Below are 144,179 nucleotides of genomic sequence, written 5' to 3' on the forward strand. Positions count from 1 at the left end.
TAGGTATAGACTACAATGGCGCATAATACTATTTGTAATTTAATTCCATTTAAACTTAACACGAAAATTATGTATGACAGATTATAAATTGGTTTATATAATTGCATGTGTCTGTCAATAAAAATTACTATACTTTTTTTTTGTAGAGAATCAAATAAATAAAAAAATTAGAAAAACTTATAATAATAGAAGAAGAGTCACATAAAAACGAAGCTACTTTCACAAAAAAAGTAAGGAAATGGAGATGTATTCAAGAATTACTACCAACCTCTTCAGATAACCACGACCTTATACTGAAAAATGTTCATACAATTATTATATTCTTTTGAAATCTTCAGAAGATAAGTGTTCTAAAACAAAAGTTAATTTATACGGATTAATAGCATAGCATGTGATCACACAATAGTTTATACATCTTATCAGATTACTCTATATTCCTACGTTTATTTATTAATAGATCTTTCAAAGATTTCCAATTGTTGACATGCATGCTCCATGCCGCAGAGGAATTCTTAGACTAATATTCATCTTTTCGGGTGTGAACACATTGCAGGCTTCAGTTATCCTTCAACATTCTCATTCTATAGAGGGTGTGAAAAGAACCAAACACAACTTAAGATGCTGTCTCTGTTCATTTTTTTCAATTTATTATTAATGAGACTTGCAACTTCCACACGCTTGAAGATTCACTGCCACAAATAAACAATTTTTTTTTTCAATTCTTGTCAATATCTCTTTTTCGATATATAACCGTTTGTAATTCAAAAGGAGACTAATATAACCGTTTCTAATTGAATAGAAGAGTAATATAACTTAAAAATCCATTATATATAACCGTTTCTAATTGAATAGGAGAGTATAGTCTTTTACTATATATGTATATACTAATATATTAACAATAAAAGGAAAACGTTAATTAGTATCACCCATTAAAGAATAAAAAAACTCTATTAAAAGATATTATTCTAAACCCAAATTCCAATGTACTATTTCTAGTAAAAATTCTCAATTTATTAATTTCTAATATGTTTTAGCCATAAAACCGTAATGAATAATAACAATTATAATATTTAAATTAAAGGACTTACTAAATTAAAAAGGTTACTTATAAACCTGACATTTCAAATTAAATAATTTTGTAAAAATAATTTACCCATATAAAAAATAGGAAATACGTTGCTAGCTTAGGCATCAATAATCCAACTTAGACATATTTTCAGTTTTTCACAGTTAAATATGATGTATAAAATTTTGTATCATTCCAAATATTCATATTATTATCAGACAACACATATCTTTCACCATCATGCATTCATGTGTGTACATTGTTAATCTTGAGGCATGAAACATCCTTTCGTAGTTGACTGGTATGAATTTCAATAACAACATAAGGTTGAACTTTTGAATCCGTTATGCAACTATAAATTTAAGCTTTCTCACTTTCTTCCACACGGCAAACAGAAAACCTCAGTGCTGTGATTACATTAGATCAGTTTATCTTGCAATGGCTTCATTCAAAAGCATCAACATTGAAGGTCAAATACCAGAAGAGATTCTGATAGCTCAGATTATGCAACTTCATGCAAGCATCTCAAAGCTTGAATCCCTTAGGCCTTGCAAGCAAGTGAATAGTCTCTTCACTCATCTTGTGAAACTTTGCACTCACCCTTCATCCATTGACATTGAAGCCTTGCCTCAAGAGGTGCAAGAGATGCGTGAGAGCCTCATTAACCTCAGTGGCCATGCCGAGGGACTCTTAGAGCTTGAATTCTCAACCTTCATAAGCCTCACACCCGAGCCCTTCAAGAATGTGACCCTTTTCCCTTACTATTCGAACTATTTGAAACTAGCACACATGGAGAACAAAATCCTGAAAGAGAATGGGATTGTGAATGCAAAGAAAGTCGCTTTTGTGGGATCAGGTCCAATGCCACTCACTTCCATCATAATGGCCACTCACCACATGGAGTCCACACACTTTGACAACTTCGACAACGATGAGAAGGCAAACGAAGTGGCTCGAAAGATTGTTGCTTCCGATGTAGCACTTGAGAAGAGGATGAAGTTTGTGACACAAGACATCATGGACGTGAGCGAGAGGTTGGGGCAATATGATTGTATCTTTTTGGCAGCACTTGTTGGCCTGAATAAGGAAGCAAAAGTGAAGATTTTGGGACATATAAGGAAGTATATGAAAGAGGGAGGAGTTTTGCTTGTGAGAAGTGCAAAAGGGTCAAGAGCTTTCTTGTACCCTGTTATTGAAGAACGTGACATGGTGAATTTTGAGGTTCTTACCATCTTTCACCCCACAAATGATGTGATCAATTCGGTTGTTCTTCTTCGCAAGCCTAAGGCTTAGTTCCAACACCACCACCCTAAGATGCTGTTCTATCTACTTGAAGATCCGGGCTATGTAGTTTCTATACATGTTTGTTCTTGTTGTGTTACTTTATTCTAAGCAGGTTGATTAAAAGATCCGTATGAGCAAGAATTATAAATGTGATAATAAATATGTTATTTGATATGGTTAAAAGTTTTAAGTGATTTTAGGTCAAAAGTTCAAGTCTCTCTTCTATTAGAGAAATATCTTATCACTACAAGAAAAAAAATCATATTACCTATGGTAGAAATCTCTAACTAAGACTGAAATTTCTTAGGTAGTATATCATTATCTATGGATTATTTATAGATAAAAATTCATAAATAAAATAATCATAAATGATAAATAAATTTGTAAATAATTATATACAGATAAATTTCTAAATATTACATAAAGATAAATTCATCGATAATTTATATACGAATAAATTCGTAGATATTACGTGTGTATGTAACTTGTTTTGTTTTATATATTTAATTAGATTAGGTTTTTCAAGTAGTTATATGATTAATATACAATTTTAAACATTAAAATTTCTCTTAAAATTTTAAATAACTACTACAACAATAATTGTGCTTAAAACAAATAATTAAAATATGCAAGTTTTATTAGATGACTTATAAAAGAAAGCTTAAAGAAATAAATATAACTGTTATCGTGTTCGAAGAGCAAATTATAAATGTTCAAGAATACGTTTATCTCCAGTTTCCTTCAATAATTTGAGATAAAACAGCAAATATACTTCCTAATGTAAGTGATAAATTTTTTAGAACTTTCTTGTAAGTTAACCTCAAGTGCTTTTTTGTTCCCAACAGATGTCTTACGTTTGATATTAAATACAAAATAGATTAGTCCTAGGCTGGGGACTTATTGTCGTTTCCTTCCTTCGCATGGATAACAAATCTATTAAATGTACAATATTTTGACAAGGAATCCCTCCACTTACACATAAGGCAAAGTTTATTTTCATTAAAAAAAGAAAAGGTTCCAAGTTATTTGTAAGATACTAATCACCATTACCAAATTATTAGCCAAACATCCTTCCAAATGGTCAAATCATTTATTAGTGACGAAAATGTCATTTCATTTATCAAATTAACAAAAACTTAAAAATGAATGAATAATAACAATCATAACTTCCTTTTTTTCACCACGCTATCAATTTCTCACATATTTATTGTAAATTATGAGCGTGAAGATTTGAAGCTGCATCCTCGTATCATCAATCAACCGCAAGGTTACATGGGACAAGAAATTACCCAACAGCACCTCTCCTGAATCACCTCTCTTAAAAAAAAGAAAAGAGAGAAACACCAAGAGAATCTCTAGACTGTATTGTATTGAACTCATATTCTCTATGCAAGAATAATAGTATAAACGACTTGTAAACAATCATTGATTGCAATTTTAAAGAGAATTAAAATACTTGTTGAAACTCTGAAGAGTTAAGGAAATCTAGGCAACATATCAGAGGATACCAAGATTGTCTAATACCAAGAGTGGTGCAAATACTCAACTGGTTTAGGGTAACGGAAGGTTATTCAGTACAAGGGATACTAAGAGTGGTGTGAATACTCTATTGGTGTAGGGAAACAGAAGGTTATTAACTGACTAGGGATACCAGGAGTGATGCAAATACTCAACTAGTATAGGGTAATAGAAGGTTATTCACTAATTAGGGATACCAAGAGTGTGAGAATACTCGGTTCTTTAATCTTGTTGAACCAGTATAAAAATATATGTGATTTATTATTTACCTTTGGCTAAACATTTCTCTTATAAAACCTACAGTTGCATTTTATCTTTACATAACAAGAATTTTCCCATACTAAACAGTTGTTCTTTAACTAAGGAAGTTCTTACAAAATTTCGTTTACAATCACTTGAAGCCGAATGTTTAACAATTATCTGATAAATCTCATACTCGAAGAACGTGCTATATCAGAAGGGTTGGGAAAAGACATTTCCATTAACACTATTCGACACTCACCCATCTCTCCTTCTAATGTTTTTCAGGTACTTCACTAGAGGTCATATGGGTTTTTAGCATTTTATAAAACTTCTTTGCGATTATTAGTTATCTAAGAAGCTAATCAATTATTGTAAAGCATTTTTTAATCCAAAGACATTAAAGCATACAATACATGGAAATAAAAACTACTTTAAGTCCTATATAAAAATCTACTTATTACAAAAGTTTTTCACAAATAATACAAATCTTCATAATGATCTTCTTGCAATGTGAGTTCTTGAGACTTGATTTGGACATCATTAAAACTTCTATGCTTTCAACATTTTGCTAACAAATAGGTCTGAAATTGCGATGGAGGGCAACTTGAATCGCCTTATTTTGTGAAGCACATTTGTACGACAAAGTTCAAAGAAACGACATATGTTTATGAATGGTTTGGTTATGACCTTATTACTACTAAGTAATATGATATGATGGCTTGCTATAGTTTGTAATTAATGTTATTATATTGTGTTATGTGCTATGATGTTATTTCTGGTTGCTCAACCTTACATGTTGTGCTTGTGGTGTCCCCCTACGATGATTGTACTTGTACATGAGTAGATGATGTTGCAGATAAGGCTAGTAGTTCAACGAGATACGGGAAAATAATAACTTCTGAATTTTGTGTATCTTTTAATTGTCTTCTCAGACTTGGTGTTTTTGTAAAGGATATGCTATAATTTATTTTGCGTTGTATGAACATAGTTTAAATTATGGTTTTTGCTTTCGCGTATATACTTAAAAAATGATTTTGAGTAAATGATGAGAACGATTTTACATAATTTGCGTTAAGTAAGATTTATCATTTTTTTACATGTGCATCCCTCTAGGGGTGTTACAAAGAGGATGAAGGGAGGTAGTGGAAAATATAGATAAAAATGGTTAAAAGAAGGTGGAAGACTCTCAATGCAAGGTGTGAATAGTGTTTGGGGGTGAGCTAGGAAGTGTAGAAGGAAACCTATCTAGGGAAGGTGGCTAGAGGAGGTCAAGATCTCTCTTTAGCCAAGACTTTGCTGAAGAAAAAAAGCCTGGAGTAAGGAAGGTGGATTTATAGATCCATCCTAGCCTTCCCACGGTGCTAACAACTAAGTTGATCATTAGTCGCAAAGAGTGGATCATATGACACGTATACAACACATTTTTAATATGAAACATGAGAAAGAACTCGAGTTGCACTCGCTGGCTGCAAGGATCTCCACCCGCATGTTGAGTGGATGAGGTTATTATGTGTTGGGCGTTGACCAATCCGAAAGTCATTCTAGGCTTTGCTCCAAAGAAGTAGTTCTTCACTTCTCCTTGCTTGGAGGTGTCTTCTAGGTCCTCTTGGAGTCTTCTTGCCATATCTCTAGTGATAGGGCCTTGATTAAAGTATAGGCTTAGGCTCAAGCTATCACCATGGATTGTAGAATCTGCAGAGGAGATGCTTGTGTCTGTTAGTGCGCGATGCAAGTTTAACAGTGGTGTTTCATGGTGACAGACCTTCAAAATTTCCTTATCTATAAGGCAAGAAAGAGGTTTGATAATTTTGGCTAATGAGAGATTTTTCTATATCAATTGTACCTTTAATCAATATAAAAAGTAACACTTTCTATGTCAGTTGTGAAACTAATATAAAAGGTCAATACTTTATATATTCCTACTTTTATATGAGTTTCAGAACAAGTATAAAAAAACTTTTTTTAATAGATATAGAATGATTTTTCTATACTAGTGGATTAGTGTCAACTAACATTATAAATTAAACATTTTATGATAGTTATTAAATAATCGTCATAATATGTGAGCAATTTTTTTCTTTTGAATTTCTTTTTTACTTTAGTGGGTTTTTTTATTAGTAATAATATCATCATAGTATCACAATGTATAATTTCCAAACATATTATTTCTTTAATAATTAAACGATATAAAACATTGTAAAAAAAAAAAGACATGTAAGATTTTGTTTTATATTTACATAAACTTAAGAATTCTACAACTTATTAGAAATGCTTTTAAAAAAGTGTAGTTCATTACATTCTAATGTATTCTATATTTTTATTTTTCAAGATGAATGGTTGAATAACTAAAAAAATGAACATTATCAATGGAACATAAAATTCACATTAAATAAGTAAAGTGTTTAAGTGAATTTTTATTACATCTCTCGTTGTTAATGTTTGTAAATATAATTGTGTATGTGTACTTCATTACGTAACATCCAGCCTCATAGTTCATTGTTTGATGTGGATACTGCACATTAAATACAAATAATTAAAATATTTTACATTATATTTAAATAGTAAGACAAATAAAGTATATTAGATGCAATTAATTGTATTTTCTTGACTTATAACCTCGAATGTGTTAGAGTTAAGCCAAACGTTAGTTAGTTAGTTGGTCAGGACAACTATTGATTAACTGTCCTTGGCAGTTGCTTTTCATTTTATAAATATTGGACCTCTGTTCTTGTAAATTGGATTTGGAGATCAGTGTGAATATACGAAAATTCTGTGCGTTTGAGTTTTACTCTTTCTTTCTCTGCTCACCTCCTTTGACCGTTCGGTGCAAAGGGCTTGACCGTTCAGTGTTGCTCGTGTCCTGTTCGGTCGTCCTCTAGCGACAATGCTGCAGTGCTCTAATGGTTTGTAGCGTTCGGTTAGGCACGCTCGTTCTTCAGATGCTCGTTCTCCAGACGCTCGTTCTTTTCCTGTTCCAACAGTGGTATCCAGAGCTTCAGGTTCGTGACTTAGGAGCTTCAGAAATCATCAAGGGTCTGAAGGAGGCTGTGAGGAAAGGTGATTGAAGCGTGAAGAAGATCAAGACTGTATTTCTTGGTGAAAGATCGAGCGTGTGAAAAATGGCCAGTAGAGATATGTCTGTTAATCTACCTGTTCTCACAAACAAGAACTAGAGTAGGTGGAGCACACAGATGCGTGTCTTGTTTCATGTTCAAGATGTCAGCAGCGTGATGGAGGGATTGGTTTCTGCGTTTGATTTGTGCGACACAGAGAAAGAGGAGTTTAAGAGGAAAGATGATAAAGCTTTGCTGATTATCAATCAATGTGTGGACGATATGCATTTTGAGAAGATACAAAATGCGGATTCAACAAGAGAAGCTTGGAACATCTTGGTGGGCTGCCATGTCGGAGGGGAAAAAGTGAATAAGGTAAAGCTTCAGGCGTTGAGGAGACAGTACGAGCACCTACTGATGGAGGATGGTGATAAGGTGAGTGAGTTTTTCAACAAAATACTGTCAATTGCTAACCAGATGAAAGGTTGTGGTGACACTGTTACTGATCTCATGGTGATTGAGAAAGTTATGCGGTCACTGCCTCCGATGTTTGATCATATTGTGGTAGCAATTGAGGAGTCGAGAGATCTTGAAAACTAAAGATAGAAAAACTTCAAAGCTCTCTGGAGGCGTATGAGATGAGGATGTGGGAAAGAAATCCCATCAAACTCGAGGAGCAGGCATTGAAGGCTCAACATGTAGAGAAGAAGACATTCAAGAAATAGAAAGGAAAAAATGGTAAAGGAAAGTGGAGAAAAGATAAGAACAAAGATGACCAGAATGAGTCTTCAATAGAGGAGGAAGGCAAATCTAAGAAGAATTTCCACAAGAAGGACAAGAGGAAAATTGAGTGTTTTAATTGTCATAGGTATGGACATTACGCTAGTGAGTGCTATGCTGAAAAGGAAGAACAGAAGAAGAGTCATGGAAAGGAGGCCTACGCAGCTCAAGTGGAGTTTGATTCAGAAGAACCCATCATATTGATGACAAGTACATCTAAAGTAAGTTCACATTCTCAAGATAAACTATGGTATTTGGATTCGGGATGTTCGAATCATATGACTTGCCACAGGAAATGGTTGGTAAATTTTGATAAAACCAAGAAGAGTGTGGTGAAATTTGCTGATGACAACACTTCAAAGGTAGAGGGAGTTGGTGATGTGGTTATCAGAAGGAAGAATGGCTCGCGTGCCATTCTACCTGGTGTGTTGTTTGTGCTTGCAATAAGGTACAATCTTCTGAGTATTAGCCAGTTAATTTAAAAGGGTTTTACAGTAGTAATGGGAGGCTTCAATAAGGTTGAAGTGTTTGATAGAAAGAAAAACTTGATCTTAAGGAGCAAGATCTCGAAGGATAAAACATTTCAGATCAACCTAGTGAAGTCTGTAATGTATGAAGAATCTGCAAGATGAATACTAATACACGGACTGGTATTGAGGAAGGTCTGGTGCACGTAGCTATGTTTGCAGGTGCAAAACCGATCGGTCAAACCGAGGCCTTGAAGAAATCCATGTGGAAGGATGCAATGAGAGAACAAGTTGATTCAGTTAGGAAGAATGGAATCTGGAAGCTAGTTGACATTCCAGTTGGGAAGAAGAAGAAAATCGTTGAAGGGAATGCTGCCAAAGAAGCACAGGGAGTCACTGGTGAACCGAGACATGGCGAACATCGTTCAGTCACGTCATTCAGCCACACCCGACCACAACATTCATTCAACCGAGCGAGGCGTCACTCAAGAGCGTCAAACTGGAAACCGCACTCAAACTGTTCGGTCATGTCTCTCCGTCGCTCTTTCAAACTCGGTCTTGGTCGCACAACTCGCGCAAGTTGGCATCCGCCTTTGTTACGTGATTGGCAGGAACAGTTGCTCAATGGACGGACAAGTGTGAGTTCTATGAGTCCAAAACACAACGTTCGGTCACACACCGTTCGGTCTCAACGTGGTGTGCGAGATAGGCTTGCAAGGATGGGTGCTACCTGTAAGTGCTCGGCTTAGAGGGGAGTGTTAGAGTTAAGCCAAGCGTTAGTTAGTTAGTTGGCCAGAACAGTTGTTGATTAACTGTCCTTGGCAGTTGCTTTTCATTTTATAAATATTGGACCTCTGTTCTTGTAAATTGGATTCGGAGATCAATGTGAATATACGAAAATTTTGTGCGTTTGAGTTTTCTCTTTCTTTCTCTGCTCACCTCCTTTGATCGTTCGGTGCAAAGGGCTTGACCATTCGGTGTTGCTCGTGTCCTGTTGGGTCGTCCTCTGGTGTCAGTGCTGCAGTGCTCTGTTGGTTTGTAGCGTTCGGTTAGGCACGCTCGTTCTTATACGCTTGTTCTCCAAACGCTTGTTCTCCAAATGCTTGTTCTCCAAACGCTTGTTCTCCAAACGCTCGTTTTCCAGGCGCTCGTTCTTTTCCTGTTCCAACAGAATGAACTTCGATAATCCTATAAAAAGTCAATATTCATTAAATCATATGAATCAACCAACACAAAGGAATAGTGAAAAAATGAAGAGGAATAATAATTAGTAAATGCCGATAACCCTTACGAATTGTAATAATACTAATAAAAGTAACTTCAAAAATAATTAATTATAATTTAAATTTGTATACTTATTGATGCAAGTGAAATGTCTATGTTAAGTACTATTTTTAAAAAAAAATATATATAGATACTTTTAGAGGAGAAATAAAGTTAACATGTCGATAATTTTACTATACAAATGATAATAAAAGAAATAAATTAATATAATTATTTAACAACTAAGAGAAATAATAATAATAATAATAAAACTAAATTACCATATTAGAAGGGAGGTTGAACAACTAAATAAAATTATATTTCAAATACTAGAAATAAGGTAACTCTTCTCTAGCTAATTATTTTTTATTATGATTATTATATATTTTTGTTAGAATCGGAGATAAAGAATTGGAGAAAAGTGTTTTGAAAGTCTATGATCTTAAATGTTTGAAGACCGATATGAAATATATAGGATATTTTTTTAATATTATTATATTAATTTTTTTAAAGGAGAAAAGGTATTTTGACATCTGAGCTGTATTCAAAGATTATGTGGAATATAGGAAATATTTAGTTAATGAGTAAGGAATTTTTTATTGAGGTTTTGTGGTATATTAAGAAAAGGATGATTCATGACATTATAAGAATGAATTAGGAAGATGATAAATAAATTAACCAGAGGAAATAAAATTTTGATAAATACAAATATTTGGATGTTGAGGTTGATATTCTTAAATTTATTCAAATGGTTGGCTTGATTTTATAGTATAAAAATTCCTTCAATGGAGTGAACATTCTTAGTTTCATATACTGAAACTAAACTATATATGATTGAGTCTAATAGGATTTGGTTTTATTAGGTATGAAATCACGTGATATTTTTGAGTAAAATTATTAACTAGCTTAGATATGGAAAAAAAATATATTAAAGAAATAAATATAAAAGAGAATATGTTAATGGTGTAGTTTTCGAAGAAAATTACTTGCGAGCAAAATATGGTGAGAATATGTAGTAAATTTGACTAGTATATACCGGTTATTATTTGCAAAACATTTTTCTAGTAAATTAAATATGTTGTGTTTTGAATTAAGAAATTAATTTTAGTGATATAAATATAATTGATTTTAGGAAAAAAATTAAGTATATTAATATGGTTAGTATATATGTCAATTTGGTTCTATCATATAATTTGACTCTGATTCATATGTAATGTTGTCAAAATAGATTGGATTCCGTGAGTTAATCCAGTCTACCACAGGTTCAATCCGTATTGGGTTGGAAAATAATTGAAATTTTGATTGGGCCAATTTTGAGGCCAATTCACTAAAATCCCAATTCACTCGGGTTGAACCCGTGGTGAGTCAAGTTAGCTCGTCAATCCACCTAATTTTGTTTTTTGTATTTTTTTTTTGGATTATATTTAGAGTTTAAGATGGTTTTAGATTATATTATATATTTATTTTATTTTGAATTGTTTTTAGAATTTAACATCAATTTAAATTGAAATTTATTTAGATTTGAATTAAAAAAAATTGTTATTTTTTTTAATTGAAAAAATTATCATTAAATAAACTAGTGAACCAACCCGTTTAACCCACCAATCCGTGGGACAGACCACTCACTATAGTGACTTTCTCTTATATATATAATAATATAAAAAAATAGACACCAATGATAGATGTAACACTAAGCCAATATGGAAAGTGGAGTAGAATCAATCTACTGGCATACCTTGAATCTAACCGACAATCCTTTCTTTCAATTACGTTGATGAGCTAGCTATTGTGTATTAGTCTTTTTTTTTACATTGTTAGTCGGTACGGAATAGTTGCTGCCAAAACAAAGGACCTCCATCCTGTAGTTATATTGATATATATTTACGATTTGAAATTGATGGATATTGAATGTTGTTCTTTTTGGTTTTCGCTCTCATCTAATAAATTCGCATGGGACGTAATATCATAGCGCAACATCTACTCTTTCGAAGTGGTATTTTTGCGAAAGGGCAATCCCAATGTCCCATAAAAGAGCTTAAGCTTTCATTGTCGTTACAAACCAGGGGGCGAGATAAGAAACTGACTAGCCATATACACCAAACAAGCTAGCCACACCAAGACCAACAACTTTATGCACAAAGGAAAACCAATGAAAGCGAAGATATAGGTTATGAAATAAGGTAGGTCATTTTTTCAGTTCTGTCACTCTCTTTTCCCTTTTCTAAGCTATATCAACATAGCCACTCTAAAACGAATGTGCTTGTCAATTCATTCTTGGTGTAATACGTAAATGATTGGTTGTAGAATTTTTCACATCTTAGTCTCATCCGTAGTGTAAGAATTAGGAATTCCTCTTCCAACTCGTCTCGAAATGGGCGTTATGGCAAAGAACAAGAAGAAAACAAAAGGAAGAATTTGTCCAATAGTAACAAAGGGTGCCTCCACAGGTTGACATCCGATCCAACCTAGTAGTAAGCGATCCGCCAAAAGCAACCAAAATATTCCTTGGTGAATAGGGCGAAAACTTGAACTACGCATGTACATACTTTTACAAAAAGGTAAAGCCAACATACATATAAAAACTAGTGTTATTGCGGCTACACCTCCCGATTTATCAGGTATACTACGAAGAATGGCATGGATCGATAGGAAATACCATTCCAGCACAATATAAGGCAGGGTGGGCACCGGATTAACAGGTATATAATTATCGGGATGACCCAAAACATCAGGAGCATAAAAAATCCAAATGGATAAAAGATAGCAAAAGCTACCCAACCTACTAGATCCTTTACATGGTTGGGAAATATTTTCGGCTCATTAATAAGTGAGTCGGGTTGGGTTGGCTCACTATGTGGCCAACCCGTGGTGAGCTGAGTCGGATTGGACCGGATGACCCGTTTTGACAGCACTACTCATATGGGTTAGGATCAGAAAAATTCACAAGACTAAAAGGTCCCCATTGAAAAAGCTCGCTAGATGAAAATATTCCCAAAAATCTTGTGGGTCAAGACCAGCTCATGAGTCTTCTTTTTGTTTTTAAATAATCATTTTGATTAAAAGAAAAAATACGAGAGTCACTCCCTCCACCACCTCAACTGCTCCCTACACCTTTCCAGATCTTTTCTTATTCCAAAAATATCATAAGTTAAAAAATTTTAACTCTTACCATTTAACTTTATTTACCTTTTTTAAAATCCTAATTCTGCAGCCTCCACCCCCTCACTTTTTTTCTTTCTCTAAATACACACAAACCCCACCCCTCACTTTCTCTCTTTCTCTCTTCTTCACACAGAGAGCCCCCGCCCCTTCATTTTCTCTCTTCCTCTCTTCTTTGCACACACAGAGCCACTACCCCCTCCCTCTTTCTCTTTGTTTATTCTTCTCTTGCACATTTTTGTGGTTAAAGCTTCCTTCTTTTCGTATATGTGCTCTGCAAATGTATGTATGTGGTGTGTTGTGTAAGAGGAAGAAGAAGAGAAACGTAAAGGCTTGAACGGATATGAAAAATTCGTTCAGTCTTCAACGAATCTTGAGATCCATCCACGGATGTCGAGATTCGTTAAAGGCTAAACGAATTTCTCACATCCATTCAAGCTTTCGCGTTTCAACTCTTTTAATTTTTGTTTTTAGTTTATTAATTTTTTTTTGTAGATTTTAATTTCTGAGCATTGTAAATGTTTATTTGTGTAGATTTTACAAAATTTAATAATTTTTGTAATATTTTTTATGTATAAAAAAAATTGTTAAAAAATAAAACAAATTGTTGAAAAAGAAAAGTAAGGGGGTAGAGACTACAAAATTAGGATTTTTAAAAAGTGAGAAGGTATAAGATGCGTTGTTCAACTAATATTAATTTAATGAGGAAAAACCTTTTAACTGGAGTGCAAAATGAGAATGAGATGTGCAAGAAGAAACCTGTGGTGGTAGAAAGAGTAAACCTCAAAAAATACAATTAACTCTTAATTTGTTGCAAATCTAATTACTTTTAACTTATCACATAACTAAATACAAATAATCTCCTCATACAACTCTAAGAAAAATACTTTGATATACATATTTTTTTACATTTCTTCAATATTACCCTTCTTTATTTTTATCCTATGAATATAAATCTATATTACTTTATTTCTCCAAATATAAGAAAACATAAATATTAATTAAAAAATCAATAACAACACAATTCACACACTTTTTTCACTGTAAAATTTTACATAAGTTCTTATTACATTTAATAAAAGAAATACACTTTATAACATTAACGGTAATTATAATATATAAAACTAAAAATAAATATATTAACATCAACATAAAAAGTTAATTAAAATAAATATTAATCAATATAAAACGTTAATCAAAATAAATATTAAAAATAAATAATTTAATTAACTTTAATAAATACTGAAAATAAATAGCTAGTGTTACTTTAAACATTAATTAAAATAAACATTGAAAATAAATAAAGTTAATAAGTAAATTACAGAATCTTTATTAAAATAAAATTATAAATCTGAAACTGCTGGTGACCTTTCTTACAATTTTCTCTTTTACAAAAATAAAAAATAAAAATACCATTTTTTAATTAAATGTTTATCAAATAAATGTGATTACAATATAAAATAAAAAATATATCATATAATACCATTTATTAAAATAAATAATTCTTCTTAGCACAATTATATACTATAACATTTTTTAAAATAAGATAATTTTTCTTAACACAATTATACTTTATAGCAATATTTATTAAAATAAGACAATTATTTTTAACGCATATTAATAAAAACATATAAGATAATGTTAGTTTATTTGCCTTTTCATCTTTTTATAATAATATTAAATTAAGTGAAGAACATATAAGATAATATTAATTTGTTTTTCTTTTCATTTTATTTTTTTATAATAATATCAAATTAACCTTATCATATATGTTTTTCTTAGCATATTTTTCTTAAAAAATTTAAAAAAAAATCTAAGTGCTTAATAAATTTTAAACTTATCTTCACAAAAACGGACTTTAATGTATATAATTTATAACACAGATTCTGTAATTGGAAATTAATAAATAAATTATAGTTAATATTAAATTATATATATATATATATATATATATATATATTAATAATGTAACAATAAATATGATATAAAATATGAAAAATTATAATATATTATACTATTTAATAAAATATATGATTTTATGTGTACATAAATATTATTTTTAAAAACTAATTAAAGTCTGTAATGTCAAATTCATCTTAACTTGACCTAACTCATTTGAAAGGATATTTAGAGAGTTGAAATTTTTTTTTTTTTTACCCCTATTTAAGAGAACATCTTAAAAACAGGCTTTTTCAAAAATAAATTAGAGTTGTAGATCAATTTAACGTGGCGACATGGGTACACCGACAGAGTGAGTGCAATAAAAATGCACCAAAGAAGAAGACACAATAACAAGAATGATTATACAGTGACAATGATTTTAGTTTTTTGTTGATAACATGGATGTCCAGCTAGTAATCATGGGGTGCAGGAAGCAAAAATCTTACCAAAATATACAGGAGTGTCGCTTCAGTGGACTGGTTATCTTTTTATCTTCATTTTCTTCAGCCACAGTTGTATCATTTAGCCGCACAACTTACAGATGAGTTTGAATATTTGAGTGGAGACTTCTTTTATCGACTAAAATATTTGCAGCTTCTAAGACATTCTACAGTTTCTTGATTTTTTAACCAAGTTACTTAGTCGCTGATGGCCATCAAAAACTGAATCACAAATCTAAAAATTGAGAGTTATGCTTTTTCAACGGAAAATATCGATATAGAAGTCATTGGATAACGCGTGTATCATAAGTCATGCACAGCCACTTTTTCGGTGCAAAATTTTTTGAGCAATTTTATAGAAAATTAAGATTTTGCTCCAGTACACATGACTAAAGTAGATTGTACAGAATGAATAGAATTCCTGGCATGCTCTCCTCAAGATTCAATACAACTTCATAGCCTACATAGAGAATGAAAACTTGTGGCAAGACATGAAATCTGGACTTCTAGCTCAAATATGCATGAAACTAGAAGCATAACAAAGCCAAACTTCGATGATAACAAGTTTCCATATTCTCCTCCTCCTACCGCCAGCACTAGCTCAAAGAGTTAGTATGTCACAAACCCAAACTAGTATCCTAGTAAGGGTAACGCCATCACTACAATAATTAGTAATACAGAGTATACACACCACGCCTCACTATCAAGACAAGATCAACATGCTGCAATATTTTCAAAATGATAAAGAAAATATCAAAGCACTAACTGATTTAAAGACAGAACGGAAAATTTGTATAAGCATACTAATAGTTTACCTCCTACGCATGCTCAGATCAAGGTCCTTAAAATTGTATTGTTTTCTTGGATAAAGGTTTGAGTCGTTCAATCAAATCCTTTCTCAATGACTCGGGAATCTTTGAGTTGAAAGCTAGCTGCGCCTCTCTAATTAACGACTTCCTGCATTGCTCGTAGTGCAAATAACCAGCGAGTCAAATCACAAACATCATTGTACATATATTTACAAATGAGAAAGGGAACTCAGTCCTTAGTAGCCAAATTATTTAATTATTAAAGAAAAAAGACAAGTACCGGAACTATGAACTCATTGAATGAGCATTGTAACAGCCTAAAATGCTCAAGAAAATACTTAAAGGACTTTAGGAATTGAAGGATGAAATTGAGAGAAAGGATACCGAATAATATTTATCGAGTATTGTGATGTATTGCTATTAGGCATGGAAAAAAAACTCAGCTCTATGCCATTCTCCGAACCCGACCCAATTTTGACAAGAAATTTCTATGTATAGACTGGATATATAGGTATGATTAATACCAAAGTTTTTAAATTGAGTACACAGATAGGGATGCATATGCACATATCCTCCACGTCCTCATCCTCATAGTGATCCCCATTCTAAATTACTAAAACAACTATAATTTATTAAGTAGCCTAAAAACCTTATATTCAATGTTTTCTTTGGTTCTTAGTTTCATAATAAACACCTTTTTTTTCTTTCTCTACATAATTCTTTTAATTCTCTCTCAACTATTTGACTAATTCAAAATCCACAAAATTCACTCATATCTCAAAAAGAACTTTAGGCTCTAGATACCATCTAAATTGATATTATAAATTGGTTTATCTCTAGTTGACGTGAAACTTCCAATACACCCCTTCATGCTGAGGTATATACATCTCAAGCGTGAAACTAGAGATTAATGGGTGGTCCAATAACAGGTGGAACATGTCCAACAAACAACAAATCTCGCTAGGATAGGTTCTAACCTAACTTTGGTGCCATATTAAGAAGTAAACTTTAAGTTTAACTCAACCCCACAAAATCGGTTTGTAAAGTGAGATTTGCACCCACTTATATATTATAAATTGGTCTTATCTCTAGTCGATGTAAGACTTCCAACATTAACTTTTTAATGTTGTCTCTGTTGTGGCCATAACTATAAGCCTTTTCCTCATTACTGCTCTTGCCGGTAACGGATTGAGAAAAAGAATTTGCCTCTGCCAATTAACTAGGTGGTGTTGACTTAGCTACTACCATGTTATCAATTCCTTTGTTCCTCTTAGTAGAGAAACTCTTAAAAGCCAGCAATGACTCAAAAGGTTCTCCCGTCAAGACTAGTTGAAACCTATGGATAAGTACGTTCTTCAAAACAACCCAAGATTGGTTTGGATTGCACATTTCCCACCATTGAAACCAAGATAAGGCAATTCCTTCCATTGCAGCCATAACAGCTTCCATTTTCTCCTCTCCTTGCACACCTCTCAGTTGGAAATATCTTTCCACTTTACCTATCCACCCCATAGCATCTTCTCCCTAAAAACTGGAATATCCAATGTCCTCCACAAATCGCAACTCTTAGTTCCACCAAACTCTTAACCCACTGACTCCTCCAGTGCAGTGCAACCTCAGTTGAAACCATCTGTTTCACAATAGTTACTGCACTTGCACTTTTTCCGTTTCCTTCTTTCAAGAATCTTTGAGCCAAATTTGCTTCCATTTGGGTCAATCTTGCATCTAATCTTGCTTCAAAACCCTCTGGTAACTGAAGCCCATTTGCTACAGTCGTACCCACAAAGCCCGGAAAAAGCTTTGATACCAGTTTATAGAAACTGGATTAGAAACTCAAAACGGGAAAGGAAACTCAAAGAAACTGAGAATTGCATATAGAAGTTTTAGAAATTCTTTTACTGACACACCACTTGCACTTCAAGGGTCCAGAATCCTCCCACTAATCAACTAATTTTCTCCCTCCCCCCAAACCTGAAAAAACACCTATATGTATACAAGTTTCCCAACACAACAACAAACGTAACTACTAACAGATTTCAAGTTGCTTGAATTAAAACAAATAGCTGCATTTTCCTTTTCCCTTGTTTCTTCTTCTATGGACCTTCATAATAGGAGGTTGTGTCCTAATATAATGCTTTGGAACCATGTTAAGGAGAGAAAAACTAAGGAATATAATGAACAATGATAAAAAACAAAGCAATATCTAATAATGTAAAAAATTTAGTAAGATGTTTCTCTATCAAATCATTTGTCTCTATTTTATGTAATCAAATCAGACATCTAACAATTCTCCCTCAAGCTCATGATATCTATTATATAAGACAAGACTATTACAAATATTATCAACACAACACCTCTTAGAGAGACTTAGTAAATAATGACAAGGTTAGTAGACATTCTCTATGTCAAATTAGCAATCAATCTTCAATATGTTTCTTTCTGTCAAGTCAAACCATATCTCTAACACTGTTCTCAAGCTCGAACATATGTAACATTAGTCAATCTTGTTAAAATTGGTGAAAGTATGTAATAGTTGTTGGGAAACAAAATGTTCAAAGAGCACAAGGCAAGGCCATTCCAATGACACTTGACCAGAAAAAGCTCGCTGGAAAGAAACACAAGAAACTTTGCAGAAAAATGTAAAAGGTGATCAGTAACATCTACTAGAAAAACCTTTTAGAAAATAAAAAATTTTTAAAAACATACTTGAGAATTAAACTGTAAAATAATTCTAGAGGGCTTGATTGATCCCTCTCACAATCTTCTATTTATAAGAATAAATTGATACACAAGTACATGATAAATAGGGTAACCTAGACACAATATAATCATGATAAATAGGGTAATCCTAGACAATATATAATCATGATAAATAGGGTAACCCTTAACACAATATAATGATGATAAAACAGGATAAATATCCTAAAACTCCCCCTCAAGCTGGAGCATACAAATTGTATGTACCAAGCTTGGAACAAATAAACTCAATCCGAGGACCCCTTAATGACTTGGTCAATACATCTGCGAGTTGATCGTTTGACCCAATAAACTCAGTACATATTTCTTTAGTCAACAACTTTTCACGAACAAAATGACAATCAATTTCTATATGTTTAGTCTTCTCGTGAAACACTGGATTTGATGCAATGTGGAGAGCAGCTTGATTGTCACAATACATCTTCATAGTATGGATGTCACAAAATTTAACCTCTTGAAGGAATTGTTTCACCCATATAAGTTCACATGTTAGTGATGCCATTGCCCTATACTCGGCTTCCGCGGTTGATCTAACTACTACATTCTGTTTCTTACTTTTCCATGAAATAATGTTTCCTCCCAGAAAAACAGAATATCATGTAGTAGACCGTCTATCAATAGGTGAACCTGCCCAATCTGCATCGCAATACCCAGAGACCTGAATGCTACCTTTATCTTCATATAGCAATCCTTGCCTAGAAGCCTTCTTTACATACCTTAGAATGCGAATGAGAGCATTCCAATGGTCAACACATGGAGCCTGCATGAACTGACTAACCACTCCAACTGCAAAGGATAGATCTGGCCTTGTAATAGTGAGATAAATCAGTTTTCCAACCCACCTCCTATACCTCTCTGGATCGGAGAATAATTCACCTTCTTCTATCCTTAATTTCTGGTTTGGGGCCATGGGACTGTCTACCGGTCTACAATCAATCATGCATGTTTCTTGTAATATATCAAGAGCATACTTCCTCTGGGAGATTACAACTCCATCTCTTGATTGCACTACTTCAATGCCTAAAGTATTTGAGACTTCCAAGATCCTTGGTTTGAAAATGTCTACACAAGTACTCTTTTAGTTGAGATATCCCAACAACATCATTTCCTGTAATGACAATATCATCAACATATACTATTAAGTAAACACATTTCTCGAGAGAAGAATGACAGTAAAAAACTGAATGGTCTGCTTCACTGCGTTTTAGCCCAAATTTTTGAACAATGGAGCTAAACTTTCCAAACCAAGCACGTGAGGATTGCTTGAGGCCATAATGCAATTTGCATACCATACCAGACTCCCCCTGAGCAACAAACCCAAGAGGTTGCTCCATATAAACTTCTTCCTCAAGATCACCATGTAGGAAGGCATTCTTGATATCCAATTGATGAAGTGGCCAATGACGAATGGCTGCCATGGCAAAGAAGAGGCAAATAGTAGTCATCTTGGCTACAGGAGAGAAAGTGTCACAATAATCAAGACCATAAACCTGAGTGTAACCTTTTGCAACAAGCCAAGCTTTGAGCCGATCAATTTCACCATCAGGGCCGACTTTAACTGCATACACCCATCGACAACCAACCGCCTTTTTGCCTGGGGGAAGAGGCACCAGCTCCCAAGTATTATTGTGGTCAAGAGCCTGCATTTCTGCAATCATAGCTTGTCGCCATCCAGGATGGTCAAGTGCTTCTTTCACATTCTTGGGTATAACAACAGAGGATACTGAGGATAAAAGAGAAAAATAGGAGGGCGACAATCGATGATAGCTTAGAAAATTATAAATGGGATGAGGGTTTCGAGTGGAACGAGTACCTTTTCTGAGGGTAATAGGCCATGCTGAATCATTTTCACCAGGAGGCGTGGGAGGAGGTGACGAGGGAGAAGAATCTGAAGTAGGAGATTCACCATTGTCTTGGGGAGGTGGACTATCCATTGGGGCCCTGTGTGGGATGATCTTAGTATGTGGAGAAAGGGTGTAGAAGGATTGTGATCAAGACTTGGAATGATAGAGACAGTGGAGCTATTTGACTCAGCCATTCGAATAGGAAGGACCGACTGGAGGATAGAAACATCCTGAACAGATGGAGAGAAGTAAGGAGTCTGTTCAAAGAATGTGACATTGGCTGACATGTAATACTTCTGAGTTTCAGGAGAGTAACACCGATATCCTTTTTGTCGAGAATAGCCTAAGAAGACACATTTGAGAGCGCGAGCGGAGAGTTTGTCTAAACCTGGAGACATGTCATGAACAAAACATACACAGCAAACACTCGGGGAGATGTACGAAAGAGAGGAACATTAGGAAACAAAATGGAGAAAGGGACTTTATTATCAAGAGAGGAGGAGGGCATCCTATTAATAAGATAACATGCAGTTAAGATGGCATCCCCCAGTGATGGACAGGAATATAGGCACCAAGCAAAAGGGTACGGGCAGTTTCAACCAAGTGTCTATTTTTGCGTTCTGCTATACCATTTTGCTTCGGTGTATGAGGACAAGTAGACTGATGTAAGATACCATGGGAACTCAAGATGGCAGAAAAGAACGATGAGAAATACTCTTTTGCATTATCACTTCTTAATATTTTGATTACTTGACCAAATTGATTCTTGATTTCATTCAAAAAAGATATAAAAATAGCTAACAATTCAGAACGATTTTCATAAGATAAACCCAAGTACATCTTAAATATTCATCAATAAAGGTAACAAAATATCTAAAACCAAATGAGGAGATACGACTAGGTCCCCATATATCAGAATGGATGATGGAAAAACTAGAATTACATATTGATTGAGACCTTTTAGGAAAGGAAGATCTAACATGTTTTCCTAATTGACATGACTCACATTCTAAGGTTTGGAGACCACTAAGTTCAGGACACATCTTTTTTAATTTGGACAAATGAGGATGGCCAAGTCGATCATGTAGCATTTTAGGATTAGGAGCAGCAACACAGGACACCCTTGGACGAGATCCAAAATGGTATAATCCGTCAGCTTCATATCCTTCTCCAATCTGTCTCCCCGAACCACACTCCTGTATAACAAAAGATTTATGGTCAAAGGTTATTGAACAATTTAACATTTTGGTCAACTGGCTTAGGGAAATTAAATTAAAACTACAATTAGGGACAAAAAGGACTGAGTTGAGATTGAGGGAGGGAGACAACGAAACATGGTTGACTCCTTTGGAGAAAGTTTTAGATCCATTTGCAAGGGTTATGAAATGAGGTTTTTCTCGAAAGGAAATAGATGAGAACAAAGAGGTATTACCAGAAATGTGATCAGAAGCATATGAGTCAATTACCTATGAATTTTGACCTTCCATAGATTGAGAAACGCAGGTTGTTGATGTATTGGGAGATTGAGATGGTTGTGCCAAGCTGTTAGACTTTAACCTTAAATACTTTTGATATTCATCTTCAGAAAACATAAAAGTGGAAGTTTCCGTCTTTGAAGTGGAAGTTTCAGTCTTCAAAATATTGGCGGTTTTGGAAGGGAAACCATGTAAGGAGTAGCAATTCTCTTGAGTATGACCCATCCTTTTACAGTATGTGCATTGAGGACGTCCCCGACCTCCTCGTCCTCCTCTAGTGCCACGTCCTCCTCTTCCTCGTGTGGCAACCATGACAGATGGTTCTACTAGTTCATGTGCTTCTTGAGTTTGAGGTACCGGGACACGCAGAAGGCGAGTGGTCAACGTTTCTGTTAAATGTGAGAGAGAAAATCTAGTGATTGTTTCAAGCCATAGTGGGAACGACGTACACACTAACCCAGACTCCCCCTGAGCAACAAACCCAGGAGGTTGCTCCATGTATATCTCCTCTTCCAGATCACCGTGAAGAAATGCATTTTTAATGTCCAACTGGTAAAGTGGCCAATGACGAATGGCAGCCATAGCAAGTAAAATACGAACGGTACTAGTTTTAGCCACAGGAGAAAAGGTATCACAATAATCAATGCCATAAACTTGAGTATATCCCTTTGCTACTAGACGAGCTTTTAGACGATCAATTTCACCAGTAGGACCAACCTTAATAGCATAAACCCATTCGCAGACAACAGGCTTCTTACCCGGAGGAAGAAGAACAAGGTCCCAAGTACCATTGTGGTCAAGGGCCTGCATTTCATCAACCATGGCTTGACACCATCCAGGATGATCAAGTGCCTCATAAATATTATTAGGAGTCTTAAGGGAGGATAAGGAGGAAACAAAAGAGAAATAGGTAGAAGACAAACGATGATAACTCAAAAAATTATAAACAAGATATGGATTACGAGTAGAACGAATACCTTTCCGAAGGGCAATGGGCAAATTATCATCTGAGTCATTAGAAGACGAGGATGATGAAGGATCCATGGTCTGGTGAGCTGATGGAGGAGGAGATGAGTTTAGAGGATCTTTATTGTTCTGAGCTTGAGATTGTCTCCGACGCTGATATGTGAGAAGAGATGGAGGAACAATGTCAGTCACATTTTGAGTTTGAGGTATAAAAACAGGAATAACCAAGGGATCACACGATGGTAGAGGAAACATTTGTTGAACAGATGAACGATCCTCCACAGTGGACGAGAAAAACAGTGTATCCTCAAAGAATGTGACATCAACAGACATATAATATCTCTTGGTGGAGGGAGAATAACATTTATACCCTTTCTGGAGACGAGAATATCCCAAGAAGACACACTTAATAGCCTTGGCGGATAGCTTATCAAGACCTGGAGAAACATTATGGACAAAACATGTACACCCAAATACACGTGGGGGAATATGATATAGAGCGTCATTTAGAAAAATGACAGAATGAGGAATTTTATTCTCAAGAGAGGAAGACGGCATCCTATTGATTTGAAAACAGGCAGTGAGGAATGCATCGCCCCACTGATGCACAGGAATATTAGTATTCAACATCAAGGAGCGTGCAGTTTCAATGAGATGTCTATTTTTCCTCTCTGCAATGCCATTTTGTTGTGGAGTGTGAGGACATGTTGACTGATGTAAAATTCCTTGGGAAGATAAGAATGAAGAAAACACTGAAGAAAAATATTCCTTAGCATTATCACTACGAAGGATTTTAATAGTCTTCCCAAATTGGTTCTTAATTTCATTAATAAAGGACACAAATATGGACAAAAGTTCAGATCTCTCTTTCATTAAATAAACCCAAGTACATCGAGAGAATTTATCAATGAAGGTTACAAAATAGTTAAAACCAAAAGAAGTAACACGACTTGGTCCCCAAATATCAGAGTGAATAGTTGAGAAAGGAGAATTACATAGTGTCTCAAACTTTTTAGGATGAGAAGATCTAACATATTTTCCTAATTGACACGACTCACAATCTAAGACTTGAATGTTCTGGAGACTTGGAACAATCATCTTCAACTTGGATAAACTTGGATGGCCCAACCGATCAAGCAAAAGTTTTGGGGATGAAGTGGTAAAACAGGAAACTGAAGAGCTACGTTTAAGAAAATAAAGTCCTCGAGACTCGTGTCTTTCTCCAATCAGGCGACCCATACCATGTTCCTGTATAACAAAGGAATTAGCAGTAAAGGTTACAGAACAATTTAAGGAACAAGTCAATTGGCTCAAGGAGATTAAATTGTAAGGACAATAGGAATATACAAAACAGAATTTAAATTTAGTGAAAGAGATAAGGAGACTCTACCAATTCCCTGAGATGCAACTTTGGATCCATTGGCAATAGTAATGAAATGAGGGATTTTCTGAGAGGACATGGAAGAAAATGAAGAAATAGTACCAGAGATATGGTCAGAGGCACCTGAGTCAAGGATCCATGGATTGTGACCTTCCACAGATTGAGATATACCGGCAGTTGACACATTGGGCATGGAAGAGGATTGGTCAGGATTAGAAGATTTTCCAGACTTATACTTCAAAAATTCTTGATATTCCTCATTTGAAATTTTGGGTTCATCAGATTTCAAAGCATGAACGACCTTGTCTGGATATCCATGTAAGGCATAACATTTCTCTCAAGTATGGCCTATCTTCTTGCAATATGTGCATTGAGGAGGCATACCACGGCCACCACGTCCTCCTCGGTTGCCTCTGCCTCCTCCTCTTCCTTGTGGTGCTACCATAGCTGATGTTTCAATACCACCAATTGAACTTTGGTCTTTAACTAATGAAGGTACCCGAAGAAGTCGAGTAACTAAGCTGTCCATTGATGGAACTTGATCACCAGCTAGCATTTGATCACGAACATGACCAAAATCTGAATGTAGACCTCTTAAAATTAAGACCATGTAAAACTTATCAAGTTTCTTGTTTAGGCCTTCTAAAGAATCAGCCACAAAGAAATTCTTCAACTCTTCTACAGCAGCACGGGCCGTTCCTATGTAAGTAACCATATCATGATTGTTTTGTTTGAGGGAAGTCACTCTTTGAGTTGCATCAAAGAGGCGTTGCACATCATTAGCAAAGATATCCTGAGCTTTTCTCCAAAAGGAGGAGCACGTTTTGTAAGGTCTCAAAATTTCTAAGACTTCTTGTTCAACAGATTGCCATAGGACTGCACATAGTTGAAAATCAAGCCGCTGCCACTGAGATTTCTCTTCTTCAGAAACGATGGAAACATCTTATTCAAGGTGATCGTGGTATCCTTGACCAAGAAACCATAACTCCACGGAAGAAGACCAAGATAGATAGTTTTTCCAATTGAGTTTTGCAAAAGTAATGGTTGGAGTAGTAGAGAGAGACAGTGTTCCAAGACCAGCCATTATAAAGCCAAACAAGAAAAGAGGGAAAACAAATTGTGGGAAGAAACCCTAAACGAAGCAACCCTCAATGGAACAGCAAATCAGAGACTAGTGGCACGGTGAAGATCCGACACCGGAGAGGCGGCGAGTGAAGCCCACGCGCCCGAGAGCGGTGACAGAGAAACGGTGCGTGACGGCGCGTCGAGAGCAGGATGAGGCGGCGACCACCAGGGATGGGTCGCGCTTGACGAGGCGCACCGAACCCTTAACTTCGCCAGAGAAAAGGCTGCAACGGACGGCGACGGCGACGGAAGCGACAGCGGATGACGGCGGGCAGTGAGTGGCTAATGGAAAACCCTAACCTGCTCTAGATACCATGTTAAATGTGAGAGAGAAAATATAGTGATTGTTTCAAGCCATAGAGGGAACGACGTAATTTACACACTAACCCAGAGTTTCCATAGAGGGGACCTCATGACTAGTTAGAAGTTAATCTCTGAGATGATCAAAATCGGGATGTAGGGCACGAAGGATCAACACCATGTAAAATTTGTTTAGTTTCTTTTTGATATCCACTAATGGGTCCACTTCCAAAAACATCCTGAGTTCTTCGACAGCAGATTGGGCTTCAGCCATGAAGGACATCATATCATGGTCTGCCATTTTAAGAGATGCAAGCTTGTTCGTAGTGTCATAGAGACGTTGAATATCGTTGGCATAAATGCTTTGGGCTTTCTTCTAAAAGGAGTGACAAGTTTTGAAAGCCCTCAAAGATACAAGAAGTTTGGGTTCCACTGATTGCCATAACAGGGCACACAACTGGAAATCTGCTTGTTTCCACTGATCAACTTTTTCAGTAGGCACATGGCTTCCATCTCGCTCAAGGTGGTCATAATGCCCTTGGCCAAGGAACCACATTTCAACGGCAGCAGACCATGATAGATAATTTTTTCCATTTAGCTTCTCGGAGGTAATTAATGGACTTCAGGAGAAAGAAAGAGTACTGCCAGACGCCATTTCTGAAGAAGACAAATAGTACCAGCGAGGAACAAGAAAACCCTAAGGGTTTAGACGAACAGAACTGTGACAGCGATGGACGACGGTGGCCGACGACGGCAAACGGTGGCCAGACGGTGGCCGGCAACGACGAACGGTGGTCGGCGACGGGCAACAGCGGACGGTGGCGGGCGACGACGAAATGTGGCGTCGGACAGATATTACGAGACAGAAACCATAGCGGGATCAACCCGCTCTGATACCAACTTGAGAATTAAACTGTAAAATAATTCTAGAGGACTTGATTGATCCCTCTCACAATCTTCTATTTATAAGAATAAATTGATACAAAAGTACATGATAAATAGGGTAACCCTAGACACAATATAATCATGATAAATAGGGTAATCCTAGACACAATATAATCATGATAAATAGGGCAACCCTTAACACAATATAATGATGATAAAATAAGATAAATATCCTAACAAACATGTTGGCAGTAAAGAATACGTTAGGACACAACTTCCTATTATTAAGATCAATAAAAGAAGAGACAAATGCAAAAGGAAAATATAGCAGTAAAATTTGTTAGTAGTTGTTTGTTGTTGTGTTGGGAAGCTTGTATATATATAGGTGTGTTCTCAGGTTTTGGAAGTCGAAAAAAACTTAGCCGAAGATTCCTGGACCCTAGAAGTGCCAGTGGTGTGTCTATAAAAGAATTTCTAAAACTTCCATACACAATTCCCAATTTCTGAAATTTCTATATAAGGTGGAGCACATCTTCAGTTCCCTTTGCTGAGACCCCTCCGGCTAGAGGACGCAGACCCCTCCATCACTCAGAGCCTCCTCTACACAAACACGACTGTGAAGGGAAGTGTTATCACTGTCAAACCATCCACAAATATCTAGTCTCATACTCAATATGCTCAGTCCTGGATGTTAGGGTGTGTTAGAAATCCAACATTGACTAGAAATAAGGTCAAATGACAGTATATACGTGGGATGTTGAACCTCGTGAGTTTCTACTAAACATAGTCATAAGTGAAGAGCTCTCCTATATTGCACATAATAACATACATTGCTTATGCATTTACATGTCATTTTATGCATGATCCAAGACTAAGACACATGCAAGCAGCTGATAACATTCTTCTCTACTTGAATTCAAGCCTAGGAAAGGGGTTATTCTTCAAGAAAGAAGATATTTGACCTTGAAGATATATACTAATGCAAATATATACTATACACTACATCCCTTCCCCTGGGCTCTATAGTCACAATTGGAAATCAATATCTTTTGTAATTAAAAGGTAATTTGTTAAAATGGTGAGTGATAATGTAGGATATAATCAACCATACCTTGTTTCATCTCCATTCTCTAAATTTCCATCTTCTTGTGCACGTAACTTAGAGCGCATAAATTCATAGACCTCATTTGTCCAGCCACAGGATATCAAATGTGACTTCGCCTCTTTCACAAGACTGAGTAATGTTTTGAAAACATGGTATCAGAATAAGGCGTGTAATGAATATTTTTTTAAAAACAGTATGACTCCCACATAATAAATATTTCAGAATGGAAAGCTGTATAACTGATTGTTACAGGAAACAGGTATATAAATGTTAACTGATTGTCACAAGAAATAGGCATATAAAAAGTTAACTGGTAAGTCGAGTTTGGGTGTGAACAATCACAAGAATGAAGATTTCAGTACAATATATATCAAAAGACGACTAATATTCTGAAATTTTTTAACAGAACAACATATTTTTAGCATGTCAGACATTGAAGGTTTGGAAGAGACATAAACTATGCAATGAAAAAAGAAATTGAAGAACATCCATTAACATTATTAATTGTATAATATTTCCTACAAATTGGAATGCTATAAGACTTGGGGGAGACCTGGAAACTATAAATTGCCCTGACATCATTTTTGTTATTCTTGTTTTGCTAATTGTATTCCCAGCTCTGAATCTCATTGATTCTAGCTGAAACATGTTATTAATACAATTACAGTAGCTTGTTCTATCATATTTTCCTGGTTCTTATCGGTGTGATTCAAAATTTTGTATTCCCTTTCCCACCAACTACATTATTAATATTGAAACAAAGCCTCGGTAAAAGTAAGTTGTCATAAAAAATGACAAGCATTAACCAATTTTAACAGTATAAACCCAACTACAAAAGTTTGAATCCAGGCTATGAAACACTGACAAAAAAAAAGTATAAGATGCAATATTTCTGCATATATCAGAAACATAAAGCACGTCGAGGAACCATTTATAAATCATTGAACTATAATTTTAGAAAAAGGAATTTACTGTCTTACTTGTCTTTCAGTTTTTGAACTTTTGCTTGAGACTGACCATCATGGGAAAGTAAAATGAATGGGTCCTCATGTACCTTTCTCTTACTCCCCAATATTTTGGGTTTATTGCTGAGGCCATTGTTTTCAAGCTTAAAGTTGTCAGAACCTTTACCTGCTATTACCCTGCTTTTATCAGTATCTTCCCTGGGATCCGACTTTACAGAATGGATATCAACCATCTGATTATCACTGTGGCCATTTGTAAATGTTGACTCCTTTCTTTTGAATTTGTCAACATCAACTTTATTTTTGTCAATACCATTCCTGGCAGGTAATGATGAAGGATCTTTCTTACCATTTTCCAAAGACTCTGAATCTTTGACATGTCCATTTATTAATAAAGGCTGATTCCTAGAAACATCAACTTTCCCATTCACACTTAGAGGAGCAGGACTTCTTTTGGAAGTAGAACCTCCATTAATGTCAAACTTAACTCGTGAGCTGGAAGGTACTTTAGCAGTCTTAGCTACACTTGGCATATCCTTCCAAGGAGATAGCTCAGAACTTGACTTTGCATGCACATCTTTCAGTGGTATACCAACCTTTGAAAATTCAGATGCTTGGCTCCCATTGAAATAAGGCTTTATACCGTTTGAAGCAAGAGAATTACTACTTGACACTGGCCTTTGATTAGTTCGAGAGAAAAAAAGAATATAAACCTTTTCTGACAAAACTTCTTGCAGGGTTGCAACTGATACACTAGAATCGTCACAGCAATACCACCGACCCATTGCATCCTATGAACAGAAACGGAAATGAGATTGGCATAAAATTGACGTATTGAGCTACATAATGTGTACAGATAAACAAAAAGTTAACAAACCTTTATATAAGCATAGTAATGACCAGATTCGGGGGAGTAGCCTGAATGCACAATAGTGCCAAAGAGCTTATATTCTGGCTGTGGATCCTACGTAAGGATGACGCCGTTAGATAAGAACTAAAACTAATATTAAAACTGAGTGTGAGTGAAGGCAATATTAGCAATGATACACCAGTCATTCTTAAAGATGTCAACATGGGTTGGAAAAATGTTGAACCTTTATTGGCCCTTACGAAGCAATTTATGTCTTTTTACTGTAAGTGGCAGAATAATAATTAGTAATTTTCCCTCTTAGATGTTTCACTATTTACTTCAAAGTCCTAAATTAGCCACACCTTTTGCAATTAAATATTACAACAATGTATGTATGAGTTTTATATTCAAGGGATAATGGACTTTTCACGTCCCATACTGTCAGAAAACAAGGCAAAGTTTTTATCTCTCACAAACAAGACCTTTTGTGTACCATATCTTCCATATGAAAGATAACTAAATAAACACAATTTGGTGGAAAGAGAGAGACATTGAGTTTATTACTTTGTTTATATTGACAAAATGAAATCAATAAAAAAAAAGAAATTTGATATTGTCTAATAATAAAGATATGATAGGGAACAAATAAAGATATTCCTACTAATACATATACAATCTAGATATTCTTCATTATACAGAATTTGCTCCTTAATAGTATAACACTCCTCCTTAAGTTGGATCATATAATATATTAATACGTATGTGTTGCTACAAATATGAACAATCCTTGGCCCTCGTAGACAATAGATGAATATCTCAGCCTATTGCTACAAATATGAATGTCCCTGAAGTTCACAAATCTAGGGGTGACGTCTCCCAACTCCAATTTGTCAATTATGAATTAACATTCTATCTTACTATGTTTGGTACTTTCATGGAAGACAAGATTACAGCAATATTTTGTTTCTTACTTTTCCACAATATTAAACTATCTCCAAAAGGAACATAGTACACTGAAGTGCAGCATTTGTCGCTTGGTAACCTTACCTAGTTAGCATCGAAATACCCAACAATTTGAACATAGTACACTGAAGTGCAGCATTTGTTGCTTGGTAACCTTACCTAGTTAGCATCGAAATACCCAACAATTTGAGCATTTTCCTTGTCTTCATAAAGGATGCCTTTGCCTAGAGAATTCATAATATACTTCATAACTAATAGGACTACATCCCAATGATTGTGACAAGGAGAATTTAAAAATTGACTTAGTACATTCACGGCAAAGGTGATGTTAGGATGAGTCACAATGAGGTAACTTAGCTTAATAACTAACCTTTTGTGTCTCTTGGGACTAAAATATGGTTCTCCTTGATAAGGTACTAGTTTTACACTTGGATTCATTGGTGTGTCCACAAGCTTAGTATTTAACATCCTTGCTTCTTCTGCAATGTTCAGTGCATATTTTCTTTGAGATATGGTCAAATCATCTTTGGACTAGGCAACTTCAATTCCAAGGAAATACCTCATGTGTCTAATACTCTCCTATCACTATGTGTGATAACAATGTCATCCAAATATACAATAGGATATACACATAGTTGGGGAGAATGACAATAAAATAAAGAACAATCAACATCACATTGTATCATTACATACTGTTGGATGATAGTTCAAACTCAAACCATGCACAGAGTGATTTCTGGAGGCCACATAGGGACTTGAGTAGACAACATACCATCCCAGACGACTACCCATGAGCAAAATCCAGGAGATTGCTCCGTTTAAACTTCCTTGACAAGATTACCATATGGTTCTTGATGTCATGCTAAAAGACTCTAATAATGAATAATGAATAGTTTCATTGGAAAAGAAGTCAAATAGACATGATTTTAGCAATAAAAGAATGTGTCACTATAAACTTGAACATAGATTTATGTGTACCCTATGACAACCAAGCAAGATCTAGTGTGAACAATTTTACCATGTAGTCTTGTTTTAAGAGAATATAACCACTAACACTCAACAATTCACGTTAGTCAGAAGAGGAACCAACTCCAAAGTACCACTACTTTGAAAAGCACACATCTTATCAATCATTGTTTGTCACCACTCTAGCTAACAAAGTTTTTCCTAAAGACTTAGGAATATGGACAAAAGATAATGAGGACAAACAAGTATAATGCATGGTCTAAAGACAAAGACAATTGAGGCTAGTACAATTGAGAGATAGGTTATGGGTAGAACATGCACCTTTTCAAATAGCAATATGCCAATCACTTTTAGAGGAGACCCGATTTGGTACCAGAGATAGTGATGGGGAAGGCATGGCCTCCACTAATGATGGAAACTCCTAGTCAAGGCTCCTATCACATGGAGCATGACCAAGCTTTTGCAAGAGGAGCCAACATTAGAAGGTGAAGCAAAGCTCTTCTTCCCTTGGGCCATCATGGAGATTGAAGAGTGGTGTAGGTTACTTTAGGCCATGTATTTCGGCCAAGTAGTGTAGGGTTGTTTAAGGCTTGTATTAAGGCCTAATTAGTGTAGGGTTTTTCCTTAGTTGGACACCCAAATCATGTGGAAAGTATGTGCCATGTGTCATACTTCCATTGGAGAAGATTTTTGCTTTAGTAGTGGTCACATGACACTCTAGGAATGGAGAGGATTTTGCCTTATGAGTGTCCTCATGTCCTTCCCTCATTGGAGAGGATTTGTGGACACTTGTCCACTCCTTAGAGGGCCTCCATTTTCGGCCAAAAGTTGCATGGTAGGGTTGGCATGAAAAGTTTTGGTTTTTAGGGCTTTTTAGGAGCCACCCTTAGCCTGTAAATATAGGTGTCTCCTTCCTTGTATTCATCTTTGATGATAAGTAATGTTATGCTGCCCATTTTTTACCATACTACTCTTCTTAAGATCAAGACTAGAGCAACCCAAGTGGCCCCTCTAGTCACCTTCCTCTTAGAGTTGGCCTAATCTCTCTTTGAGCCTTCAAACACTACACCACCACCACACCATCTCATAAGGCCGTGAGCTTCTCACCCTTTTCCACCCCTTGCTTCCGTGTTCATAGCCCTTAGCCCACCATTTTCCGCACCTACATCTTCTAAGGGACCATCCTCCATAGCATCTCTTCTAGCCTAGCTTGGGGAGGTTTCCATCAACTAATCAATATACATCAAAAATGGATCCCATACTAGATTCTGAACATGACATGATTAACATTGATATACATGAAGAGGTGTTGAAAGACACACTCCCACACATTGGTCGTCTTGGGCAATTTGTAGCGATTGAATCTTACACACCGCCCTCCACCTCCAACAACTTTGTCAACATTCTCTCGACACGTCCCTGCCACTGGTTCTCCATTTTTGACCTACTTGAGGCTGCTTTAGGGTTCCCCTTACAATTGCACATCTTCTAGACCCAACCCACAAAGTTGTGTGGTCTTATACTTGAGCACACTTTCCCACAAATTGGTCTTCTTCAACAATGTGTAGTGTGTGAATCTTACACACCACCCTCCATCTCCAACAACTTTGTTGACATCTTCTAGACACATTCCTGCCCTTGGCTCTCCATCTCAACCAACTTGAGGTTGCTTTAGAATTTCCCTTACCAATGTATGTCTTGAAAAAAAAAGTGTGTTCTCTTGAAATGGCCTTTGTAGGTCCCATTCTTCCTTTATCTAGTACTCTCAACTGACTTGGTATACTTTAGAGGTGTTGTGGTTCCTTGTCAAAGCATTCCATGAGTAATTGGAAAATGAAATCAGGGTTATTCCCACTGAAAATATATCTCAACGGCAAAGGCAAATATGTTTTGTTTCATCGCAATCAATTGAGCCTGATATCTTGAAAATACTAAACTGCTTCAAGACATCTTTTTGGGAAGAAGACCCAAGATTATTTTGCTTATGACATTCAATATCTCTTATATGCAACTCAAAGAGTACCCTCCATAAAACAACAGTAGCACCTTACAGAAGGAGGAGGTCATAACATCAAGGATGAAGTCGTTAAGTCTTTAAGAGGGCCTAGAATTCATTTTCTATGTTCCAAGCTTGTTGCTTAAAATTTATATACTACAACTTGGGGCGAGCATTAAATAATTGTTTATTATATTTTGTACAGCTTTTATAAGGCTTTCCCTTCAGATATATCTAGCTTAAGAGTAAGAGTCATAGGTTGTATCCTTTTCCTAGTCTTGCACTCATTCTCATTTTTTCATTATATATATATATATATATATATATTTATGTATGTATAATACATCAACAGAAGTATACCCAGTGATTTTTGGTATTCTCTAAATTAAGGGTGGTAACAATTGAGGTGGCTTTCCAAACCCACTCCCCCATTCACGCCCAGAGCTATAAGTCTAGAGCATGGCAACTACCAATGCAAATGACCCAACAATAGATCTATGATTGGCTATGATATACCATCTTAAAAATTAGGACAAAGACTCTAACTCTAAACCATAAAATAGGTTTGAATGTTGGGATTTCTCAAGCTCTATAACTTTTAATAAAACATATCTCAGCTACTGTGGCCATGACTGAGAAGACTAAACATACACCATTCAAAGTACAATTAAGACAGCCAAAGAAGTCATAACTAGAGTAGACCAAGGGTATTTTGCACCAAAAGCAGCTTTCCAACACTCTTTTCCTGTCCAATACCATGGACATTTTGGTTGAGTAAGAAAACAAATTTTGGGAGACTATTAGAATGGACTACACACTTTATATCATGTCCTAGAAAGCATGGAACAACATGGCAGGCTCACACAAGGGTATACAGTAAATCTTAAAAATTATAAATACAACACAACTATAAATACAATGTACTAAATTAGTACAAAATAAATAAAAACGAAAACTTAATCAAAAAGAAAAAAAAAATATTTTAGGTGAGCATGGGACATTGCAGACATGATAAAATGCTATTATTCACCTAATTATAGTTATATTTTCATCTGTACCAGTGAAGAAGTATAAAATATATTTCTGATTATTTTCCAAAGCAGATGCTGTTATGATAAAGACACGACTACTATTGAAGTGACTAGACTTTGTACATGATTAATGTGTGCTTTCACAGGAACAAACAGACGCGCCCTTTTGTAGTGTAAACTAGTTCAACACAAAAACCGAACATACCTGGCTTGCTTTGCACATGAAGCTAGAAAGAACCAAAACCTCTTCAAATGCAACAGCCTTGTCAATCTTGCCACCCAATATGCCCTCAAATCTCTACAATCCAAATTTCATCAACACACATCCTTCAAAAATCCCAGACCACCCCTAATCCTAACAACCAAAAACATTAAATATATACATATAACTAACCTTTAGTTGTATCACAAGGATGTTAGGTGCTTCAAGTATGGACATTTGCTTCTTAGCCGCCACCAATTTCTTACAACTGAACATCAATCATCCTCAGTTTCATCCTTTCAACAATTAAAACCCACAAACACACACAGAACACATAGGAAAAAGCTTACAGACAATTCGATAGTTGTTTTCCAATCAGAACTATAGTTCTATATCATGACCACATAAAGAAGGTTTGAATTAAAGAATTATGCATATTGTTGAAGTGAAACTGCAATTCTCATTGGAGAACAAAACATGCAAGCCCTAAGGCGCTATAACTTTTTGTCCAAACATATATTTAAAAATCAAACTAATACTCACGCACTTGTTCCCACTCGGTAACTTACCTATCACACTTGTACTTGTTGTTGCCATCTAAAACCTCAGGCTGAAAGAACTTTTGCATGCAGTCTTGAAGCGAGTTACTATGGAAAACATCAAGACTGATATCCATTATCTCATCAACCTTATTCGACTCATATCCACAGCACAGACACTTCACCTGACTCTGCAAGGCGCCACCGAAAATCTGCTTTACCACCGTACTCCCGCCACCGTCTCCGCCGCCTCCATTAGCGTCTCCGCCTTTGCGGTGGAGCTTCTTGAGGCGGAGGCAGGTATTGTGGCAGGCGTCGATTACGTACCGGAGGAACTCGTGCGCGTCTTCCTGGCGGCCACAGCGGAAGTGCTCAGCAAAGATCCGTATACAGCTCTGGATCTTGGAAGGCGCGTCGTGCGAGAGATCCAATTTTAGTGAACGCGCAATCTGCTTCTCCAGTATGCAGAACGGACACGTAGACGCAGAGAAATCACCTGAATTGAAATTCGAAACGGAACACGAAAATTAGGCCAAGGCGCAGAAATTAAACTAAAATTGAAAGAATAACGAGAATTGAAGAGCCGGTTACAGAGAGAAGAGTGTTGGAGAGTGAGACAGAAATTGGCGAGAGGAGGAGTGTATGTGAGGCACTGGAGGACGCTGTTGAGGTAGCACGAGTTGCCCAGGTTACGGAGCCCTATAGGAGGACCGGTTTTGCGTTTCTGACTCAGGAGACTCGGCTGCCAAGTCATCTGCAGGTCCATCAACGACGCCGTCCGCCGCCGCAACGAACCGCTGCATTGGCCGTCGATCGGGGACTCAACAACCCTGACCACCGCCGCCGCCACCGTAATCGCATATCTCTCGTCGCGGGGTTCGGTTGAGTTTTCGTTTCCCTCTCTTGGGTTGTTAGCTGTTTTATTTTTCGTTTTTCTTTAATTCTTCTAGCGACTTCTTTGGTACCGAGAAAATAATATTGCGGAAAAGAAATTATTGTTTGCGAGTGAATAGTGAGAACTAAGCCATGCTTGCTGGTTGTATTGTAGTGAGTGGCACACAAGAAATGAACGAATGGGAAATTCTTAAGTTTTTTTTTTAAGTTGCTTTAAGTTTGATTTTTCATATATTTAAAAATTATAATAAATACTTTAATATTATTTTTTAAATTTAATTAATTTATCACGGCGTTTGGAATTATTCTCTGTCCTTAAATATAAAATTCTAAAACTAATTAATTCACTTTTACTAAAAGAAATTGGTTAATTTAGTAGCGGTTTTGCAATAGTGGTAAATAATTTCTAAAATTGTCCTCGAATAATTCATGTATGAAGAAAAATCATAGTAGTAGTATTTTTTTAATTTAAATATTTTTTATATGAAAAATAAAATAATAGGACATTTTTTATATTTAAACAAAATTGTGTAAAAAAATTAAACATGTTAATAGATATTTTTGTTAGTAATAATATATGTTTATGAGATTAAAGAGAGAGAGAAAAAGTTAAAATTGAAGAGAAAAAGTGTGAAATAAATATTAAATTAATTGTCGTCATCTTTTATCAATTAGATGTCTCCAAAATTTAAGTTGCAATTAAATTCTTTAAAAGAACAGTAATTTTGATTTAAGTCACTTAAAAATATATTTGCTTTCATAAATTACAGTTTTAAAATAAAGAAAGTTAGACATTAAATTTACGAAATATTATTTTTAATGAATAAATAATAAATAAATAAAATACACAATACGTATTAATAAAGATGAACGCAACGCTTAAAACAATTTCATTCAACAGTGAATATTAAAAATTATAATATGATGTAAAAATAAATTTTGAATCTATTAACTTGAATTTTAAAAGTACTTTTCAAAATCATAAGAGATTTATCTTTATATGCTTTTTAGTTAACTTTTCAAATTTTTGTACTTCTAGTTGAAATAATATTGTTTAGCATTTTCATTAATTTGAGTAAAATTTGTATTGTTTTTCTCGCTATGTAAATCAAAAATATCATGAAGGTGAATTTGAAAATGATTTTTTAAAAAAAATTTGGGAAAACTCTAGTATAAATCATAATTTCTCAATTCCAAGAACATCACAATAAAATCTTGAGAGGAAAAATATAATTTTACAAGATATGGCTACAATCATATTAAGTGATTTTAACACCCTAAACACTTATGGACTAAGGCCGTCAATAAAGTTTCCTACCTTCAAAAAAAAATTTATCTAGGAAAACTCCATATGAATTTGAAAGAACAGAAAACCCAACATATCATATTTTCATCCTTTGGAAGTTAATGCTTCGTTTTAAACACTAAAGATAGTTTAGGAAAGTTTGACTCAAAGAGAAACGAGAGTATCATGTCTGGCTACTCTGAAACCTCAAAAGTGTTTAGATTATATAACTCTAGAACATCTAAGGTGCAATAAGTCATTCATGTAAAATTTAACTAAAATGAATCTGACAATAAAATGTTTGAGCTAGACGATGCATTTGTTGACATGCGGATTAGTGACAAAGCGTCTAATGTGAAGAGTGAATCAAAGGTGTACCGTCCGGTCCTCCCCATTCATGAACCAAACGTCCACCCGGGTCGAACACCGAGACCGATCGTCCAAGTTAACGCTTCCCGACCACACATGGACCGAGTGACCCTCCAAGGTCGGCCATTCATGAACCGAACGTCCACCCGGGTCGAACACCGAGACCGAGCGTCCAAGTTAACGCTGCCCGACCACACATGGACCGAGTGACCCTCCAAGGTCGGCCATTCATGAACCGAACGTCCACCCATATGGGCAATCAGGACCGAGCGTCCAGTGTGACCGGACAGCAGAACCAGATGGCCGCCCACCCAGGTTGACATCCCTGGCCGACCATCCTTCCCAACCGACCCGCACTTGGTCGACTACACGGTTAAACGCTAATGACTCATTAAAGCCCTTAACGAAGATTAAGGTATGATTGGGCCGTTATCAGGCCCACGAAAGGTAAAAGCCCATTACAATCAGTATAAATAAAGGTTCCAGGTATGAGTTCTTGACAGATTGCTTACAATGCAATATATACATGCATTACAGACCACTTGGTCACGTTACTAACTTAAACGTCGGAGTGCCTTTGACAGGTACACAACCGCCCGGCTTGGAAAGCGAGGAGGGAGAGGACGAATACTACAACCAGGACTTGAAGACGAGAGCCCGTTCGGCCCTTCCAAGCGCGTCCAGCCCTCAGCCAAGAGCAAGTGAAAAGGCGTTCGTCCGATCCGTAGCATGCGATATCATCCGTCCGCCAGTCTTTGTTCGGCCCTTCCCAGCGCGTCCAGCCCTCAGCCAAGAGCAAGTGAAAAGGCGTCCGTCCGATCCGTAGCATGCGATATCATTCGTCCGCCAGTCTTTATCGTTTGTGAGTGTTTTAACAGGGTCCCCCTAGATCCGGTCGAAACAAAAGGAAACATAAGTGTTTAGAAAAGAAGATGAGAAGCTTGACGAGGTAAGAAAGCCTAACAGGTCATATCGTCTAATGATCAAGAATCACCCAACATAGAAGATCATAGATGATACCAAAGAGAACACTAAGACCATTTCATTTTATAGACAAGAACCATCAACTCTCATCTCAAATAGAACCGTCTAATGTCAACGAAACTCTGAAAGACGGCATGGGTCAAAGTCATGCAAGAAGAGCTAGATCAGTTTAAAAAGAATGATGTGTGGAAGCTCGTCGAGCTACCTCAAGGGCTTGTTGCCAAAGGCTACTCCCAACAGAAAGGTATTGATTATACATAATTTTAATCGTTTGTTGCGTTTAACAAAATTAAGTTATTTCAAATGGATAATAAAAGTGCATTCCTAAACGATGAAGTCAAAGAGGAAGTCTATATGGAACAACCTCCAAGTTTTATGTGTTCTACTAATCCTAAACATGTTTTTAAACTAATAAAGTGTTGTATGGTTTAAAACAAGCTCCTTGAGCTTGGTACAAATGCTTGAGTTCTTTTCTAACCCTAAATGGTTTTTCAAGAGGAAAAGTAGAAACTACATTGTTTTAGAAAAAGCTTAACGATGATTTCATCATTGTCCAAATTTACATTGATGATATTATATTTGGTGTTACTAATGAATGTCTTTTGCCAAGATTTTTCTAAGATAATGCACGATGAATTTGAAATGAGCATGACAGATGAAATTAAGTTCTTTCGAGGATTACAAATCAAGCAAAATCCAGACGCTATTTACATACATAAGATGAAGTATGTAAAAGAGCTTTTTAAAAGCATTAAGTTGGAAGAAACAAAGGAGATGAAGACTTTTATGCATCCAACGACTAGCTTGGGGTTATACGAAATCTCTGAAAAAGTGGAGATCACTATTTATCACAAAATGATAGGCTCGCTCTTGTACCTTACAACGACTACACCTAACATTATGTTTAGCGTTTGCCTCTGTGTAAGATTTCAAGAAGATCCTAGAGAATCCCATCTAATTGCTGTTAAACGAATTTTTCATTATCTTATTGGAATACTAATATTGGTCTATGCTTCAAAGGAAGAGAAAATTTCATCTTGTCAGGATATTGTGATGTTGATTATGCTAGAGACAAGATTGAAAGAAAAAGCAAGAGTGGAGAATGCCACTTCATAAAATGAAGCCTAGTCTCCTAGGTAAGTAAGAAACAAGGAACCTGTTAAGACTCTGGCAAGTGTACCAAATCATTCTAAGTAATAAAACCGGTAAGACCGGATGTCATTTCCCAAGAGACTCGTGTCACCTTCCAATCGTGTAATTTCAAACTAACTTAGACTAAAGAATGTTTCGTAATTTGAGTTTTTGTGCAATTAATCTTAACTTAATCTATACGTTATAAATTGAACTTCTTGGAGACAAAACACTTGAAAATGGATTAATGAAAGATGATAAAATATGGATTAGAGATGTTGGAGAATGACTGTAATTACTACACTCTCATGCAAAGGCACATTACTACTTCTTCAACTAATTGCTCAAGTCAACCTATCTATAATACTCAAACCCAATCCCTTGGTAGAGAGAGCCTAGACTCACTTGTTACGTTCCAATCCCTTGGTAACTTAGAAAGTTCATCTGCATTAAGAAAAGTGGTTTAAGACAACTAAAGGGTCAAGCTCTATCCCTAGACACACTTCCCTTTAGGTGTTTATTCCAGTTCAAAGTTAAATTAATATTTCCCAATATCAAGTAAACCTATAATTCATGTTATGGTTGATCAAGTCACAACAAGCGTTAAGAGAAGGAATTAAACACTCACAATAGATGAAAGAAACATCAATTCATTGAACACAAGTGCATTTACACAGAAGTTTCGTAATTACATCATTCCCCAACAAAATAGAGTTAGCTCTCCATAGTCATGGAGAGCTTGAGCTTACAATGGAGAAAATGGAAGAGATGGGGATCCAAGGAGGAAGAAATGAGAGTTCCCACTGCTCAAAACCAGCTCCCAAAGGTCCAAGAATGGTCTTCCAAGCTTCAGCCGCCAAGAAGATCGCACCCTCAGTTCCAGAATGCTTTAAATAGGTCTAGGGTTCCAGGTCAGCAAAAGTCGTGCCCAACCCCCTTTCTCAGTCGCGCCCGGGCGTGAAATTCTCTGGAAAAGTCACGCCCGGGCGCCCCATTTGTCACGCCCGGGCGCGAGACTCTCTGTAAAGTCGCGCCCGGCGCCCCATTGTCACGCCCGGGCGTGAGATTCTCGGGCAAAGTTGCGCCAAGGCGCCCTCTTTGTCACGCCCAGGCGCGGGGTGCCTTCCTTACTCCTTTAGCCTCCTGCTTTTGTACCTTTTCCTTGGCTCCCATTCTTAGTAGTTCAGTACTTCTCCAACACACGCAAATTGCCTACAAATTTGAGGAGTTAGTGATGAAAACTCAAATGTAAAGCTTAAGCTAGACTTACTCACAAACTTAGACAAAAAGGGAGGATTAAACATGTTTCAAGCTTCAAAAGGGTCGATTTGGTACGAAAGTTGGTTCAAAAATAATGGTAAAAATTACCGTTATCAGAACCATAGCACTTTCAATAACTGAAGTAGTGTACATCTCAATTGCAAGTTGTTGTTCTTAACTATTGTGGACCAAGAACCAACTTGAGGACTATAGCGTCTATGAGAGTAAGATTCCTATTTTTTTGTGATAATAACATTACAATCAGTCTTTTGAAAAATCTCATATTGTATTCACGAGCCAAACACATTGAAATCAAACATCATTTCATTTGTGATCATGTTCAAAAGGGTATTATAGATTTACAATACGTAAACACTGAAAATCAGCTTGCTAATATTTTCACAAAACTCTTAGTTGAAGAAAGACTTAATCGTTTAAGAACACTTTTAGGCATGAATTTGTTGGATGAATGAATTTGATTCAATATGTTTATCACTTGTCATATAATGTATAAGGTTAAGCGTCTAACGATGGCTCCTTATTTTTTATATTTGACATGTGAAAAGAGTGGCAGTCGAAGAAGATGAAAGTATATGAGGTGTTTGATGGAAGGATTGGTGCTTGTGGTGGATTTGGACTAGGTGAGGTTTCCTACCTATGGAAGGAGGTTAGAGGAAGCTCAAGGTCTCTCTGGCCAATGACTTTCAAGCACAGAAGAAAAGGCTAAAGTGATCTCAATAACATGTCATTACTATGCTAAAAAATTGCCTCATACATGATGTAAGGTGTTGATTTTATAAGGAATTCAACCCCTCATTCGTGTCTATCATGCATTATCGATGATTATGTGTGATATGTGGATCAAATGCCACGTGAAAAAGCACACATAACATATTTAACATATGTGGAAAAGCACACATAACATATTTAACATATGTGGAAAAAGCAAAAAGAGTGTGACATGGATTGTTGGACGCTGACATTAGGCTTGCATATGGGTCGTTAGGCAGGTGCCTCGCTAAGCATGCCTAAACATTCGTTGTACGATCCACTGCCCTCCAAGATAGGTTAGTTTGCCATGTTCCACTTGCCTTTGGTGTTTTCTCCTCTAATTCTTCTTGCATCCTTCAAATCATACCCTTAGTAATTGGTCCATTGGTTGGACCCAAGTCATCAAATGACATATCATCCAATGACGTCATGCTCAATTGTACCGTCTAAGACATATCGTCTATGAACATGTCATATTACATGCATCATATATGTTTAATGTTGAGCCCAACAAGTTTGCCTAATAAAGATCATCTAGGTTAAAAAGTGATTCAAATTCTGCCAGCTTAGCATAACCGTACAATATACATTAAATGAGATTTGATGGACATCATAACCCCGTTGGTTCTTGTTCCAAAAATCCTCTCCTTTCTTACATAACTACCTCTCTCAAATCAAAAACCACCTTGCACCCTAAGTTATCCTCACTTTTCAGAAGGCTTTTTTTCTCTCTCTCTAAAAAAACAACTCTTTAACTCTCAAACCCTTTCTGAAACCCTAACATCTACAATGTCTGTCATTGGACAAGTTGCTCTCTCACTAGAAGAAGTGTATGATGTTGCCAAAGAGTTGGAGCCATCAACCCTACCGTAGACAAACCAGTGCTTTATGTGGAACATTAGATTGACCTGATTGAGCTTTGTGTTTATGGGTTAGATGTGTTGTCAAGGTATGACAAGCTCATTACAAGACAAACTCGTATAGTAGAAACCCTGCTCTTGGTTTTGAAGTTTAATAAATAACATGAAACAAAGAAGATTAAGGAAGAAGTCTTTATGTATGGAAAGCTAACTCCAAACTAGAAAAACACTTAAACTAACTAGTGTAGGAACATCTAGGCTAAAGAAACAAATCTTAGGACATAAAACACTAGGTTAGAAAACCCCAACCTAAGTTAAGAAACCAACCTTTAGTTTGACACTAAGACATAAAAGCCATAGGATAAAAGACAAGTCTTAAGATAGAAAACAATCATCAGATACTAAGGTAGAACATCCTAGAAAAACCAACTCTGAACTAGAAGAAATACGAGATTAAGAACACCTAGATTAGGAGGAAAGAATACCAAGCCATGAATCAAAAAGGGAAAATGAAATCACAACCTCACAAAGATAGAATAGAAGACAAAGGTCTGAAATAATAGGATAAAACTCTAGTTAGAAAGAACATGCCTAAAAGCCATCGATGATCGTCTAGGAGAAAGGATTAAACAAACAGAAAAACTAGGATAAGAAACTTAGGACAAAAATACAAGAAGAAAACCTAAGATGCAAACCAAAGACAAACACACAACCAGAATCCTCAACATAGAAAAACCTAGGAAAACACTGAGGCTCACAAAACTTAGGAATGAAATCTCAAAACACATACAATCTTTTGATGAAGTGTATATCTACACTTGGTATCTTCAAGGGAAAGAGCTTAATTGAAAAATATTACCTAACAATAGAAAATCAGAAATTACTTTGTTGTTCTGAACAAGCATTAAATGACATTAAATGTTCAACGTTTAAAAGCAACAAAAATGATATGTGATAAATTGATTGCACATCAAATCCAATCGAAAGTAGGTTACATGAAAGACATTCACGGAATGTTTTCTCCTAAGAAACGAAAATATGAAACTATGTCTAAACCAAACACCAAAGAAGTAAAACACTAATATACTCTCAAATAAAAAAATAAAATAATAATAAGACACCAGAAAACATAAATTTCAAACAAAAGATAAATAAATGTACTATGGATGTTTCTATCTTAGGACCATCACTACGAACACTTATTTCATACATATCAAAATGAACTTTAAGAAAAGACAACAAGGAAGACTAATGAGATTATCAAACATTGTGCCAAAAAACAAGTCAAGATCACTTTTAATAAGAGTTCTGAAAAACATTGCTCCACCAAAAGACATCATCCTATAATTGACATCTACACAAATAATCAAAGCAAAATATAATTTTATATATTTTGAACTGTACATTTAAAATATTTTAAAATTATTTAATTCGGAATTAAAAATAAAAAGAAAATTGAAATTTTAAAATATGTGAAGCGGAGGAAGAAACACCCCATTAGTTAATACACACCAGTTTTTAACAGATCGCCCAGTGGAACCTGAGCTCACAATAGTGCATTGTATATGTTAGAAACCTCCGCATTTAATTCTGGATTGCTTATTCCTTCATTTCCTATTTTTCTTTGTGCGTGCTTGTAAAATTTGTTCTTCCCAAACTCTATAAAAGTCTTTATATTTTTTATTTTAAATATTTTTGAGATTAGATGTTTCTGAAGATATTTCTAATTTTGAAAAAATGATTTCAAGAAAATCTAATCCGAAATTAAGAAAATAATTTTCAAAATGAATATTTCGGAAAATATTTTCAGATTCACAAATATGTTTTAGAGAACTTATTTTGAAAAAAGAAAATTATATTTCGAATTACCTATTCAAATAAAAAATATATATTAAAACAAATGTTTCGAAAGTTATTTTTGAATTTAGAAATATCTTCTAAAACAGTCATTCTGGAATACAAAAAAAAATTAAAAATAATAATTCCAAAATATATTTTCAAATCCAGAAATGACTTCCAAAATACCTGTTTTTAAACCTTTTTTATATTTTGGAATATATTTCCCAGTTTAGATTGTATTTTCGGATTCAGAAATACATCCAGCAACACACAACACCCCATCCTAAATACAAAAATATTTTTCTAAAATTAATATTCCAGAAGATAATTTTGAATCCAAAAATATATTTCGGAACACTTATTCCAAAAGTATTTTTCCTATTTTTTCTTCTTCCATGTACAACTCAAAAGTCCTACTCTTCTTCTTGGAGTAGATGTGCGCACATATATTGGACAAAACCTAATAGTAAAAAAAAAAATATTTTTCTGAATGATAAATCCAGGATGTGTGCATTCACTTTCAATGTTTCTTCTTCACAATTTTGGTATAGTAGTAGATAAGTAGATAAGTAGATAAGGAGATATTGGGGGAGAGACACAATGTACGGGAATAGGGAAGGAACATAAGGTAGTGGGAGGGAGGTGCAACGGAATTGGGGATTCCAAATTAGAGAAAGACAACCGAACAAAATTCAACTTATATTATTAATTCAAAAAGATAGAACAGACATTTAAAAATTTAAGGGATGTAGGAAGAAAAAAATGGAATGCATGAAGTAGCAACCTTAATTTTAAAGTAAAAACACATCCCTTCATCGTTAAACTAATTATTAGATCAATATGTATTTTTGATTCATGTACATTATCCTAATTAAACAATCTAAAAATCTCACTAAAATGACTTGTGTAGACTATTGGAAATACATGCATGCCAATATGTATACATTTCCATTTTTTAAATTAGTTTGATTTCTTTTAATTATTTTTATATTAAAAAGTTTATTGAAATGGTTAATTAGAGACCGAAATTTCGAAGAATAGTAGGTAATTTAAATGATAATTAAATGGTAAAATAATCTAACAATGTAAACAAAGTGAGAATAATTTCTTTATCGTTGATATAATTATAAATTTCAAGATGCACATTTAGCATACTTTATCTATTTTAGCGTTAAAATATTAAATAATATAAAAATTACTCATATGCTGTATGAATTAAAATACTAGTTATTTGACAGTGTAAGATTATTTAGGACTTATCATACATAATAATTTCTTCTTTGACAGTGTAAAGTTACATATATCATATAAGTTCCAAATATGCACATTGAAAATTATTAACAATGTTATCTGCAAAAAGGTCTAGGGTTTCATTTCAAGCCTCCTGTCCCAAGAACACAGACGGATCCACTAAATAAAAAAACAGAAGGATTATCACAAGAGAAAATCAGTAACTATATATATATATATATGCCGAAACGGTCATACAGTAACTCCAAAATACACATGCTACAAATACACAACATATGCCCTTTTTTAACATTATTTTTGTCTTCCCCTATAACTCTATTGAACTAGAGAGAGCCGACGAGATAAATACACAAAATACAACAATAACAATGACAGCATGCAAATAAAAGAAATTACATAGGATCAAATATTCCCAACACTAAAACAATGTCTCAATGTCGAATGATATCAATACATTTTAGATAAACAAATTACTTTTACAAGTTTTCATCTGTCTAACAAACTAGTCTATATGCCGCTGTTCCGACCATTGTCCAATAATAATAAATAGTGGGTGTTGGGGCTTTTAATCTTTGATATTCAACTTGAAATATTGAATCGCTAAGATTGAATGGAAATTGCTACAAACAAATAAATATTGTGAAATTCGAATAACCTCAAATTCCTCAAAAATCAAATGCCATGGCCAAGCACCTCTTTTTTAAAGGATGAAGTTATTATTTTACATCTTCATGTACTAAATTGGATCACCACAGTGCTTCCCCCGATCTAAATTTAGCTGAAATTGTTATAAGATTGAACAAAGAATGCTTGCGTATACTTCTATCTGCTACATGAACATTTGATGCCCTCTTGCTAGATTATGTAAAAACTACTACAAGTCTCGTCAACTTCTGAATAAGGCATGGACAACTGGAAGAGATACAAAGAAATAATCTATAAGAGGAAGCAAACTTGCGGGAATAAGAACTATATTTCATTTACATTTTTTACATACCTCGTGTTAAAGACTGCAGCTATCTACTTGTTAAAGGTTGAGACTCTTGACTTTGGGAAGATTCAGGGTCGGAGTCATTTGAGGTAGCTCGAGAGGCTTCGTTTTTCAACTTGTAATTATTATATGCTGCTACCCCTGCAATGGCTGGATAAAAATTTTAAAAATGGTTACAGAAGCTGCTCCCTTTTCTTAACCAACAGATAGAACTGCTCATGATTGCTTCTAATCTAAGACTTACAATTATTATAACTATTATATCGGATCGTTTAGCATTTGATTTGACTATAGCCTTTATTCATACTTCTCAGAAATATTCTATCAAAAATGAATCATGTTCGCTATTTTTAATTAACAAATTTATCGGTCCACAGTCCAGATTAGTACATTTATGACTATATATCCATCTAAAATAAGCCAAAAAAAATATAGAATATTTTTATGGTTTGAGACTGAGACTCTTGATATCCCAATCGACTAGCAGTGAATCCTCTTAGTGGAGCAAACTTATCTCAGCACCTAGTTTATCATAGATAACACTTGAAGACATTATTGAAGGAGAACTACGCTTCTTACCACATGGACCAACAGGCAATGGTAAAAAAAAGTAGATGTTGATCACTCTCCACTCTCATCCTAAAAATGGGATTTAAAAAGAGAGAAATTGTTGTAATTGGAAATCATATATAACTGTGCATACATCAATAGTTCATGTTGCTAAAACTAAGCCATAAAGAAGGCCTTACAACTATATTTGCACATAGACCTAAATTAGTTAGGGGAGAAGGTGTTTGCAGAAAAGAAGGCCTTACAACTATTATTAAAGGAAATAATTCCTAGGAGAGAGTATGTTAGGTTTCTTGGGGACAAGAAACCAGATTTCTAATTCATTTTAAGAAATTAACACACAAATCTTACTGCACAACGTAAGATAACACTCTAATTCTGAAAAACATAATACAAGAAAACATCCAACAGGTTCCAAGGGAAGAATTTCCCTTCTACACAGGACAAGCCCTGTTCTGACACAAAAATACACACACCACAAGGAGGGACCGTTTCCTCCTTAAAAGATAACCCCTACTAGACTAAACAACCTCCTTAAAAGTTAACTATTTTGTAACTTCTAATTTTGAACATTTTTCCTAACATACACCTTAAAAGCCTTATCAGAGTATGGTTAATGGTTCTCAAGTTTTAGCTTTTGGAAGAGATTCCATTTCTTAGCCAGGGAGGTTCTTCTTTTATACTTAACTGTATCTCGTACACTCAATTTCCATTAATACAATCTCCATTCAGTTTTGCCCCATCAATAAAATACTAATAGTTAATCTCCAACCATACTAGATTTGCTCACGCTAATTTTTAAAATGAAGTCTTTGCTTCCATGAGCTTTTAAAGCGTGTATAACCTAATGGCACATAGGCTTCCAGGGAGCACCCGATACTGGGTCATCAACTTTCCCGGACAGTAGAATATGTAGATGTACACTACGGCCTTTGGTTTGTGAAAATTTCTCAAAGGCTTTATCTAATGAAACAGGAAATTTTAAAGGTCAAAGCAGAATCAGATTCTTACCAATAGCATAACCAACCAAATTGATAATTGTTAACTTTGTATCGGCAAACAGAACAGCAGACACTAAGACAACCACCCAATCCTTGACAACTCCGGCAACACGAATGGTTAAAGCACTTGTATGTGTAATAACAAGGAAAACTGATAAGTTTAGAGCAAAAGTACAAAGGCAGTTGAGGATGAGCAAAAGAGGAGGGAAGGTCCATGGTCCATGTTCATCCATCTTCGATTTCTCCAGAAATATCCATGGAAGGAATAAACAAATTGCACTGCAGAAGAATCCAAAATTATTTTGGCAAGAATCAGTTCATGATACACCAACTTTCTTCAAACATATTTGTAACAGTAAGTGAAATTACTAAAAGAAACCCTTGCCTGCAGGGACTAACATAATACATCACGGATATAGGGTTCAACTTAAGACCTTTCCTCTTAACAAAAATCTCCATGAAGATAAGTCTCAGAGCTTCACCAACAACACCTCCCATTTGGTAAACTACTCCAACCCAGTTTATGTTTATCTCTCCATAAGAAGCAACTAGGACGCCAAAACTAATCACTGACATGATTAATAGCATTTTACAGCTCATTACTTCAAGTCCTACAGCTACTCCAAGCACAAAAACAGCTACAGGCACTGTGATTGACAATTGAAGAATTAAATTAGTTGTCATATTTGAGAAAAAGTATTGTAAATATAAAATCATTCTATGGTATATATTGAACAACTAATCCAAGTTGTTTAACTAATAGATCTGATGGTTTTAAATGTCTCACGATACACATTTTGTGATTACACTTTCCATTGGCAAATATCATATATGAACAATGATACCTACCGATTATCAATAATCAACAAGATCACTAAAACTTACTAACTGCCTTCAGCATTTGTGCAAAAGCAACAGAAATGTACAGGTAGGCAGTATTTCCCAGCCAAAGAGTCATCGCAAACATGGCCCCAATTGGCACTACGGAAGTAACATATCTGAAACAATAAAGGTATAATTACAACTGAAATTTGGAGTCCCCATATGTATTTTTAATGCAGTAAACTACTATGGTGAATAGACTTGAAGATAACATATAAGATGTATTTGAATGGGCACTAAGTTTCAACCGACCCAGTTTATTCTTATACACTAAACCATGCAAAAGACAAGAGATATACTGCGTTTTATGTTAATTAGGGAAACATAGTCACTATTTCTTGAAAAGAGAATGATTTTTATTATTATCATTCATATCTATTACATTCTCTTACACCTATTTGTAACAATCTAATCTTCCTAAAAAAATAAATAAGGAAAAAATATACTGAAAAATAAACTAAAAGATTCTACAGATATTTTTTCTACTCATCATGTTGTACAATACTAAGCCCAGTAGTAATGAATGTAAGAGAATATATTGAGAAAAACCCAAGTTTCACGTTGATTAGATCCCAAATAGTAAATGCTATGAGATCCCACTTTTAAAATACCAAGAGTCACCAACAGCCATCGAAATAAAACAATCAAATTGCTCCATACATAAAACCGTATTTTAAATCAAGCATCAGCTATAGAATGCATCTTTTTGTACTCACACTTCAGGAGTCATTCCCTGATCAACCTTCATAACCTGTAAGAAACAGATTATTAACCTGCATTACATGACAGAAACCAATTAAATAGCACAATACACCAAGCACAAATCCATACCTTCAGAATCTTGGTTAACGAAAAACAAAGAACGGAGGAGAAGACCATGTGAAGTAGAGTCAACCCCAAAGGATAGGGGAAGTTAATTTCCTTAGAGGACAAAACCCACTACAGACACAAATTGAAAAGACAAATTAGGCATCAGCTACATAACAACACAGTTTTTAAGCATTTTCTCCTTGGTTATTCATTCCTCAAATGAAACCACTCACGAACTAAGCAAAATCTAACATCAAACAGGAGACAATAATACTTCCAAAACAAAATCACTCCAACAGACAACCAAACCTGAAATAACCAAAATAAAAATCCAAACGACAAGCTCTAACACAAGGTACTCTGCCATTACCAATACACCGACGTCATTTAACAAATGAGTCACTACATCAAAATTTCCTCAAAAAATGAAGAAAATTTTGCTCAATTCCTCAATTTTCTTACACTGAACCAAACTCCAGAAACAGCCAAATTAAAACACTTCTGTTCCGATTGAACAAAATGCCCAACTACCACTAACAATATCAACTGACAAATCATTCATCATCGTATCCACTTCCAATCAACAACACACGCAGCAAATTAAGGCAAAAACAATTCACAGAAAAGAAGAAAGCAAATTAAAATAGAAACACGGAACCATAACATCGAATCCTGACTTCGAATTCAGCACGGAACGATCTTCGCGATATACTTCTGACAAAGCATTTTCGGATAATATTTATTACGGGGAAACAAACGGAGAAGAGAGTGCATTAGTTTAAAGTGATTGGCGATAACCTTGTTGAAGAAGATTTGGCCACTGGAGAGAGCAATGTAGAGAAGAATGTAAGCGTAGGTGCGCAAAGTATCAGTCTTCAGATCCGCCATCGATGCAAAAGCCGCGATGTTTCGTGTTTCAACTTATGACTTCACTGACTCTTTGCGTCCTTTCAAAGATGCATTTGAAACCCGATTTCTAAATGGGTCGGGTCTCGGTCACCCGACACTCGGTAGAAGAAAATGGAAGAAAGAGGTTCACACACATTTATCACGTAACAGAACATGTGAAAGGAAATAAATGGTTAAAAATATAGTTTATTGGAATATAAAAATATATAGAATTTTAATAGTAAAGGATTATGAAGTGAATTTTCGTTAATTTATAATTTATTATAAATAACAACTTTAACGATTTATACGTGTTTTCTAAGATTAACACTATGAACTTCGAATATTATCCAAGATTAACGATGATTAACAACTTCAACTATTGTAATAATATGTAAGTGTTTATTAAACAGACAAACAGAAAAGGTTAATACTAATCAGATATGAGTCGAATTATACAAGGGGATTGACCTTATTTTCTATAAAAAAAAGGTTTAATCCTTTACTACATCCCTATTTATGTACGAATTTCTCAATTGGGTTCTCGTTTTTTAAAGTGTATCAAAATGGTCCCTAATTTTGAAAATTGATATCAATTGAGTCCTTTCCGTTAAGTTGGCTGGACGGCGTTAAAAAAATTGATGAGTGGATGCTGAGATGACAAACGAGCGCTCAACGAACGCTCGTCCAGTGTGAAACGAACGGTTGTCCAGCAGTGTGGAACGAACGGTTGTCCAGCAGTAAGAGGTCGTTGAGCGCTCGTTCGTCATCTCAGCATCCACTCATCAATTTTTTTAACGCCGTCCAGCCAACTTAACGGAAAGGACTCAATTGATATCAATTTTCAAAATTAGGGACCATTTTGATACACTTTAAAAAACGAGAACCCAATTGTGAAATTCGTACATAAATAGGGATGTAGTAAAGGATTAAACCAAAAAAAAATCTTAAAACAACAAAAACTAATGGATTTTTCATATTTATGTGTTTTACTTTCTCAATTTATATCGAATATGAAACTTATAGCTCAACCAAGAATTACATCAGCTCTCAGCCGTGTTTCGCTCATCCTTTTTAATCTTCTCAAACTTGAGATTCTTCACAAAGTGTAGTGAGATTTATCAGAGAGAAAATTTTCTTGGTGAAGTGACAGGCGCATACGGCCAAAAACCATTTTCGTCTGATCCCATTAAAGGTCATTGCATATCACACCAATCACCGTAAAGATAAGAAGAAGATCGCCCATTAAGCAAACAATGTCAATGAATGGGAAATAAAAGGCTCACAAAACCAGGCACAGGCATTAGAATGGTCCCTGATTATGCATATGGAAAGTTACCACTATTCTGGGTAGCCTCTTGCCACCAACATGGCTGAATGCAACTCTGCACCAAACAGTGATCAGTTATCTCCTTTTTTCTGTTCCAACAACTTAAACACCCTCTCTTGCTTCTGACCCTCCATCTCTTCAGTTTAGTGAGTTCCCTTTGTGGCCTGCAACCATTACAGAAGATAGAGCTGCAAGTGCTTCAAAGAGTCACAGCCAAGCAGAGAAAAGGCGCAGGGACAGAATCAATGCACAACTTGCAACTCTCAGAAAACTCATTCCCAAGTCTGATAAGGTAAATGGAAAAAGAAAAAAGAAAAAAGAAAAATTCATCATGAATCTCTTTTGCTAAGTGTCATTGTTAACTAACTTGGTGAAAGTAGCACCAAAAGTTTTAAAAATAGTGAAAAGGACGCTATTCGTTATAACAATAATAGTTTAGTGGTGGGAACATGATTATTGTTATAGTGAAGAAGATTATTGAAAGTTGTATAATTGTCTGTGGAGGGTATGTGACCAAATCACAATTAAATCTTGTTTGATTAACGCAACAATGCTCCAGGATTAGGGAGCTCTCGGTTAAGGCAAATTCTTATTGTCCAGGGTTGGCATTACATATTTAGATAGACTTCTTAGGCCATGTCGAATGATGAACTGTTGAAAACTACAACCGACGACTATAAAGTAGAACTATGATGAACTATTATAATGATAATTTCTTGAGCATCAGTTACATCAGTGAAAGCATTTATTCTCAAATATATTTATTTCTGTACTATAATTTAATGTGAAATCAGTAACTTTTTCGACCCTGTTCGTTATTATTTAAAATTTGTCAAAATAACTGTGAGATTTATTGAAATAACGAAATCATAAGTGAAAAAGTGTGATATTCGCTTGATTTTATAATTAAAAAAAATCAATTGAGTAAATTTTCTTTTTAAAGAATGAAGTAATTAATGTGTTACTAATAGGTCACTGAATTCCAGGCTAATGTAGTGGTGCTGCTACCTTTAGTGCTTAAAAAAATTGTGGCAGAGAAGATCATATAAATCTGGTTTAGCGTATTCCATTTGGAGCCAAAATGATCTTCATCAGTATACAGTTTTCAGATCCTTGCCAAAAGTAGCCTAAAAGAAAGGACTTTGCAACTCCAAAAGCTTAAAGAACATCTAATCAAATTTGTGCTTATTATGCATCTTTCTTTCCTCAGATCTTACAGAAGAATTACCCCTGAACGGTGAAAGTTCACTTGCATACAACTTAAAAGTTACTAAAAAATCGGTCAGCGTTTTCGGCAGATCGTCATCCCGTCTCCAATAGGTACCTGAGACTCTCCAAAAAAAAAGTTAAGCAATTATAAATTATCTGAGAGTGTATTAATAATTAAAAAAATTAAATATATTTTTAATTCTTAAACTTGATGTAAAATTAGAATTCAACAAATTTTAATATATTTTAATTTTTTAACTTTAAAAACGAATGTAATCATTTAATCCGTGTTAATATTCTTTTTTATTTGAGTTTGAACATGTCAAACATCATTTTGAGCCATAAAAAAATTAACACAGTTGAATTAGAAAAATTATATTAGTTTATTTTTAAAATTTGATAATTAAAATATATTAAAGTTTGGAATAAAGTTTGATAATCAAAATATATCAAAGTTTCAAACAAAAATAAATTTTAATTTAATGTTAAAGTTTAAAAACTAAAAACATATTTAATCTTTTAAAAAAAAATATTTTATAAACATACCATAGTGATGTCTACGCGCTCATCTTCCATTAACTTCTGGTTAAAATTTCTAATGCTGAGAGTTTTAGGGTCATAAACCTGTAAATAGTACATTAAATCAAGTTCAGTTAACTGAAAAAAAAAAGGAGATCACATAAGAATGTATTATTCACCAGTTGGTCAGCAACTTTTCCATGCCAAAGGACATTATCAATTACAATAAGACCTCCAACCTTCACCTGCAACAAGAAATTATTCAGTGCATCAGTATAACAGTTCATAGGAACGCAATAAGAAAGATTATGAAAGATCTCGTGATTAAGAAGCATAATAGCTGAATGCCTTTGACCGTTTTTATTATGTTCTTACCAGCTGTAGTAGCAGTTCAAAATATTTCTCGTTCATTCTTTTCTCGGCATCAATAAATGCAAAATCATAGCTGCAAGAAAAGGTAACATCACTTAAGTTCTAATTTACTTGTTACCTCTTTGACAATGTTCATATGATATGGACAGGATCCTTGATTAACAATAACGATTTTAAGAGAAAATAGCAGATGTGGAAGAGCTCTTACCCGCAGCAACAGAATGTGAAATTTCAAATCATACATCATAGTGGTGTTGAAAATGAGAAATCCACATACCTTCCTGCTTCACCATTCAGAATTAAAGATTCTAGGGAGTCCATTGCAAGTCCAAGTTTTACATCCACCTATAGCCAGTTGTGTAAAGCCATCAGTATAACATCCCAATTGTCACGATTACGAGTAGAAATTTAAAATTTTAAAATCATAACATCATTGCGGAAATCTAAATTCAATAAGTCTTTACAATTAAGGAAAAATAACCCACATTTCTTTCAATTCACTCGTCGTGTTATACAACATCCGAACTAACTGAATGATCATTTGCTCGGTATAAAACGATTATCGCATGTGGAAACCACAACCACAAACATATGGGTGAGCTAACTAAGAATCAATCACAAGCAGAATAACATAACATACAAATGCTAAACATTCACCACAATAATAAACACAACAACACACCAACAACTTAAACACCGTCACACGTCATCATCACAAACCAATGGTCTTTTTCGCATCACGGCTGAAAGAGTCATCACCACTCGAACTCATCATCTTTCTGCATCTACGACGGAAGAGAACATCTTTCCCGCATCCACGGCCGAAAGAGTTATCATGGATTTACTAAGTACAACGAGAAGACCCCACAACATGTCATATCTTCTAACGTATACATCCAAATGACAACACACATATACACAATTCACACCCAAAAACATGTTTTGTTCTCCTAACCCGTTCAAAATCATTCATAATATCCTTCACCACGCATAAAAGGTCCAAACAGCACCCACCAACTAATTTTACAATCATAATGGCCAATAAAGAAGACTGCAGCAACATCAATTTAACAATACCACAAGATCAGGCAGCACATAATAAATATATTATAAAAAGCGCCCCAATATTCAGAAGATATAAATAAAAATTTTGAACCCTTTTCAAATCAAAAGCAGATGAGTAGCATAGATACCTTATGTGAAACACCAGCTAGTTGATAATACTTCTTGGCAACTTCAAGAGATTTGGCATCTCTTTCACAGGCAACTAAATGACCTGAATCTGGCAGAACTAATGCTATGGCTAATGATGAGTATCCCTGGATCAAATTAATAATATAATACCTCATTGAAGTGAAGTGGCATCCTCTACTATGTAACATGAATAAAACTAGTGCAAGGTGTATAGAGAATGAAGGACATACGGTATAAACGCCAACTTCAATACACCGTTCTGCTCCAAGAATCTGCACAAGCATTGTAAGCAGCTGTGCCTGATCAGGGGACACCTAAAAGCATTGCCAACACTTTAGTTGCTAATCAAGTGAAATTACAAAGTGAAACATGACAGACAAGATAGAAAACAAGTGAGAGTGCTGTACATTCTTTCTAGCACAATTCTTTATTTTCCCCAACAAATTTCACAAATTTAAGCTTGATCCCACACAGGATATCAAAACACTAGTAGCACAAAGTTAACATTCAAAGACCACTATGTGCCCCTACATAAGAAGCCCCTCAGTCTTCAACAAAAATTGTTAAATTTGATTTATTTCACAATTACGAGATGCAGGTCAATCATGTTCATCATCAGTAAAATAAATTAATTGTGTACAACATCTATAGAAACAAATAATGAATAAATGGTACAATAATGCTACTCACTTTCATAGAACCAAATGTGCAGTAGAAACCCCTGCGTGCACGGTGAAGATATAATACACAAGCATAAACTCAGCATTAACAACTCTATTACTAAACAGTTTAAGAAAAATTGCATAAGAATGAAATAATTAGAGACACCTGCATTTGACTTCCACGCATAGAGGCTGTCTCCTGCCGCAATTGCCTTAGAATCTGAAGTGCAGTAACTTTACAATAAGCACAAACGGCAATTTAATAGACACAATTTTTCACAGTTGACAGCAGAATTACCCTCCCCCTCCCCAAAACCTTTTTCTTATTAAAACATAGCATGAAGCATAACGGTATGTTCCTCAGTCCTCACCTCTGGCTCTCGAACATTTTTTAGTACATAGTCGTAGAGACGAGGAGTGAGACTAACAACCTGCTTATTGCCATAGTTTTCATCACCGGCAATGACAAACTCACTGGTGGAGCAACTTCTTACAAGCCGTTTCCATTTGCACGTACATTTCCTGAAACTTGAGCAATAACAAGTAGCACTGCAGTTCCCCCTTCGTGGTGAGACATGAATGGCTCCATTGGTAATAGCCCAAGTTGAAGAAAACGAATGAAAGCACGAAGGTCCCAGTACAGCAGCTACAGGAAGTTCATGTGGCAACGTTGATCCTTGATGAAGCACCAAGTTTATGCTACTATTTGCCATAACAATACAACCTTTTACGATAACAATCTATCCTCCTCGTAACCCTCACTTTCAAGTACCCTTTTGCCTTTTTTTTCCTCAGAGACAATTTTACAAACACATGGTTGGCAGGGGACTTCGACCAACAGAAGGCACAATTACAGGACAAACCCAATATATAGTAGCATTCAAAAGTTCAAAGGAATCATAGCAGAATTTAAATTTTTTTGGAAAAATTACTTATACTTCAATGTTATATCCTTGTACAAATCTTTCTAATAATTTATAAAGTAAAAATATTAAAGAAAAAATTAAAAAATTTCTACTATCTTAGAAAATTAAAAAAAAATAGAAAGTAAATATTAAAGAAAAAATCATCATCCCAATCAAATAGAATGAGAGGAAGACCTAAAATTATTATTTTTTAAGAAAATAAATGGGCAACTATTACTTTAATATACATCAGTATTTAGATGCACTGAAAAAGAAAGTTGCCCTCTGAATTGAAACTTATAGACGGTGTCAGTGGGTCACCTCGCCCATTATTTATTATTCATGGGATATCAGAGTGGGCTCAGCTTGATTTGGTGGTACTTTTCGTGATGCTTGCATGCATAGTTCACTTATCTATCCATGAGGAGTTTTCATCAATTTATTGCTGTTTCTCTTTGGTAGATAGTGAGGAAATATAGGAGTATCGGTGAAAAGAAAGAAAAATATATGTAAGAATTGACTGGAAAAAATATTTTTATTTATTATTGTTAATATTATTTTTTATCGTTGTTAAAATTATGTTTTTATTTATAGAAGCTCATTCCGAGTTATTATATTTTATTTTCTAAAACATTCTTTACATGCAAGATAGCAAAAATATTTATATAAACTCAATATTTGCAGAAAACATTTGCTATAAATAGTAAATAATACTTCAAAAAATTTATGGATAATTTAATATTAATTTATATATATATATATATATATATATATATATATATATGATATCATAATATTTATATTTGTAAATATTAATTATTCATAAACAATTAAATTTATATTTAATTCAATTTACATTATATTTTATATTTTTTAATTTTATTTTACAAGTTTATAAATTATTTTTTTAAATAATCACATATATTTGCAAAGTTTTTTAATAGACACAAATATTTTTTAAATAGATATTTGATATAACTTATCAATTTTTTTTTACGAATCCAATACCAAATAAAGATTATTCATATACCCTGTTGTCATCCTTAAGTTTTTATTAGATAGCACTCACAATTTATCCAATTTTAAGATAGATGCCTTTTTTTTGTTATACTCTTAGTTTTAATAACTATTTATTAAACTTTTACATAATGTAAACCTTTTTATTGAAAAAAAGAAAAGAAAAGATGAATAAAATTATTTCCATTACTTACTTATTTGTTTAAAAGATATTTATGAATATTAATGGATATCCAAAAATATTTAAACAAAAAATATTTTGTGATTTTTAATATAAAATCTAAACAAAATTAGAAAAAATATAAAATATAGTATTAATTAAACTAAATATAAATTAAATTTTAATTTTAATAAAATTAACTAATAAATATAAATTAAATTTTGATTTTGATTTTTTTACGAATAATAAATACTCACGTATAAATATTATAATATCCTTACGTAAGTTGTTTATAAATAAATATTAAAATATCCGTTATTTATGGATAATAAATATTTGTAGACACTTATTATCGGTCACATATTTTATCGATGAATACATATATTTTTGTAGATGGTGTATAAGTGATTTTTTTCTAAATCTAATTAAATTGTTAATTTTATATTGGAAATTATTATAATAAAAAACTTTCCATTTAAAAGTAGATTGAATGAAATAAAATAACATAAAATATGTATTTGATATTATTTTAGACAATTTGAATAATAAAAGTTGGTATAATTTTATATAATTACACTCTCTATTTATCCAAGTGTATTGTAAATCTATTAAGGGTTGATAAATACAATCATATAAGGTAAAAGGTACATGTATGAATGATTTTTAAATAGTTTTGTATATCATGATTTTGGTTTTATAACCCTATTTCTATATTATTATGTTTTATAAAATTAAAACAAACTTAAAAAATAATATTGATTGCCGTTACATAACCATATCCTCAAATTGAATAATTCATTAATTTTGTCAAACAATGCTTTTATGTATGACAAGTGATACCTTATTTAAATAATCTGAATCTTGTTTTATTGGGATTAACAAATTGTTGCTATATTAAATTTATTAGTAAGTCCATTTGATTGCATTTATTTTTTTTAAACTGAATAGCAACAAGTTAACAAAAAAGGTTACGAGATTTTAATGATAAACTTTTTACCAGTAAATGAAAAACTAAAAGAGACAGACACAATGACAGAAAAGGGATTCAGGGCTCCTTTTTTGTTTTAAAATAACAAAACGAGATCTTTGACCTTTAATTTTTTATTTATTTTATGTTAATATATTAGGGGTAAATGTGTTAAATAAAATTTAAGGGGTTCAAATTGAAACAGATGAACTTATTCCCAAAAAGAAAAGGATAACAATTTAAAAAAAATGGATGTAGACGTAAGATATGAGAAAATTGACATATGTGGCTGAATTGCTGTAAGTAAAATTTGGTCATCACATATTTATATATCAAAACATTATCTTAACAACGAAAGAAGACATTAATGATATATTATTATAACTTTTGATATTGGACTATTATTCTTTCACATGCAAATATTTTTTCTTACAAATCTTACATTAAAGTCTGAAAAGTGTGTAAGAAAATTTCACAAATAATATAGCTAAGATAACATATAAGAAGGTATATTTTTCATATTCTGCAAAAGGGATTTAAACCTAGTTCATACAACAGTTTCATTTTTAAACCACTTGTGATAATTAACAACACAAGCCACTAAAAACCTTTAAAAGGTGATACTATGATTATTATCTTTTAAAAATATGATTTGAAATGTTAAAGTTCACGTGCCAAAAAAGAAATCAATAAATACTAAATTTTTTACATTCAATTAATACTATCTTTCTTTATTTTTTATTTTTTTCTTTCTTGAAATTTATTTATATGATTATTTTATCTTTATATATTAAATTAACGTAAAAATGTCTCGTGATACTATTATCCAGTAACAATAGTAAGTATGTAATTTGTTTGGGGTAAATTGAAAGTGATGTCACATTTCCTTACAGAGATGAAATAATAGAGTGCATATTTTAGATTATCCGTAGGCAATGGCCAACCCACTTGTACCACTGGTGAAGAGGGTATTATTCTTCTGTTTCCATGAGTTGAAAGGTATATGAGATAGGATCAAATAAACAGTTTTTCTGAGTATTTTTGGGTTATTTTTCTTTTTCGAATTTAGAGATGGAAATGATAATGGAGAAAGAAAGAGAGCTGTGAAACACACAAGGCGTTTGTGGCTGAGAACCACCTCACTTTGTTGATGAGATTTGGTTCAAAATAATACTCACCTCCGAAAGCTCATCCACTTCAAAATTCCAATTCTTCTTCATTTGAACCTATACACGTTACAACAAATATGAGGGCCATCTAACTTTGTCTCTATTCCACCACGTATTTATCAACCCTTCCCATTTTTCACTTCCTTCTGTTTCTATTCCTCACTAGGAGTTTCTCTCCATTGCTTCCTCTGCATGCACACACTTGCATAGTTTTCGATACTAAGGTCTGCTCTTGTTTCCATTCTCAACATCTCATCACTTCGTGCTTCTTTCTTAGACATACTCTACCAGAAATCAAGATTCAATACTGCTGTTTCTGTTGTGTGTATGCAATGATTTCTTAGACATACCATCAATCTTGTATGCATCTGTTTTTTGCTGTTACTCCTTTTTATATATACATGCTGTTCTTTTCCCTTTTAAATAATACCATCTTTTGTAGATTTTTTACAAGGCTTCAGCCATGTAAATGATGGGGAGCATTCTAAGTTGAAATGTTAGAGGAAAATAGTAGCATGTTGCTTTGATTTTCTTGGCTAAGTTTCTCATCATGTAATTTTTTCCTATATTGTACTGCCACTATTTCTGCACTCGAGTTTTAATTTCCATTTGAAATTCGATGTTGTCTCTTAATCCAAAATTTAGGAAGTTTGAAGAAATACTTTCCAACTTCCAGTTATTTGTTTATTTGAAAATTTTCACAACTGAATGAAATTTGCCACAAAATTAATTATTAAGATTATTCCAAAGTTTCGGGTTGGCACAGTAGTTGTCTTCGTAGATTGTGATGAAAAAGCTGACAGCTGAATATATATATACGTACATACATATGTATATCAGAATTCCTGAAGGGTAACATCAACAAGTTGTTCTGAAAATGGAGGTCACCAATGTCAGTGAGTATGAGGCCATTGCAAAGCAGAAATTACCAAAGATGGCGTTTGATTACTACGCATCTGGTGCAGAGGATCAGTGGACTCTGCAAGAGAACAGAAATGCCTTTTCCAGAATTTTGTAAGATTTATATTTTTACAGTAGTTAATTACGAAACCATAATGATTAATTATATTCCTTTGATATTTCATAATGCAAGCTAATACTGATATTGTGAAACAAATTGACAAATATACACACAGGTTTCGGCCTCGTATTCTTATTGATGTCAGCAAGATAGACATGACAACCACTGTCTTGGGCTTTAAAATATCCATGCCAATCATGATTGCCCCAACAGCCTTTCAGAAAATGGCTCATCCAGAGGGTATAATTGTTTCTCAAGCCTTCATTGTTTCTTTTTTATTGGACATATAGGTCAATGAAACATCAGACATGTAGTGCCATCAATTAGTGTCTGTGTTGCATAACCATCACATGTTTCATAGTTCTGTTATGTGACTCTTTTTGTTAGTCGAATTGTATTGGTCATCGGTAATTCTGAGAAAGTTTTTATCATGTACTTCTGATATATGGATAACAAAATCTGAGGCATTTTTTTATTGGGAATGTTAATATAACAGGGTTGTAGCAAGAAATTAAAATTTGTTGCCTTTTTTTTTGTGCAATAGTTTAATTCTAAAACCCTTTGCAAGCACAGCTAAATGAACTAACTAGAGCTGGATTTATGTTGGATGATATAGATTTTTTTCTTATGCAGGAGAATATGCCACAGCAAGAGCTGCCTCTGCAGCTGGAACAATCATGGTACTTTTCTTATATGTTTATATTCACAGTAGTTCTTCACATGATTAATCACCATCTATTCAGGACAAATTGCTTTGCATAAAGAAATTTACAATCACTAGTGAGAAAAATCCCTTCTTTATAATATGAATGATTCAATTCAATTGGTGGATTTTCTGAGAATCTGTTATTTTTTCCGTTGTACATCATACCTTTGGTACTTTATGCCAAACATTTCACTCAAAAACACCCTAATCAACTTCAAAAGATTGTATGCTTATAAAATTATTCGTTGTTTATCAATGCATGTCCATTGAGCTCTATATATTCTTTCCTGATGAGTAACATTTTGGTTGTCTCAGACTTTGTCCTCGTGGGCCACTTCAAGTGTTGAAGAGGTGGCTTCAACAGGACCTGGCATTCGCTTTTTCCAGCTATATGTAAGCTTGAAAATTTTCGTTCAGTTCCATTTCACTGTTTATTTGAATTTTTGGTACCTTATTTGTTTTACTTACATGATTTGTTCCGTTTTCTTCAGGTGTACAAGGACAGGAATGTGGTTGCTCAGCTTGTGAGAAGAGCTGAAAGGGCTGGATTCAAAGCCATTGCCCTTACAGTTGATACCCCAAGACTAGGACGCAGAGAAGCTGATATCAAGAACAGGTACAAATCTTCCACTTCAACCATGTTATGTTTATCAATTTCTCAATGGATATGAGTAGTTTTTCTGAGTTTCAACTTTTATCCTTGCAATTAAAATTAGTCCTGAAACGTATTTCACAGATTCACACTGCCACCATTTTTGACATTGAAGAACTTTGAAGGATTGAACCTTGGAACGATGGACAAAGTAAGATGAGTCATCACAGAGTGATTTCTGCAGGCTAAATTTCCTTGACTTTATCACCAACTGAGTTTTTGTATTGACTCTTTCAGGCTGATGATTCTGGACTTGCTTCATATGTTGCTGGTCAAATTGATCGCACTCTAAGCTGGAAGGTATGTTAGATAATCAAATAAGGCATTTTGTTTTTTCTTGGTACTTATTATCCTATACCTATATTAGAGAATAATTTATAATAGTAAAACGAATTTAATATTCAATATACAAAATTATACTGTTAGCAAATCATAAATGAGTCAAACTTTCAGAGAGTTTACATTTGTTTTCATATTTTTGTTTTTTGTATACTTTGGAACTTACAAGGCTAAACTGATAGAGTCCATCCAAATAATCATTCTGAACTCTGTAGGATGTGAAGTGGCTTCAAACAATCACCTCTCTGCCAATTCTGGTGAAGGGTGTGCTGACTGCTGAGGACAGTAAGGATAACCAAAGTTCTATTCAAGTGTTCACATCTTTTGAATATTTTACTAATGCCTTCACTTGCACATGGCAGCAAGGATAGCTGTACAAAGTGGTGCAGCAGGAATTATAGTGTCCAACCATGGAGCCAGACAACTTGACTATGTTCCAGCCACCATATCAGCATTAGAAGAGGTACACCAACTTAAGTAGCATCTTAGTCACCATGAAACTTCAACATGCTCATTTTAAGGATGTTATATGAATCTCGGTTGTGGAAATTTAGGTTGTCAAAGCTGCTGAAGGTCGTATTCCTGTATTTTTGGATGGTGGAGTTCGCCGTGGAACTGATGTCTTCAAGGCATTGGCACTAGGTGCCTCTGGCATATTTGTGAGTACTTCTTAACCCCTTCCAAATGCAAGTATACATTTGGCCTTTTTTATATATACAATAGTATCGGGTAAAATGGAATATAGAGGAATAAAACTTTCATTCCCATTTAGATATATGTTACGATGGAATGCAACATTCAATTTCATTTCTCTCAAATCTAGGAGGGGATGAAAGTGAACAATAAAATCAGATAGAAAAAATTTCTCTAATCTGTATTATATTTTTCATCCTTATTTTTTACCAATCCAAACTGTAGTAATACCATCATATTCATTATTTTCCATTTTTTTTATTTGCATCTACCCAAACACAACCTAAATAATAACAAATTCTGTATATATACTTACACTTATTGTAGATTCAGCTATTTGTTTAGTCTTTATTTTTATTTAGGAAAATGTATTTAACAACTTTTTTACAATTAGTAGTTTGAGATTGTTCGGTTTCAAATATGCGGACCAATAAAATAGTGACACGTAATTTATTATAAAAAGTTGTTAACCTTTTATTTAACTTTAGCGAGGGTTGGTAATGTATAATCTGTCAACAGCTTTCTGTGATAGCTTATCACTTGAAAAAAATTTAGATAACATTTATACAGTTAGGAATAAGAAAAGTTAAAAATTTCACATTAGTTAAAAGAGTAAGAACAGATAATATATAAATAGAAAATCTATAAATATATTATCTTAATATTTAAGGTTTTGGATTGAAGATATCTTATTTTTTTATGAGTTTAATAATGACTTATTAGTGCTGAAATTATACGGTGTCTCTTCTAAAAACCCTAACTAGAATGTGTTTTTTTATTATATTAGTAATAAAACCAAACTTATCTTTCACACTAAAATATATAATTTTATCATAAAAGAAATGAAATAAGTAAGGGTCGGATAAATTGTTTAGTTTTCAATTATTTGTTTGGTGGACCATGGTGACAAAAAATTAAAACACAGATTATTAGTATAAATTTGTGGTATTATAATGTTATGACAACCATAAGAACTGTGGCAACAAGTAACAAGGTTTGTTTTTCTGTATCAGATTGGACGCCCTGTGGTGTACTCCTTAGCTGCTGAAGGAGAAGCTGGTGTAAGAAAAGTGTTGCAGATGCTACGTGAAGAGTTTGAGCTAACCATGGCCTTGAGTGGTTGTCGTTCACTAAAAGAAATCACTCGTGAACACATTGTGACTGATTGGGACCATCCTCGCATTCAGCCTCGCGCCCGTGCGTTATTGTAAAGAACTTGCTCTTCATTTGAGCCAAGTTTGCATAATGCGGTGCAGAACAATGGACAAACACTTCTATATATTTTTCATGAACCTGTTCTCATCCTTTCTTTTCCTTTTTGGAGAACTCATTTAAGGTTTCTGTTTGGAAAACTCTATGCTCTCTTTGTAAGCCTTATATCATGATACTTTGTGACTACTGCTACTGCTGCATTATTCACTCATTGTATATTCTTCATTATAATTTTATCAACTTTCTCTCCATGCTGCTTAGTTTTGTTGCACAAATTTTGTGACAGTTTTATGTATAAATCTCATTCAAACTTTTCATATCTTATAAATAGTTTGGATCTCCATAAACAATTTTAGAACATTTTTTTTATTTAAAATTAACTTGTGTACAAGTTAATTTACAAAAGGTTTTTACTATTAATTTTTTCAAGAGATTGTTTTCAATTTCTAGAAAATATCTTCTATTTTTTTCGAAAAACACTACTATAACTTAGTCGCTCTCTTTTGTAAAATAAATATAAACTACCTAATTAAGGTGATCTAAATTTTGACATTGAAATAAAAAATAATTTTCAATCTTATACAAAATTCATCATCTCTCATTATATAAATTTATAATTATACAAATCACATATTACATGGTTTATTTTCTACGTTTAAATGTTAAACGTTCCATCTAGATTTTAGAAAATATTTTTCTTTACATCGGTTCTGCTTATAAATGGTGTAATGTACAACTCAATCACTTCATCATACTAACTGTTTCGGATATAGGGTTGAAGTACCTTATTCAAAGTAATACAAGTTGTCTTAAAGACCGGACGGACACCCTAGTTGTTCTCCATCTTCTAAGTGACGTTGTTCGTTCTTCTTCCTTCTTGTCCAAGCCGTGTGGGTGGGTACCTGTCAAAGGCACTCCGATGCTTAAGTAAGTAATATAACTGAATGGTTGGCATAGTCAGTAATGCATATATCGTGCATCGTGATCCTAAAGTCATACCTGAGACCTTTATTTATACTAGTTGTGATGGAGCTTTACCTTTCGTTGGCCTAATGACGACCCAATCACACCTTAATCTATATTAAGGGCTTAATGAGTCATTACCACTTGACATAACCTAGATGGACGACCATGAGATAACGACTTGGGAGAACGTCTTGAGAGGACGGTGGACGACTTGAGAGGACGACTATGGGAGGAGGACTTGGGTGGACGACCATGGGAGGACGGCCTGAGAGGACGGCCTAGGAAGACAGCCTGAGAGGACGCTGGATGACCTGGGAGGTCAGCTTGGGAGGACGATCATGGGAGGACCATACGGTACGACGACCATGTGGGAGGATCGTACGGTACATGAGAGGACCGTACGATACACTAACCATTTCATCTATTTGAATGTTCGTTAGCTCTTAGAAATCTGATTTTGTTAATCTAAGTACAAGAGAAACCGACACTTCAAATCTTATCAAATAAATTAGAGTTAATGAAAAAAGAAGATAAACACTCTTCCTTCCATTAATATGCAGTTTCAGGATAAACATAGAAATTTTACAATTATTTACATTTGTAATGGAAAAAATTCGCACTACAAAAAATTATTCTCAACATTCGATAAAAAAATTGCTATAATAAAATCAAAGAAAGGTTGGTTGCATTAGTAAAAAAAACTTTTTTAACGCGCTATATACGCCTCGGTTTTACTGAAACCGAAGCGTATAAAAGCGTGGTGGCAGTTTTGTAAATACTGAGTGATTATATGCCTCGGTTATTTTTGAACCGGTGCCTATGTTTGTTACTGTCTCGGGTAGAAGGACAACCAAAGCATAAAAGTCATGTCACTTCACCACTGCCAAGGGGTTTTTTTTCTGACAAAGCTCTATCACCTCGGTTCAACTCAGAACTGAGGCATAATATGCGTTACTGCTTCAGGTACAGGCCCAACCGAAGCATAATGGCCTTCAGACTTCACTGCAAAATTAGGCCCTTAGGTTAAAATCTGCAAAAGGCTTTTCTCTTTCTCTCTCGCACGAGATTTTTCTCTCATCTTTGCCTCTCTGCCGAGCCATTTTGTTGGTCTGTGCCTCCCTTCGCCGGTGCTTCTTCCAAGGACTCCACGGTGCCTCCAGTTCTCTCGCTGTTGCCGCTTATTCCTCCGACAACTGACACCGCTGCTCCAGTTCTCACCTCTCACCGATCTCTCTGCTCTTCCTCCGATTCTAACCCAAACCCTCCCGCAAGACCCTCCCAACCCATCATCATCCAACCAGTTTCCTACCCTATCAAGCCCAAATCCCCGCCGCTAGAACCCTCGCCGGAATCCTCACCACCACCTGCCGAACCGCAATCCCTCCGCCCGTCGTCGGACTCGCAGCGCGTATGGAGGCACGAGGACATCCAATACGTGAAAGACACCACCAATGCCATATCTGTGGTCATTGTGAGCCTCCGGAATCTCCTTCACGTCTCTGTCTACGGGGAACATGCCTATTCGGCCACCATCGCGCGTTTCTCCCTCAACGGCGAGTGGGTCGCCTCCGCCGACGCCTCCGGTACCGTTAGGATCAGGGGCACGTGAAACGAATTCGTTTTGAAGGAGTTCAGAGTCCTCTCCAGGCACATCGACCACCTTCAGTGGTCCCCCGACGACCTCCGAATCATTTCCTGCGGCGAAGGCCTAGGATCTTCGCGAAGCTTCTCTGTGTGTGTGATATTATGTTTGACTTCGTTTATATATGTGTTGTTGTTCTTACTGAAACATGCTTTGAGTTCTTACTATGCTATGAACCCCCAAAATGAAGCCTTGAGTTCTTATTATGCTTTGTGTGTTGTTGTTCTTACTGAAACAGGCTTATTGGTTGGCTAACAGTGAAGAGATGAGGCCTAAGCCAAAGGAGGAGCAAGAAGTGAGGAAAGTGGTGATTAGGAAGGAAAGCTTTGGGGAATCTGAGCTTGAAGGTAGCAGTGGTCAACAAATAATGTCAAGGAGATGAGGATGGCTATTTACCAGCTTTAGGAACATCAGAAGATCATTTCACAGTGAATCGGTATCTTAAAATTTGAAAAAAAAAATAAACAAGTTACCGCATCGGTTACCTAAAAACCGAGGCATAATCCATTCCTTTCTGACTCAGTTCATAACCGAGGCATAAAACCTATGTCTTATTACCTCGTCTGAATATGCTTCGATTGTAAAACCGGTGCGTATACACAAAAGCAACCGGTGCCATTTCCTCATAATGCAGTAGTGTTGGAAGGAAGATTTAGAGGTTAGAGGGAAGTGTTTAAAAATTGGGAGAGGTTGGAAGATTTTGAGAGAAGGAAAAACTTATTATATTAAATGCTTCTAATTTCTTTTGGTTTGATCATAAATGATCTAATCATCCCTATTTATATAAGTGGCACTTCTTTAATCAATGATTAAGATTTTGTCACCACAACATTAATCTAAGGGTTATTATTCATTATTTAGATATTTCTAAAACATTCTTATAATTTTAAACTCATCTAGAGACATCTTATAGATAAGCATCTTTAGATATTTTTGTATATCATTCTAAATTCCTTTTAGATAGGATTTTCTAGAATTATATTTGGGCATTTTCTAATCTTGGGCTTTCATTTTATAGGCCAAAAAACACAAAATCAATTTACATTTCAATACCCTTTCTTAAACTTTATTTTGTACTCCAAGCAAACTTCTCAACTTCATAAAAGTTTTCTTTTTTAACAGTTTGGTAAAGATATCTGCTACCTGATCATGCATTTTCACGTATTCCATTTGCACATCCTTGTTGTTGATGCATTCTCTAATGTAATGATAATGGGTGTGGATGTGCTTACTTCAATAATGGAAGACTAGGTTTTTTTGCTAAAGCTATTGTTGACTTGTTGTTCACGAAAATAATTTACATTTCAACACCCCTCTTACACTTTATTTTATACTCTAAGAAAACTTCTCAACCTCATAAAAACTTCCTTCTTTAGCGGTTTGGTGAAGATATCTTTAGTGGTAAGGCTAAAGATGACAATATTTCTTTACAAAAGCTTCTATTGCAAATATCATAACCAAGTACCGGGATCAAAACGTTGCTTCGGTCATATTAGACACTAGGCACTCTTTACACGTCTTGTAGTCATGTAAAGAATGAGAGACTCATGTACTAGGTAGGGCTAAAGGCTCTTTGACCCTTCCAAATAAGGACTGTACCAAGTACCGGGAACTGGGTACCCCAATCTAGATACTTGGAACTAGTGTCCTCTAACTAATTAATAGAATGAATGTACTGTTTAAATGGTTAAAGCTTATGATTGAGCTTGAAATATATAATTAGATAAATGAGTTTCACGGTTGATGGGTCCACAAAAATGTGACCCATCCAATTGAACCCTTGGTCAATAAGGTAAAAACAATATAAATACAACATTAATAGTAATTTGCTTTCACTTTTAGTATTAATGGAGATTTAACTTCAAAGCTCTGATCAAATCATTGACTCGTATCGAAGAAACTTTTTGTAGGATCTCTCCTTATGGTATTGTTTGAAGTGTAAGGACTGAAACATAATACTAAAAAATCATTATCCGATGGTGTAAATGATTCGTGAAAGAAAAATCTTTGAAGGATATATTTGATTTTAAAAAAACAAATATCATATAATATAATAACTTTTTATCATATTTTATTATATATTCAATATATTAGGATATAATAATTGATTTTCTAATATCTCTAATATACATGTTATCACACAAAATATAACGATCTCACATATACTTTACTTTTATATATTTATATATCTCTTTTTACTAATTTGAGATAAGAAAGTCTTTACAAATGGATCTTTCTTTTATAATGATTCAAATTTTGATTACATGTCTATAATACGTACCTCGAACCAAATCGAATAATAACAAGTTATTTAAATAAATAATCATTTGTCATATAATCTTAAGCATTGCATAAGTTTTTTCCTAAATTTTGAAACCCCATAAATTATTCCATAATGAGAAAAAAGCGCAACATTATCAGATAGGTAATTGAGTCCCACTTAATGCGGACACATTCATCTTTTAAATCAATTAAGCTCATTTGTAAAGGACTTACATTATAAACGCATTAAATCAACATTTTTATTCCTTTGTGATGAAAGCCAAACATAGTTTATAACTATATAATTTTAAGAAATTCTAAACAATCTAGAAAAATAGTGTTAATAGTGTATGCTTCTACTTGATTAAAAGAAAATTGCAAAGCTTACCATTTCTCAATGCTTGACCTAACCCAAGTGGCAATTCATTTTCCTAACAACCAATGCCCAACCTTAACAAAGAACTCAAAAGTTCTAGAGCATTCCAGTGTACGACAAGAGCAACGGCCCCCTTGAGAATCGAACGGCCCAGATGAAACAGAACCTTCAAGACCAAATCCCTCGTCACCTTCTTGCATTGTAACAATAAAACCTAATCCCTTACCCATTTCCCCACCCTCAACACTCCAAAGCGTTTACGTTATCCACAACGACACTCATCAACCCTCCTTAAACCCTAGCCATGGCTTCCACCTTCTCTGCAATGTCCTCATACAAGCTCTCCTCCTCCGCCGCCATCTCCTCCTTCCCCTTCTCTGGCTCTCGCCGTCAATCCAATGGCGTCGTTCTCGCCAGAAGAAGCCGCAACGCCAGGGTCTCCGCCATGGCCAAGGAGCTGCATTTCAACAAGGACGGCACCGCAATCAAGAAACTCCAGGTAGATGCAGTGTACCCTGCTTGAAAACTCTCGTTTTCAGGTTTCGCAGTTATTGACGTTTTGTTTTGTTTTGTTTTTGTTTTGCAGAGCGGTGTGAACAAGCTAGCGGATCTGGTAGGGGTCACGCTTGGTCCCAAAGGAAGGAATGTTGTTCTCGAAAGCAAGTATGGTTCGCCGAAAATCGTTAACGACGGTGTCACTGTTGCCAAAGAGGTGTTTTTTCTTTTGAATTTTTTATCGTTTATGGTTATTTCTCTTTTTGAATATGATTTACTTTGTTCTGCCGGATAGAATTTTATTTGAATCTCGTGTTTAGGTGGCTAGTCGTTTGTGTTTCTATTGATTTTATTTGCTGAATTTGGTTCGGGAAGGTTGAATTGGAGGATCCCGTTGAGAATATTGGTGCCAAGTTGGTGAGACAAGCTGCCGCCAAGACCAACGACTTGGCTGGTGATGGAACCACGACATCTGTTGTTCTAGCTCAAGGACTTATCGCCGAAGGTGTTAAGGTAGGTTTGTTTGTTGTTTTATTGAAAGTATAGAGTAATAGCTACTTGGTTTGGTCTTAGTTGTTATCATGTATATAGGTCTCATTTTATGTCAATTTTCGCAGGTTGTCGCGGCCGGTGCCAACCCTGTTCTCATCACTCGTGGCATTGAGAAGACAGCAAAGGCTCTGGTGTCTGAGCTTAAGAAGATGTCAAAAGAGGTGAAGCATTTATCTACCTATTATTTAAATACAAACGTTGTTGTGTGTTTTTCTGTAAGCATGACACGTGGAGAACTATAAATTTCCCATTTTTTGATATACTTATTGTTTGCTCATCTTTTTTTGTTGAGACATGATGAGATTTCGGTTGGGTGATTGCAGGTTGAAGATAGTGAGTTGGCAGATGTGGCAGCAGTTAGTGCTGGGAACAATTATGAAGTAGGAAATATGATAGCTGAAGCATTGAGTAAAGTTGGTAGAAAGGGTGTTGTGACTCTTGAGGAGGGAAAGAGTGCCGATAATAGTCTATATGTCGTCGAGGGAATGCAATTCGACCGTGGCTACATTTCTCCATATTTCGTTACTGACAGTGAGAAAATGGCGGTTGAGTATGAGAACTGTAAGGTGTGACATCTGACTGTGCTCGTTGTAACTTATTTTTATTTTTTAATTCCTTGTAGTTTTAATTTTGTAATGTATGTTGTGTAGCTGCTGTTGGTTGACAAAAAAATAACCAATGCTAGGGACCTTTTCAACATACTAGAGGATGCTATTAGAAGTGGATACCCTATATTGGTTATTGCGGAGGATATTGAACAGGAAGCTCTAGCAACTCTTGTGGTGAACAGACTTAGAGGGTCACTGAAGATTGCAGCACTTAAGGCCCCTGGATTTGGAGAACGCAAGAGCCAGTACCTTGATGATATTGCAATCTTGACTGGAGGTCTGGAAATTTAGAATTTTCATGTCTTTTTGGCAATGGATATGTGTTTTCTATCCTCTTTTTGTTTCCTGATGTTGATAAGAATGTGTTTTCTCAATTGGTTTTACAGGTACTGTAATCAGAGAAGAGGTTGGCCTTTCTTTGGACAAAGCTGGGAAAGAGGTTCTCGGTTTTGCGTCCAAGGTGGTACTCACCAAGGATACAACAACAATTGTTGGTGATGGAAGTACCCAGGAGGCAGTGAACAAGAGAGTTGCACAAATTAAGAACCTAATTGAGGTCTTTCTTTCTTCCCCCTCACTTTCTTCCTCTTCCACCATATTGTTAGCACATGCAAACGTGGCATGCGCTGGATCTCCTTAAGAAATTTCACAGAAAGCAAGACTAATATCATATAGTTAGTTTTTATGTGCACTGGGTGAAATTTCGTGCACATGAGATAGTATGTGGCAGCTTCATTCTTCATGTTCTAACAATACGATTATTTGCGATACAGGCTGCAGAGCAAGATTATGAGAGAGAAAAGCTGAATGAGAGAATTGCTAAATTGTCTGGTGGTGTGGCTGTGATACAGGTAATGGACTCACTAAAATGTGTTCATATTGTAGTTGGTATGGAAGGTTTATCAATTAGGGACATTTTTCTACATGTGTAGGTTGGCGCACAAACCGAAACAGAGCTCAAGGAAAAGAAATTGAGAGTTGAAGATGCTCTTAATGCCACAAAGGTGCCCTTTTCTTTCCCAAAACAGTTAGAACTTTTTGTATTCCTTTTCTGTAAGCTAAATAGTTTGTTGACTTTCAGGCAGCTGTAGAGGAAGGTATTGTAGTTGGAGGTGGCTGCACTTTGCTGAGACTTGCATCAAAGGTGGATGCAATCAGGGATAGTCTTGATAATGATGAAGAAAAAGTGAGTCATTTACTTGATAGGGAAAGAATACACGTTTCGTGAATCTGGTTTAATACTTTTGTCTGGGTGCTGGGAATGCTCTTGATAAGGCTATAAAATTGTGTTTAACTGTTGCAGGTTGGGGCTGATATTGTAAAAAGAGCTCTTAGTTACCCTCTGAAATTAATTGCCAAGAATGCTGGTGTCAATGGTAGCGTTGTCAGCGAGAAGGTACTAATATTTGCTCCATTTACAATTTCTCTTTCTCTTTCTCTATCGATGTGGTTGATGTGACTTGTGTTGTGGTTTAGGTATTGTCCAGCGACAATCCAAGATATGGATATAATGCTGCCACTGGGAACTATGAAGATTTGATGTCTGCTGGGATCATTGACCCAACAAAGGTGATTTGGTGTTTGAATATCATTTGTTTTAATTTTACTTGTGTGACAGATTGCAAGTAAACTGTAATTGCAGGTCTAAATTACTGACTAATTTACCTTTGGCTTGCTTTAATGTGATGGTGTGAACTTTCTGAATGACTTTCAAAACATAGGTCTTGGGACCTGTTTTTTTTTTCGTGTTCGTGCTAAACCTGAGCTTTCGAAATAATACATGTGTTCATACATGGGTGTAAGTGGATATTCTTGTACGAATGCCGATTTATCTCTCTCCGCCCACAATGTCTATGAAGAGTTGTGCACATTTTTAGAACATTGTTTTCCTACTTTGTATTTGTCTATCATAAATCAAAAATTGGATCTCTACTTGTAACTTTTTCTCGTGTCTGTCTGGAGATGCATCAGTACATCCTATTACATCTGAAGCAAGGCCATGCGGCATGTTTCTGTAATCATCGTCTATGTAATAATGTTATGTGTGATTTGAAGCTGAGTTCTCAAGCATCCTTTGCACAGGTCGTCAGATGTTGCTTGGAACATGCAGCCTCTGTTGCGAAGACCTTCTTAATGTCAGATTGCGTGGTTGTTGAGATAAAGGAACCTGAGCCCGTACCTGCTGGAAACCCCATGGACGGTTCAGGTATGTAGTTTCAAACGGACTATATCTATTTGTATACTATGGTGTATTTGGGCTAGTGTGTATCTCCAACAGGAATCTTAAATTCCAGTTTGTTTTTCATAACAAAAGTCTAGAGATTTCAGGTATCCGGCGCGTACATCTGACCTTTGGTTTGTTTTGTCCAGGATATGGTCTGTAGAGATCCACGGGGAAGTTCAGTGAGAACAGATTTTTTTTTCTCCGGATGAAATGCAGAATTTGGTAGCCATTTTATTTGTAGCAGTGAGTCCAAATGGACGATGGATACCTGTAGTAGTGTTATGAATCAGATAGTGATGCACCCCATGCCTATATTTTTTGAAGTTATTAATAAAAAATTTTGCGAATTACTTCAGATTTTATTTTATATAATATTGTTTTTCCCCCGTTTACCTAGTCTAGCTGAGATAAGTAAATATATTGGTTAAAAGTTTTTATTAATCAAATATCTAACAGTGAACAGTTGCACTATTGTGTATTAGTAATATTAAACATTTTTAATGTAGAGATATATTGAGCCTACACTTTTTTGGACCGATTCATATACGGTAGGGGCTTTCTTTAAAACCGTGACATTTTTACTGTTGTAGGCATGCCCATTTCAAAATTTAACTTATCCTGTGTTTTCTGTTTTTAAAATTTTCATTATTGTTAATAAAAGCGTTTTTTAATGTCGTATGCTCTTCCATTTGCTTGACTTTGGTGCGTACTAGATAAGAGTTAAAGTTGATTGTTGGCCCAAAACTAACATCATTCAAAGTTTTTCAGTTTTTCAAATTGGTAACGTTGAATTTAGCTTGCCATTCTCTCGTAACGACATTTCCTTTCCGCGGTGCTTTTCTCAGAAGAATTAGAAATTAATTTGTGAAAATTGTCAAATCCCGTACCCGAATGTGTTATTTGCAAATTAAAATTCATACCAAGACATGAAAATGGGAAGATAATTTCTTCATACATCTATGCAATAGTGAAATAAAAAATTGTTACTATTTTGATTGGATAGTACTATTATTATCATAGTGTTCAGTTAATTTAATATGGATAATTTATTTTCTTAAACTTTGTTTTCTTCCCCTGTTTGAATCCAGTCACGTGAAATCTTCGTCTCAGTGTCTGTAATGGAACACAAATGCATAGTGGCATAGCAGTATCTTACACTAAAAGAGAAGGTGGAATAAGGTGAATTGAAGGTAAGATTTTGATTTTTCAAACTTTTTAGCTATTGGAAATTTATATTTAGAATACCTTAAATTCGTAGAGTTGTAATTACAAACATCAGAGTTTGCGATTATCTTCAAGATTATAAATTATTATTCTAAATTGATTATTACAATCATTAATACAAAATAAAATATGCAACAAAATAATTAAGAAAAGGAAAAGCAAAACCTCAAAGGATGAGAACATACCTCCTTTGAGTAACCATATATTTTCTAAAGATCACAAAGAATGAGAAACATATATCTTAGAGATGAAAAACATTTCTCGTATTAAACCTAATAGTTTGAACTAAACTCCAAATTTTAGTAGCACCATCTTAGAACATACTTACAGAAATTTAAACCACATCAACCTAAGTTTATTACGTAATTAATTTTCGTAACCTTTTTGCTTGATAACATAGAACTTTGTTCATTGTATAAAAAGAAGCACTAATCCACTAAGAAAAAGATCCATTCTAAAATTAGATCAGAATAATCAATTACAATTTCTAATAATACAATATTGCGTATTTATAATAATAGATTATTCTATAAAGTTTATGGAGAAAACATATTTCTTTTATGATAATTAATTGTGATATTCAATTATTAGAAAGGCATATGGAATAGAATAAGTGAATATCCTTTCGGCCTTTTGTCCTTTATATTTTGTCATTATATGAGATTATAGTCGTTGTCAACATTTATATTTTTGAAAATCTTGTTTAGAATAGTGAAAAAATTGAATTTTAGCATCGAGCTATAATCAATTATTGGTTTATTAGTTTTATGACAAGATAATTGATATTTTTTTACAAGAGTTTGAAAGTTTTCTCTAGTCTTTTTCCCTAATTAGGTTGCCAGCATCATTTTTATTGTATGTGTAGCGTTTTAAATCTTAGGATGTCACGAATTTATAAAAAGCTGAATATTTATAAATTTTCTTATAGTGTGACTTTTTAAAACAAATCTTAACTTTTAAACATGCATAATTTGTTTCCAAAAGTCATATTTAATTATATTATTCTAAAAATATTTAAAATTGACTAAGAAAATAAAACAATTACAATTACATCGTTTTAAAAGTCTATATCAAAAAAACTTTTTAAAAGAATCCAACTTTTTTCTGTTATCTTATGAATTTATCATGCTTTTGGAATATCTATAATATCATTTGCAATATCATCTTTCGCCTATAACATATTACAAGATCACCGCGATAATATCATTCTTAAACACATAAACATAAACACGTATGAGATAATTACCGATAAAACAATCGTAATAACAAGATATAAATATATTGATTATATCAACAATAATTAAATATTATATACATCATAGTAATAATTATAACATTCCTAATCCTCTAATATAAATAATTTAATCATAATGAATTACTTCATCATTGATACTCGATCCTTGCTATTTGATAACTAACGCTATGTTCGCATAGCGATGAATCCAAACAACAACTTTATTCACTTTCATGAATTTGCGACTACGGAATTGAGGAGATCTGCAGGATACCTCGTTTTGTATCACCTCTGAGAAGATTTACTATGAATCGAAGACAAATGACTTTTTTATCCTTAATACATGTGATAATACTAGCTGCATATGTTCTCTCATCTGAGTAATCTTTCTTTCAGATTTTGGTGTGGTTGTTGCATGTTGGAATGACGAAGAAAGGGGTTCATGAATGACGAAGAAGGAGCTTGAAGCAGCGGTTGAAAAAGAGTTAAGTTATTGTTGTTCAAGAAGATGGTCGTGCATTCGGTTCCCTTATGACATATATCCGGTTTCAGCTTGTAGCAGAAATTGCAAAACACATGTATCCGGTTCCAAATATCACGTATTCGTTTCCTTCTAAGCCCTTTCACAGTTTCATCCCCTCCTCCGCGCTTTCCTCTTCCGACAACAACAACAATAGCATGCCCATGTTGTACTACCAGGTCTTGTGGTGGTGGGAACCGCCGCCATAGTGCTGGCCGTATACAACGTTTTCCTCCTGAAACGCTACCACTCGCTGTCGCAGCTTCCGGGGTCGAGTCCCAATGGTGTGGGAACAAATATTGAAGGGGTTTCGGAGATAAAAAGGAGCTTGGAGAACCGACAGAGACAGTTGCTTTCGAGCTTCAAGTACAAGAGAGAAGAGGTGGCAAAAGAAAAAGAAAAGTTGGACGATTGTAGAAATGGCGAGAGTAGTTTCTAGAAGCTTCGGGGAAGAGAGGGACGAGGGTGGCCTTGATCTTAGAAGGTTCGAAGATGAGACGCTGAACGACGTCGTATAAGTTCTCCTTTCTCTCCTCTTTCGCTTCTTCTCCTTCTCCGTTTGGCTTCTCCTCCGCCACCTTTCACCTTCCAGTGGTAGTTGCAGTTGAAATGGAACCAAACAAAGCAAAATTTCAGTGTAGTGAGAGCATACTATTTTCTCTAAATAAAAAATAAAAAATGCGTTCCTCGTTTTAGTCATGGTTTATTATTTTATTAATTTTTGTGATTAATTATGTGGCGACACATAAGACTCTTATTTTGTTTAATATTTTTTTTAACCCATTTTAATCCTTTGACTACTTTTAATTACTAAATCAAATATCATCCATTAAACATAATCAAACCTTTTATGTAGAATATTAGTACGACATGTCAATGAAAAACGTTATTAGGTTAAAATACTTTGTAATGGATCTAAAAGTCTATGCATTTGGGTTGTGAAATTGTCAATTCAAAATCACCACAAAAATTAAAACTTTTATCTAATGTAATATTCTATCTTTGTTTAATTATTTCTTTTTTTAAAAATATTCAATTTCATTTTGTTAACAAACAAAATAAAATCATACCACTTTGTAATAAATAATATTACAAAAATATTATAACTAAAAATAAATTTATTTTACTAAAATAATTTTTTTTATACAATATTAAAATTAATTCTAATAATTAATATTAATTTTTTACTCTTTATAAACATTTTTTTCACTTAAATATAATATTAAAAATTATCATTTTATATTACTTTAATAACTAGGGACATTTTGGTAATATTTAATTTTTAACAATTAAACAATTTTTTTAAATTTGTCACATCAATCAAATCCTACACTAATTCTCACAAACTTTACTTCCAAATTCACTCTCAATTACCCACAAATCCACTCAAAAAAACAACAAAAAAAATTATCCTCAAATCTACTCAAATCCATTCAAATCATCTATCCCAAATCATCTCCCCCAAATCACCTCAAAAGAACAAAGCCTAACCCTTGATGTCATCACTAATATCTTACACATAGACCCTTGGTCTATCTACTCATTAACACTTACGCTAACTACTTACTATAACCATTATATATAGTAATACCAATATCAACATAACGTCACTTGGAACATCTCGAATACCATGATTATTATCATAGATACATCACTATCATGACTTTCCCAATCATGACTCATACCATAGCATTACCAAACCATGAACTTTATCATGACAAGACTCAGTCACAGTCTTGTACCTTACCTCACCGACTGTAGTCATTCTTACAGCCCAATCTGTAGCTTCTCCATACAAATACACCTGAGTCATCCTTCTTCTGGCTTCGGACCTATTTCCCTATCACACAAGGCAGAACATCTATCCCAATCACAAAAGAACCACTCGAATACCATTCTCTTTTCTACAACTATTTGCCAAAGAGAATGCTACTTTCTTTTCAACAACCAATGCCAAAGAGAGTCACCCATTTTTCAACAACCAATGCCAAAGGGAGCACCTATTCACAGATAAAACCAGGATTTACTAGGTACAACAAGTAGAGTAATCCCCCAAGCCCCATGCTCACTAACTACACACACTCTAATGCATTCCATCTTTCACTCATGCTCCAATATCAACCACAAGTCAACCCTGACCTTAATCATAACCATAATCTCAATCTCTGATTACCATCATATTCCACAGCCCTCAAGCTTGGTCCATGTCTATTCTTTATCAAAATGAACTATTTCTAGTAAAAATATTCTCGGATAATTGATTATCATAAGTGCTAATTGATTATTCCCGAAAAACACACACAAAATACACTATAATAATCGATTATCACTTAAGATAATCGATTATCTCAGTGGTTCCACACAATAAACCACCAAAATTCATCACACATGAAAAAAATAATCAATTATCATCCTAGATAATCAATTATCATCCCAGATAATCGATTATTCCCGCAATAATCACATTCCTAGACCCAAAACCTAAGGTCCAACCCCTCATGTATCAATTCCAAATCACGTGAAAACATGCTTAAGACATCATAGATGCATTCAAGAATCAAATACCATTGTAACATACTCAGATACATACATAACAACACTTGACTAATCTAAACACAATCATTATACATGTTATACCCCCAAATACTCCATATATAGGGTACTCTATAGGAAGTGTTTAATATATTTAAAATTATGTGTAAAATATACCTAGGATACTCTATTTATAAGAAAAGTCCATAAAAAGTAATAACAATAAACTAAAATAAAAGATATAAATAAGATAAAAAAAATTAATCTTTAACTTAATTAATTTTGATAAGTCCTTTAGATAATATATATTATATCTTAATATTTTTATTCTAATTGATTATTATAAGTCACTAAATAATGCATTATATTTTATTATTATCTAGCTATAATATCTAATTATATAATATCTCAATATATCTTTTAATATATTTAAATTATCTAATAATTTCCAATAATAAGATATATCTTAATCTCTAAGCCTACCAAGATTATATCTTCTATTTTTTTTCAACTACTTTTTAAAATAACAACAATTAAATCTTTTAAAAGATTCGCATAATATCTTTTTATTTAATTTTCATATTATTTAATTTGCCTGTCTTTTCTTTTTACACTCCCTTATTTTAATTTCTACACCTATTTTTAATAAAATGTAAAATACCCTTTTACCCTTAGACAAAAATATAAATATAAAAAGAAAATAATATAATAATTATGTCTTAATAAATATGTACACACAAGAACAATAATTACCAAACAAAAGTACCAAAGAATCAAGACTAACTTATTTCTAATACCCATATTTTCTCAGATCTTACATTCACCCTTCCTCGAAAGAATTTTCGATAATTGTTTCTAGGTTTCCTATTTGTTCTTCAATTAAACTCAAATATTCTTCAAACATTAATTTCATTAGCATATCTTTTTACTTTTATTTTTAAGCATTGTATAACATTTACTAACTTTTCAAGGTCTCTATAAGAATCAAGTATTGAAAAACAATTCCGTACTCGTTGGAAAACAACTTAGGTTTACTTTAATTCTATTTAGCTTGTTGACTACTAACTTGATAATACTGAAGTTGCATTTTCATTGTAAAGTAGTATTAATTTGATAGCTTTAACGACAACATACCATTCTCGTATTCCAGTTCTCAAGAACACTCATCAAAAGTCACCAAACAACTCAAATCTTGCTACATCTCTCTCTATATATAATACAAGTATTGAAAGTTGTTAATTTCATAAACATAAAAAAAACAATTAATGTTAGAGATCAAACTAATGTGATTTTCTAAAAAAAAAATGTGCGAAATTGTTTGTACTTGATTTTATTTTTGAACTAATTGTTTGAGATGAACATATAAATAACGTTAACCAAAAGATAATGACGATTGATTTTAATTATTTCAAATGTAAAAAAGAACCTTTATAGTAATTTAGTAAACATGTTTTATTGTATTAAGTAATTTAGTAAACATGTTTTATTGTATTAAGTAATTTAGTAAACATGTTTTATTATTTAATTTTTTACCGCACTTGAGAGATTGAAAAATCTTTTTTTTTATCTACAATCATGTTAATTTTTAATGGGAGGTTCGAACAAAGTAGTTCAAAACCGTAGTGCCCACATTTCTCTCAAGCAAGTTTAAGACCCAACTGTTGGGGGTGTTACTCCCTCCACCCCCACACGTCTCTTCCTCCACCTCCCCAATTTTCTAAAATGCCAATTATATCCTTTTAAAATGACAATTATATCCTCAAAAGTTAAAATTTTTTATTTTTATTATTTTAATATTTTAATTTATTTAAAACTTCTGATTTACTTCCCTCTGTACCTCTTCCTCTCTTCCATTTTTGTTTACCTTTCTCTCTTCCGTTAAGCTTCTTCTCCACCTATAACAAATTCATATTTTAACAAATTCATATTTTAACAAAATTATTACGTTTAAAAACTAACCATATATAACATTTAAAATTATAAATTTAAATATAAATTACTGTAAATAAAATAAACAAATAAAATAAAAACGAAACGTAAAAGCCTCTGGACGGATGACATCCTTCAACGGATGTCAACATCCGTTGAAGGCAAAACGGATGTCGACATCCGTTTTGCCTTAAACGGATGTTGACATCCGTTTTGCCTTAAACGGATGTTGACATTCGTTGAAGGATGTCATCCGTCCATAGGCAGTGTTCCTTTTACGTTTCGTTTTTATTTTACTACGTTTTGCGGCTCATGTAGGCTTGGATATTAAAAGGATTATTGGAAGTATGGGAAGGATTTAGGGTTTAGGATTATTGGAAGGATTATGACTACGTACCTGGAGAGGAACCACGACAAGGACACTACACCATAAACGCACTGCACCACGTACTGCACCGAGAACAAGAAGAAGATTGTTTGATAATTCTTTTCACGATCACCAAACTTTGTAGAAAAATATTTTACTCATACAAGAAACTACGTAGGTTATCAGTGAAATATGTTATAAATGAATAAAATTAAAAAACAATAATTTTAAAAATAAAATTTTACTGAGGGGCAAAATAGTAAAGGAAAGGTGGAGGAAGGGGCAAAATAGTAAAGGGGAGGTGGAGGAAGAGATGTGTGGGGGTGGAGGGAGCAACACCCAACTGTTGGTTACATGCCACTCAAATGGGCTAGTTTGAGATCCAAATATTGGATAAAGATAGAATAAAGGCCCAGCTACAATTACTAAATTTATAATTGCATGATTTTTCCCCTGTTCGTGCAAAGAGTGAAAATTTAATTAGACTTCATTAACTTTTTAATTCTCACAATTTACTACTATTACTATTCTCACTTCTTCTATTAGTCTTATTATTATTTATATTATTATTACTATAATCCAGTTTTTCATTCTAATAAATCACTATATTTATGATATTCATTTTCTTAATCTGATCACGATGCAAATCTTGAAAGTTTGAGATGTCAAACTTGTAAAATATTCTTTACTTTATTTAATTGCATTTAATTTTTTGTTGTTTTTAATCATTAATAACGAGTCTCTAACTCTATATTTTTTTATAAAAGCAAAAAGATGTAGGGTACATTTGGCATCGGTTACAATAATCAATTCCAAAACAGCAAAACTTTCCCAACTATTCTATGGGAAAAATAAGACAGGAAAACATCGGCAATTCTAGCTTCTATTAAAACCTGTATTTTTTTAATGCAGCAATAATACCTATAACCATTTTCTTGGATGATTATAAAATTATATATATAATTTAGAAAATAAAAAATGTGTGAAGTTAGTTACATGTCAATCCATCGGACACGTGTGACATTGTGGTGGAGCATCACCGATGCATGCTTGTATATACCTTAAAATCTTCTCTCATTGCTTATGTATGCATGTCTGCCAGAAAAAAGGTTGAATCTAATTAGGTTGCGATGTGTTACATGCATCTTCTCCAAGTTTCTGTGCATTGTTTTGGAACCGAATCAGACACCTTCTTCTTCACCGGAGATATATTAATCTATTATTGTTGTGTTGGCTTGGTCTACATCAATCACCAATTTTTATATTGTTTTAGTTTGGTACACTGAAGCACATATTCTAAGAGAGCGCGACACATGTTTCATCTCCATCACCATGTGTGTCCCTTATGCTCTTCTTGAACACAATAATGTAGAGAGAGGGTTTCCCATAAGGAATTTTGGATCAGTAATAGGACCACACATCCACCTTTGCCATGCCACACCAAAATGTTGCACCATCTAACCTATTTTTTCATTTGTTTTTTAATCACTATTCTCCCATATATTCGGCCAAGTCCAACAACTATGGATCCAACACATATGAACCCTCGTTTCCTTATGTCATGCTAGACAAAACTAGAAAAAATAACCTAAAATAGTTTTAAAATAGAAGAAAAATAAATCAACTATCACTAAAAAAACATTGTATTATTGATGGATAAATATTGTTGATAACGTTGAAAGTCTATTGGTATTTGACTTTCTTAAGTGAATTATCGACCAATAAAGATCTATCAATAATTTTCTTTGTTTGAAACATTTATCGATGGATTATGTTTGTCGGTAATTAGTGATAATCCGTTGATAATTATTGGCGAAACAGGTTGAAGTGTAGTGGACAATATTTGCTCTCCACCACATTCAACTTGGACAAAATCAAAGGCCATAAAAGAAAATCCAAATTAGAGAATTTAGATATATGTAGTCATAGATCAACCAATGCAGTGAAATAAATGTACTACATATTATTAAAAACATAAAATAATGTCAATTATACAAAACATAACATAAAGTGAATAATAGAATCCTATACATAAAGTAACTATATAATAATTGTTGTAGTTATCACCAGAGTTGTTGTCTTTTGTAGTTAAATTAACCACACTTAAAGTATTTACAAACATTACTTACCTATGTTCCAAGCTCACCTTGATCTTTGCCTAAAAAACCTGTCAAAGATAAAAAGAAACATGAAAATGAGGATAGTTGGCAACAAACCCAAAAGACAATGCATTTATTGAGTCATCAAATTGCAATTCATGGATTGATCTCAAAGGTGCCACTATTGGAGTTGTGGCTTGAGCACCCATCATGACTACATAAACTTGGCAAACTACTTTTTTTTTGTAGCTTTATCTTTCTCATTAACTAATGAATAAAACAAAAATAGAGACCAAACAAGTTATTTTAGTTTATGACTTTTACTCTCATGACAAAGAGAACATGCATGAAGCAGTTGTAGTGCTATGTTAGAGTGACATCATTGGTAGTCACAAGTGAAAGATAATGATGGGGTGAGGTTGGGTACCATTTGTGTAATGCTATGTTATGGGTGAGATGAAGGACATGTTAACATGATGAGACAGAGGGAAATAATTAGAGAGTACTATATTTAATATCCATCTACTTCACACTAAATAGAGATGTATATAAGTTGCTTCTAGTTCCATTATTTTCCCTTTTTGTAGGGGTGGATGTTTATTACACGTGATGAAGTACTTCGAAAAACACTAAAAGGGAGGTTGAATAGTGTTATAGGAAAACATTTTGCGAAGGAGATAATTTAACAGGTTTTTGAAGATTGCAAAGTTTATGTAAGTTGTTAAATGTCCGACTTGAAAATTCAGTTCAAACTATAAGTTCTTTAAGTAAATATTTTTCAATCGTTTAAATATGTTTATTGTAGTGTTTTGATAAAACTAGCTCTTAATAAAGAGGTGTTTGGTGACAAGAAATTTTGTAGCAAATAAAGTAATATGCAATTGTAGGATTTGTAAAAGAAGCATTTAGAAAAAAAATAAAACAATAAACACAAAGTTGTTTTTATACTGGTTCGCTCCACCGAACTACGTCTAGTCTCTTATAACACGTTAAAGGGTTCCATTATAATCTTCAATAAGATTACAACTGAGTATTCTCACCTCTCTTGGTATCCCTAGTCATTCTAAGTAACCTCCGTTACTCTGACTAGTACCGAGTTTCACCCAATATTCTTTACTTCTCCTAGTATCCCTAGACACTCTCGGTATCTTCCCGATACACTTATCTAGTTAAGTTTCACCCACTCCTAGTTTCTGTTGAGATTGTTGATAGGGGGAGCACTGGTTTAGCTGAACCCACAATATCAGTAATATCTGAGTTTTTGATGATGACAACACATAATTAATAACACATGTGTTTTATGTGTTACATGTTCTATGCTTACATGTTATATGAGTATATGCGAACATGATTGTGTTGATTGCTGTGTTGTTCATTGCATTTCACTGTGTTATATATGTGATTTTATACATGAAGGCATGACACATGCTTTTAGATGAAAACCACTAGCACTAATGTTGAACTTTAAATGTGTGGCAAAACAACAGTTTGAAATCGATTATATTATGGGGTGAATCGATTAAAACTCGTGTATTTGAACAAACTTTTATTAAGTGTGCTGTGAGAGTTTTTCAAAGAGAAAAGTTTTCAAAACTTTGCATAACACTGTTGAATAATCGATTACATGCGATATGTATTCGATTAAGTTTGTTACTGTTTTGAAATCTGTTAATGCTTGATATAAATGTTACAACGACTATATTTTTAAATGTGTTGACCAAGCATTAAATGCTCTTCGACTGCATTAACTGTGAATTCAATTAAGTGCTTTGACTGCTACTATATGTTATAACTGAATGGGTGTATTCGATTGCATTAGTAGCAAAGTCGATTATGTTGCGTCTGCTACGAGGATGATCTATATATTGACGCAAATTTGATTTCTGAAAAAGACTTTTGTGATTCTAACATTTTCATATTCTTTTACAGAAAAGTGAAAAGTTTACAGAAAGAGAAAGAGCTTCAAGAAACTAGTTTGACCGTGGTGATCAACTAATTGTGATTTATTGAAGAACAAGAGTTGTTGAGTTTTCAAAGTCTGATCTATCTGCACATTTGGGTGTCTACTGCAATATTAGGTTCTACAATCTGCTGAAGATTGGGTTGAGTTCCCTGTTGTGATTACAGGAAGAAGGGCGTGCCGCATTCTTGACTTTGAGGGTGCCTCAAAGGGGTTGGACTATAGGAGAGGGGATTCTTGCTGCTAGTCTGTTTGTATACTGCCTATATTTTGATTAGAGGGTTAGAGAGGAGTTTTATATTTTTGACATGAGGTCTCTATAAAAACCTTGATCATTATAGTGCATTGGCTTCATATGGTTGGAAGAACACTAGATGTAGGCTTGGCCGAACCAGTATAAAAAGATTCCTTCTACCCTCAACGTTCAACTATTTTTCAAACCAAAATCAAACAACAGACCAAAAGGGTTCAGAATTAAACTAAGGACTCATGCAACCAGAACTTGGTTTGCATGTCCACAAGAACGAACGGCTAAGGGAAGGAAACTTACCAGCTTTAGAATTCGAAACTGTTCGGTTCAAGTTGAAGTTTGGGACGCCGGGAACGCTTCTACGATCTCGGAATGATGATCGGAGAAGGGAAAGGGTGAGTTTTCTTAGAGAGAAGCTAGATTTTCTAGTGAGAAGAAGGAGAAAATGAAAGATCAGAGTAGTTGGAAGAAGGGTGCATGCAGAGAAAAGTGGGACGGAAGTTTCAGAAAAATCATTTTCTTCCCACGTCCAAACGAGCGTCCGCTCTTCTGCCGATACCTGCCTTCCACTATCTGATTTCAGAATCCTAAATACTTGACACCTGGCGTCCGCACAGAGGGTTTTGAGTGCGTTTTTAATGAGTCTGAACAGAGGTTTTGGGGTGCATTTAACGAGGCCTAACAAATTTCATCAATAATTGTCGGACAAAAAATTTGTGGTAAAATTCACTAGTAAATATTGTGATCAGGATCATCTTCCTCCTCTTTCCTCCTTCTTCCCCCTTTAGTTTCTCCAATCCCTTCATCTTTCTATCATGGTTTTGTTCTTCTTCACCCAATACACTCTATTAAGACTTGTGTTAGACGTTGCGAATCCTTTACTCGGAATAAACCATGGTTTCCAAATATCGGTGAGTTTTCGACGATCAGCGACCATAAGTAGAGGCAACTACTTCGCCGCACAACCACTCTGTTCGTTTAGCTTTTGCATCACCAACTACCAATGGAACATATTGCACGTCGCCTCTAGACCTTCACCAGGTTGGATCTTCCTCATCCTAAACCTTATTCGCTATAGCCACCACCTTGAGCGCCTCTAAGCTTACTGTTGTTTGTTATGACTGCTCTTGTTGTCGTTGGAACTCGTTACCCTCACTAAAGCATGTCATTGTCACCACACACACCTTAGCTCGGTTGTTCCTCCTCTCGACGTCCCTTAATAAAGCCACCACACATAGCTTCCAGAAACCTCTAGAACCTCAGCATTGAAGTTTGTTGGAGCCTGGGTCGCACCTTACCACTGCATCTCAAAGCTGCTACTCCACCACCTCTGCACTTTTTAGCGAGCGACAAATAGTAGCCACTTGCGATGTCAACACTTTGATTGTTCCTAAGTTTATGTGTTAATTATTGTATTGATGCTTTGTTTTCGTGGGTCCTGTTTTGGGATAAGTGTTGTCCATGAAAAAATCAAGGTTAAGGTGAGAACTTAATTTGGGGTGAAAATATTGAGTATTAACTAGAAATTTGTCACTTATTTTACCAACATTCTGATCGACTTATTTTTGTATGTAAATTTTTTTTAGTAATTATAGAAAATTTTGTACTGTTATTTTGTAATAATTAAAATATATATTTTATCAATTCTTTAAAATATATTGTCTTTTATGATATAATATCTATCACTTTATTCATGAAAATGACTACAATCATTTTTTAAATCGATGTAATTTATTATTGTAAAATATAAATTTTACTATAGTAATAGTCAAAATATCTTAACCACAATAAAATGTACCTCACTTAAAAACACAAATTTAATATGTATTATGATTACGATGATAAGAATTATAAAAATTAGTGTTTTAAAATATAGCTATTTGAAGTAACCTATCAGAAGAATATTTCATGATCCTAAACATATGTTTATCTAACATTACTTATAAAACTTGTTAAGTTTGTCAAATAGAAATCGTGGTTTTAAATTTTAACTAAATGACATGAAATAAAAAATTCTTTGTGTATAGAGAACTAACTCCAAACTAGAAACTCACCGAACACTAGGATAAAAAGCCCTAAGTTAGAAGACCAACCTTAAGAGAGAAAACAAACATAAAAAAACTAAGATAAACATCACAGGTTAAAAAAAATAAGAAAACACACCAAATACTAGGATAGAAAACATACACTAAGATAGAACATCCTAGGTTAGAAGATCAACCTTGAACTAGGAAAACACTAAGGAAAAATGCCAGGTCAGAAAACCCCAGTTTAGAATAAAAAAACATTAGGCTAGAAAACCATAATCAATAAGGTCTAATGAAAATCACAACTTCACAAACAAAATAATAATAAGTGTTTAACATACTAAAGCAAAAACTCTAAGTTGGCAAAAACATAGAAAACCTAATAAAACTTAAAACTTAAATCCTCAACATAAAAAAGCTTAGGAAAAGACTTAGGTTCTTAGGAAATAGGAAAGCATCTAGGTCAAAACACTTAGACATAGAGCCAAACGCTATTATGCCTAAAGCATCTAAGAGAGTTGGAGTTAAATGCTTGATGCTTATCATACCTTAAAAAGGTATTCAGCTTAGGTCTCGAAATCATAACAAGTCAAGACGATGTATCTAACTGTTGGAAGTCCCACATCGACTAGAGATAAGGTCAATTCATAGTTTATAAGTGGGTGCAAACCTCACCCCACAAGCCAGTTTTGTGGGGTTGAGTTAGGCTTAAAGTCCACTTCTAACATGGTATCAGAGCCATTAGATAGCGATATTTGTTACATGGTTAGATAGCGATATTTGTTATTTGTTGGGCATATTGTTCCACATGTTATCGGGCCGCTATCGGATCACCCATTAAGAATGTCTAATCCCATGCTCGAGATGTATATACCTCGGCGTAAGGGGGGGTGTTGAAAGTCCCACATCGACTAGAGATAAGGCCAATGCATAGTTTATAAGTAGGTGCAAACCTAACCCTGCAAGCCAATTTTGTGGGGTTGAGTTAAGCTTAAAGTCTACTTCTAACACTAACAAACACTACAAGAAAAATCACAGTTACATACGGTCAAAATCCGTATATAACCTCCAAAATCCGTATATAAAATGATATTACATACGGATTATATACGGACAAAAATCCGTATATAAAAGAAGCGTAGCTAAGTTATATATGGATATATCCGTATATAATTTACATACGGAAAAATCCGTATATAATTTATATAAGGAAAATCCGTATATAAAATCCGTATATAATTATATACGGAAAATCCGTATATAAAATCCGTATATAATTATATATGGAAAATCCGTATATAAAATCCGTATATAATTATATACGGAAAAATCCGTATATAATTTATGATTTTATAAAAAAAAATAGTTGAATCTGCATCTGCATTGAATAGTTATGAGTTTCTGATAAAAGTCAACATAACTAACAAATTGCCAAAAATCATCTAATATAGATAAACATTTACAACTATTTAATAAAAGATATAATTCACTGAAAACTTTCAACATTTATCAAAAATAAGACATAGGTTTCGAAAACTTATCTTAGCTTATATAACGTAATAAATGTAATATATATAACAATATATCAATCAAGACTAACATCCCATACAATAAATATATATGCCCTGCATCCACACTATACAAATATATATTAAACAAGATTTTAACCAACTAATACAATAAAATATTTATGTAGCATTTGAATCAACACAACAAACAATTTTCTGCAGCATTTTTATATCCAAACATCAAATAATTTCCTGCAACATTTTTATCAAAACAGCAAAGAATTTTCAGCAGATTTTTTCTTATTTTCTTTTCTTAAGAGTTTTTATCTAAAATATTATGAAAAAGAAGTCAACTAATATTTCAAATGCTGAATTTTTATAAGGTGCAAATATCGAATAGAACACAATTTCCTTAAGAAAAGTTATGCAAAAATGAGCATGAATTGAACCTTAAGTAAAAACAGAAAACAAATAACCAAAGGAAGTTCTTCTGCTAATGTATGACTTTTCGTAGTACCTCTTCATTTAAGCGTTCTGTAACATTCTTCTTGGAAGATAAGGAAGAACCTTTTCCCTTGTCCTCGTCAATCTTTCAAAAGAAAACATGTAATTAGACAATATCCTTAGTTACATATGATATGATAGATTCCCATATGAAATTGTCCCTAGCAATACAGATCCGGGTGGAGAATTCTGCAGAAATTTTACAAACACCGTTATATACTGTCAGTAGCAATATCTGAAATGTTGACAGGGGATAACAATGTACCTTGGGAAGTTTTTCTTTTTGTGGTGGACCAATATACAGCCCTTCTTTTATACTGCCAATAACCAAAAGTCAACACAATTACACGAAGAAATTTAAACCAAGGCTACAAACCTACTCACATACCCTGGAACTAGTGATGAGGACTTAAAGGAACCATTCCCCATCAGTGGGCCATCAGGTTGAGAGAAAAAGCTTAACCGAATTACATCCTAAAACAATCAAAACATAAAAAGAAAATCAGTCAACAGATAGAAAGAATACTTAATCTAAAGTCTAGTGGTCCACATGGAATTATTTACGGCTAGACAGCAGAAGCACTCTTTGATAAAGGCATCTACAAACAAATTATTTTCAAACACAAGTGTCAAACATTTGGAGAATTATAAAACTTCGAGAATCCAGGCAAAAGCTTCTTTAATTTGGGCACGTCTAACCCAACACATCATCTGATTTGTGTAAGACAGCTGCCACGTGATTTGATAAAATACCATTTAGTAATATTTTCAAAACTCTACCCTCGATAAGATTTATGGTCCCTCGACCCCAATTTTACCATGAGTTACATTCTCAAAGCTACTTCAAAAACCTTCAATCATAGTTGAAAAGCTCTTCTAGACTTCAGTAACAATTGTTCATTTGTGAAATACTTAAAATTGATATGATAAACTACCTTCTCTTCCAAATTTCGCTCAATGAATAACACCAAGTGCCTCATCTTTTCCAAAATCTGCACATTGTCATGCCTGAAACAAATAATTATGAACTATTATGAAGGCAAGTGACGGGAACCAATGAGAACAATCGTGAGAACTAATATTTTATTAGATACAAGTGTAATGATAACTCTCATTTTGGCAGTTAATGGTAGAAAATAGGAGTTAATTTATTATTAGATTAGGTTTAATCATAAGTATCATAGCAGCTATATATTGTTAGCATATGTTCAATATAACCGTTATGTTGACAATTTACGACAAAGTAAGGAGAAGTCCAATGCTATTAAAAGTATGTATAAGGGGGAATATAGATAAAAGTGGTTGTTTTGTCTCCTCATACTTCGCATAGTAAATACAGCTGTATTGTATGTATTTTGTGTGATTTAAGAATTCTGCTCAACTGGTATTCTATCAGTAAGGGACTAAGTTGAATGATCTTTTATGCATAAATATTTTATGAATCAAGAAACATTCAAATTGTGCTATGCTAGCTTTCTTATTAGAAGTATAATAAATAAATCAACCTTTCAAGTTATCTTAACAGTATTAGTTCATTACTAGAATTCATCTACTACCAATGAATTGAAATATATTTAAGGACATTACTTGACTTTGTAAATTTTGAAATATATTTCAATTCATTAGTAGCGGATGAATGCTAGTAGTGAACTAATACTATTAAGAAGTATGTGCACTCTCATCCCAGGTTTATGGTAAGAAAAGGCATGTACCTCAAATATAACTGTAAAGTATACTCTCCTTTGGGAAGATTAGAAGAACTTGGATAGACATCTCCACTTGAATATATACGCTACAAATCATAAACAGATAAAGCACGAGATATAAAATATATCATAAACAGACATGGTATATGTGATTTTAGAGAAATGGACATTTTATTTTTTTTTTCAGCTTTCTCTGGGAGCTAAAAGAAATATGCGATAATTTCCTTGGAGAAAAGTATTTCCAAACATGTGAAAGTGCTACCCAAATAGAAAAGATGTTGGAATACACCAAAAATATCAAATATCATCTGGCAAATCCCATTACAGGCTTACACTGGCATTCTCACCCAATAGATTATAAGTCCCACTACTTTACAACCTGACTATTAGTAAATTGTATTTAGTCCCAAAAAAGTTGCAAAAATTAAAACTCATAATTTCTATATAAGAACCCATGCTAAATGCATCTTATTTTTCATAATAATGAGCAAAAGAATATCTAACCTAAACAATTTATACTTTCTAGAAGGATTGGAAGGATCGACCACTACACTAGAAACAGGAGAAAACAAATTTTCATTCAGAAAATGGAACAACAAATTTACATTATTTAGCAAAAACTAAGTCAAATATCTGTCCTAATTCTATTGTAGTTCAACATAGTGAATTTTCCTTTAGGATGACGTTGTAACTATGATGTTGTCTTTTTGAAGTTGTTGTAAACTACTTTTAACAGACGCTAATTCTATAGTTTCAATTGAATTTCTATTGTTTGGTTAGACCTTAGACCTTTTTAATTAAAAAATAATTATTATTTTCCATTAAAACACTCATGCATTGCTTGTCCTGTGCCTATTTCATGCTAGATGACCTACAGACAACAAATATACCAAAGGAATACAGTAAAGCTCCTAGCATGTTTTTCTCCAAACAAAATATACCAAATACACATACAAATTGAAAGCATTGCAATAGCCTTGTTTGAGAAAAGATTAAGCTAACATTTATGCACACTGCATGTTATAACATTGTTCTCATTAATGTTTCCTATTTATATGCTGCATATATGATTAGACTGCGAAATGTAGGGTGTACAAATTAGGAATTAGAATTATTAAATTATTGACAACTGTAACAACATATTATTAAGCAAATGAAGCAAAAGAACACAGTACAAACAATTTTTTCTGCATCTAAGAAACTTCAAAAGGCAAAGGAACTCACTCACCTTTGGTTCCTTCACTAAGGGCCTTCATAATCAAATGGTATATGTCTCAGTCCTACATACCACTGACAAACACTAGCCTCAATCGATGCTTCCTAAACTCCAACCACGGCTTGCGAGACCAACCACAAATGTGTCAAATAAAACAAACAACGAAAAAGATTAGGGTTCGCGATTAACGATTTCATCGATTACTAAGCATTAGGATTAGGGTTTACTTACCAAATGAAGATACTCCTTCAGCATCCAACTACGACACCCGACGAACAAGGAGATTGCTTGGTGAACGCCGGAACACGACGGACACTTCGACAGAGAGAGAGGAGACAGAAGCAGAGCACGACAGACAGGGACTGTGAAGAGGGCTGGAGAGAGGGTCAGGGAGAGCGAAGACGGCTCGAGAGAGGGACGGCGACAGCTCCAGGGTTCGAGAGAGAAAGGACTCGAGGGTTCGAGGAGAGAGATAGCTCGAGGTTTTCAGAGAGAGTAGCTCGACGGTTCGAGAGGGATAACAGTGAATGATACGTTTCAGCTTCTAATTAATAAAAATACATTTTTTTAAATTTTTTTTTTGAAATCCGTATATAATATACTTCATTCTACTTAGATACGGTTAATGGAATTCCAGGGGATATATCCTTATGAAATTTTCCCGCCGCTACGCGCCAACTTTATGTATGGAATTTATATACGGAAAATCCGTATATAATATCTGTATATAATTTTTTTTAGAATCCGTATGTAATATCCGTATAAAATATTTAAATTATATACGGATTTAAATCCGTATATAATAATCCGTATATAATTTCAATATTTCTTGTAGTGAAAACAAACTAAAAGATAAATACGTCTAAGAAGAGATAAATACGAAATAAGTGTTTACTTGGCTAAACGATACCATGAGCTTAAACAATACTTTGTCTAATGATAAAGTCTTTATACAACACTTGGTATCTTTAGAAAAGAGCTTAATTGTGAAAAGCTACCTAACACTAGGAAATAAAAAAACACCCTATTGTTTTGAACAAGCATTTAATGCCATTAAATGCTCAATGTTCAAAGACAACAAATATGTTATCAATCCAATCCAATTAGTAGTAGGTAACATGAAAGACATTCACACAATGACCTTCCTCTAGAAAATAGTGACATAATACCTATGTCAAAACAAATCATAAAATCAACATGTAAAGCACCAACCAAGAAATCTCTTACAAACTAAACAAAACCAACTAATCTCATAAACACAGAAACATTAGAAAACACAAAATCTTGAACAAATGATGAAAACATTTAATACACTAAAGCAAATAAAAATAGGACATACTTGTTAAAAATGCTTCTATCTTGTGCAGGACAATTGCTACAAACGTTCATCTATCTCATCTTATAAGTATAAAAAATGAACGTTGAAAGAAAAATACAAAAGAAGGGCTGATAAGATTATCAAAAGTCGTGCCAAAAAGATAAGTCAAATTTGCTTTGGACAAGAGCTCTAAAAAGTATGTTTGCTTTGACAAAAGACTCCATCCTAGGATAGACATCTATACCAATAGCCAGAAAAGACCAGATATCAAGACAAGCTTCGTCAAACGATCATATTATCAAATCTTAAGGCAAGCATAGTCATAACGACTATATCATCAAGGTGTATAAATAGAAGACGAGAAGAAACAAGAAGAAAATGATGAAGCATAGAGAAAATATAAAGATATAAAAATATCTCATCATCCATTGAGCAAGGAAATCTATTTGAGCTATTAAATCAAAATTTCTCAAATGAAGAGAAGAGCTTAAGAAAAGAAAGAAGAGAGAGTGAAATAGTGAAAGAGTGAAACAAAGGAAAAGATCTTTTAAGCCTCATTGCAATATCTACTTATATTTAGAGAGAAGAGAGAAAAAGCAAAAGAAAAACATCGGTCTAGTGCTTTACTATATCATTTGCTTACTTGTGTAAGATGGGAAAAAAAGAGTGATGAGAAAAACACTTGCAGAGTGTTTAGACTGCTTTGAATTGTAATCATATTCTCTCTGTGAGACTAATACTTTGAACGATTTATAAGCAATCATTGATAACTGACGACTGAACTCTTGGAGTTGAGAAAATATAGACAAAATCGTGTAATACTAAGAGTAGTGTAAATACTAAACTAATCTAAAGTAATTGATGATTATTTATTGATTAGAAATATTAGAAATGATAAATAATAGTGTATAATCAAAAGTGAGGGAAACTTAATTAAACAGTATCGTAGATATCAGAATATCTAAAGATACCAGGAATGGTGCATAGTAAGATCCATTGCGATTAACACACATATCCAACATTTTTGCACGTCCAGGAAATAATGGATTTTTTCTTATCTAATTTTAAATTCGTTTTCTACAGCTATAACTATGACAGAGATCTTGCGTTTACTGAGATGTTCATGATTACAAGTAAGCACTGCGTCAGCTTTTTTTCCCTGCAATTATCTTGAAATTTCGCAGTTGCAGTGTCGACACATTGGTTGCTCCAATTTGAAACCTTGTTGACAGGTGTAACGCTATGCATGCTACAGACATTGCTAGTTAGATTTAGCTAATCCTTTGTGTATATATTGGACCACTGAATAAAGATTTAGCCAACTTTGCTGCTGTTCATGTTTAACATTGCTAGCTGTTACTTGGAAAATTCGTGTCCTCTGGTCTTTGCATGCAGAATGTGACTCGACTCGGTTGCTCATGCACACGTATCCAACCAACATTCATTGGTTATCTTATTTAATAGATAAAATAAATCATGTCAAAAAATAAATAATTATTTTGTGTCTGTTCAATATTTTTAACAAAGACTGATAATCTATACTAATAACATGGTTAAAGAAAACAAAGCTTACATACGCGATTCTTGGGCTACAAATAGCGATTCTAGTCACAGAATTTTTTTTTTACTTATGAATCATGTTTGTCCTTAAATTTTGATTGCAAACGTTGTCGTTCTAAATATATCTTGGGATGAATTGAGTCCCAAGTTCTTCAAGGGCCAAGAACAAAAATTGCTGTTAGGGTAAATTAAGCTACGTGTGTGTGGACTAAGTGCAGAAGGTGTGAGATTCATGAACTTCTCGAAAGAGGGGACGTCAAGTAGTGACATCAGCAGTTATCTGTTTATCGTTGGGAAAGAGTTGATGTTACAGTGCTTACAGGGAACTTTTTGGATGGGTTTTTATGGTTTTCAATTGTATTCCCAGGATGGATTTGTTTAGATTATTTTTTATAAATTTTTAAAAAATTTAATTTACTTTTGAAGAAGATATGCCATACAACTTCTGTAAATTTTTGTTTTTACAACATAAATTAATTTTAACTAAACAAAATTTATTTTATGTGTCTCTTTTTAAAGGTATTTATAGAAAAGTTGTTTAAACGTATTACAAAATTTAAAATTTAAAATTTAAAACTTTAAAGCTTTAGCACTTTGATATTTTTACAAAAAGATAACCTTTTTAGGCTGTTGAACAATATAAGCGAACAATAAGAAGTAAAATTATTGATTTCACGTGAAATTGGCTGATTATGTGCAGTTATAATTTTAATCCTATTTAATATTATATATATATATATATATATATATATATATATATATATATATATATATATATATATATATATTCTAGCAAATTTGGAATTCTTAATCTTAATTTTCTTCTAAAACAATTCAATTCTAACTTGTGTTTTGTGTAGTTGAAGCACGAACAAGCTTATAAATCATGTATAAAGGATATAATGAAAGATGGTCTAATAAGTCTATAGACAATCCTAGCATGATAATTGAAGATTTTTCAATGATTTATAGAAGGATTATTAACTTAAAGAAGAAATAAAATATTCTTGAAAATATAAAATCACTATAAGTGATTTAAATAGTGTTTTTGAAGTTATTCGATGTTTAGGAAGATGGTGGGAGGTGGAGAAAGGTGATGGGAGGTGGAAGGAGGTGGAGGAAGGTTTTACATACATATCAACAAAATTAAATATTAAAAAAAATAAAAATGTTGTTTTCCCACTCTTAGACTATACTTAATTTTATCACTTCTCAAACTTGACTTAACCATCACTATTACCTTCGTGATGTTGAATAGAATTCACGAAAACTCTCCCTTGTCGTCGTTCACTGCTAAATTTTAACATTGTTTATCCTCACTCTCTCATCTCACTCACCATTATGTCGCGTTTAGTCATAGAGTTTTTCAATAATGGTGATGACCTAATTCGTTCTTCCTACGTTGATAGTGACATTCATAAAGTCTGTTGATGTGGTAAGTAATCCTTCACTCCATTCATATGGCTAGTAATCCCTAAAATCCTAAATTCTTAAAACACGAAAACCCTAATTCCTCTTTTCTTTCTTTCATTGGCACATAACATTGTGTTGTCCGTCTCGGAAGATATTGTTGCATTCTTACAAAAGTTGGATTGAGACAAATGTGTGGTATTTTGGAAAGATTCGAAGTGATATTAAGATATGTTTTGTTGGTATTCCGTTGGTAATTTAAATTTATCGACAGATCTTAGACCGTCGCAATAAATATCTATCTATAAAATATAATTTTTTTGGTAGAGAAATTTTTATTAATAACAAAAATGATTTTAGATATAAATAATTTTTAGTTTATAAACTAGTATTTAACTTAGTCGATGCTAACTATTTTTCATGTCTAAATTAGTGGTTAATTTATAGTGATATATTACACATTATATTTTTGTATTTTCAATTACAGTGTAATCACACTACTACAATAAACAGAAACGACCTCGGTTGTTTATGTTTATAGGCATCGGTTCTACAACCGAGGTATATCTGGACGAGGTAAAAAGGTTAAACTTTATGCTTCGGTTATAGTCCGGGATAAAATGAGACAGGAATATGCCTCGGTTCTTAAATAACCGAGGCAGTAGAGTGTATTTTTTTTTTCATTATCCAGACTCTCGTTCATTCGTTCATGGTTTGGTTCATTCATTCTCGGTTCATTCATTCTCTGATGCCAAACAATCCCAATAATTCTCCCAAAATTTCTTCCAATTTCAGCTCCCAAACCAATTTCAGCTCCCAAACCAATTTCAGCAACACTGTCATTCTCCCAAAATTTCTTCCAATTTCAGCTCCCAAACCAATTTCAGCAACACAGTGTTCAAAGCCAGAAAAGCAAAATGCGTCTCACAAATGGCGGTCCATACTCAATCAGCAATACAGTGTCATCAATCTCCAAAACCAGAGAAGCAAAATGCGTGTGACAAAGCATAGGGCATACCCAAATTTCTTCCTTTTCGGTGAAACAGAGCCAGAAGCATCTCCCCCACAGATCTGCCACAGACCATGCAGTTCCGACTACCACCAACGGCGTGATTCAGCTTCGTCGCGCCACCTCAACCGTCGACGCCCAGATCTGCCCTCCGACAGCCAGATCTGCCCTCCGACAGCCAGATCTCCTTTCGTCGCGCCCAGATCTGCCCGTCGCTCCCTCTATGAGCGCAACTCTGCCCACCGTCACCTCCCTCCGTCACCGCTGCGTCCTCGCCGTCGCGTCCTCGCCGCCGCCACGTTCTCGCTGCGTCCTCGCGTCCACCGTCATCGAACGTCGCAGGAGAAGAGGAAGAGAAGAAGAGGTCGTTGCAGGAGAAGAGAAGAGCGTCCTTGCCGCAGCCGCGTCCTCGCCGCCACCGCCGCGTCCTCGCTCCGTCCACCGTCGTCGCACGTTGCAGGAGAAGAGGAAGAGAAGAAGAGGTGGGGTATCGCAGGAGAAGAGAAGAGAAGAGGAAGAGAAGAGGGGAAGAGGAGGAGAATTTTCGGGCCCAAAATTTCTGGCTCTGGATATAAGGCGCGCACACAAGCCCAATATGCCTCGGTTCTATCTTCCAACCGAGGCAGTATCTTTGATATGCGAGGATTAGGTTTCGGTTCACTCTTGGAACCGAATCAGTATCTTCTTTAGACACCGGTTGCCTAACAACCGAGGCATATAATGTTTTTAAAATTACGAGTCTGCCACCGCCTTTTGATATACCTCGGTTCCATAAAAACCGAGTCATAATGTCCGAGTTTAAAACGTGATTTTTTACTAGTGTCAATTGAGTTTTGCAAAGTGTTCAATACAAAGAAATTAAATTAAAATATAATGTAGAAAAGGTTAATTAATAGGTAAACACTAAATAGAGACCTTATTAATTTAAAGCATATGTTGATTCATATGGTTATATATCTGTTTATCGAAATGGTCCTTCCTCCAATACCATTAGAGACGAAGTGTTAAATGAGTGACATTTTTTGTTTCAAAAGTATTTAGGCACACTTGATAAATGTGAGAAAAAAAAGTGAATACTATGATTAGAAGAAATAAGAACAAATAACTGAATTGAATGCGATGTGGTTGAGTAATTCAAATTATGATGAAGAGTTGATTACTTTATCTACTAAGATGAGGTTAAAAAATTTAATTATAAATTATTAGTCCAATTAATGTGGCAATCACAAAGTACATAAGATGCAAATCGAATCTCAAGATCAGTTCATTCAAATCTTCATGATGAGACATTGATATATCAGCAATTTCCACATTTAAAAGGCTTATCATGCATAGTCAACTGCTTTGAATAAAAATATGTGTTAAATATGTTTTTCCTCCCTTAAGTATCACACGATTTTGGTTTTAGTCCCTATTCGAAACTTTGATGGTTTTTAATCCTCGTAGTTTTGAAACTATTAGTATTAGTCCTTAAAAATGGATGGCGTTAAGTTTTAGTAGATGTGACAAACGACGATGCCCAGCTGCGCTCTACACTCTCTGCCACGTTGCTGGCCAATAAGAATCTGACACTCACGTGGCCATTCTCGTTCTTCCTCCCTCACCTGACGACGGCGAAGATGTAGGTTTTCGCTACACTGCTCCCCCGCCTCTATCTCTCTCCAGGAACTCTGCTAAGTCCACTACAACTCTCTGATCGCCATCTCCTGTCGCGGTCCGATTCTGCTAAACATCTCGCTTAACATCCTCAACAGCTATAGGCTGAACCATCTGCCATTAAATTCAAGAATCAAAAAATCAAAAATCAATTCCTAACATTACATACAACAAAGAATCAAAAGCACTAAATTCCAATCAATTTTCATTCGTAATCGTAAGAGTCATGACTTAAACGACGATGACATGAACGAAAATACCTTACTCTTATCGATCCTCTTAACGGCAACACGATCAGCATTAGCTTTGTTGATTCCTTCGTAGGTGTAACCGAATTGGCCGTGTCCCAACAATTTGCCCAGCGTGTATCGCGTATCAAAATTTTTGTCGTAACCGAAATCAGTGCGCTTTCCGCATGGCACCTGCCGCGCACTTGCCTTGCACCGTTCGGGATTGGCCCCCGCCGTCGGAGATTCGGGCTTCACGGTTCGCTTGCGATTTTTCTTATCGGTGACGATGTTGCCATTGGAGCCGCTGACTTTGGTGGTGGAATAGCAAATTCCCATGGTCGGAGAGGGTCGAACACGCTTAAAAGATGAAAATCACGAGGAGCTTTAAAAAAGTTAAAATATCTATCTATCTAACTATAATAATAATAGTAATTAAAGCACTTGCATTTGTGATTCGTTTGGCAAAGAAAGAGACGGGTGTGAACTGGGATGCACAGGAAGAAGGGAAGAAAAGGGCGAAAGAAAGGTCAAAAGGGACCTTTGAACGAGAGCGATAACGGGACGGGGTCTGGCGATCTGAGAGTTGTAGTGGACTTAGCAGAGTTCCTGGAGAGAGATAGAGGCGGGGGAGCAGTGTAGCGAAAACCTAGATCTTCGCCGTCATCAGGTGAGGGAGGAAGAACGAGAATGACCACGTGAGTGTCAGATTCTTATTGGCCAGCAACGTGGCAGAGAGTGCAGAGCGCAGCTGGGCATCATTGTTTGCCACATCTACTAAAACTTAACGCCGTCCATTTTTAAGGACTAATACTAATAGTTTCAAAACTACGAGGATTAAAAACCATCAAAGTTTCGAGTAGGGACTAAAACCAAAATCGTGTGATACTTAAAGGGACGAAAAACATATTTAACCCTAAAAATATTAAATCAGATTAATTCAAAATTGTACAGAATAAAGGTTAAAATTAACAAAATGCAAAGGGAAAAAAATATCGTTAGAATGTAACAAGAGCTTAGATTGTAAATGCAAAACTTTAAGAAATCATGTTAGAAAGAGAAAGAGGTCAGATATTTAGTAAAGTGGTCAAAAAGATAAAAAAGTACTTGAAATGTAAACGTGAGAAACATAAATTAAAAAAGCAATGTAAAATCATGGAAAAGTAAATGCATGAATCAAAAACTTGATATAGAGAATGAATAAAAGAAGAAAAGAAACACGAGTTGAAAAGTATACAAAAAAAAATTTAAGCTAAAATATTTATCAGAAAGATATATATATATATATATATACACTCAATTAATCAAAATAATACTCACCGACTGTCGCAACTTATATTTATTTTTAATCGTATATAATGTCAAATAATAGTATACAGTGAGATATGATAATAGATCTCGTTCCATGTATGTAATGATAATAAGTCAGAATTAGTTTGTTAATTCGGAGGATTTGAATCGGGTTGATTGAGAAATTGAATTTTTTTTTAATTATAAGGGGAAATGGGTTGGATTCATTCAACTAATAGGTTATGCATATTCAAGTGAGGTTGAGTTCACTTAACCCGTAATTCATTTATTTTTTTAAAAAAATATATTTTTATGTTTGAGCTAGAAAAGAAATTATAATTTCATTGTTTTTTTATGCGTTCATTAAATCAAAAGTTGCTCAGTTGCGACGAAATCGTGGAACACCACAGCCTCTTAGTTGCTTATCTTTGGCAAACACCACTGCCTATCTCTTCTTGGAACGATGAGTTTTCGATTCTGTCTCCATTTTCTATTGTGTGCTCCTTTGTCAAACAACAATAGTCTCATTCTTGGTTCGTCGTGTTTTCATATGTCTGAAAATCACTATTATAGTTCATAGTCTATCGTTTATGATATATCCTCTAATTATGGTCAAACACTTTTAAGAAATGTTGAAGTCGTTTTGTGAAATATGAGTCTAGACTCTCTCTCTTTTGGACCATCTTGTGTCAATATGAAGTTTTTAGAATATGAATAATTTTGGACCAAGTAGTCTAGGATATTGAAAGGGAACTTTGGTCTCCACAAGTTGATGAAAGGTTTTTTGACTATGAGTTGATTAATAAGTTCTCTCTTACACAATAACTTTGATAGAACAATTGCTTAAAATCATAGGAGAACAATAAGATGCATATATCATGTGTTTATAAGTGAAATTGGCTTAAATAGTTCAAATTTGCATAATTCTGGTAGTATTAATTGATTAAGTTAGTAATTTAATATGTTAAAGTAAGTCATAATTCTTATGAAACAAAACTGGACAAAACTGTCTGTTTTAATCGATTACATTAGTACCCTAATAAATTAAAACAAACTTTAACCTAATTGATTATATTAGTAATCTAATATGTTAAAATAAGACAGAAGAAGCAAAACAAAGCATAACTAGGTATTTTAATCAATTACATTAGTAACCTAATTGATTAAAACAAAAAAAATTTCCAAATCGATTCACGTTTTAACCTAATCGATTAAACTGCAAAAGAATGTGATTTTCTATACAAATCAGTTTTAAAACTTGACTCAACACGAAATTCATTTTGCAATATACTAACAATTGTTTGAGTTTGAGTACAAGCACAAGGCAAAACCGTTTCTTGGAGGTTTCAAGTAAGATTTGTGAAGGAGATTACAAGGAACTCTCTAAAGCATAAAAAATTCTACAATATTTGTAATATCTGCACTATTGAGTGTGCTTTCAGATTCCATATGTATTGTTGTTAACTTGTAACCTTTGCTGGGAAGACAAGGTTGAGGACAATATTGTGATCCTCTCTTAGTTAGTTTGATTTGTATTTGAGTGTTGGTGAGGATACAAATTGAGTTTGATATTTTGTATTCTTGACTAAAATTCTTTATTAGTGGATTTTCCTTCAACTAAGGTTGTTGAAGGAGGACTAGATGTAGGCTCATTCAAAGAACTGAACCAGTATAAATCTTAGTGTGTGGTTATCTTGATTCTTGTCTTTCATTCTTGCTTGATTCAAATACCTTTGTTATGAGATTTCAAGATTAAAGATTTGAAAGAAATTGTGAAAGTTTTTAAAACCCAATTCACACCCCACAAGCCCCATTCCCCATCGCTCCTGGCTTGAGATATAAAGGCTACATTTTTAACAATTGGTATCAAACCTTTGGTGAAGGGGCCTCCAAAAACAGGCCAACACTGTTTGTTGGTGAGAACTATCCCTATTAGAAAATTAGGATGAAAATCTTTTTGGAATCAGTAGACAAGGGTGTGTGGGATGTCTGTCATCAATGGTCCCTATCAACCAACCAAGATTGAAAATGGAAAGACCAAACTAGAGGTTTTTTCATAATAGATTGCTAAGGAAAATAAAAGGGCACATTATGATGTAAGGCCAAAAATATCATTTCTTAAGATTTATATACAATTTTGTTAAACTTAATCTTGTTAAAAATATTTAATAAAAATATCAACTTTAATAAAAATATTTGTTAAGATTTATACACATTTTTTTTTTGGATTTGAAGAAGGACAAAATTGTTTAATTTTTAAAATTAAGACTAAATTGAGACAAAATAAAGATACATAGTTTAAATTGAGACGCAATAAAATTACAGGCACCAAATTGAGACTAATGCAATGACACATGACCTGACAATGACACATGGTACTTCTAGTACCAGTACCATGTCACACTATCCTTGCCACGTGGCACAATATCAGTTTGACACGTGTAATTTTTAAAAATTTTATTTAAAAAAATTAAAAATAAATAAAAATTAAAAAATAAAATAAAATAAAAAATAATTAAAACATTCAAAAAAAATCAGGAACTGACACGTGCCACCTCCTTTAACGGTGTCGAAACTAATGGCAAGCACCTAATTGCTTTAATTTTTCAAAAATAAGGATCTAATTGAGATAAAAAAATAACTCAGAAATTCTCAACAAAATTAGAAATTTCAAAAAATGATTAAACCTATAAATAATATATATATATATATATATATATATATATATATATATATATATATATATATATATATATATATATATGTGTGTGTGTTTTTTTTTTTAGCGTGAGGTTAGAGATGTTACATTGACTAGAAATAAAAGATTTCATAGTATATAAATGTTTACAAATTTTACTTGAATTAAATTTGAAATTCAATTCTTAAAAAAAATCATGGTTTTGATGAATAAAATAGATTTACCTTTCAACGCTTGTGAAATTTAGCACATTGTTAATGATGTTAGGAGGTCTTTTAGTATAATGTTTGGTACCACAGAAACAAAGTTTGGCAGTGTTTGGCATTAATTAACCAAGTCATTCATTAAAGAACCCGAAAGAAAATTGTAACATAAGAAGTGGTGTGTGTGAAAGAAAGGATAATGTGTTTTGGTGCTTATTTTTGTAAATTATTTTTGTGGGTAAAATTGCAGATAAGGGAACCTATTGAAGGTGTTGAATGTGGGAAGAAAAGTTTGATGAATTTTTAGGCATACGTACGCGACATATTGATAACAACATAGCTTCCATTATATATAATAATAGTGCCTTTTAACAATTCAATTCTAATAAAAGCCTCAAGCTTTGAATGTGGTATGTGGTATGTGTATGTGAGAGTCAAAAACTGGCAGAAACTTGTGTTACGTGATGAGATGTGACTTGTTTAGTTTAGTATATAATAATATATCTTGAAGCTATAATTTTAATGCCAAATAGCACTTCAAGATTAGCAAAACGACGCATGTTAATTCATGCTAATTGAGGAATGTTGGATCCTTTGGGAGGGTTAAGAAATTTAGTTGCAACTTTTAATGAATTTTATAGACCTAAATAATGCTTATTAGGTAATCGAATACATCATGTCGGTCGTCATGTTCCATTTGATAAGAAGATGAAAAGTTTCCCATTTACGTCCAATTTTATATCCTTTTGTTGCACTTCCATTCTCTTTATCCACTGGCCACTGATCCCATGGAAGAAGTTGACGTTTATCTCAACCAATTATCTCATTAATTGCTGCCTAATATATCATATTCATAAACTATTCAATCACCATTGCATTTCTTTTTATTTCTTTATTCAATCCTGGGACTCCTTTTCAACGGGTTTTCAACATACTAACAAATTTTAATTCTATCTTCACATGCATCACATTAACAAGCTCTCAAGGTCATCAAAAAATTATATTGCACAACTTTAGTTTTATAATATCTCGTTTAATCGTCTTTTAGTTTCTGAATTTGGGGTGAAAATTCAGCTCGGATCTTTCAAATTTCAAAAAGATGTTTTAATCTCTAATTTGAAAAAAAAAATTCTATTAAATGTTAATTTGAGAAATTAAAATATTAAATTTAACCTTAGTTTTAGACATTAAAAAACATAACTAAATATTAATATTTTACTTACACATTTTACCATCAACGTCTTTTTTTATATATAAATTCACTATCTATTCTTTTTCCATTTCGTTGCCATATTTTATGCTTTTATACACGTTACGTACCGATTCATCAGATAATTAGTTTGATAATATATCATACGAATAGGAAAAGAACCAAAATACATTTTTTTTTCTTCACGATATTAGACATTTCTTAAACAAATATTAGTTACGAGAGAAGTGAACAATCATCTAGTTTTATAACGAATATGAATTAGAAATTTGAGCATCATATAAAACCACATTTACACCAATTTATATATTGAAAAATATCTGAATACAATATAATAAATAAGAGCCAAAAAGCATTATTTAAATATTTTGAATTTAGTTTCTTATATATAAGTTTGATTAAAGTATGGTTGTTGTCCAATCTCCCTTAATTATGTTATGAGAAGAAGAAATTAAAGTGATAATAATTAATGTTATGAAAAGAAAAAGAAAAAAGTGAATGTTTATTTTGAAGAAGAGAAGAGTGGGGTGTTTGTTTTAACGTAGCAATCAGAGGTTGAAATCCAATATTCCGGTGTGCATGTGCAAGGAGAGAGTTAAGGTTTGAGACGTTTCTACAGTTGAAAGCGGCGTTCTCGGTGTTTATAAGAAATATTAGTCAATTTGTGTCAGTGGCTCTCTCTTAGGACTTTGGAATTCATTGAGTTGAAAGGAAAGGATCATTCGTGGGTCACACCAGATTCTTCCAACTTGTGGTTCTCATATCTTCACAAACTCACCATTAATATCTCACTTTTGGCTGCACCTTCACCTGACAACGATATCTTCCTCAAATGCGGCTTTCATTTCATATTCTCCATGTTCTTTTTTTCTACCACTCGACTAAGATCAATTTAAAATATATAATTAAATATAAATTTTATTTTAAAAACCGATTTATGAGATTAAGTTAGATTTAAAATCTACTTCTTAACATGATATCAGATAGTTATAATTAGAATTTATCCTAACAATATTTATTATTTGTTTGATATATTGTTCTATTCGTTATCGAACTACATCCACTTTTTAACATTTCAAATTATTAACATTCAAATGTTCTCACATGTGTCTTCAAGATTTTATATTCATTCAAGATATGATTCAATGCACCTCTTAAAGTAGTGTGATGGTGGGTGATAATTTTAGATTTAAGTCTAAAAAATATGTAAAAGAAATAATTTTATTAATTAAATGTTGTATGCAAATGAGATGCATTTGTGAATTTGTTTTAGGAAACAATAACATAATGCCATGAATATTGTATCTGACCCTTTTTTATTTTAAGAAAAAAAAGAGAGTGACAAATTCTAAAAAGTAAAAGAAATAATGGAGATTGTATTATAAATGGTTACAACGAGTAAGGAAAAAAAACACAAATAATTATATTTTTGTTTGTTTGAATAAAATGAAAGTGAAAAAAACAAAAGAAGCAAACCTTCAAAACTTTCTTTCTTCCATGTTTTATTTCCTTTAAATTTAAATTTACCCATTTCAAGAATTCACAACTTAGCTTATATGTTTCCTTTTTCTCTATAGAGTTCTATGAGAGGTGTTGGAGGGTATAAGTTTTATATTGATTGATTAGAAATTCGTTAAATGGTATATCAATACAAGCAATTGATAGATCACGTATTCAAAGTGTTCAAGTAATTTTGAGCAAACTATACTAACTTAAAAGGTAAGGTAGAAGTTTCTTGATTCTCTTAATGTTCACTCCTTTTAAAAAAAAAAAGTAAATAGTGATCAAAAACTAAAAATTGATCCAAAGCCTCCAAAGAAACACAAGTTTATAGACATAGAAATAAAAAAGAAATAAAGTGTAAGTGAGGCATGGACTTTCACATTAATGACTTACTAATAAGTGCAAAATAGTAAGAAAAGCTAATGCATTCAAAATGTCAAAACATCATTGTTTTAATAAACGAGCAACCCAAATTAAAAACCCACGAACTCTCTCCCCACTAAGTCAGCCAAATTCAATCAACAATGAGAGAATTTAAAATTTCAGAAAAAAGAAAAAAGGAAGATTATTATTATATTTTATGTGAAGATGGGACAGGGGAATGAATGTAACATGAACATCCCCAAAAATATCCTTTGGTTTTTCAACTCCAACAGAAACAGTTTAGAGATATTATTGTTATCATTGAAAGAGGAAGCATGTACATATCTTATCTGATAATAATACCCATGAATGTCAAAATCTATTAAAAGTGACTCCAAATAATTATCCCATTGACGTGAACCAATAACTAATGTCTAATATGTATCAACTTTTCTTTTAGAAAATAATGTCTCATAGGTCTAACCCATCACATGTGTCCCCTAATAGCCTGAATCTTACATACCTTCACCTTTGCACCTTCATATATATACTTGTGTCAACATTAAATTCAGTATTTTTAGGGTTCCTTTGTTTCTAAGTTATTTAAAAACTTTCATATCTATATCCATATTTATACATAAAAATTGTGCCTTTTGATTGTTGAAGTATGATTTTGGTTAATTGAGTAAAGTTTTACCGGAGCCATGGCCACAAAAGTATGATTGTTGGAAGTAAACGTAGCTGCATATACATATATTCATATATATCTTATCCTCATAGAAGGTTTAGTTTATGTGTGGTTCAAATTCATTATTTCTTGTTCAATTTTGCAGTTGTCATGTGCATGAGATCAGAGTAGAACCAAATTTAGTTTAAATATTTTTTCAATGATTAGATTTAGAACAGGCCCAGTTTTATGACATTCTTTTGAATATATTATCTTGTATTAATTGTTTAAATTAGTTGAAAATCATAAACTTTTGCCATTTCCTCTTCTATTTCAAATGCTTGTAGTGAAAGAAAAAAACATATATATATATATATACAATTTTATTAGTTAAAATTGGCATTATGAAATAACTTTTTAAGATTACATTCTTATTTCATATAATTGTAAAATACTTAATTATGTTCCAGTATTATGAGTTTTTATAAATTATTACACAATGTTTGATTAGAATAGAAGTACTTTATACAAAAGTTAATTACCGTAGGTTATGTATTATAATAGATGTTGTTACTTCATAAAAGTATGAGTCTAAAGACTCAAATAAATAGGGTCCTAACTCAAATTTAATTTGTCTTATAGTTACCACCAAGCTTAGTAGATAAGAGTTAACAATATACTCTTTTTAAAAACACACCTTTTGCATTTATCTAAATTTCACTAAAATCATAAAATTTGTGAGTTCCATTTTTTAACTTATAAAATTTTAATTAATTATAAAATAGGCACGAGAAAATGTATCTCTACACTAACCTATTAAGCTTATTTATAATAAAATTAACCTATCAGGGTATAGATGCTACCATTTTTATCGTGGTGCTATTAAACTTTTTTAAGATAAAAATAGTTAATAAAATAGATATACTAATAAAATTTAAATTAAAAACAACAAATTTATGCATCCAAACATTTTAACGTGCATTATATATGCATGCAATTTTAGAGGAAAGGGAAAATACACTGTAATAATTTTGTCAAGACATACATATTTCATAGTCGTATAATAAAAGCACGATACCGAATCACCGTTACACGTAACTATCGTAACATTAAATGCTGCACAATATCTTCTTGTTGTTTATTTTTCCATATGAAATTGTCGTTGTTATCTCACTCACTCATTGTGTTTGTGTGGCCAAACACCTCCGAGCTCTTCCATGAAGCTTGAACTCAACCACAACCATAGAACTTCACGATATGGGCAATGAAAAAAGTTCTGGTACGAGAATATGTAGCAGCTTCTGTGGGTTAAAACACACATTGGAATTTGTGTTGCAATGTTTTTCTAATTTGGTGGAGTCAGTTCAACTTGTTTACTGTTACTATTGGAATTTATTTACAGTATTGGGTCGGAGTTGATAATATTACCAAATAGATATAAGTTTCTCTCTGTTCAAAATCTTAAGATGACGAGTCTTTATCTTTATATAATACTTTACTTTCTTATTTTTATTTAACGTGGGACTTTAATTTACTTTTAGATTCCCAACAACCTCCTCTCAAGAGTGAGTATTTTTCACATAGATACATTTTCCTCCAATGGAAGCATTCCCAATCAACCACAACTACGAGTATTTGGAACCCTTCGTCAGGAAGACTTTTGATATAGAGACAATTATACTCGTCTGAGCCGTTAACCAAGACAAATCATCGGCTTTAATACCATTGTTAGATCTATCAAGGAGGGGATTCACCGGAGAAACACAATACCAAATAAAATATAAGTTCAACCATATAAAGAATTGACACGACTTTCTACCAAAAATCTTAAAACAATGAATTAATGAGTTTTTCATGTCTTATAAAATGTTCTACATTCCCATTTTGACTCATAATTAGATTTCCAATCATCTCCTCGTGAGTATCTTCCATGTAGATACACTTTCTTTTTTTCACATCATCATATATATATATATAGAAGTATTTAATTGATACGGATTGTGGAACCGTGTCAGAGTGGTATGACATAACCACGAACTACCATAGTGAAATAAATTTCAATTTAGGAACATGCTGAATATTGGGGACTTCCTATTTTCGCATGTAGGGCAGATAATGTGTCAATACAAGAAGATATGTGTTGACCGAATATGAAGAAAATCACACTAAAAAAATAGAATATATAAAAATATAAAATATAAAATGGTTGCTTGCGAAATTGAAAGTGTGAAACCACAACATTTCTGCAACCTGCTGCCACCTTTTAACCTGCCACCTTTTTACAGTATGCCCGAAATGCAATGAAAATTTGATTTAAAACTCTTCACTCAATCTGCAAGTCTTTTGGTGGGTTTAATAATTGTTTGATGACAACTTCTAACGAAGAACACTAAATGTCGTTACTGGTCAAAGTAAAATTGTAAACCAGGGAGTTTTATTCTAATGCACTTCTATGATTAGCCATTCATTTACACAATGTTTTGGTCTTTTTGTTAAAGATATGATAATCATGTAACTCATTGCTTTAGGACTCTCTGGTTTTTTAAGCTCTTTTTCCATTCTCACTTTTGTCTATATTTATGTAAATAGAAATGACCTCATTCAATAACCTTAACAACATTAAAAAAAATAAGTATAAAGAGACAAGAAATCACGTGTAACATGTCTGAAGCCGACACAAAACTTGTAACAGTACTATTTATAAAATAAAAAGAGATTGATGGTAAATTATATTAGCCACGTTTTCTCTCTTTTTTTTCACATCACAAGCCATTTTTGCTGACTACTGACTAGAAAGAAACACGCAGCGTGCTTTAAAATGCATGTCCAAAATCCAAATGCAACATTATTTATGAAGAAAGGCATTGCAGAAATGAAACAAAGTGTAAAGTAAATATCTGGTTATTTATTATTTTGAATTTAACATTTAATATAGAGCCATGATGTTAATTCTTTCCACGTAAACGTAAAAGCAAAGTGGTAGCACATTGACTAACGAAAAGGAGAACTTACTGTGTTGGGAAACAAAAATCTGACGGATAACTAACTTCCACATAAACAAATTGGAGGCTGCCACGTGTTGGAAAAAAAATAGAAGGAACCAACTTTAGTGAATAATTTCTTTTTTCGGTGACAAAGAAATCAACTTTAATACTGATATAATTGTTGGTTCTTTTCCTTCCACAGACATATTCCATTTCATGGACCCAACAGGCAAGATTCATCAGCAACGATAAACCATAAATCAGCTTTAGTCCTAGCTAACTTACTTTTTCTTAAGGGGGGTTAATTAGTGAGGTGACTGTGATTGAGATTTAATTAATTATGTAAAAAGTTTCCTAGAATTGTGTTTAGAAATGTTTTTGTACAGTAGAAGCATATTGTCTGGTTTGAAATATGATGGAGAGTGGGGAATGAATTAATGCATGATGATGGGTATATACATGACAGGGTGTGACTTCAAAGCTCGAGTTATTGGGTTCAACACGAGTGAGTGAGTGAGTGAGTGTAGGAAGCACGATGATCAGTCCCTTATGAAGATAAAAACAAAAAATGGCCATGACAATAGCTGCACTATGAGTGAAGGAATGAAAACCCATTGCAAATTGCAAATTGCAAAAGCTAGCACCGAACGAAGGAACTATAAAACACACACATGCCGAATCACATTGCTGCAGAAACAACTAAGGGCACATTGTTGTGAATGTTCCAAGTTGGTTGCTTGACATGATGAAAAGTTTCATTTTGGAGATGAAAATTTTGCAAAGTTGGACCCTCCATAGAGAGAAAGCACAGCACTTTGACATGTGGAGAGCCCCCTCCACAATAATTGAAGCCAAGGAATAAAACCATATATATATATGTATATATATATATGGTGAGTTTGTCAGGCCTCTGTGGTCTATAGTTGTGTCAACTTATGTTATCTCCACAATCTACCAATAGAAACACCCCCAATTCCCTTGACTTTGTATGCCCCTTTTTCTCTTTGGTTTCACCAATCAAACACCGTTTATAAGATCACTATATAAATATCATTGCTCGCTAACTTCCTTCAAGCTAATTCTCGTTAAAAATCTTGTGCCTCAGTTCCAAGTTTCAACTTGCAAGTTGACTTGCCACCTTACCTGAAGATATATAGATATTCTAGCCACGATTTGACAGTTATTTATATTGCCATGTACGTGTATCTTACTCATCGTTTCAACTTATGGCGGGCAGAAGTTGCTCTCGCCCAATTGTTTGCTTCTCATTGGACACTCACTTCTCACCATTTTAACATGTGCTACCCAACCATACCATCTTCGTCAACACGTCTTTTACTCCAAGGAATTTCCCCTTTTAACTGCACAAACAAACAACATTTTTTTTTACCCATGGATCAACTGACACGAACCTGTACGAAGCATAAATAAACAAACAATTGTTTCATCGTATACATTGGAAATTTTGTCATGTATAATATAATAAAATTTTTGAAAAAGTAATTAACTGTAGCGTATTAATAATATACTATTTCCCTTTAACTGAGAGACTGAATCAAGCGAAAAGGCAGGTAGTCAATGAATTCAGAGAAGACCTTTTTATTTTTATTTGCTCTCTTTCTTGCAAATCATTAGAAGGACAAGGATTTGAAGGAAACTAGAGGGACAATTATAAAAATAGGGAAACAAAACAAGAAGAATATGATTAATTATTTCTGATATTTACAACAGAAAACTGTAGTGGTGAACAGAAGTTTACAGTAAACCGTAACACATGACAGTATATCACATTCTATAGTACTGTGATATATGTTATCTATATATGCACCCTCTTTTTTTTTTACTTATACTTACATGCACTTGGAGCGAAAGAAAAGCAGAGACCGGCTGAGCTTCACTGCTAACTACATCCAAAAGCTACACGCTGGTCCCCAAAACCTCTCACTCGAAGTTTAACCCCAAATTATAAAAGAAAAAAAAATGAAGAAGAAATAAAAATAAAAATCTGCAACAGAAAACTACAGGAGGAGGAGGAGTAGATTCCGGGGGCGTATCTGCAAGCATCCCTCAGTTAAATCTCTCCTCGGTTTAACCATTCACTGCTTCAAGCTTGTTTCCTCAAATCCTTAGAATGAATGAAAGTGCCATGAAAACCATAGGGAACACGAGAGGGGAGTTTGATGGAAGCTTCCAGCTTTAAATTTTTGGCATTCACAATCTGCAGCTCTGATTTCCACTCTTTCTCGTCGTGCACGAATGCCAGAATATACCCATCATCTTCTTCTTGCCCGTTTGGAAGAAACAGAGGCTCCCCGCCGAACTTTTCTTCTCCATACATGTACTTCTTCACTTCCCCACTCAGCAAATCAACTTTCGCAAAGCCCGAGACTTTGGGCCAGGGCTCGGCCAGAGCCAGATACGCGAACTGAGTCTTCCTTCCGAGCTTGTTTCTGTTCACCATGCCGGCTTCAAGGTTCACTTGTTCGGCATCGGAGATAATGGGGCGGCGAGTGGACTGCCCGGTCCTTAAGTTCAGCCTTATCTCAGACAGCACGCTCTTCAAACTCTCGTCGCATTCGTTGAAAATGGAGTCCGCAGGGGTCATGCAGGACCCAATCACCACAACCTCGTCGGTTTCAGGCTCCTCCCACGCGTTCCAGAGGTGGAAGCAGAAACAATCCGGCGCGTCGATCCACCGCATCGCATTCGCGTCCTTCGCATTCTTGTCCAAAATCCCAAACCGTGAAGTTTTGTTCTTGTCGTAGACCACTGGGGAGCCGCCGGTGATCATCTCCGTTAGTTTGAAGACCACCTGCTGGTCGGGGACGACGACGAAATTCTCCGTTATGGCGAAATCGTGCATCATGGTGGGCTCCTTCAGGGGTATTTCGACGTCAGGGGACTTGACGCCGTCGGGGGAGAAACGAAAATACTTGAGGTAAGGCTTCTGAATGACGTCGTAGCTGAGCGCGTGGAGGTCGCCGTCGACAGGGTCGAGTTTCGGGTGGGCGATCATTGTGGAGTTGAGCTGGCCGTTGAAGTCGTAACGGCCAACGGTGCTTAAGTCGCCGTTAGGAGTGATTCTCACGTGGTAGGGTAAATCGTCTTCGGACATGGCCAAGAGGTGATTATTGAAATAGACGAGACCGGCGTTCGCCACGCCCATGCCGTGGGACCCATCAACGAGTCCGAAGAGGCCGCGCGCATAGAAGAGGAGGAGGCGCGCGATGCCGGAGTGGCCGTGGAGCTCCCCGATGGCCTTGGGAAACACCGGGCGGCCTAAAGATTTCTCTTGCGTGAGACGCTGCGTCTCTGTGAAGCGACAGGAGTAGCTGGCGGAGCCGTTGGTGAACTTCACGGCGTGGACCATGCCGTCGCCATCGAAGAAGTGGTGCCCGGCGACAGGCTCGTAGAGCGGATTCGCGCCGTTGCGCACGTAGACGCCGTCAATGCATTTGGGGATTTTTCCGACAACCGGGAGTCCTTGATCCGCGGCATGCTCCGGCACCGGCGCGAAGTTCCCGGCGATTTGGACCCTCGGGTCCGCCGTTTTCGGGAGCGGGTGTTTCCGCTCGTGCGAGACCAGCGCCGTTTCGACTAGGTCCAAGGCTGTGGCAGCTGCTTTCTGGAGAAAGTTCCATTTTTGAGGTAATGGTTGGTTGGTGGCAGAGAGAGGGTTGGTTTCCCTGGACGGGGTGGTGGTGGTGGTGGAGGTGGAGGGGGAGGTAGTTTTGATTGGGGTTGGTATTGTGGTGGTGGGTGTGGGTGTGGGTGTGGATGTGGATGTTGGGTGGTACTGTTTGGGGAAGTGGAGGGTTTGAAGGGAAGATGTGATGGTGTTGGAAGAGGATCTTTTCTTTAGAGGAAGAAAGGTTATGGGAGAAGAAGTGGAAGGTAGGTCTTTGAAGGGAGACGGGAGTGTGGTGTTAAAGCAAGTGTTTGAAGCTGTCGAAGGCATGGTTATTGAATTCGTTTTGATTGAGGTTGAAGGAAGTAAGAATTTGCGTGAATATGTTTTTGTGTTGTCCTTGAATAAGAAGATTGGTGTGTGAGGGAGTGAGTTGGGGGGGAGTGGGGAGTGAGATATGGGTATTTATATAGTAAGCAGAGGGAGGAGAGGATGGAGGTTTAAGTGAGACATGTAGGAGAAGACCACGTGTAGGATTAAGAAAATGGAGGAAGGGACTCATAAAAGGTAGGATTGCCCAATAAGTGAATGGGACAAGGTGGGTCATAGGGGCCTCTTACAATGCCACCTACCCCCTTCTTTCCCTTTCTCTCTATGCTTTTAATAATATTATTATTATTATTTTTTTTAATATTAATCATAATTATAATATGGGGAAAGTTCCTTCAATTCAGAGCAATCACACATCAGAATTCGTGACAACAAAAACGGTAGAGAGAGATAAAATAAAGGCCCATTAGTGTGGAGAAGTATCATAATGGGCTTTTGAGTGTGGATTGGGTGAGTGAGTGGGGAACCCATTTGTTGTTTTGCACACGTCGAACCCCGCGTTCCTCCCTCTTTCACAGTACACGTGGCCAATTCTCATGCTCTCTCTCTCTCTCTCTCTCTCTCTTTTCTTTCCCTTCAAATTCAAATCTTCCCCACGTCACATCCCATTGCCCCACACGCTTCCCTCCCTTCTACTCTCTCACGTTTATGGATTACAATTCCAACTCTACTTTTCCTCAAACCTAGTCATTATATTATAATGCCATTTTTTATATCACCTCCTCTCCTTACTATTTTAGATATCAAATCAACACTCTTATACTAAATATATTACTCTAAATAGCACCCTAACTATATCACGTACAATTCAACTAATAACCTTCTTATTCACTGTTTTATCATAAATTATATTCCTTTTAAATTCTCATTACATTATGCATGTAAAAACACATTGTTTGTCATACTCTGCTTTAATTTTTTTATAAATGTTATAAACCAGTGATATGTATATGCTCTTGTTTATCATCTTACAGTTATAATTAATGCAAATGTATATATAGTTTTGGAAAGCATAGTATAGTTTTTTTTTTTAATTGTACTGAAAGGTGTTATCCAAACAAGAGAGAGGTGTAAGATGAAAAAACAAAAACCATGACCATCGTTCATTCTCCTTAACTTTTTCAAAGACTCGGAGACAATGGAGCAAACAATATTCCTGTGGTTTGGCGGGATTAATGTTGACAAAATTTGACTCTGCTACGTGTAAGGATATGGTTTGATTCAAGGGACTGGACTGGTTCAATGGCTTATTAGCTCAATGGTTAGACTTGGTTTTAGAAGTCACAGAGAGGCATAAACGAAATTATGCTTGATATGTTTTTATAAATACACAGAAAATTTTCACCTAAAAACTTTGGTATAGTAAAAGGAATAAACAAAATGATGTAATGCATGATGCAACTAAACAATATTTGAAGAGATATTTGTTGTTTCTTTATGTGTAATGGCCAATGGGTAAATACATCATAATCAAAACACACATAAGCTCTGGTAGCATCTACCGGAGTGGACCAGGTTGTCATGGACGCGCGTTTTGTGTTGTCATAACTCCATTTGCAAACAAACTAAGCTAATTTCTAAATATCATAGGTATCTCGATCAAACATGAACATAAGGGAATAAATCTTTTAAGTTAAGATTACACTAAATTTCCTTTCACTATGAATGCTTGTATTTGTAGGTGCTCTACAATACGATAGGTAATGATCGGATAAATGTAATAAATTTTGTTAAAATAACCTTAATATTATATTAGAAAGTGAATTTAAATATAATTATTCCTTATAAAATAAAATACAAATTAGTTTTATTTTTAATGGACTTTTCAACCATTTAAAAAGAAAATGTTTCATTTTAAACTACACCTAAATAATCTTACTTTATAGTTTAGTATGCAATACATATCGACAACATAGATAAACTAAACTTGATATAGCATAATCAAAATTTTCGAATTTGAGTTTAAAATATATACTTGCGTTAAATTGTCTCATGGTCTAAAAAAAACAATTAATATTTAGCGATTAAGCATATTATAATGCGATTTCGATCATCTTACTGTAAAATCTGTTTCCATTATTTGTGACTTTCAACGTGATCCACGTTAATTCTGTGATATAATTTTTTTTTTAGAATTGAGAAGAGGAAATACTTTTATTATTATTATGACAGTCTAAAACCCATAATATAAATACTCAAAATATTAGTTTATGTATTACAGTTCAAAAATAATATTTTAATTGAAAACTAACTTATTTTAACCTATATATAAGAATGCAATATTCACTAATATAGCTTTGATTTTTCATAAAAACGTAAGTTGGAATTTCTTTAGAGATTATTATATCAAGGATAGTAACCTCGCTAAAATGAATTAATTAAAGCGCAGTATACATTAATTTTAAAAATGAGTATAAAGGTGAATAATACGGTAGATAAGTATGTTTTAATAGAAAAAATGAATATATATATATATATATATATATATATATATATATATATATATATATATATATATATATTATGTATAAAATCTTGAGAGTTTTACTTTGAGATTTCATTTTTTTACTAAAATGGTTCAATATTGAGATTTGTCTCACTTATAAGAGGTAAATTAGTTTTATTGAATACACAAGTAAGTAAATGTTAAATATATATAAAATGTAAGAGATGTTTGGATAACATGAAAGATATATTAGACTCTGATAGTATATATATTAAAATAGTGACTAAATGAGTTTGATAAAATGAAATTCATTTACTTATATACTATAAATTCAAAGATAGAATAATTGAGCAAGTTCTTGATATTATTGTTTGAAATAATAGAATTACAATTATGTATGTATAAATAATTGTATTATTCATAATAAGATATTATAATACCTGTTGGTTCAAAACCAATATTTTCTAAATATAACTTTTTGAATTGTTGATTTGTTTTTCTGTCTCGTGGCTCTTTCTTCCGAATTATGGAGCTTATTTATTTAAGTTTAACATTGTTCAAAAGTGGCTGCAAAAGAAAGAAAAGAAAGAGACGACTGAGGATTGAAAAGTTGGTGAACAATATACACATATATACATACATATATACATACAGTTGAGACCAGGTGAAAGATTGATTAATGGCCACGATATACCTGCGATAAAAAATATAGTTTATACCTTATTTAGGAGACAAACTATGGCTAGGTCTCCTTGTGTTGTTTTTTAATGAAAGCGTATCTGCAGCAGAAAGATTTTCTTCTTGTCAACTACAATATATTATATTAGTAATTTGTTTTTGCTGTCAAGAGAGAGAGATTCTGTGTTTCTTTACTAATAACTGGCTTTCGGCTTATCATGGGTGCTAACAACCATATCCTCTCTATAGAGCTTCCACATTTTCAAATACTTTACTCTATATTCTTCAATACATTAATATTATACTTTCTTCTTTAGTGTCATGGATGACTCTAAAATTCAATCTAAAGTTTAATTCAAATATAATAACTTATTATTGTATCATGCATAAACTAATGCAACATTCTTATGCGATTAACGTGTCGGCTGCACCGCATGTTACGCACCCCATCATCCAATCTCTCATTTCCCAAATCATATTAACCACATTATTGCTTTAACCATATTTAAAATTAGGTAGGTCTTTCTAATCGAGTTGTCAAAATTGGTAACTCAGTTCGATCCGACCTGATCCACCACGGGTTAATCATTTAGTGAACTAACCCAATCCGACTCATTTATTAGCGAGTCCAAAAATTCGAACTCGATCTAATCCACCACAGGTTGGTGGGTTAAACATGTTGACTCATTAGTTCACTTAATTAACTTTTTTTTCACCCTCTTCTTCTGAGATTCTTATAACATGTTACTTTGATCGATCAAATTGAAACAATAATAATTCGATCAATTGATATAAAAAAAATGAAACAAAAGAAACTACATAAAATTGGATCAATTGATATATATTCTAAGTTATCAAGCATAAAATTTTGCCAATTTAGTTTAATGAGACATACACAACTGTTTGACCAAGAAACTACATATAGTCGTTAACAAAAATATATAGCACAAGATAATTGTCATGTTTGTAGATAGGTCTAAAAACAAGATAAAATAAATTATATATTCCTAAATTATCCAATCTATAATATTATCCATCTATTAAATTGGAGTCCTGAATGGATAAATCCATAATATTATGCTCTCTTGAAACATTTTCTTCTTTATCTCCCATCTATAATATTAGGGTTTTATTTGCAGAAGAGAACTTTTGGAAAGACAGCAACGCAAAAGACTCTATTGCTAAGTAAAGATTGTGCATTTTGAATAATTAATGTAATTAAAAATATAGGTGGATTGGTGAGCCAATCCGATCCACCACGGGTTCAACTTGTGTGAGTCGGGTTCTTAGTGAGTCGAGTTCTTAGTGAGTCGAGTCAAAATTGACTCGCATAAAAAAAATTCATTTTTTTTCAACCCAACCCGATTCAAACCTGTGGAGAGCCGGGTTGGCTCATGGGTTTCAACCCAACTTTTTACTTTCTAATATCAAAATTACCTATTACTTTATCATTACTAATTTAAACTTTAAAGTGTAGCTTATTAATTTTATAACTTTCAACTTAATTAATTTTTTATATTATTATACTTTATATTTGTATTATATTTTTTATATTAAATTTATTTTATCTATTATTATGTATTTTTAATTTTTTTTATTGCAACATTTTGAATACTATACTAACTATTATATTATTTTTTATTTTTGTTAGATTACCGTTTAATTGTTTACGTAATTTAAATTAAATCATATTTATCATTATATATTAAAGTGACTATCATTTATTGCATAATAGTATGAAAACTACAGAAAAAAAAATTATAAAAGAGAAACTCAAAATAACAATAATTTAAAGTAAAAATGAAAAAAAAAATTACACTACAGTAGTTACAATTAAATAGTGTCATGAGTTTATCTATAAACCATAAATTTTATATATAACAACATTTATATATTTTATTTTATATTTAATAGCTAGTTTATTAATTAGTTTTACTTCAATTAGATAATCAACTTTAAACTTATAAGTTTATAAGCGGCAGCCAACTCATAAATTAAATTAATTTGTCAATTATCACTTGGCCTTATCAAACAGACACAGTTACTATTATCTATGATTTTTAGTATTTATAATTTATTTCAAAATAACTTATATTTTTAGTTTATAATGCATTGTTAACTATTTTAAAAAAAAACGTCTCCTACAAATTATCTTAATTTTAATAAATTTTAAGCAATATTATATCTATATTAATTGTTTAATCACCACAATATATATACTACTACTTTTTAACCTGTGTAAATGCTTTAACTTACATGTAATTTGGGATAGTGAATAACAATTTTTATTTTGGGTTCATCTACCACAGCTACCATTTTAATTCTCAACAATTTAATATATTTTATACAAGAATATTATATTTCAGTTAATAGTAAACATAATTAGATCAAAAAATTATTTCTTCTTCATATAGATATATATGACCCACAGAATTGCTGGCCTGCGGTAATCAAATTCCAGGTCAAACATTACTACCACTAAACTAAGATGTGTGGTTAAAATAATAACATATAATTTAATCTCCTTACACAAGTGATTAGGATTGAATTCCTTATTTGTGTGTTTGTAATGTGCAAATAAGTCAACTTTTTTAATAAATCTCAGTATCTAAAAAAAAACTTTACCTAAGTTTCAGTTCATTAAAATACTTTATTCACCTTATAAAATTATCAAGTATGATTTTCCTGAATAAAAGTTCTTATAGTATGTTTTGAACCCTAATAGAAGTAATAGAAGTACTTGTAAAAAGAAAAAACTAAAATTATAAGTACAATTAAATAGGTTTGTTTGTAAATATTTGGGTGTTCAGTGTAAAATATAGGTATACTTTGGTGTTTTTAAAATGATTTACTTCTTTTAATGGTATGATCGGTTTTTCTCAAAACAAATATCTAGTATTTAAAATGTTTCATATTTACATTTCTTATTTATCTATCTATATTTTTGTACATGAATTAAGATATCTCTAATATTTAATTTGTTTATATATTCGTTATTGTTGATAAATAAAAAAAAAACAGTTTTATGCTAATTAAAAAAATCATTGATATAACTTTTTGCTAATGACATTTACAAATATAATTTTTGTAATGTTTTTTTATTATATTTTTGGAAAGAAATTATTAAATAAAGTTAAAATAGCTAAATGATTGAAAATATATAATAATGTAAACATGAATATTGGTAAATAATGGGCAGGTGATTTAATGATTTGGATTCATTCATAAAGCCATATATATATATAGATAGATAGATAGTGAAGAGTAGTCAAAAATTCATAATTACATTTAGGATTCCTTAGAACAAAAGATTAACACACTAACTCCGACCAATCTATTCACAAACTTTCACGTGTCCCCTTCACCCGTTTTCTATTATTAAAATAAGAAAAAGGTTAATCAAACTTAAGGAATTTAATAGTGTTTTTACTTTTTCATTTTATTAGGAACGGTAACATTACACTCACCTAAGATTTTTTTCAAGTACTCTTCTAGAAAAAAAGTTTACTGTAGTTGATTCCTGAACCAATGTTCTAAAACCATTTGTTAACACAATCAAAAATAAATATCATTGTTTTTTAATTAATTTTAATAATAAACTAAAGATTTTTTTATGTCCTTTAGCTCGTGTATTTTAACTAACTTCTATTGTTTATATATAGTATATTTGTATTTCACACTCGAGAATGAAAATATATTTTATTTCGGTCATATTTTAACTTATTTTTTCATATACTAAAAAAATGTTTATTTTGTATCCGATTGATCATAGAGATGTATAACAAAATTCTGTACATTCTAGATCTAAGTCAAGTAATTTTTTTTCCTACTATGATCTACTTAGTTAAGTCAAATACAGATTGAAAAACGAAATCCAAATTAGTTTAGATGAATATTATATCAACTATGTAAAACTAAATAGGTTGAAAGAGAAATTAAGTGAGTCTGTAGAAATAGTGGGTTAATAAGAAAAATATAAGAAGAATATTAGAAAATAATTTTTAAAATCCCACTTATATATTATAATTTGATTTTATTTTTGTGATGTAAAACTTTCATTAGTTGTAACTTTTGTATAGTTTTATATGTTTAACTTATTTCTTAAGTTAAACATTTCTAGAATTATTTTTGTAAAAGAACTAAAAGATCTCAAATATATTTTTCATAAAAAAGAAATCATACCGATTAACCTATATTATTGATTATATATAATATCTATTTATTCTTTATAACTCATTATCAGCACAAAACTTAGGTTAAATCTTGATATGCTAGACATAGAAGATAGCAATATTCCATTATATTAAGATATATTAAGATATATTAAGAAAGGATAAAAAGCACTAGGTAAACAAGAATTGAACTACTTTGAAATCAAATACTAAGAAAAAGAAAAATGTACTGGAATAATTAGAAAAAATTAATAGTGAATGAATTGAGCTTGTGATTATATATATATAAATATAAATATATATGTATATGTATATGTGCATAGTGATTGATTGTTAACGGTGGTAACGCGTATGGGAGTTTCTGAAATGGTCTTCTTACGTAGTGAGTAAAGAAACACCGACCCACTTAATTTGAGGATTCATGCATAGACATATATAATGCATTTAATGATAAGAATTCCACAAGAAACGGTTCAGATATAACGATATCACAGAAAGTGGAGTTCATACATTTGGGAGACATATATAATCACAGTCACATCTCATCTTAACGTGCACAATGACATATGATATCAAAACTTAGTTTTTATGTACAACAATAGTACGACTACCAAACTAACAAAATACCTATACTTACAACATTTTATTTCTCAAAATAAAAAATTATTTCTTGTTTTCACGTACTCTAATATAAAACTTTATAAGAAATTAGAAAAACAAATTTGTGACAAGGAGTGAGATATATAATTTTTGTGTAGAATAAAATATTAAGTGTTACATGTAACGTGTTAAATTTCCAATTGTTAAAGTAAAAATTTAAAATTATTAAGAAGGGAGACTTTAAACAAACTCAATCTTACAAATTATTACAAATTTATAAGATGAAGTTTACTCAGACTAATTATCTTATCTCTAATTGACGTAGAATTAATCTTATAAAATTAACTTATAAAATAAAGTTTGCACTCATTTAAATATTATGAAATTGATTTATCTCTAATAGATATGAGATCTCTAATTGTTAGATACAAAATAAATTTTAATGTTAAATCATGAAAATTATAATTTATTTTTTAAAATATGAATGGATTAGTTCCATTCTAAGAAGTAGATGTGATACAAAGGTGAGCAGAAAACCTAGTTAAAAAAAGGATAAATAACAAAAACTCCTTTAAAAATATAAATGAGAAAGAATTTCATTCATATAAAAGATAAATATAATTAAAAAGATTCTTATACTTTTTTTTTATAAACTTATATTAATATATTCCTTTTCAAAAATTCCACATCCATGTTAGATGGTGAGAGACAACAGAACACATGTATGGCCTTTGATTAGAAGGAAAAATAAATAGGTTAAGACCCACGAGAAAGGGTAATACACGTGCTTCTAACCTATATATGCCTTTGAAATATGAGTAAACCAAGCAAATTAATAAACATACACATTTAACTAAGTGCAAGTGTAGCATGACGGCAATAATAATTAAGGATGAAAGAACTATAATTATAATTATAATTACAATTAGTATTTGGTGTTGCAGCCAGCACATGGAATGCGCAGCCACTGTTTATGGAAATTAAAATCGTAAGAGTTGGATGAATCTTAGATATATTTAATTAAAAACTCTTCTATTCCAATTTATTTATTAGTCAACGAAAATTTTGTACATTTTTTACATGAACTCCACAAAAGCTCAACAAAGAGTTGGATGGTTCTTTAAAAAATTCAACAAAGTTTAATATTGTTCAGAGCACCTCTTTCAAAGAACTTTGGTTCTTAAGTTTTTGAAGAATGCCTTAGGAATTAAAAAAAAAAGGCTGATGTAAGAACAACAAATTTACTAAATGCTTACGCTGAAGAATCAAATTCATGTTTGGGAGAGAAATACTCTCAATAATTGAAATTGAAATACAATTAATATAGTATACAGTAGTCAAGATTCAATTAATAGATGAGTTAAGTGGAGTTGAGTTCAACGTTTAATTGCTTAATCAGATAACAGAAATTGATCGAACCCTTGTATTGGGATTGACCTACACATGGAAGGGATCATGAACCATGAATCATCTACACTTAATTTACCATTTTTATTGCAGCAATGTTCCATGTGTGTATATGGTTGAACATGCTTAACACTAATTGATAATATATATAAACAAATAATCTTTTTTTCCTTTATTTTTGTTATCATTCATCTTAATCATAGTCTTATGGAACACGATGAATGATTAGAAAAAAATAACAAGATATTAGTTTCAGCACTTGCACCATAATTGATCAATATGACATTTAGTTTGACCTTGACTTTTCAATTTGAGATGCTTCATTTACACATTAATTTGGAAAGCAACTTTAAACCATACTTATTTCAATTTCAATTTAGTGCTAAACAAAACCATTATATATTTTTTATTCCTTTTAATTTACTTTTATTTAGCACATAAGTCAGGAAAATTAAATTTATATTCACTATTAATAAAACCATTGAATGCAAATCATGTTATTTTAAATTTGTTGGATTCTTTGAGTAGAGTTGGTATGTATTTTCTTATTTATATACATAAACAACAATATATGGAATGTTTGAATTTAATGAGTTGTGTGTCATGACTCAATTCATACTGTATATTTAAGATAATCTTTTATCAAAATCTTATAAAACAATATATTTGTACATATTATATATATATATATATATATATATATATATATATATATATATATATATATTTTTGTTCATCTCATTTAATTTTATATAAAGTTAGACTTGAGAATTCAAGTATTGAAAAAGTTGAGCAACATACATTAGTGTAGTTTTAACTTTCTAAATCATGTGATATGTTTTAATTTTTAAGAAAACAAAACATATAAACACCTATTGGCAATTTTTAAAATTTTGTGAATTTATAGACTTCGGTTGTAAAGGAACCAAAGCAATACATACATTTATGCTTTAGTTTCCCATTAATTAAGGTCAAAATGTATGTGAAAATTTTTAAAATTTTTTAAAATTTTTTTAATTATTTGATTTGATCGAGGAGATTTGGCTACAATTATACAATAACCAAAGTCATACGTATCATCATGCTTCAATTCTCTAGTTTTGAGGCAAAAAGATTTACAAACATTTTCAAAAGATTTCAAAATTTCCTTTATTATTTTAATTAATTTTTTTGAGCAAGGGGATTTAGCTTCGGTTTTTGCTTTGGTTCCTCAGTAACTAAGACAAAAAGGTGTGTGAAAAATTTTAAAATTTTTCAAAATTCTCGCTATTATTTCAATTATTTTATATGAGTGAGGAGATTTGACTTTGATTATACAATAACCAAAGTCATTCATCTTTTTTTGCTTCAATTTTTAAAAATCGAGACCAAAAGGTGTGCGAAAATTTTTAAATTTTTTTCTTTTTTTTAATTATTTTATCTAAGTGAGAGAATTTAACTTTGATTTCTATTATAACATAAGTATAAAGTGTTGTCTGAGGTTATTTTTAACGAAATATTTACAAAGACACCACAATTTTCTATTTTATGCAAATGTTTTTGCTCTTTGCGAACACCATTTTTCCACCCTCCTCTAATGTTTTCATTGTCACATGCCATCATGTCATCGGTTCACCATTGCTACCACTCTCCACTCCTTTACTCCTTTCCCTTTTATGTCCCTAACTCTATAAACTTTACTTTACTTCCATTTTGAAATCACGAGAGAAAGATTCACTCAAGTGTTTTTTTCTATTCTTTTTTTTTTGTATTTAAAAGACTAGTACAACTACTTTTTATTCAGATTTTTTAAACTAGAAGCAATTTGTCACTTAGTACTCCAAAGATTTGTGAGACTTCTGGTTTCAATTTGTTTTGTATTCCTAAGTTCATAAAAAATTTTAATTTTTTATGAATAGGTTTTTCATTTTTTTTTGTATATTTGTGTTAAAGTATATATTTTATGTTTAATGTGGGTTTTTCCATGTTCAATATGTGTTGAATTAGTATTTAGATCAAAATTCTAAAGTTTTAGATTAAAAACGATATTAATGTCATATATGAGTTGGACTCCTGTTTCATTCATACCGTCACTCCAATAAATTCTGCTTTGCTTGAAAGATCCAGTAACTCCACTATCAAATTTCTCATAAAAATCAAATTTGCTAATATCCTAACTTCTAAAATATTATTTATTTTAAATTTTAATTATTTTATCCTGATTGATATAAAATGACATATAGATTTGAAAAGAAAAGTGTATATAGATTTAAGTTATATGAAACTTTGGAGGGTACTCTAATATCTGAAATTAGTACCAAGTTATTGAGTATGGGTGGAGAAGTAACTATATTAATATATTCCTTTTCAAAAATTCCACATCCATATTAGATGATGAGAGACAACAGAACACATGTATGAACTTTGATTAGAAGGAAAAATAAATAGGTTAAGACCCACCAGAAGGGGTAATACACGTGCTTCTAACCTATATATGCCTTTGAAATATGAGTAAACCAAGCAAATTAATAAACATACACATTTAACTAAGTGCAAGTGTAGCATGAAGGCAATAATAATTAAGGATGAAAGAACTATAATTATAATTATAATTACAATTAGTATTTGGTGTTGCAGCCAGCACATGGAATGCACACCCACTGTTTACGGAAATTAAAATCGTAAGAGTTGGATGAATCTTAGATATATTTAATTAAAAACTCTTCCATTCCAACTTATGAATAAAGTCAACGAAAATTTTGTACAGTTTTTTTACATGAACTCCACAAAAGCTCAACAAAGAGTTGGATGGTTCTTTAAAAAATTCAACAAAGTTTAATATTGTTTAGAGTACCTCTTTCAAAGAACTTTAGTTCTGAAGTTTTGAAGAATGCCTTAGGAATTAAAAAAAAAAGCTGATGTAAGACAACAAATTTACTAAATGCTTAGGTTGAAGAATCAAATCCATGTTTGGGAGAGAAATGCTCTCAATGATTGAAGTTGAAATGCAATTAATATAGTATAAAGTAGTCGAGATTCAATTAATGGATGGATCAAGTGGAATTGATTTCAACATTTAATTGCTTAATCATATCACATAAATTGATCAAACCCTTATGTTAGGATTGACCTACACATGGGAGGGACCATGAACCATGAATCATCTACACTTAATTTACCAATTTTCATGGCAATGATCTTCCATGTGTGTACATGGTTGAACATGATTAACACTAATTAATAATATATATATATAAACAAATAATATTTTTTTCCTTTGTTTTTGTTACCATTCATCTTAATCATAGTCTTATGAAACACGAAGAATGATTGGAAGAAAATAACAAGATATCAGTTTTAGTGCATAAGTTAGGAAAATTAAATTTATATTCACTATTAATATAGTTAGGAAATGTAAATCATGTTATTTTCAACTTGTTGGATTCTTTGAGTAGAGTGTGTATGTATTTTCTTACTACTTCCATAGACAACATTAGTAGGAAAATGTTTGGATTTAATGAGTTTTGAGTAATGACTCAATTCATACGAGATATTTAAGATAACCTTCTATCATAATCTTATAAAATAATATATTTGATCGAAGAGTTATGGTTACAATTATACAATAATTAAAGTCATTTATGCTTCTATTCTCCGATTCGGAGGCAAAAAGGTTTGCAAACATTTTTAAAAATTTCAAAATTTTCTTTATTATTTTAATTAAATTTTCTGAGTGGGGGATTTGGCTTCGATTATATAATAACCAAAGTCACACATCTTTTTTTTTTACTTTGATTTTTAAAGAATCGAGACAAAAAGGTGTGCGAAAATTTTTAAATTTTTTAATTTATTTTTAATTATTTTATCTAAGCGAGAGAGTTTGACTTTGGTTTCTATTATAACAGAAATATAATGTGTTGTCTAAGGTTATTTTTAACGAAATTTTATCAAGGCACCACTACTTTCTATCTTTTGTCAATGTTTTCGTTCGGTTACCACTGCTACCACTCTCCACTCCTCAGTTCTCCCATCTTCCTTTTCCTTTCATGTCCCTAACTCCATAACCTTCACTTTACTTCCATTTCGAAATCGGAAGAAAAAGATTCGCTTAAATGGTTTTTTTTTTTAATTTGAAAAGGCTAATACAACTACTTTTTGTTTAGGTTCTTTAAACTAGACACAATTTTTCGCTTGATATTCCAAAGAGTTGTGAAGCTTTCGGTTCCAATTTGCTTTGTAGCTCCCAAGTTCATAAAAAAATTTATTTTTTTATAAATATGTTTTTAATTATTTTTTTTATATTTGTGTTAAAGTATGTATTTTATGTTTAATGTGTTTTTTTTTACATGTTTGATATATGTTGAATTAGTATTTAGATTAAAGTTTTAAAATTTTAGATTAAAAACTATATCAATATTGGACTCGTATTTTATTTTGATATTGTCACTCCAATAAATCTTGCTTGAAAGATCCATTAACTCCACTATCAAATTTCTCATAATATAACTTCTAAAATATGATTTATTTTAAATTTTAATTATTTAATCCTGATTGATATAAAATGACATATAGATTCGAAAAGAAAAGTATATATAGATTTAAGTTATATGAAACTTTGGAGTGTACTCTAATATGTGAAATTTGTCTGAAATTATTACCAAGTTATTGAGTATGGGTGGAGAAATAACTATATATGAATTTTAATAGAATTTGATGAAAATATGATGTGTGAAAGAGTAGTTAAGGTTTGATTCACGTGCATGGAGAGCATTATTGACTTATATGACAACAACCCGTCTCACAATCAGTCTTCGGGGCTATTACTCCTTCTAAGTCAATAGCCGAAAATATAGAATAAAGATGAGTGAGACTTAGCATAAATTTCACGATATACTTTTTTAATTTATGTGATATTTTTAAAACAAATATTTTTAATTCGGAAATTTAAATCTCCAATTTCAGTATAATCTTAATTTTAGACCCTGACTTTGGAAAAATGGCCAATGCAAAGCGAAAATCTAAGGGTTTAAATCGCTTTATGTTTTAAATTTTTAAAAAAAGTATTCGATAAACTATTTTGAACGAACAGGATTGTTTGAAAAGAGATTTTATTTTGTATTTGCTGAAGATATTTCATGCTGACCTATCTCTGCACCTTTCTAGAAAAAGACACATCATTATCGATCCCCTTATTTGTTTACAATAAAAATATAACAACGCAACCCGCACTCATGATCCTCAAATTATGTTAAACAGAAGCATTGTTTAATTGGGTGTGGCTAAGCATAGTTTAATTGAAAAGTAACAACCGCTTAATCCTCCTTAATTAATAATTCCATTGCGCCCTTGATGGCAAGATTAGTCTAATCCAAACATGGGTAACTGCAACTCCCCCCAACCAATGTATGGCAGTTGGGATCCGCATCATGAAATATTCTTCCAACTTTGTTTTCTCCAAATTTTATATATTGTGTCTATCTTACTTGTTCAATCCACTGCTGCCCAACAATCATGTTACAAATTTTTAAACAAAAATATTAAGGATGCAAATGCTACACTCACATGCATGACCCCATTCATCTCCATGCAATGCAATTATACTTTACAATTCCAAACCAAAACCCCTTCAACTTGCCATTTTTTATATTTACAACCTTAAAGGTAGATGGGTAGTATGAAAGTTTGGTGCTTCCACTTGTGATAGAAAAGTAATCCAAAGAAAACAATTGGTGGATTCTTGGTCCTAGCAACGGATTACCAGAAAAAACTACTTAACTGTCCTCACCAACTAACATCCTTGTGTAACATCCACTTAGATTACTATAAATTCCACCAATCATGTTTGTTTCTTATCCTACTACATTCACATGGAGGCTGCGATCTTCAAGAACGGTTTTACTTGATTTCATTCATGCATTTGCACAAACATGTAGCGGGCAGTTAAGGACATCGGAAGAAATGACACACAACCCTATTAATTAACGTTTTTTGCAAAATGAGCAATGATCAAAGTTTGATTAATGCTGAAAGAAAAAGTGATTGTCTTCATACATGTTTCTTAGATTTTGAAGAAGAGTGTCCCTGCATCCATGACCAATATGTCCCTATAGAAGCTATTGTTGAGGCACATGGAGAGCACAATCGGCTGAATTAAAATCGAAACTGTGGGTCCATTTTTTCAAATCAGACAACTTTTCAGACTATTAAATACAATCAATACCTAACATATCATGAAAGACATCACCAACAACCTATTTGTTTATGTTTGTAAAAAAGAAATGCTACCAAAACATTTTTTAACATACTATTTTAAATATCTTTTATATTATTGATTGAAACTTATATAAAGAGATTTATTATTTATTTTCACTCAATTTGATACTTTTTAATTAATGATAAAAGATATATTAAAAATGTAACGTAACATAGATTACTAGCCTTTTCATTTACAAATAAATATTATTTATTCATCTTTTACAATTAAAAGATTGTTTAAAACTCAGAGAATTAGTGTAAGTATAATAAGATATAAGTTTGCAAAGAAAAATCAAAATAGAATTTGTTTGTGATTTTTTTTTCATTTTAATATAATGTTCTAATCTCACATTAACTATATCGCTACACTTGATATAAATCATCCACTTTGATTAGGAATCATAAGGGATGTGTTTTTCAACAAATATTTTTACTCATGAATTTATAAATATTTTCTTCTCTCTCACTTACCTTTGGGACAAATCTTCTTAAGTAAACTAAAACTTATGAATGACCTTCCTTTTCTTCCCTTAGAGTAAAGAGACTTTAACACTTTATTACTATGTGGTTGTTTGAAAAAAAAAACGTTAATTTGAACATGATAGTTTTAGATGAAAAATAATAAGAAGTTTGTGATTATAGCAACAAGGAAAATGCAAGGAAAGTCTAGTGATACTTGTACTTTCTTCCTTTTACCCTTACTTTTGGTAGGTCACTTTTACTTTATTTTTTGATTTTAATTTATATTTTAAAAATATTTTTTTAAACAATTTTATTTAAAATTTAAAAAAAATTAACGAAAATAAAGTACCCACAAGAATCTAATGACTCCTTGGAGTTTCACAATAATTGATGGTAACTATGTTTACAATAGGCATCTATTGTGACAAACTCTTTCACACAGGTGACTTAACAAATATTTAAATATTTATTCATACTTAATTTTTAATATAAATTTGTTTTAGCAATTATTTAAATGATTAAACTATCATTTTTTTTATTCGACTTTCTCTAATTTAGACAATCTTACTATTATTTTTCACTGTTTGAATTGTAGTCTCTAATGCAAGAAAGGGCAAGCAAAGTGTAAGACTAAAACTATATTTAAGCATTTAAAAAATGATTTAGTTAATAATAGAAAAAGCAGCCAAAAATGGTCAAAAATTGACCAGTGTTGCAAGAGTTAGATTTTGGTTCATTTTGTGGTGATGGGTAGACTTGAGAGGAATTTATGTTGTGATTGAAAATGTAAATGGAACGCGTAGGGTCGTATTGTTTTGTAGCACAAGAACATCATGGCTATGTTTGCGAATTCATAGGACCCAAGTGTATGCCACGTGTCCGGTTTGAATGAGTCAGTTAAAGTGAAAGATTGAATAATTTATCAAAAGCTGCATGATTTGAATGTGATGTGAAAAAGAGATTGATTAGCAATTCCAATTCTATCACTTCAACTACGTCATTCAAAATTCATCAACAATTTCAATTCATATTACGACAACTTTTTTTTTAAATATGTTATTAGTAATTTTTGTTGGAAATTTAACTAATTTTTAAGTGATATAATTTAATTAAAATATTTTTTAATATTTTATTTTATCGAGAATTCCGCTAACTCAATCAACTTTTGATTATTTTCCCCTACATTAGAAAATATCTGAAAAGAGTTTTATGCTTTCTTTGAATTTAAGAAAGAATTAGAAAAAACCAAAAAGGAATGAAAAAGTAAATCATTTTAATTAATGGATGAAAATTTTCTAATATGTTTGATTAATATGCTAGAAAATAAAATTAATTAAATATTTAGTAAAATTAAAAATAATGATAAGATTTATTTAAAATTAAAAGTTTCCTGTATTTAAATAAATAATTTCAAATTAATTCAAAAAATTCAAATACTAATTAAAAATTAAATTATTATAAAAAAGATTCTGAATGAAAATATGAGAAGTGAAGATTAAATTAAAAGAAAAATTAATAAGAACATTATAATACATTTAATATTCACTACATTATATACTTTTTAGTCACTACCCAAACAATTTATTTTTCATAAGATTTATTTAGTATTTTCTTAAAAGCTTAAATGTTTATTTTGTTCTCACGTTAAGATGTGAATTTCTGTTAGTATCCGATTTTAAAAATGAAGACATTGGGTCTTTATGATATGAAAAATGCGTGAATAAGGTTTTGTCGGTTAAGTTGATAACAACGACGTTAAGTCCATGTTAATGTGACTGTATTTTTTCTCTTCTCTCTTTTGCTGTCCAGTTTTTTCTCTCTCTTGTTCAGCTTTTTCTTTGATGATTTGTTGAACTTGTTCTTTCTTTGTGGACATTATTCATATATTTTTCATAACATAAGAACCCTTACTAAACAGAAATTCACCTCTTAACATGGGACGAAATACGTATCTAAGCCTTTCTTAAGGTAAGAAAAACTATACGCTAAAAATTTATGAAACTGGAAAATTTAAATGAATTTGCTATTAAATGTCATGTGGAAGATATTTGGTTTAAAATTAGTATTTTAACATTGAATGGAGAAATAAGGAAGAAGAAGTGCATAATTAGGTTGTGGGAGAAAGCTAACGTAACGCGGAAAGAGTAGGTTTAAAGTATCTGGAAAGAAGCAGAAGAGGTGAAGGTGGAAAGAGTGGTGTAGGTGGCAATTTCTTAGAGAGGCTACCGAAAACCCTGTGCACTCCACTATAATTATTCATCAACACTTGTTTCTTTCCTTTCTGCCACATGCTCAAGATTCCTTCCATATTATGGATTAATGGACAACATCATTCATTCAACTTCACCAAACCCACCTCAATACTACATTTCATTTCTAGACTCCGCATGCCATCATATCAAAACCTTTCTACAATCACTTCTTATTACCTAAAAACAATATCAAAAACTATTGAATTTCCTCAAAAATAAATTTGTAGCTGATTTAGAGTAAACTAGTTATAAGATCAAACTAACTACCTAGTATTTAAGTTAATTTATTTTTTTTACTGTTCAATTGACTTCACATACTTTTTTGCATAACTTTTTTGTGCACTTGTGTTTCACACCACTATTTAAGCGGTTATGTATACAAAGGAGGAGTAAAAATAGGTCTTACTATTTGATCTAGAGATAGATGACACAACAAGAAAGCACAACAATTGAACTCGAAAATGTAATGTTAAGACAAAATCGTTTGTAGAATAGACCGTCTAAGCAACTCAAATTTTGAAGTTTAACAAAAAGAATCAAACGAAATATCGTGTACATGAAAAGTTACTTTAAATAAATAGCTTCCAAGAGAAAAACATTTTGTAATATCTTTTATAGATGAAATTAATCTTATAATAATGTTTTCTAAACTAAACAGTTTGATGAACTAAGTTTATGAACAACGTTTCAGAAAAAAAATCGTCTCTTAAATCATCTAACAGACAATATGAGTAACAAAGCATGTGGAGATTAATAGACATTTCATCAAAGAGAAGTTTGAACTTGGAATAATTTTCTCTCCTTTTATAAGATCAGAATTGTAGTTGACTGATGTTCTCACCAAAGGAGTGTCAAGAAGATTGGCTGATGTGACAATAAGGAATGTCTTTCTCTAGACTTCTTCATACATTTTCCTTCATGGTTGACCTCACCTCCTAGAAGCATTTCTATAAAGACCATCCAAGACCAACAACAATATTGCTTCATCTATAATAGTTTCTGCAAGCTTCATCATCTCACATGGAGTCCATCCTTTAAAGAGCTTCATTCACACACTATGGAGAGCATCTCTTATTGAAGGAGCATCCTCAAGGCAATCTCCATTAGCACTCAAGAAAAAGATATTGTGAGAGATGAAGATTTAGATAAATTTAGATAAAGGCTATGATAAAGCTTTGTACCTATGAAAAGTAGATTAGAGTCTGACTCTTACCTAAAGACAACCTACTCTTTTGAAGTCAACTTTTGTGTCTAGCAGTCATCTTTCAAGAAAAGTATAAATAGACAAAGCTTGAAGAGAAGATAAGAAAGATAACATTAAACTCATGAAGGCTCAAACAAGTTTATGGTGCTCATTTGTCGTCTAAAGCTAAATGATTTTCTAGAAGTGAAAAACCTATAGTTGTAATTGCGTTTATAGTTAAGAATGGAAACTTTGCTTTACAAAGCATCAAATTTTAAATAACAAATCATTATTAATTGTTAGAACATGTTTAATCTGAAATGGAAATCTTGTGCTTGGTTTCATTTCCGAAACTCATATGCAACCAAAATAATTGTAAAGTTGGAAAAAATAGAATTGAAGTAATTTACAAAGTCTCCTAATAAAATTATGGAATAATTACTCTTGAATCATATTGAGTTGTTTTAGTGAATTATGCTTTTAATCGTGTAGCACTATTATTCTACAACACATATGATTCGCCATTGATGAAAAGTCGCCGAGGCGTTTAGTGGACAAAACAAACATTAGTGAATAGTTTTTGTGTTTGATTCATTTAACATAAAGTACTTGAATAATGAAATACCATGTTAAAGTCACTTGAATCACCTTTAAAAGAAAGTTTTTTTTTTTTTTTAAAAAAAACTTGTCAAATTAGTTTAAAATTCATGAAAAATTTAGAAAAACCGTTTCATTATTTTATAAATATTTTAATACAATTCAATTATAAGTTTGTTTTAAATAATCAAGATAACAAATGTCTATCCAAAACATCATGTACATTTATTCAATGTTTTTATATTTATTTTTATCATATATGACACAACGTGTTCATTTCGTATAATTTTTTACGCACTTTTTACATTTTTCCTTATTTTTCAAGTTTCTTATTTTTCTAATGTTTTTATTTTATTGTATTTTCATTTTCAAATTTTAAACAACATTAATTTTTTTTTCATCATTTATTACTTAATATATTACTATGTAATTACCACAAATTAGATAATAATTAAAATAGGTACAAAATATATTTTAAAAATGTTAATGATTTACAAATTCTAAAATATAATGTGCACCACCATGTATAGAATAAGCTCACTTAAGGTAATCTTAATTAGTCTAAAATAGTATATTATATATATGAAGTACCTTTCGTTTACTCGAGAATCCTATCAACCGTATAACATTAGATATTAATATTTGAATTTTAATGCTCACTTTTTGGCAGATATTTTATATATTCCAGTAAAATTTGTCTCCAATTAATTATAACAAATGCAGACAAATGTCTGGCCAATTAAGGACATAAAAATATGAACAAGTAGTGTGAAAAATGCTTAGCACTTTATGTAATGAAAGCTTATTATTAAAATGGAATTTCCAATACAGTGAAAACACTTGGTTTGAAGGGCATTAAACTAAAATTTACAAGGAGTTGAGAAGTTGACCCATTTGGAGAATAATAATAAAAAACTAAAAACAAAGTTCAAAGTAAAGGGGAATTTCAATGATTTTGCTCCCACATAATTGGGGCAATTTGTTGATGTGTATATATATTGGAGAAGAGTAAGCACTGACGCTAATTCGCAATGAAATGAAAGTTCAAGTGGGCTTGAGCTTGGGTTGGGTGGGCCCATTATCTTGTCCCCTTTTTGTCTAGGGGCCCACATTTCTTTTACCTGACAAGTTTGGCTCTTTGGGTGACCATGGTTTAGTTGACTTTTTTGTCTTTGGATAATTTCCAACAAAAAGCTGCAAAATTAGCTTTTCTCTCTCAGGTTGGTTAGGAGAAAGTGTAGGGTTGGAAATGTTTTTAGGGTTATGGTGTGGACATAAAACTTTGGGATCAAGTGGCCAACTTGGAATGTAGTCAATTTCCCTCATAGCCTTCTTTGATAGCTAGGGAAAAGATTGATGGAAGTGGGAAAGAGAAAGATAGATAAATTTATGTTTTTTTTGTTTTTGTTTTTGTTTTTGAAAGCAATAAACTTTCATAAATTTCAAAAAATACTAAAATAATGTCATTTTTTTTTTACAAATGGAAAATAAAAGTTAGATTTGAATAAATGTAAATGTTGCATATAACTAATTAAGAAGAGTAATAGCAAGAGAAAGGGAGAAAAATTTATGAAAAATGTTGATTGATGCATAATTTCCATCCTACTTTCCCCTTCTTCATAAAATTTGAGGGTTCATTTTGAATATCTTTTGTTTTCATTTGAAAATAAATAAAAAGGTCACTTAAAAATATGTTTTGTCGAAAATTCAAAAAATAACTTTTCGAAAATATTTTATAAATAAACATATAAAATAAAAAGAATCGATTCATTTTATTTCATAGTTTAATCATGTACATCTCTTTAGAGTTTTCTCATTGTTACTGTGGTTAGATTTCTCATTAAACTTATCCATCCTTCAAAACTATAATTACAACATAAAATATTGAAAAGAAGAAACTAAAATCATATCGACCTTTGAAAATTTTAGTAAATTAAAAAATTAAAAAAACAATTAATTTTAAATTATAAAAAAAATGATGCGCCAAACACCAATTTTCTTCATCATTCCTATTTCCATTCTCTCTGCAATTTACATACTTATTACTCAGTGAATAATTTTAGAGTTCTGTTCATGAGTTAATGGAGCAAAGTCTAACAACTTCTGAGATGGAAAAGTTCTCATTGGCCCACTCCATATTAATGCTGTCTATCTACCTCAATGTTAAAGAGAGAAGACTTTGTTTTTTTCTTGCAAAAAAGAAAACATTCTGGTAAGAGACATTGAATTATGTTTATCTTCTTAGGTTGGTCGTGCATAAACCTACCTTATGGGTCATTTCATCCACTTTATTGTTGTTGTGTATGTTGCTGGGGAGGGGTGTTTCCTTTCATCTAGAACACTACAAGTGTGCTGGCTCCATGCAGAAAAACATCATGTGAAGCTACAGTTTTGTATTCGGAAATGCTTCTGACAGACCAATTCTCATGTTTGTGTAATGTTTATACATTTAATTAATGAAAAAGCTTCATGATATATCAGCAAAATAACAATTTGCATGGCCCTCTATTATTTCAATGTTATTTTGAAAGAAACATGTTTAGTAATGTAAGTAAGAAGTTCATATTAAATAAAAGTTGAGTAATTCAAAAAGAATAATTCTTTAACACAATTCTTTAATTACCTTTTTTCTTTAATATAGTATAAAGTTCACTTATATGTTTTCGTCATATTTCATTATTTAAAATCTTTTGTATTTTTTCCAACTTGTATAATAGGTTAACTAGTAGTAGAATACTGTCGAGAAACCCTTTTATCAAACTGATTCAAGCATATCCTAAATAAAACTGTGAAGAGAAAGAATAATATATTAGAGAAAAAAAGATAAAATAGTGAGTTAAAGGTGACAAAGTTATAGTCTTGATGAGTAGTCACGTCCAACACAAAAAAATAATACATCAAGTCAGATAGTTAAATCCAATGGCGTATACCTTACTATAACCTGTTAATTTAATGACTACAGATAATTAGCAACAAATTGATTAATTGTTCTTATTTAGAAGAATGAAAAAAAATTTGTTAAACGTTGTTACTAAATTCAAGTTGTTCACCTAAATATTTTAATTTTGATTACTTTCGTGATATTAATTTTCAACCCACTACTATATGTAATGAATCATGAGCTTTGGTATGTCATTAGTTGACACACTAACCTACTCAATTTTATTTTCGGCATACTAGTGATATTATATTGTGTGTATGAGAATATCAATTAAATAAAAAAGACTTCTTATTGTGAAAAATGAAAATTTTAAATATAAATTATTTGATTTTATTTGGATTGTATAGATTAAATAAAATACACATTGCTCATTTAACCATGTGACTAAATAATATTTTAAAGTTTAACTATTTATTATGATTATATATCACATATGCGTGAAAAAGAAAATATTTATAAAGATTAAATTGTGATACAAGCTTTAATTGAAACTCTGTTAGTTACATACATAATTTTTTTTCGTATGTAGTTACATACATATATTTTTTTTATGTAATCATATAGATTTTTTTTTATGTAATTATATACAAATTTTATATATGGATTTTTTCGTAAATAATTACAAATTCGTATTTAATTACATATGAAAAAATCCATATGTAACATTATCTACGATCATTTAATGTACAGATTTTGGTCCGTATATAATATTATTTTACATGCGAATTTTTGAGGTTACATACGGATTTTAGCTATAGGTAACAATGATTTTTCTTACAGTGAATAGAAACCTTGGTTTTGAAGTTTAACTAAACAACATGAAACGAAGAAGTCTTTGTATCGAAGAACTAACTTTAAGCTAAAAAAACACTAGACAAAATTGTTAGGCCAAGAAACCTTATGAAGAAGCCAAGAAACCTTAGAAGAAAAAAAAGAAAAAAAAACATTAAGATAGAAAACAGACACCACACACTAGGATAGAACATCCTAAATTAAAAAATCATTAAACCCTAGGTGAAGATAGAAAAATACTAGACTAAAAAATCATAAGCTAGAAAGGGCTAATAAAAATCACAATCCACCGAAACAAAGTGTCTAAAACGACAGTACAAAAACTTTAAGATAGAAATATAAAAGTTCAATAAGAAAAAAAGATATGATGAATATTTACGAAAACGTCGAATATAAAAATTCAAACTAAGAAACTTATGAGAAAAGCAAGACAGGAAGAAAACTCAAAAACTCTAAAAAAATAGAAAAACAACATAAAAAACCTACACAAAACTTAAAACATGAATCATCGACATAAAAAAAAACTGCACAAAACTTAAAATCTCAATCCCAAACATAGAAAACCTACACAAAACTTACATCAATGTTTATATGTAATTACATATATTGTTCTAACTTTAAAAGAGATAATCTTATTAAAGTCATTTACCGTATGGAAAATATAATTCATTTTGGAATAAAAAACTGACTTTGTCCTTGGCATTGAGTTTTAAATTATGAGAATATCCTACGTTTCGAAATATAGAAAAGTTTTATTTTAATAAAAATGTTTAACTAAACAATACATTTATTATTGTTTTTAATATGTGCAAAAATAAACAAATTCTTAATTAGTAATTATTTAGGGACATATCACAACATGGCTTAAAACTTTTTCATTAATTTGTTATTATGGTTAAAACACTCGCATAACGCGTGGTGGGTAAATACATGCCCACACTTTAAGAAAATTTAAGCACCGAAATTACTTTCGTCCTCCCAACACTTTTTGAAAACAAATAAGTTACAAAAAATCAATTGGCACACGTTACCTTTCATTCCACAATTAATTAATAAAAGAAAAAGATGGGTTAATTCTCCACTACAAAAAGGCCATTGTATCACGAGGTTTCAGACATTTAGGTACAACACGTTTGTCCCCTCAATGAAAAATCAAAACATGGCATGTGCTTCTTCATCTCTTCAAAAGAAAACGGTTCCAACCCAATTAACTACATGTTTGCTTCAATATGCGATAAAAATATTAGAACACAAAAATGCTTTGAGAAATGAAAATAAAAAATTTTAAGATAATAAATTTATGTGTTTTTTTAATAAGGTGCTTAACCTTTCTATATTTATGAGATTTAAACTCATACTTACATTTTTTATAATTTTCTCTTCAAAAGTGAGTCATTCACACTAGGACACTTTCTCTCAAGTGAAAACATTTTCAATTATAAACACTTGTATGAGTCCGTTACCAAAATTAACCATCTAATCTCATATCACCCATATAGGTTACTAAGAAGGCTTAACATCAATAAAATTTAAAATCAACTCCCATAACATATCATTTCTAACCGAAAACTTTAAAATAATAAATTTATTATATATATTATTCAATTTTCTCGTTTCTACCAAATAAAACTTAAACTATATTTCCATTCACATCACATAAAAATTAAAATGCAATGATTAATTATAACGATATTATCTCAATTAATTATGTGATTTCAATAAACTTGACACAAGAACACTTATGATAATTTATTTTTATACGTAACATGAATAATTTAATTTTGTATTTATTTTGATCTGTTTTACCAATTAGTTTCCATGAACCTAAGGGAAAAAAGGAGAAACGGTCCACAGAAAGACCAAGTCTATCTCTATCTATTTAGGTAGGTTAGTGATGATGAAAGATAAAAGGGTAGAGAAATGACTCGTGATTTTCAAGGGTCTAGGGTTTAATGCCATGAACAAAAAGGAAAGGGGGGATAAGGGTTAGGAAATAGAGAGGAGTGTACGTATGTTGGTTCCATCATTTGATTTCATGTTTGAATTGTATGGAATGGTGTCGAATCAATGCAATTATCAACCGAAAGGGTGAGGTAAGAGAGAGATAGAGAGAGAGAGAGAGAGAAAGTTATGTAGGGTTTGAGTTTGAGGTGAAATAAAAAAGGAGCATATTATTATTGAGTGGATGTTGAAGAATATACTGTGGATGCCAATCCAATCCACACACTCAAGGACCCTGCTAAGTAGACACTTGTGATTTCTGCCTTCTAGTGTCAACTTTTAGTGCAGACACACATACCCATCTTTTCTATCCTATGCTTTGTGGGGACAAACCCTTTTTATCTCATTTACACCTTAACCCTAATCTCATTCTTTTTTTCCCTCAATCAACTATTTCTTTAGCACCATAATATTTTTTAGCCACTCACCTCTCTTAATTTCTTTTATTATTTACGAATATGTTTGGTGAAAAAATATTAAAAAGTAGAATTTAAATCTAATTCGACTAAAAAAATCGGTTTATAAGAAGGTACGCACCAACTTAGATATTATAAATTAGTTCTATTTCTAGTCGACGTGGGATATTCAATATCCCTCATGCTAAGTTATATACCATGTAAAGATTTGTAAAGTAAGATTCGCATCCACTTACATAAATTAGTCTTGTTTATAGTTAATTTGAGATTTAAAAAAAAACTAGTACCATTCTTGGTTTACTATTCTCTACTTATAATAATTTGTTCGATTTTGATATATTGTAATGCTCGTTCGAACTCTTATGAAATACTAACCTGGTCTACATAAATGATTGAATTCTTCCATATTAAAGAGCTTGGTCATCAGTTAAGGTATAAAGAAATTATTTTCGTTATTTTAACATATGAACGTGAGTTCAAGAATAATATTTCTCCATAAATTATATTATCATATGTAATGATTTATTATTTACCTCATTGTTATATATAAGAGTTATTAGGTTTGTGATCATGCTTACAAATGATCTTAGATTCATTTCAGGTTAGTAATTTGATAAATTTGAGCATCATAGTCTTTTCTCCCGATCCAACAATGTAGAATTTTATTCCCACCATGCACCTTCTAAATAAATCCTTAATCCTTGTTACTACATCTTAATTTCAAATTGATGTAAACTTGATAATAATTTCTAAAATTCAATTTAAATTTTTGTCTTTGGTATTGTAAAATTAGATTTTAACATCATGTTGAAAGCCCACGTAGAAATAGATAAAAAATCTATTTTAGATGATTTAAAAAGTGACGTAAAAATTTATTTTACATTGATTTTTCCTTAATTAGAGTATTTTTTACATCGTTTTTGTTGTTGTAAAAAAATCAACTTTAAGATGAAAAATTAACCCAAATTAACAAATTTTATGTTAATTATTGATATAACCAACATTAAAGTTTCATATTTTTTTACCATGAGTTGTTTGTGAGACAAAAATTTGTAAAGGTTCGGTTTGAATGACCCATATCGTATCTAAAATATAGTGTTATAATAATTAAACCATCAATTTTTTACAACAAAGTAATTTAATTAACGTATTATACAAATAACTCATAATGAAAAAATAACTCACAATGAAAGAACTGGAGGGAAGAAATATACATATTTGTGAAGAAGGCATAATACATGGAAGAAGTAGGAGATGCGACCACATGGTACTGAAGAGGTGGAGGGTTATGTCTAGCGGCGAGCAACAAGAAAGACAAGTCTGGCGCAGAGCGAAACAAGAAGGCTCACGTTGGACACACAATGCGGTGAGACAATGCATGAGACGTGTTCCAGACAAGATTTGGACAGATGGAATCTTAAAAAAAAGTATTTTGAAAGTGTTAAAATGGTTAATATATTGGATAGGTTCTAACCTCACCCTAACTTAATCTCGTAAAATCGTTTTATAAGATAAAATTTATATTTTAAATTAATTTTATCTTAGTTAATATAAAATTTTTAAGAAAATACATAAAATAATTAATATTTATACACTAATTATCAGGTTAATTGACGCAGAAAAAAAGCATTTTATGTCTATTACGTAGAACAATTTGGCAAAGTTACAATATTATCATTGTATATATTCTTTATAAGTTATTTTTTCAACCAATATTTAAAGTTGAGGTAAAGTTCTCATGTACTAGTAATACCTTAAGCACCTTTAGTCCAAATCTATCAATGACAAATGATTAAAAATCTACCAGAATTAGATTGATTTAAAAGTAATCAGTCAAATTGATTTATTTGTTAATACTAACAAATTGAATAAAATAAATAATAAAAAATAAATAAATTTATTAACCATTGATAGTTTCAATAAAAAATATAAATTAGATTAAAACAATTTTATGTCAATTAATCATCGCTAATAGTTTCCACATTAATATATATTACTAATTGGATGTAGGTGTGACGCACATGCATCTCATATTGGGTAATGTTATATTGATTATCATAGCAGCTGCAAAATTATGGTAATAAATTTAAATTTAGATTTAATTTAAGTTAGATAAATTTATTAAAATAATTCTATATTCTCAAATTAATTACGTTTATTAATTATATTAGCTATTATTTATTTATATATAATATTATAAAAGAAAGATTTAAAGAATAATTACGATGTATTATTTCAAAGAATAAGCTAATATATATATATATATATATATATATATATATATATATATATATATATATATATATATATAATGGTCTTATAATTCTTCATTTATTAAAGAAATGACAATTGTACTAATATGCACAAAATATAATAATGTCTAAATTATAGCCAA

At 32.8% G+C, this 144,179-nt stretch overlaps 8 protein-coding genes and 1 pseudogene across 16 annotated transcripts; 3 read left to right on the forward strand and 6 right to left on the reverse strand.

Annotated features, from left to right (window-relative positions):
• The first annotated feature begins 1,504 nt into the window (after positions 1 to 1,504).
• On the forward strand, positions 1,505 to 2,359 carry LOC124829350 (nicotianamine synthase-like). The gene has a single exon (XM_047302844.2). The coding sequence runs from the start codon at positions 1,505 to 1,507 to the stop codon at positions 2,357 to 2,359; it is 855 nt and encodes a 284-aa protein (XP_047158800.1).
• A 13,156-nt stretch (positions 2,360 to 15,515) lies between these two features.
• Positions 15,516 to 36,379, reverse strand: UBP25 (ubiquitin-specific protease 25). 7 transcript variants are annotated; one of them, XM_088110523.1, is made up of 9 exons: positions 35,965 to 36,376; positions 35,404 to 35,869; positions 35,027 to 35,102; positions 34,838 to 34,930; positions 29,704 to 29,790; positions 28,842 to 29,617; positions 27,868 to 27,990; positions 16,030 to 16,171; positions 15,516 to 15,852 (listed from the first exon to the last, which is right to left on the reverse strand). In XM_088110523.1, exons 1-8 carry the CDS (start codon positions 36,137 to 36,139, stop codon positions 16,057 to 16,059), a joined length of 1,911 nt encoding a protein of 636 aa, XP_087966649.1. In that variant the 5' UTR covers positions 36,140 to 36,376; the 3' UTR covers positions 15,516 to 15,852; positions 16,030 to 16,056. The 7 variants fall into 7 exon arrangements, with proteins under 7 accessions (XP_087966649.1, XP_087966648.1, XP_087966647.1 ...); XM_088110522.1 differs by having other exon boundaries at positions 15,516 to 15,936; XM_088110521.1 differs by lacking the exons at positions 15,516 to 15,852; positions 16,030 to 16,171 and adding an exon at positions 21,423 to 21,820 and having other exon boundaries at positions 29,704 to 29,781; positions 35,965 to 36,379.
• A 10,007-nt stretch (positions 36,380 to 46,386) lies between these two features.
• Positions 46,387 to 51,318, reverse strand: LOC124824870 (Nucleotide/sugar transporter family protein). The gene is made up of 8 exons (XM_047297371.2): positions 51,070 to 51,318; positions 50,293 to 50,400; positions 50,178 to 50,212; positions 49,465 to 49,577; positions 48,965 to 49,226; positions 48,590 to 48,858; positions 47,015 to 47,158; positions 46,387 to 46,929 (listed from the first exon to the last, which is right to left on the reverse strand). The coding sequence occupies exons 1-7, from the start codon at positions 51,157 to 51,159 to the stop codon at positions 47,034 to 47,036; spliced, it is 1,002 nt and encodes a 333-aa protein (XP_047153327.1). The 5' UTR covers positions 51,160 to 51,318; the 3' UTR covers positions 46,387 to 46,929; positions 47,015 to 47,033.
• A 2,212-nt stretch (positions 51,319 to 53,530) lies between these two features.
• LOC124824864 (uncharacterized) lies at positions 53,531 to 57,770 on the reverse strand. 3 transcript variants are annotated; one of them, XM_088108208.1, is made up of 9 exons: positions 56,817 to 57,770; positions 56,612 to 56,665; positions 56,014 to 56,097; positions 55,783 to 55,908; positions 54,867 to 54,934; positions 54,593 to 54,662; positions 54,397 to 54,462; positions 54,245 to 54,322; positions 53,531 to 53,821 (listed from the first exon to the last, which is right to left on the reverse strand). In XM_088108208.1, exons 1-9 carry the CDS (start codon positions 57,156 to 57,158, stop codon positions 53,792 to 53,794), a joined length of 918 nt encoding a protein of 305 aa, XP_087964334.1. In that variant the 5' UTR covers positions 57,159 to 57,770; the 3' UTR covers positions 53,531 to 53,791. The 3 variants fall into 3 exon arrangements, with proteins under 3 accessions (XP_087964334.1, XP_087964335.1, XP_047153320.1); XM_088108209.1 differs by having other exon boundaries at positions 53,531 to 53,813; positions 56,877 to 57,760; XM_047297364.2 differs by having other exon boundaries at positions 53,531 to 53,813; positions 56,817 to 57,754.
• Positions 57,771 to 60,726: 2,956 nt separating this feature from the next.
• LOC124824869 (glycolate oxidase 1) lies at positions 60,727 to 65,537 on the forward strand. The gene is made up of 12 exons (XM_047297370.2): positions 60,727 to 60,887; positions 61,504 to 61,677; positions 61,800 to 61,924; positions 62,318 to 62,364; positions 62,706 to 62,783; positions 62,882 to 63,006; positions 63,127 to 63,193; positions 63,280 to 63,342; positions 63,597 to 63,666; positions 63,744 to 63,844; positions 63,936 to 64,040; positions 65,088 to 65,537. Exons 2-12 carry the CDS (start codon positions 61,541 to 61,543, stop codon positions 65,283 to 65,285), a joined length of 1,116 nt encoding a protein of 371 aa, XP_047153326.1. The 5' UTR covers positions 60,727 to 60,887; positions 61,504 to 61,540; the 3' UTR covers positions 65,286 to 65,537.
• A 5,215-nt stretch (positions 65,538 to 70,752) lies between these two features.
• On the forward strand, positions 70,753 to 74,761 carry LOC124824868 (ruBisCO large subunit-binding protein subunit beta, chloroplastic). The gene is made up of 14 exons (XM_047297367.2): positions 70,753 to 71,031; positions 71,119 to 71,244; positions 71,403 to 71,540; positions 71,645 to 71,740; positions 71,903 to 72,145; positions 72,230 to 72,464; positions 72,574 to 72,743; positions 72,961 to 73,038; positions 73,120 to 73,191; positions 73,269 to 73,373; positions 73,491 to 73,583; positions 73,664 to 73,756; positions 74,270 to 74,393; positions 74,558 to 74,761. The coding sequence occupies exons 1-14, from the start codon at positions 70,837 to 70,839 to the stop codon at positions 74,569 to 74,571; spliced, it is 1,782 nt and encodes a 593-aa protein (XP_047153323.1). The 5' UTR covers positions 70,753 to 70,836; the 3' UTR covers positions 74,572 to 74,761.
• A 15,927-nt stretch (positions 74,762 to 90,688) lies between these two features.
• LOC148201431 (tripeptidyl-peptidase 2-like) lies at positions 90,689 to 92,366 on the reverse strand. The gene is made up of 5 exons (XM_088108891.1): positions 92,278 to 92,366; positions 91,501 to 91,573; positions 90,954 to 91,039; positions 90,831 to 90,882; positions 90,689 to 90,754 (listed from the first exon to the last, which is right to left on the reverse strand). The coding sequence occupies exons 2-5, from the start codon at positions 91,543 to 91,545 to the stop codon at positions 90,689 to 90,691; spliced, it is 249 nt and encodes an 82-aa protein (XP_087965017.1). The 5' UTR covers positions 91,546 to 91,573; positions 92,278 to 92,366.
• Positions 92,367 to 100,509: 8,143 nt separating this feature from the next.
• Positions 100,510 to 101,006, reverse strand: LOC124824865 (calcium-dependent protein kinase 28 pseudogene; annotated as a pseudogene).
• A 12,257-nt stretch (positions 101,007 to 113,263) lies between these two features.
• Positions 113,264 to 115,861, reverse strand: LOC124824867 (9-cis-epoxycarotenoid dioxygenase NCED1, chloroplastic). Its single transcript, XM_047297366.2, has one exon. It carries the CDS (start codon positions 115,541 to 115,543, stop codon positions 113,690 to 113,692), a length of 1,854 nt encoding a protein of 617 aa, XP_047153322.1. The 5' UTR covers positions 115,544 to 115,861; the 3' UTR covers positions 113,264 to 113,689.
• Between the last annotated feature and the right edge of the window lie 28,318 nt (positions 115,862 to 144,179).

Source organism: Vigna umbellata, chromosome 3, assembly GCF_029865625.1.
Source record: "Vigna umbellata cultivar VRB3 chromosome 3, Vumbellata_1.0, whole genome shotgun sequence".
NCBI classification, from domain to species: Eukaryota; Viridiplantae; Streptophyta; class Magnoliopsida; order Fabales; family Fabaceae; genus Vigna; species Vigna umbellata.

Coding starts and splice junctions, on each gene's coding strand:
- LOC124829350 (XM_047302844.2), top strand. CDS start 1,505: ATGGCTTCATTCAAAAGCATCAACATTGAAGGTCAAATACCAGAAGAG.
- UBP25 (XM_088110518.1), bottom strand. CDS start 24,632: ATGTGTCAACTGCCGGTATATCTCAATCTGTGGAAGGTCACAATCCAT. Junction 24,314..24,455: donor AGTTGCATCTCAGGGAATTG/GTAGAGTCTCCT, acceptor TTTGTTATACAG/GAACATGGTATGGGTCGCCT.
- LOC124824870 (XM_047297371.2), bottom strand. CDS start 51,159: ATGGCGGATCTGAAGACTGATACTTTGCGCACCTACGCTTACATTCTT. Junction 50,401..51,069: donor GCCAAATCTTCTTCAACAAG/GTTATCGCCAAT, acceptor TTGTGTCTGTAG/TGGGTTTTGTCCTCTAAGGA. Junction 48,859..48,964: donor TATTATGTTAGTCCCTGCAG/GCAAGGGTTTCT, acceptor ATTCTTCTGCAG/TGCAATTTGTTTATTCCTTC.
- LOC124824864 (XM_047297364.2), bottom strand. CDS start 57,158: ATGGCAAATAGTAGCATAAACTTGGTGCTTCATCAAGGATCAACGTTG. Junction 56,098..56,611: donor TGCGTGGAAGTCAAATGCAG/GTGTCTCTAATT, acceptor CAATGCTTTTAG/GTGTCCCCTGATCAGGCACA. Junction 55,909..56,013: donor TTGAAGTTGGCGTTTATACC/GTATGTCCTTCA, acceptor AATTTGATCCAG/GGATACTCATCATTAGCCAT.
- LOC124824869 (XM_047297370.2), top strand. CDS start 61,541: ATGGAGGTCACCAATGTCAGTGAGTATGAGGCCATTGCAAAGCAGAAA. Junction 62,784..62,881: donor TTCGCTTTTTCCAGCTATAT/GTAAGCTTGAAA, acceptor CGTTTTCTTCAG/GTGTACAAGGACAGGAATGT. Junction 63,845..63,935: donor CCATATCAGCATTAGAAGAG/GTACACCAACTT, acceptor GTGGAAATTTAG/GTTGTCAAAGCTGCTGAAGG.
- LOC124824868 (XM_047297367.2), top strand. CDS start 70,837: ATGGCTTCCACCTTCTCTGCAATGTCCTCATACAAGCTCTCCTCCTCC. Junction 71,032..71,118: donor CCGCAATCAAGAAACTCCAG/GTAGATGCAGTG, acceptor TTTGTTTTGCAG/AGCGGTGTGAACAAGCTAGC. Junction 72,465..72,573: donor TATTGCAATCTTGACTGGAG/GTCTGGAAATTT, acceptor TTGGTTTTACAG/GTACTGTAATCAGAGAAGAG.
- LOC148201431 (XM_088108891.1), bottom strand. CDS start 91,545: ATGAGGCACTTGGTGTTATTCATTGAGCGAAATTTGGAAGAGAAG. Junction 91,040..91,500: donor AGCGAAATTTGGAAGAGAAG/GTAGTTTATCAT, acceptor TGATTGTTTTAG/GATGTAATTCGGTTAAGCTT. Junction 90,755..90,830: donor AAAAAGAAAAACTTCCCAAG/GTACATTGTTAT, acceptor AAATTTCTGCAG/AATTCTCCACCCGGATCTGT.
- LOC124824867 (XM_047297366.2), bottom strand. CDS start 115,543: ATGCCTTCGACAGCTTCAAACACTTGCTTTAACACCACACTCCCGTCT.